Here is a 144,179-nt window from a genome sequence, read left to right on the forward strand (position 1 = left end):
TAGGAGACCAAAGTGCATCTTGATTCATATTTTTAAAGATTTCACTTGTATATTTTCCTTACCATGTAAATGTATCTAAATGTCATAATCTAGTTTTGGCTCAGATCTGTCTCAGAGTGAACTCATTACGTCCACAAACCTGGCTTGTGTTTTTTCTCTTGTTTTTGAAGATGCAGATGAAATAAGGATGGGCAGAACACATGTGTTGGACCCTAGTAAATGGAGTCGGGGGTTATTACAGTAGGAAGGGCCAAGTGAAGCCCTTAAACTTGTGTCTCTCTTCAAAATATTAAACCAAAGCCATATCATATTTCTAGAAGGATTAGCAAACTTAATGCCACAATTAAAACTATTAAAAATGGAGCAGTGAAGAATCCCATCACATCCCTGTTGAGCTTGCTTATTTGGACAGTGCAGAAGCTAAGACATCTAAGAGAATATTAATGAGTTATCACGAACCATCCCATGTTGTTGACAGTCATAGTTACTGTTCCAAATATAGTCTCTTTGCCAGAATAAATCTCTGTAGTCCCCAACATCCAGTGTGTAGCTATTGGTAGGCTGGTCTAAATCATGCTGATTGGACTGATAAGCAGAAATTTTTACATAGCACAGCTGTTTTGATAACACACATATGTGTTAGAAGTGGGAAATCAACCTCATTCTTATTACCAAAACTATAGCCATCTAAAATCCAAGAGCAAACAGAAGCCACGTTAAGTTTTACAGGTATCAAAGAGTTAATGTAAGTATTAAAGGCTGACAAGAATGTTAGAAGAACAAGAAGGAAGATTATGAAAGATGATTCTGAAGGTTAAGGAACCCGATAGGAAATTTTAGGTAAGCTACCAGATATCTCAGCCAGAAGCTCCCAAGAACTGTCTTGGAAACAGCTACGGCACTAAAGAGTCGACATGAAACTCTCACTAATTGAATGTGCAACAGCCAAGCAGGTAGATCCCTAGGACTCTTTGAAAGGATGCAGTGAAAGCTCCCATTTATTCATTTTTTTGGTTGTGACAGCCTCCAGAGAACAATGGCTTCTCCTGCTCTTCCGTCTACCAAAGCTCACAAGTGTCTATCCTTGGCAAAGGAAACGTAAGGGGAAAGGGAGTTAGGGAAATGCAGAGGAGACCTTGGAAAGAAGTGTTTGTTAATGATGCCAAGTGGACAATAGTCAAACCATCACAAGTGGAAACTAAATCATCTCATTTTACAAGTGAGGAAATGGCACAGAGAAGTTAAGTAACTTATTGAAGATTACACAGCTGTTAATTGGCATAGCAATTTGTTTACTTGTTTGTACACTTCACAAAATCGTAAGCTTTCCCTTGATTCTAAAACAAAGGTCATATCTTGCTTACTACTGTAGCTTAAGGGATTAATACATTTGCAGGTGTGTGGTAAGCATTAAATAAGTATCTGCTTGGGGCACCTGGGTGGCCCAGTGGGTTAGGCTCAGTGGGTTAAGCATGTGACTTCAGCTCAGGTCATGATCTCATGGTTTGTGAGTTCAAGCCCCACATTGGGCTCTGTGCTGACAGCTCAGAACCTGGAGCCTGCTTTGGATTCTGTGTCTCCCTCTCTCTCTTTCCCTCCCCTATTTTCATTCTGTCTCTCAAAAATAAATAAACATTAAAAATTTTTTTAAATAAGTATATGTTAAAATTTTGGTGCTGATATGGTATTTTAAGAAAAACTAGCAATGTTATTTTGCTCAGAAAACTGGCTTAAACTTTTTTACTTGATTTTTTAATTGAGATACAATTGAGATGCAACATTGTTATTTTCAGGTATACAACATAATGATTTGATACTTGTATATATGATGAAATGGTCACTATAATAAATCTAGTTAACATCCATCTTCACATATAGTTACATATTTCTTTTCATAGTTCCAAATTCTAAGGATTGCTGATCCTCTACCAGCTTTCCTTAAATGAATCTGCAGTTATTTCTAACATTTCCTAAAACTTCCAGATCTATCCTCCAAATTTATTAAAAGTTCAAATGGGCAAGGTGTCTTCTTGCTAGTGATTTTCCTATGTTCTTCCATTACTTCCAGCATTTCTACTTCCAAAGTAGAAGTGCTAGTGAGGGTTTATTCTGTATTTCAATTACTCTTGTTATTCCTGTGATCTTTTCTTCATATATGGTGAATTGATAGATGAAGGCTCCTCCTTCAACCTGTTATCTCATTTTTTTATTTTTTTAAGTTTATTTATTTATTTGGGGAAGAGAAAGAGGGAGAGAGGGAGAGAGAGAATCTCAAGCGGGATCTGTGCTGTCAGTGCATAACCCAATGTGGCGAACGATCCAACAAACCATGTGATCACGACCAGAGCCGAAACCAAGAGTCAGTCGCTTAACTGACTGAGCCACCCAGGTGCCACTCTCTTATTTTTTCTTGTATAACATTTGTATTCTTTTAGAGTTCTCTAGGAATTTTTCAAATGTCTTGTCATATTCTCTGATTTAGTATTCTGTATTATTTAACTTGCTTTTTAATGCCTGTGACACAATTCAAGTGTGGCAATTATGAGATCAATTTCAAACTAACACTGATTTCAGATTTGTGGATTTTATATTCTCTCACATCTTAATGAGAAAAGGGATACTAGATATTAACTTTACTCTTTTTCAGTAACTGTTTATCTGAAGGATCTTAAAAATTGATGACTTTCTTTTAAACTATGTAATCACTTTATGTAATCTCATAATTTTCAGGAGAGCAGATTGGAATGAGTGAAGAATTTGTTTGTGCCCTGTAATGACTCATCAGGCTCAATTTTGTCAGTTATTTACTCGAAATCTTTTAAGAGAGTTGAAACAAGACAGAGAAACTTAAATTTATTGTAGTTTAATAATTAAAGATTAAGGATCCATGTGCTATATAATTAATGAAAAAGGAGGAAACAGCAAATTTGCCTTTTTGTCAACACTTAATATTTGTATTTGTCGTGGTAATTTTATAATATGATCCTAGTGACATGCTGCCATTCTCAGATGAAACTATCATCTATGGGTCAGCTGGGACAAACAATATTTGACCACATGAAATATAAGGAGGAGGAAAAAAATTGTGCCACAGGAGATCAATGCCATGGTGACGCTGGTACCAGGCTCTCTGAAGAACGTGCCATGGAATAAGTTTTGCTTTCCCTCCAATAGTTGCACCATAAATTTATTATTCTAACATCCCATATCACTTCATGTTGTGAGTGTTAGAAAATTAATTCTGGATTTACTTTGTTGACCATTTTTTGTTTGTTTGTTTTTAGATTGCTAATTGCAATAGAATTGATCTTTCCCTCAATCATGTTTCTCTTTATACTAACCATTACCAAAATTGTCTGATAATAAATGAGACAAACAAAATAAAATACATTCTAGTTCTACTGTATTTTTTTAAGTTTTTTTTTGTTTATTTGAATGACAGAGGGAGAGCATGAACAGGGGAGGGGCAGAGAGAGAGGGGGAAAAGGAGAATCCCAAACAGGCTCTGCACTGTCTGCACAGAGTTTGACGTGGGGCTTGAACTCATGAACTGTGAGATCATGACCTGGGCTGAAGATGCTTGCCCACCTAAGCCACCCACATGCCCCATTCTGCTGTATTTTTGTGAAACTCTCCAGATGGCTTTGTTTATCACCTAGATTTGGAAGCACTTGTCTTTTTGCTTTAGATGTTGTTTTTTAGCCCATACCGTGTGTGTGTATGTATGCAGTCCTTGTTTCTGGTTCAGATACAGGTTCACTCTAATTTGTATATACCTTTGGTTAATTTAATATAAATTGAAAGGAGAAGGGCAAACAATTTCTCTGGCTAATATTGTTTATATTGAAGTAGAAGCTATTAATTTTAATAATTTATCTTTTGAATCTCTTTCTCAGTGAAGATGGGTAACCTTGGTTATTTAAGATAATCCCTAGTTTTATTTTGTATTGTATCAATAATCTCATACCAGTCATTATAATATTAAATAAGAGTGATAGTATAGAATGATAACTTTTAAGTAATAGTTTCTCTAAATATATTTCATTTTAGCAGATTGCTTAAGTTATAGTGAGATGGTAAACTTTTATTTTTAGAAAATGATTAAAATCAGACATGAGAGCTAAATATGTAAAATAACTTTGATCTTTCATTAGAATTACCATGTGATTTTCTTGCCAACTTGTTGTGACATTAAAGGATTTTTACCAGGAAACTCTTGTTTCATGGAATAAATCTAATTTTTAGATTTTTTTAGATTTTAAATTTAGAATTTAGTTAGAAATACTAAATTCATTAAATATTTTTTTCAATTTTTGTAATTTAATCTAGTTATGCTATATTTTGAACAGAGAATAATTTGAAAGATTGTTACTATTTAGAGTTAACTTATACATAATTTCATGAAATACTTGATAAAATTTAATCAAGTTTTATAGATGCTTCAAAATGAGATATAATCTCCATTGTTTTTAAAAAGTGTGTGCATGCCTTCCTTGTATTTCTATTTCTTTCTTAATTTTTTTAAAAAATTAGTATCTCCTTAATATCTATTTCACTTTTCGAAGACTGGGAGAAGTGTGCGTATGCAAAAATCTACAATACCAACTGAATTTCTGATTTTTAATTTTTTTTTACATATTTTGGGTTTTCTTGGATATAAAGTTGTGTATATTTTCTTCCTGGGTTGTAATCTCACTTATATAATACTTACTGCCTCGATCTCTATATTTTCAATAAAATATTCACTTTTACCTTTTTTCTGTCAGACTATGAATAAATATTTATTGAATGGTTATTTATTGAGTATTGACTATGTTCTGGGAACATATAAAGAGTGACCTAGGGGCACCCAGTTGAGCCCCCGACTTTAGCTCAGGTCATGATCTCATAGTGTGTGAGTTCAAGCCCTGCATCAGGTTCCCTGCTGTCAGTGCAGAACCTGCTTTGGATCCTCTGTCCCCCTCTCTCTCTGCCCCTCTCCCCCAATAATAAATAAACATTAAAAAAAAGTGACATAGGGGCGCCTGGGTGGCTCAGTCGGTTAAGGAGTTGACTTCGGCTCAGGTCATGATCTCGCAGTCAGTGAGTTCAAGCCCCGCATCCAGCTCTGTGCTGACAGCTCAGAGCCTGGAGCCTGTTTCAGATTCTGTGTCTCCCTCTTTCTGACCTTCCCCCATTCATGCTCTGTCTCTCTCTGTCTCAAAAATAAATAAACGTTAAAAAAATTGTTTTAAATAAATAAATTTAAAAAAGTGACATAGACAGAGAATAGCTAGTAGAAAGGTTTGGTCTGTTCTGGGAGCTGGCAGATCAGAATGGCTAGTTCTTAGTAAGTTGGAGAGAAACTGTAAGATATGCAATCAGATGGTAAGCAAAGGCCAAGTCTGGGAGGGCTCTGAAGGCTTAAGGACGTTTGGGTTTTATCCAAACTGCTGTGGGAACCCAACGAAGGTTAGAAGCAGGAACTGATTGAAGTATTTTTTATATGTTTAAAATATCTCTGTTTAATATAATTAATTGTTGAATAATTACAGGATATTCAAAAATAAAAAGCAAGAAGAACAATTATGACTTAAATAAGGTTGTCCAGGTGAGAGATGATGGTGACTTGGACAAGGGAGATTACAAAGCAGAATAGGGAGATAAATAAAAGAACATGAGCTATGTTTTGAAGGAAAAAACCCAAGGTTTTTTTTAAATTCATTAGATATGGTAGATCGGGATAAGACAAACTTGGGTGTTTATTTGGACTTCTATGTAGGTGGCACAGCCATTTCAGAAGTTAGACAAACCAGGATTAAGAATGTGTTTATTTGCTAAGTGAAATAAGTCAGTAGGAGAAAGTCAGTCATGTGATTCACTCATCTGTGGAATTTAAGACACACAACAGATGGGGAAGGGAAGGGAAGGAAAAATTAGATAAAAACAGAGAGTAAGCAATCTTTAAGAGACTCTTAGATACAGAGAACAAGCTGAGGGATGCTGGAGGGGAGGTGGGTGGGGGATGGGCTAAATGGGTGATGGGCATTAAGGAGGGCAGTTGTTGGGATGAGGACTGGGTGTTATATGTGAGTGATGAACCACTGGGTTCTGTTCCTGAAACCAATACTACACTGTATGTTAACTAACTTGAATTTAAATTAAAAAGAAAAACAAAAAAGAATTTTTTTTAAGTTTATTTATTTTTGACAGAGAGAGAAAGATAGAGCATGAGAGGGGGAGGGGCAGAGAGAGGGAGACACCAAATCCGAAGCAGGCTCCGCTCTCTGAGCTATCAGCACAGAGCCCGATGTGGGGCTCCAGCTCACGGATTGCAAGATCATGACCTGAGCGAAGCCGGACGCTTAACCCACTGAGTCACCCAGGCGCCCCAGAAAAGAATAGTTTTATTTGGAGAGCAGAGGTGATGAATCTCCATCCCTGAGTAAAGAATATTAACTGGGAATGTCAAATAAGCTTTTGGATAAATGATATGGAGAACAAGAGTAAGGTCTTAATTTGTGAGTCATTAACATCTGAGGAATGTGTAAAATTGTGAACTCTCATAGCTGTAAGACAAGAGTCGAAAGCTTAAAACAAAGACAAGAGTCACAAATAATACTAACATGAATACTCGGATGCAGAAACATTTACTAAATACTTACTATAGTTCAGAAAATATAACTATTTACATGATTCTCACCTTATTTAAACTTTGCAAAGACCAAATGAGGTCTGTACTATTATTACGCCTATTTACAAATGAGAAAATTCAGTTCATAAAAAAGTTAAGTACCCTGACAAGGATCACAGTAAACAGTTGTACTGGAGCCAACATGTGAAACCTGCAGCTATGATCCCAGGGTCAACACTCTTTTCCACTGTAATAACTATCTCCATACATCTATACATATCCATCTAGATGCTATTCTAAGAAAAAAAAAAAAAAAGAACTTTTTGAGCATCAGAGAGGATTATAATACAATGAGCAGAAAATTTAGGCATTTTCATTAATATCTGGGAGCTGATTCTAAAGAGAAAGAAAGACAAATTCATAATCATAATAAAGAACAGACTGTGAGAGAGATATGCTAAGCTCTATGATAACTCATGATAGGAACTTCTTTTTTTTTGTTGTTTATTTATTTATTCATTCATTCATTCATTCATTCAGAGAGAGAGAGAACACAAGTGGGGAAGGGGCAGATTGAGAGGGAGAGACAGAGAATCCGAAGCAGGCTCTGCACTGGTGGTTGAACCCTGAACAGGGCTTGAACTCACGAACCATGAGATCATGACCTGAGCGGAAGTCAGACAGGACTGACTGAGCCACCCAGGTGCCCCCTTACAATAGGAACTTCTAAACCCTGTGGGGGGAGATTTGCTAAACTTATATACCTGAGCTAAGTGCTACTGGATACATGAATAATAAATTATGATATAAAAAGTAGCAAACAAGACAAAGTAACAAACTGATTCTGGCCACCTTCTTATGTAGATGATTATTTTTTCAGTATCAGTGACAATGACAACATAATGTACTCATTTACAGTACTTCCTTCCTCTAAGAAATATCTAGCAAATGCTTCATTATAACATTTCATTAAACTAAAACAAAATCTTTGGAGAAATATTTGAATATGTAAAAATCTATAGTCTCAATGAAATGTTAACATTAGATTTAAATCATTTGTGTAACCTTTGGCATAATATAGTAGGCACCATCATATTATGTAGAGTATATCTAATTTCCTTTCCTTGTATTAATAGAAACTCCACATTATTTATTTGTTTTATATATTATAAATGCTTTGGTCAAACCAAAATACTTAAATGTTTTATCAAGTGAGAAGCAATATATTCTGAAATAGTGACTATGAATACGTCTTTGCTTTTCATTATTTACAATTAAACGACATTGAGTGAATATGTCAAATGATGTGTAATGTTATTGAAAAGGACAGTAAAAATTTTGCATGAATTTTCATAGTATGCGTCTCATGCATGTTACACTGTAGATGTTTGCAGCACTTTGCATTTTTTACTCTCTGGGATATACAATTCCTTATTTGTGCTTTGAGAAATCTCAGCATTGTGAGAAGGGCTGTAGATTAAAGAATATGTCAGCATTTTAATCAAGAAAAGGTCAGAATACTCCTACATATTTTACATTTTAATTTAGGAGTAAACATACAAACTGTAAGATGTCTTTAACAATATATCTCATGCCAATAAATAAATAAATAAATATAAAATGGGGGCATTTGGTGGCTCAGTCAATTAAGCATCCGACTTTGGCTCAGGTCATGATTTCGCGGTTGGAGTTCAGGCCTGCTTCAGGGCCTGTGTTGACAGCTCAGAGCCTGAAGCCTGCTTCGGATTCTGTGTCTCCCTCTCTCTGCCTCTCCCCTACTCATGCTCTGTCTCCGTCTCCGTCTCCCAACAAATGAATAAACGTTAAAAAATTTTACAAAAATATCCCAGAAAGTTCAGGAACTTTTTTTTTTTTTTTACATATTTTTGTTTCTTGTGGTTCATCCAATAAGTGATAATCAAAAAAAAAAAATTCTCACTGTCTATGAAGTAAAAAGTCATGGTACAGAATGTAAATTATAAGGTAATTGCTGTAAGATATCTTTACATTGTTTTAAGCAAATTGGTCAGAAGGAGACTTCATGATTTTATTTTTCAGACTATGTGTCCATAATTTGCATATATAATTTAGACAACTTTTTCCTAAAGAATGTGAGTTCAAAAAATTAAATACCTCTCTTAAACTTTGTCCAGAATTGGCCAAGATAGAGAAGATACCTTTCAATTCTAACCTCCTCCATTTACAAGTGAAAAAATAGATGTGAACACTTAATTTATCTCTGTACACAAGGAAAAGTAAGTTGCAGTGTGAAGAATGAAGACAAAGACTGAAATTGTTTATAACAGCTCCCATCTGGCTAAGGAAAGATCCATTACAAAGTAATGATATAAATTTTATCTGGAAAATAAACTGCCAGTCATAAAAATTTTAAAGCTTGATATTTCTTAAGACATAAATTAATTCAAAAATGACTAAGTCAAACATTTAATACTTATTCTGAATCTAGCCTATTCTGCCAGTAATGCATCACCCTAGTGCAAATCATCTCATACATGACCAGCGAATAAGAAATAATATTAGTATAATTTAGAAGTCAAGTTGTTTTATATGTAATTTGTTCAGTTACATTAATGTTTTAAAGCTGCAGTTGACAAGCTTTATCACAAAGAAAAGGCAAATATGAAAGATAAAAAGGATATCCTTAAGTATAAGTTAAAAAAATGTACAGAACCCCCTTTGTTTGGGGGAAACTGTAGCTAGTTTATTGCTTTAAGATGTCCTTTGAGTCTGCTATGATAAATTATCGTGAGAAGTTGAGAGCGCTGATGAAGAAAATGTGAAAACCTTCCCTCCATATTAAAAAAAATGATGGGGGCACCTGGATGGCTGAGTTGGTTAAGCTCAGGTCATGATATTCCGGTTGGTGGGTTTGAGCCCCGCATGTTGGGCTCTTTGCTGACAGCTCAGAGCCTGGAGCCTGCTTTGGATTCTGTGTCTCCCTCTCTCTCTGCCCCTCCCCTGTGCGCACTCTCTCTCTCTCTCTCTCAAAAATAAACATTACAATTTTTTTTTTTTAATTTTAAAAATGATGAGAAAGTAGTGCATATCTGGTATCTTATGGTTTTGGAAGTGAGTCACTTCAAGGATCCACATTTGGTGGACAAAGAGGAATTCAAGTTTTAAGGCTATGAAGGAGGTGATGCTGCCTATGAATGCCAGTGGGGAGCTACCTGTGCTACTGTATTTATTTGGATTCTCTCTCTCTGTCTCTGTCTCTCTCTCTCTTTAAGTCTCTACAGTTATAGAATTGCATGAATTTTTAGTGGTCTGCTTCCAACCATAACTCCTTTCTTTTTTTTTTTATAACCTATGTTATTTTAGTGTGCAATTTAGCAAAATATGAGATTATTCAGGAATATCCATATAGTGTTACAGCTAAAATGCTTGTATAGGAACCTTATCAGTAGGAGGCTGAAAAACAAAAAATGCAATGCTACCGTGTCATAGATCTATAATAATTAGTAGTTCCCTTCCTCAGTTCTCAACCTTTTCTCTCTTTTCTAAATGCACCAAACTCCTGTGGCCTCAACAGGAGGCATCTGAACCACGGACACCTGTCTAAGTCCTTAATAAAAGGATCTTGAATGAAGTGAAACTTCCTTTGGGAGGTGTCCTTAATCTACACCATGGATTTTAATAGCACGGACTCGGGAATCAGAATCTTTTTTTTTTCCTTAATTTTTAAAATATTTATTTATTTTTAGAGAGAGAGAGAACACACCTGAGCAGGAGATGGGGAGAGACACCAGGAAAGAGAGAATCTCAGGCATGTTCTGCACTGTCAGTGCATAGCCTGACACGAGGCTCAACTCACAAACCCTGAAATCATGACTTGAGCCAAAATCAAGAGCCTAACAATTAACCCTCTGGGCGACTCAGACGCTCCCACAATCTTTTTTCTTTTATTCTTTTCTTTTTTTTTTTTTTTTTTAATGACTACTTAGAGCCAGTTTCTTTAATTAGGCAAGACTTTTCACTTCTCTCTGCCTCTATTTTCCTCATATGTAAATGGGGGATAATAATGGCAACTAATTGAAATCATTGCTGTAGGCATTAAGTGATTTATTTTTTTTTTAATTTTTTTTATAGAGCATCCGACTCTGTTTTTTAAATTTTTTTAATGTTTATTTATTTTTGAGACAGAGAGAGACAGAGCATGAACGGGGGAGGCTCAGAGAGAGGGAGACACAGAATCTGAAACAGGCTCCAGGCTCTGAGCTGTCAGCACAGAGCCCGACGTGGGGCTCGAACTCACGGACCGCAAGATCATGACCTGGGCCGAAGTCGGCCGCTTAACCGACTGAGCCACCCAGGGGCCCCGGCATTGAGTGATTTAATATGTGTATACAACTTGTAATCACTCCGGGCAGGTATAAAGTATTCTCAAAGCTTTAGCATTAGCGTTGGGTGTTAAATGTTCATAGTTATTAATGTTATCCTGAAAGCACATACAAGTATGCACTCACTGCATACTTCACAGCAAATAATAAGTGTGTCCCCCCCTTTGCCCTAGTCTTTACTCCTCAGGTGAAGTCCTGTGAACCAATGATGGGAATTTTCCTGCATGAGTAAATAGAAGTTCCACAGTAAGACGTGAGGAAAGCTTTTCCTCTGCTCACAAAGTTGAAGGTAGCTGGTCCTCTCTCCACTGAAAAGGTCTTCCCTCTCCTCCAGCCATTTGAGATGTGAATAAAATCTCTGCAGGTATCTGAGAGCTCTCTTTGTTTTAGGTTTTTTTTTTTTTTTAATGCTTATTTAATTTTGAGAGAGAGCAAGACAGAGCACGAGCTGGGGAGGGGCAAAGAGAGAGAGGGAAACACAGAATTAGAAGCAGGCTCCAGGTTCTGAGCTGTCAGCACAGAGCCTGATGCAGAGCTTGAACGCATGAACTGGGAGATCATGACCTGAGCCAAAGTCGGCTGCCTAATGACTGAGCCACCCAGGTGCCCCTCTTTGTTGCAGCTTTTAAGACTGGCATTTCCTCCTGGTATCTGGGCCTTACTCATTGATATGTAAATACTTAGGAAGATAAAGCTCCATTCTCCCTAGGTACTTACTTATGGACCTAGTTCAGGGCTATACCTGTTCCACCTCTTTAGGAAAAAGACATTTTACTACATTTTGGATCAGAGCAATTAAGTAGACAAATATCTAGCCGTATGGGAGATGTGTAGGACTTTTCACAAAAACATTGGGAAATTCAGGGAAGTTTGATCTTTTAAAATTATTACCAGGGGTATTAACATTAGTATGCATTCTTGTTATATCCTTTCACAGCAAACTTACTTTTCATAACATTTACCACTATTGCAATTTCACATTTATGTTTATTGTTTCTTGACAAATGTGTGTATAAGCTACCAGCTTGTAAATCCCATGATGGAGAGGATCACAGAATGCTTTGTTCACTCCTTTGTCCTTGGCAATCAAGTCACATGGTGAGCACACACCCATTTTATATTTTAGGCCCCCTCTATCTTATGCAATGAAACACTGCAATGCTCAAGTTGAAATTGACATTTCTTAAATAACTTATTTTAAAATATTTTTACCAGGTCAAATGATCACTCATGAATGTCTTTCTAATTTAAAAGTGTAGTAAGGGGAGGGAGGAGCCAAGATGGCAGAACAGCATGGATGTTTTTTGTGTGTCTCGCGTCCATGAAACACAGCCAGACCAACACTAAACCATCCTACACACCTAGAAAACTGACTGGAGGATTAACACAACAATGTGCACAACCTGAACCAGAAATTTCAGCAGGTACGCAGCGCGGAGAGGTGAATTAGGGGAGAAAGAAGTCACGGAAGGTAGGGAACCGCTTTTGCAGCCGGAGAGAGGAAGGAGACTGGGGAGGTGGGGAGAATATGGGAAAAGCACCCCTCCCCAAAAGCATCTGGAGAGAAAGTGGAACATCGGAAATAGCCGCAGGGACTAAACTAAAAAGGGAGAAAAGAGAAAGGAGAGGGTTTAAATTCCATTAAGACTGTAAACAAGGGGAGCGCAAAGGCTGCAACTCCACAGTTCGGTACCTGGTGGTGCTCTGGTGAGAAGGGCGAATCCCCAGGAACAGAGTGGGGTCCGGGAGGTTCTGGAGCCACACAGGGAAAAGCGGGTCCACTGTCGTAAGGACATTTGGTAGAGACTGTTGAAGCCACCTGGTCCCCACAGACGCCAGAGAATGGCCACATTCGCTGGTGTTGGAACAAGGTCATTAAGGGTGAAGCCTGGTGCCAGATGTGTGTTGTGATTTTCCATAATCCCTGAAATGCTGTTGCTACACTATCTTGCGAACTTTTTCTGTGGCGGGCTGGCACCTGGCCGCAGTCTCGGGGCACCGGCAGAAGCAGGGTCCCGCAAGCTTTCCTGGGTGCAGCCGACATTCGATTGCTCGGTGAGACCCTCCCGCAGAGGGATGGAACAGGTCAAAGCCGCTCCAGTCCTTCAGAAGTAAGGGGCCGGGGAAAACAGCCGCATCTGGGACAAAACCCGAGAGAGCGGTACTGCCTGGGGCCTGGTCACAGAGAGTGAAAAAGCAGGGAGTGGTCAAGAGCTGAAGACAGAGGATGGGTGCGCGATTGCTGACCCCGGAAAACAGACTGGGTGACTGGGGACGCCATTTTCACCACTCTCGTGCATGCGCATTTGCACCTACGAGTGCCACAGCAATCCACTCCAGTAGGCTAGCAGCGCCATCTGGTGGAAAGCGGAGCCCTTGCACTGAGCCCCGCCCAACTGGGCCAACTTCGCTCTTCAAGAACACAAGCCTTACCGCTTACTTAGTTTATGGGCTATAAAGCGCTACATAGACTGACTTCTAGGGGAAAACGAAGTAACTTCAGTCCTACTTCAATCTGTTAGCAGCTTCATCTATTAAATTTTCTTTCTTCTTTTTTCTTTTTCTCTTTTACACTTCTTTTCATTTTCTTGAATACAGAAAGAGAACAAATTCATTTTTATTTTCAATTTTTAATAAAAATATTTTCTTTAATTTTTATTACTATATTTTTTACTTTTGTGTAAATTTTTTCAAATTCTATTTTGCTTCCATCATTCTATTTTAGTCTACTTCAGTGTATTCACCTTTTCAAATTTTCAAACAATTTCCCTTTTTTCTTTTCTTTCTTTTCTTTTTTCTCTTCTTCGTTTCTTTTCTTCTTGAATGCAGAAAGAGAAAAACTTCATTTTTGCTTTCAATTTCCATTAAAAATATATTTAATTTTTTACTATATTTTTTGCTTTTATGTAAATTTTATCAAATTCTATTTTACTTCCATCATTTTATTTTAGTCTACTACAATGTATTCACTTTTTCAAATTTTCAAACAATTCCTTTTTTTCTTTGTCTTTTTTCTCTTTTATCTTTTTTCTCTTCATTGCTTTTCTTTTTTCTTGAATACAGAAAAGAAAAATTCATATTTATTTTTAATTTTTATTGAAATTTTTTTTAATTTTTCCTACTATATTCTTTACTTTTGTGTATATTTTTTCAAATTCTACTTAACCCCATCATCTCATTTTAGTCTACTTCAGTGTATTCATTTTTTTAAAATTCTCAAATGATTTCCTTTTTTATTTTCTCCCCCCCCCCCTTTTTTCTCTCTAATCTGTCAAACCACTTTCAACACCCAGACAAAAACACACCTAGGATCTAGCATCATCTATTCAATTTGTGTGTGGGGGGGGGGTTTAATTTTTAATTCTAATATTGTTTAATTTTAATTTTTTTTAATTTCAATTTTTCTACCTCATTAATTCCTTTTCTCCCTTCAAAATGACAAAATGAATGAATTCACCCCAAAAGAAAGTGCATGAAGAAACGACAGCCAGGGATTTAACCAACACAGATACAAGCAAGATGTCTGCACCGTAATTTAGAATCACGATAATAAGAATACTAGCTGGAGTCGAAAATAGATTAGAATCCCTTTCTGCAGAGATAAAAGAAGTAAAAAAAATATGAATGAAATTCGTATGAAATTAAAAATGCTGTAACTGAGCTATAATCATGGATGGATGCCGTGGTGGCAAGGACGGATAAGGGAGACAGAGAATCAGCGATATAGAGGACAAACTTATAGAGAATAATGAAGCAGAAAAAAAGAGGGAGATTAAGGCAAAAGAGCACGATTTAAGAATTAGAGAAATCAGTGTCTCATTAAAAAGGAACGACATCAGAATCATAGGGGTGCCAGAAGAGGAAGAGAGAGAAATAGGGGTAGCAGAGTTATGTGAGCAAATCATAGCGGAAAACTTTCCTAACCTGGGGAAAGACACAGACATCAAAATACAGGAAGCACAGAGGACCCCCACTAGATTCAGCAAAAAACGACCATCAACAAGGCATATTACAGTCAAATTCACAAAATACTCAGGCAAGGAGAGAATCATGAAAGCAGCAAGGGGAAAAAAGTCCCTAACATACAAGAGAAGACAGATGAGGTTTGCAGCAGACCTATCCACAGAAACTTGGCAAGCCAGAAAGGAGTGGCAGGATATATTCAATGTGCTGAATAAAAAAAAAATAGGCAGCCAAGAATTCTTTATCCAGCAAGGCTGTCATTCAAAATAGAAAGAGAGATAAAAAGTTCCCCAGACAAACAAAAATTAAAGGAGTTAAACCAGCCCTGCAAGAAATGTTAAGGGGGACTCTCTAAAGGGAGAAAGATGAATAAATAAAAAATAAGTAGGTAAATAAATACATAAATAAATACCAAAAGCAACAAAGATTAGAAAGGACAGAGAACACCACCAGAAACTCCAACTCTACAAGCATCAAAATGGCAACAAGTTCCTATCTTTCAGTACTCACTCTAAAAATCAATGGACTAAATTCTCCAATCAGAAGACATAGGGTAACATAATGGATAAGAAAACAAGATCCATCTATATGCTGTTTATAAGAGACCCACTTTAGACATCTTCAGATTGAAAGTAAGGGGGTGGAGAACCAGCATGCTAATGGTCAACAAAAGAAAGCCCAAATAGCCATAGCTGGAGTAGCCTTACTTATATCAGACAATCTAGACTTTAAAATAAAGACTGTATCAAGGGATGCAGAAAGGCATTATATCATAATCAAGGGGTCTATCCACCAAGAAGTCCTAACAATTGTAAACATGCACCAAATGTGGAGCACCCATATATAAATCAATTAATCACAAACATAAAGAAACTCACCGATAGTAATACCATAATGGTAGGAGACTTCAACACCCCACTCACAGCAATGGACAGACAATGTAAGCCAAAAATCAACAAGGAAACAATGGCTTTGAATGACACGCTGGACCAGATGGATTTAACAGATATATTCAGAACATTTCATCCTAAAGCAGCAGAACATACATTCTTCCCCAGTGAACATGGAATGTTCTCCAGAATAGACCCTATACTGGGACACAAATCAGCCCTAAGTAAGTACAAAAAGATCAAGATCATACCGTGCATATTTTCAGACCACAATGCTATGAAACTTGAAATGAACCACAAGAAAAAACTTGGAAAGGTAACAAATACTTGGAGACTGAAAAACATCCAACCAAAGAATGAATGGGCTAATCAAACAGTTAAAGAGGAAATTAAAAAGTATATGGAAGTCACTGAAAATGATAACACCACAACCCAAAACCTCTGGGATGCAGCAAAAGCGGTCATAAAAGGAAAGTATATAGCAATCCAGGCCTTCCTAAGGAAGGAAGAAAGATCTCAGATACACAACCTAACCTTAAAGCCTTAAGGAACTGGAAAAAGAACAGCAAATAAAACTCCAAACCAGCAGAAGACAGGAAATAATAAAGAATCAAGCAAAAATTAATACTATGGAAACCAAAATAACAGTAGAACAGATCAATGAAACCAGAAGCTGGTTCTTTGAAATAATTAACAAAATTGATAAACCACTAGCCATTTTGATCAAAAAGAAAAAAGGAAGAGACTCAAATAAATAAAATCAAGAATGAAAGAGGAGAGATCACAACCAACACAACAGAAATAAAAACAATAATAAGAGAATATCATGAGCAATTATTTGCCAATAAAATGGGCAACCTGGAAGAAATCGACAAATTCCTAGAAACTTATACACTAACAAAACTGAAACAGGAAGAAATAGAAAATATGAACAGACCCATACCCAGTAAGCAAATTGAATTAGTAATCAAAAATCTCCCAACAAACAAGAGTCCAGGGCCAGATGGCTTTCCAGGGGAATTCTACCAAACATTTAAGGAAGAGTTAACACCTATTCTCTTGAAGCTGTTCCAAAATATAGAAATGGAAGGAAAACTTCCAAACTCTTTCTATGAAGCCAGCATTACCTTGATTCCAAAAGCAGACAGAGACCCCACTAAAAAGGAGAACGATAGACCAATTTCCCTGATGAACATGAATGCAAAAACTCAACAAGATATTAGCCAACTGGCTCCAACAATACATTAAAAAAAATTATTCACCACGACCAAGTGGGATTTATACCTGGGATGCAGGGCTGGTTCAATATCCACAAAACAACTAACGTGATTCATCACATCAATAAAAGAAAGGACAAGAACCATATGATCCTCTCAGTAGATGCAGAGAAAGCATTTGACAAAATACAACATCCTTTCTTGATAAAAACCCTCAAGAAAGTAGGGATAGAAGGAGCATACCTCAAGAACATAAAAGCCATATATGAACAACCCAACGCTTATATCATCCTCAATGGGGAAACACTGAGAGCTTTCCCCCTAAGGTCAGGAAAAAGACAGGGATGTCCACTCTCCCACTGTTATTCAACATAATATTGGAAGTCTTAGCCACTGCAATCAGACAACACAAAGAAATAAAAGGCATCCAAATCGGCCAGGAGGAGGTCAAACTTTCACTCTTAGCAGATGACATGATACTCTATGGAAAACCCAAAAGATTCCACCAAAAAACTGCTAGAATTGATTCATGAATTCAGCAAAGTTGCAGGATAGAAAATCAATGCACAGAAATCAGGTGCATTCCTATACACCAACAATGAAGCCACAGAAAGAGAAATCAAGGAATCGATCCCATTTACAGTTGTACCAAAACCCATAAAATACCTAGGAATAAATCTAACCAAAGAGGTGAAAAATCTATACACTGAAAACTATAGAAAGACACCATTGAAGAAGAAACCAAAAAATGGACAAAGATTCCATGCTCCTGGATAGGAAGAACAAATATTGTTAAAATGTCAATACTACCCAAAGCAATCTACATATTCAATGCAATCCCTATCAAAGTAACACCAGCATTCTTCACAGAGCTAGAACAAATAATCCTAAAATTTGTATGGAACCAGAAAAGATCCCAAATAGCCAAAGTGATCCTGAAAAAGAAAATCAAAGCAGGAGGCATCATAATCCCAGACTTCAAGCTATACTACAAAGCTGTTATCATCAAGACAGTATGGTACTGGCACAAGAACAGACACTCAGATCAATGGAACAGAATAGAGAACCCAGAAATGGACCCACAAAAATATGGTCAACTAATCTTTGACAAAGCAGGAAAGAATATCCAATGGAAAAAAGACAGTCTCTTCAGCAAATGGTGCTGGGAAAACTGGACAGCGACATGCAGAACAATGAACCTGGACCACTTTCTTACACCATATACAAAAATAAACTCAAAATGGATGAAAGACCTCAATGTAAGACAGGAAGCTATCAAAATCCTCAAGGAGAAAGCAGGCAAAAACCTCTTTGATCTTGGCCACAGCAACTTCTTACTCAACACGTCTCCAGAGGCAAGGGAAACCAAAGCCAAAATGAACTACTGGGACCTCATCAAAATAAAAAGCTTCTGCACAGCGAAGGAGACAATCAGCAAAAGTAAAAGGCAACGGACAGAATGGGAGAAGATACTTGCAAATGACATATCAGATCAAGGGTTAGTATCCAAAATATATAAAGAACTTATCAAATTCAACACCCAAAAACCAAATAATCCAGTGAAGAAATGGGCAAAAGACATGAATAGACACTTCTCCCAAGAAGACATCCAGATAGCCAACTGACACATGAAAAACTGCTCAACATCACTCATCGTCAGGGAAATACAAATCAGAACCACAATGAGATACCACCTTACACCTGTCAGAATGGCTAACATTAACAACGCAGGCAACAGATGTTGGCGAGGATGTGGAGAAAGAGGATCTCTTTTGCATTGTTGGTGGGAATGCAAGCTGGTGCAGCCACTCTGGAAAATAGTACAGAGATTCCTCAAAAAACTAAAAATAGAACTACCCTACAACCCAGCAATTGCACTACTAGGCATTTATCCACAGGATACAGGTGTCCTGTTTCGAAGGGACACATGTACCCGCATATTTATAGCAGCACTATCAACAATAGCCATAGTATGGAAAGAGCCCAAATGTCCATTGATGGATGAATGGATAAAGAAGATGTGGTGTATATATATCTATATATGTATATATATACTAAGTAAAATTAGTCAGAGAAAGACAAAAATCATATAACTTCACTCATATGAGGACTTTAAGAGACAAAACAAATGAACATACGGGAAGGGAAACAATAATATAAAAACAGGGAGGGGGACAAAACAGAAGAGACTCATAAATATGGAGAACAAACTGAGGGTTACGGGAGGGGTTGTGGGAGGGGGGATGGGCTAAATGGGTAAGGGTCACTAAGGAATCTACTCCTGAAATCATTATTGCACTATATGCTAACTAATTTGGATGTAAATTTTAAAAAATAAAAAAGAAAATTAAAAAGAAAAAAAAACAACAAAAAAGTGTAGTAAGTGTATTAATATATTGGTTAATAAACACATGGGAGAATTATAAGTATCTTCATTAAAGACTCAAAGAAGTCACATTTTCTTCTATCTGCTCCATATTGTTAAATCCATTAAAATATTCAGAATGTCAATTAATTCATGATTGTATTTAGTATATATTTCAGTAATTAGCACTTAGTAGTTGTTCGATAAACAACTGGATGGATTAATGGATCAAAAAACAGCTTAAATTTAATTTAAATTGATTGAGCAATTAATTAAGTTGTCTTAAATATGTAAATAGTTATCACTGATAATTTTATTAGTTTTATTTACTAAAAGTATCCAGAATCATTTTGTTTTCCCTTATTTCAGCATGTTAAAATCAGACTGGCATCTCTCAAGAATGTATGTAATTATCACCAAATAAGTATTATACTCCGTTTTCCTTAAGCTATAAGATTTTAAAATAATTTTGTTAAATTATATTATGCTTCAAAATAGTACATTTAGTTCTGTGTACCACTTGCTGAATTATCACAATGTAAATATATTTTGTACCTACCCCGGATCAGGAAACACTGCAAGACCAGCAATGGAGAAGACCCTGTGTCACCCTCCCAAAATCTCTACCCTCCTCTTCTCAAAGAAAACCACCCTCCTGGCCTCTAACACTGCAAAATAATTTTACTTATTATTGAGCTACATGAAAATTATATAATACATTCTTTTGCATATCACCTCTATCAAATAGGTTTATACTATAGTGACATTAATATTCATATTCGTCTACTTTGTTGCATGTAGCAGTAATCATTTATACTTATTGTACAGTCTATCTAATTTACTGTTGATGGATACTTAGACAGTTTTTAGCTTTGTGGCTATTAATGATAATGCTGAAATTAATATATTTGTAAATTTCTTTTGATGCACATGAGAGTATCAGTTTATATTCCCAAATGAGGAATGGCTAGGTTATAGTTGCATGTATTTGTTTAATATGGAAAATGGTGTCAAAGGGTTTCTAAATATCATTTTGCCAATTTACAATCTCTCCCACATAGTATGAGAATTTTTGTAGTTTATCTTTCTCATCAATATTTGATATTCTGTTTTTTCTCAATTTTGCCTTTGTAGTGGCATATGGTAGTGTCTCATTTTTATATTTTTTTTTTTAGAGAGAGAGAGAGAATGAGCAGAGGAGAGGCGCAGAAGAAGAAAGAAAGAGAGAGAGAGAGACAGAGGGAGGAAGAGAGAGAGAAAAAGAGAGAGAGAGAGAGAGAGAGAGAGAGAGAGAGAGAGAGAGAGAGAATCTAAGCAGGCTTCTTGCTCAGCTCAGAGCCTGATGTGGGCTCAATCCCACAACCCTGGGATCATGACCTGAGTTGAAATCAAGAATTGGAACTCAACTGACTGAGCCACCCAGGTGCCCCTTTCATTATATTTTTAATAGAGCATTTACCTGATGACTCTGGAAGTTTAGTACATTTTTGTGTGTGTATTGGCTATTTGGATATCATCTTTTGGTGAAATGCCTGATAAAGTGTCATCCATTTTTTTTTCATTGGACTGTTTATCTTTTGTGTGTGTGTAGAATTTCTTTTTATATTCTATTTAAGCTCTTTGTTAATTAAATGCATTAAAATGTATTACCCCACTCTCTTTCACTTTTCCATTAACAGTGTTATTTGATAAATTAATTTTTATTTAATGTTGCCCAATAACTTCCATTAATAATTAGTATTTTAGTCCTGTCTTTAAGAAATTGTTCTCTGCCCAAGGGGGATAAAGATAGTTTCATATGTAATTTTGTAGAAGTTTTATATTTTTACCTCAAAAATTTAATGTACAATTTATCTGGGACAGTTATAGATCTACCTAACTGGCCTTTTATTGGATTCTTTACTCATTCAACAGAATTTTTTATGGTGATGGAAATGTTTATATCAGTGCAGTCTAATACAATAACCACTAGCCATATCCTATTAAGCATTTGGTGTGGATATAAGTATATACTGAAAAACTGAATATTCTATTTTGTTTTATTTTTATTTCAAGTCATTGAAAAGTTAAATTTAAACAGCTACATGTAACAAGTGGCTATATTTTGGACCACACAGTAAATTCTGTTCCAATGACATATTTTTCTGTATTTCACACCAAACTGACAATTACTGTACTCTTATAATACAGTTGGGAGGTATCTGAGATCAGGCTCAGGTTCATTAACAAATAGAAAGTCTCACAGAAGTCAGAAAAGGTTGTTATACTCATGGTTCATCATGATGAAGGCAAACAAGTTAAAATAAGCAATAGGAGTAGGCATATTGGGCAGGTAAAGAAGAGAAGAGATGCCAACCAGGCTTCCTGCTGTCATCTTCTAGAGAATGCTGTGGAGAACTTGTATTTCTCTCAGCAGTGATATCTGGAAATTCTCATGGAATACTGTCAATGAGGAAATACCATACACTAGTGTCCAGAGTTTTTACTGGGGGTTGATCATGTAGACATGGTTGACCACCCACATCTACCATAGACTTAGTGGCATAACACAATATCTCAAGGTAAATAAAGACACTTTATCAGGAAGGCTTGGAAGTTATCTCCCAAGATTTGAGGACAAAGGGCCAATTTTTCTTTGAGCAAGTTTAATTCTTTACTGCATATATATTCATCTTGAGATTCAATGGATATTGCCCAACTTTATTCTTCTTTGTTCCAAATTTTCTTTGACATTGTTGGACCTTCAAATTTTCATATGAAATCTAGAGTCCATTTGCAAATGTTCTTAACAGGCTTTCTTGGATTTGTTGAGTAAATGTGGAAATAAAATAAGAGATTCAATAAAGAAAATTACAAGTTTTTCTAAATGTTCCTGCTGCCTTTACATTTGGCATGGAGTTTAAAGAAGAAGAAAATTAGTATAGAGTTTGGAGGACACTTTATGAGGATGTTTTAATTAAGCATTAAGTAATGGCAAGCTTACTATTGTTGAGAAACAGAAAAAACATAGTGGTGAGGAGTATGATATACAATTACCTCGAAAAATTGTTAGATATAAAATCCATCACAAGTGCTACAATTTGGATTTATGATACAAAAATATTTCAGTGTGAATAATCATGCAACATGGCAAAGTCCTCCAAATACCACCCTACTGTTTGAAAAACCTGAGTAATACATTCACTGGATCAGCTCCATCATGGGGCTCAATTATACCCAACACCACTAGTTATTTAAACAAAGTAAAAGAACAAAGGGAAAGTCATATTCGAAATATGAAATTAATTTCATCTGATGCCTTGTGCAGACAATATAATAATCTTGAAGATATTTATAAATTTCATGCATTAAATCTAGCAAATATAAAAGACCTGTACTTACTGTCAGGCACTGTTCTAAGCATTTGATAAATTTAATATCTCTATTGTTGAAAACAATACGTTGTTGAAATACGTATTTTCTCAATTCACAACACAGTTAATATATGTATTTCCTTTGTATATAGATTTAGAATATTGCCAATCTATTTCTCTAGTTAATTGGATGCAGTGATCACTGGTTCGTTCATCCATAATTTTTCAGAAGGACAGGAGCACTTGGTTTTCTTTCTCAAGAAATAGTGTAGGGAACTGGAGATCTAGAAACCTCCAGAAAGTTAAATTATCCTACATAGTACACTTAGGTATGGTCTGAACACAAATTTTCAACCTTCCTCAAAGAATACACAGTTCACTCAATTTGTAGTCGGGATTGTTGTTTTACATAGTCCACCATGTGATTTGCAGGAATTACTGCTACAACAGCAAAGAGCACTTGAAATGTATCCGAAATTATTTTTCACTCAGTGCTATATATTTCTCTATCTAACTCTGACAGAGTGCCATTTGTATAAACATATTTATGGCTGTGTCAGTTCATATCAAGCATATTGGGACAGTGAAAAAATGTAATCTAGATGGAAGAGAATTTCATGGGATTCTCAAGAGTCCATGCCCTACTACAATGCATTAGAAATCACTACCAGAATGTTGTAACCTGCATATCATCACATCTCATGAGACATTTGTTAAAATAATAGAAATGCCCGAGGCTTCTTTTATTCTAATACTGTCTTTGTAAAGCATCTAAACGAATGGGTTGTGAGGGGAAATATAGTTTAGTGCTTGCTAATTATTATTTTTGGAAAAGAATGCCAGAAGAATAGAAATAATCTTGACCTTGTTTATGTCCCCTTAGGATGGATGTTGATGTGGATATTCCAAAGAAACCCTAAACATTTTCAAACATTGTATATCTTTGTTCTTATTGCCAATGTTTAAATTTTTCATGTCTAGCTCACAGCATTACCTTAACTTGTTAAGATAAAACACATTCTTTCCTTTATAAAGCATTTTTAGAGAGTTTGTATGTGTTACCTCTTTTAATCTTCATACCTTAGCATGCATTATCATTCTGTACACATAGGGTAGAGTATAATTTAAAAAAAATGGTTCAATAACATTTATGTTTTCTTCTCCTTAGGAGATACTATGGTTTTTAATTAAACAAAAAATAGTCTAAGACCATGAGAACAATTTGTTGCTAATATATGCATTATACATTATGCATTGTATGGATAATATATAACTATAAATATCTTAATTTACCTTTTTAAATAACACCAAAGCATTCCAAATGATAAATTATTTTTAATGCAATTGTTTTTCTTTCCCTTATACAATTAGCATAAATTGAACTTTTTCACTAAATAGCCACAGTGTAGCACTACATGCAACTTCAAAGATTATGCCTATATTTTACATCTATTTATTTGTATAAGGCATGTTTTCTATATAGTGTATATTTATTTCATCTCATTTGTATCATACATTTCTAGAAGCTGATTGCATGTCTCCCTCTTCATGCTATACTTTCTCTCCCTCTCTTGGATACTGTGACTAGAAAGCAATGAATTTTATCTTAGAACCTAACTTCTCAGAACAAGGTGGTAATATTTTCAGATAGCCATACTGAACATGAAAGATAGTGTTTGAATATCAGATTCAGAAATAACAGAGAATGAAGTTAGAAAGCAATGAAATATTGGATATTGTGATGATGACTTTAAAATTTCTTTGCAACAGTAATTTTGAATGATTGACTGTATTTCTGAAGAAATACGTGCTCCACTAATTTCGCAAATCCTCTTATTTTTGCCAGGTATTGGACTGTGCTTTTTGTAATCTCATCAAGCTTTTGTGGCTACTGAGTTATCACATGAAAGACAAACCTAGAGAAAATTCTAGAATGGATCTTCCACATTTGGGTCAAGGTAACTAGTCTTTCACATAATTATAGTTAATATTATCTATCTGTCAGTGATCATATGTTGTTGATATTTCTCTATCTTAGTTTCTATTTTCACTTCCACCTCAACACTCTTTTTTATTCCATTTTTAAAATGTTTACCCCTTCCGGGGCGCCTGGGTGGCTCAGCCGGTTGAGTGTCCGTCTTCGTCTCAGGTCATGATCTTGCAGTTCGTGAGTTCGAGCCCCACATTGGGTTCTGGGCTGACAGCTCAGAGCTTGAAGCCTGCTTCGGATTCTGTGTCTCCCTCTCTCTCCACCCCACCCCTGCTTGTGCTCTGTCTCTCTCTTTCAAAAATGAATAAACAGAAACAAAGTTTTTTTTAAATAAATGCTTACCCCTTCCTTAATGCCAGATATTCTTCCTTCCTATCCGTGTACTTGTTTAATCTCATCTTGTGGGCAAAGATTCATAGCAGTTTAACTAATCACTTAAAATTAATTAATTGTATAATTTAATAGCTTGATATAGATAACATTATTTCATACCTACAGTATTTCATCTAAAACAAAACAACCTTCATTCCACTGTAATGCACTACTACATAATCCATGTTGTAAACATAGAATGTTCAGACAACTATTAGCATTAAGCTTTATGCAAGATCACAGCATCCAGAACTACCTTCTGATAGGCAAAGAAAGCATTTTAGGTATTTTATTCTGCTTCTTACATCTTTGGGATAATGGAAATGGGATATAGACTCAATTTCTAATCTTCTTTTACTTTCCTAATTATTTTTTTCTTTTTAATTGGAAAATAGTCTCTTTACATTTACAACCTTAAGAGATCCCATGAAAATTTTCAGAATTTAATTAAAGAATGTTTTTTTGTTCATGACACAACATATTCAAAGATCTGGAGGTTGGTCTAACATTTCACTGAGATATAATGGCTGCCATGTGTTTAATTTACATTTCTGTCATTAAACAAATTTACATCTAGTAGATATTGTTCTAGAAAATGGGACTACATTCGTGAGCAATTTGTATAAAAAACCCTGCTCTCGTGAACTTTTACTCTGATGGAAGAAATAGCTAAAAAAAAAAAAAAGAAATATACATGGAGATGACTTAATTTAAACAATAAAATGTGCAATGAGAAAAATAAAACAGACTAAAAGGTAAGATAATGGAGAAATGGTTTTCTGAAGAGATTTCCCCAGAGGAGGAAACTGAATCACTAGCAGGATTAGCTATATTGATGTACTATATTGATACATTCTACGCATAGAACTCACATTCATCATGCTATTTAACCCACAAAACAACTTATTAGGTAAATATTATTTTTATCAAATTGAGAAATTATGCTCAAAGAAATTAAACACTATGTACACGAGCTTGCACCTATAAAACGGCAGAGACAGTTTGTGAATGCAAGTTTAACTGAGAGTAAAGCCTGTAGTCTATACATTGCCATATTTTCAATGGTTCCACTTTCTGTTTCTTCCTTTGATAAATATATTGATTCCAAATTTCTTTCATTCCATGACAATAAATTTAAGCTCCAAAATTGATCACTATTTCTCGTGCCTAGATCTGGTCAAGAGGCAAATGAATTCAATACGCATAAGGTTACACCTAGAATGGGATATGTTTTGTTGCTGTGAAGTGTGGGCACATTAGAGTTGGTTCAGTGAAGGAACCCCTGGCCCATGCTCAGTCATTGAGAAGCCTCACCCTGAAAATGTAGGATTTGCACCAAGGGAGAGAAGGAGGAAAAATAATCATTGTACCACCTATAATTGTGTGACTTTGTTTTTTGTTTGTTTGTTTGTTTTTGTTATGTTTAATCATGTGGATTGAATAATACAGAACACTATTGTGCTAGGAAAGCTGAATGAAGTCAACTGAGAAGAATTAGAAATTAAAAGCCAAAGAAAACTCACATGTTCTGTATTTGGGGTAGTCCTTCTTATTTGGTTTCTAATCTTTCCTAAGGACCAGCTACATTTCTATCCTGATGTCAACATTCCTTTATATTTTATAAAGCGCCCCGTTTTCCTTAAGCTAGTTCAAGTTAATTTCTGTTACTAGAAATTTAAAATGCTCTAGCTAAACATAAATTAATTATAAGATAGTGGAATTAAAAAGGAGTTGTGGCAGGGCGCCCGGATGGCTCGGTCAGCTAAGCTTTCGACTCTTGATTTCAGCTCAGGTCATGATCTCAGGATTTGTGGGATTGAGCCCCACATAGGGCTCTGTGCTGACAGCGTGGAGCCTGCTTGGTATTCTCTCTCTCCCTCTTTCTCCCTCTTTCTCTGCCCCTCCTATTCTCTTTCTCAAAATAAACACTCCTTTTAAAAAAAAGGAATAGTAGATAGAAGCAAACTACAATAAATTGTTTCAGTCTACATTTTACTTAAGAATCTATAATAATGGGAAGGAAGAAAAGAAAGTGAAATTCATTATGCAAATCATGTATAAAAGTTCAGAGGAAACCACCAGTAAAATAAAGTATTTTCTGAAGTACCCAGAGTGCCCTTTGCCACAATACAAAGGAGAAATTCTCTACAGATTACTTTTATCCAATATATGCGATTTATTTTTTGTTTTCTTTTAATTTTTAAATGTTTATTCATTTTTGAAAGACAGAGAGAGACAGAGCACAAGCAGGGGAGGGGCAGAGAGAGAGGGGGGACACAGAATCTGAAGCAGGCTCCAGGCTCTGAGCTGTCAGCACAGAGCCCGATGTGGGGCTCGGACCCACAAACTGCGAGATCATGATCTGAGCTGAAGTTGGGTGCTTCACTGACTGAGCCATCCAGGTGCCCCCAACATATGTAATTTTAATAATAATAAGCCACAGGGTGCCTGGTGGCTCAATGGGTGAAACGTCCAACTTCGGCTAAGGTCATGATCTCACCGTTCCTGGGTTCCAGCCCCACTTCAGGCTCTGTGCTGACAGCTCAGAGCCTGGATCCTGCTTCAGATTCTATGTCCCCCTCTCACTCGGCCTCTTCCCTGCTCACTCTCTGTTTCAAAAATCAATAAACATTAAAAAAAATTTAAATACTATTAACCCTGGGTGTTTATTTGGCAAGAATTTTTGATAATGAAATTTTAGCATTTTAAATGCAGACTAGGATGCCATGAGTGACAAGGGAAGTGGAATACATTTCTATTTAATACAGTGTTTAGCTAGGAAATTCAGGTTACCGATTGGAATTTAAGTGACTAACAGCTATTTTCTGCATAAATAACTTTAACAAATATTTATCTGATTTCAGTAGCCATTTTATGTTTGGGCAAAGCTGGCCTGTATAACAGGAAAGTCATCAGGTTAGGGCTTTAAATGGTAGTAGCTCGTTGAAGAATATGAACTGAGATGTGCGAAGAAAAAACGTTAAGAGTTACTAAGAGCAGGCAGTGGCAAAATGACCTTAGTGACCAAATGTATGATTACCAGATGCCAGAGGAAATTGTAATAACCTGGCTACAGTACTTTTGAGAACATTAAAAAACAAATCAACAAGAAAGCAAACTAACAAAAATGACTTTCCTGAAGTGCATAGTGAGATGCTGTTAAAATATCATGCAGCAGACTTATGCAGTTTTCTAATTTCGTAAGTTTTCAACAAACCAAATTGTTGCTCAAGCTCTAACACACAAGGCATTGTGATCCAAGGATTATGGATTTCGTTCCATGATGTGATGCAATTTTTTTTTCTTTTTCATTTTCCATCTGTAAGAGATATGCTATACTTTTTTTTAATATTATGACTTCATCAAAAGAGAATTAAGTCAATTTTTTCTCTGTTTATGTTCATTAAATAGTTGTAAGTAAATATAATGCTGGAATTTTTTTTTTTCAATAAAAGTAAGAGACAAACCAGTGGCAACAGCATGGAATATGTTAGTTTTATGATATGCTAGGAAATTAATTTATGTTCCTAATTTTAAAACATTTTAGACTTAAATTATGATGCTCATTTTGTTATGATTATATCTTATTGTTTATCAGCATGCGCTGCATGCCTTCTATGTGATAATTTATTATTATGTTGATTGTTATTATATTTAAACAACTTGTATAAAATGGATCCTGGTGCTTTTTATATTAAAAATATTCATATTCTTAATTACTCAATGTTAAGCTAATTGAGTCATTTTAGTGTTCCCTAGATTAGAATTAAATTAAATTTAGCTTCTATAAGGTGGCTAAAGATACCTAACACTTCATTGTACTACCCGCTGGGCTCTGTTACTCTCCTGCCAAGCCAAATTTCAAGCAATGGTGGCTTGCGGAAAGGCCAATATCCAGTTGCATGAAACATTAAGTAATCCTACAAAGCATAAATACATGATTTAAAAGTGGTCTCATTCTTCTTTAACACATAAGTAATTAAGAACATTCAAATGATATTTTAGTTGTGACCCTATGTGTAGTCTATCTGACTGTGAACTGGGAATTTTTTTCTTCATAAAAAAGCTCAGGGGTGCCTAAGTGGCTCAGTCAGATAAGTGTCTGACTCTTGATTTCGGCTCAGGTCATGATATCACAGTTTGTGACTTTGACCCCTGCACTGGGCTCTAGGCTGACAGGGCGGAGCCTGCTCGGGATTCTCTCTTTCCCTTCTGCCCCACCCCTGATTATGCTCTCTTTCTCCCTCTCAAAATAAATTTTAAAAAAAATCAAAAACTATAAAGATAAAAACTCAACAGCCTGTCTGCCCACTGAACTGCTATCATTAATGCTACTGATTCCCATTAAGTTACTCTAATTCCAGAAATTCTTTTTTTAAATATAAATAGGAGATGGTAAATAGCAGGATAAGGAATATAGCCCACATAAACCTTCGGCATACTTTACCTCAATCTATTACATAAGCAGTTCACCAAAGCAGAGTCAGAACTCCGGGATAATAGGGCCTTAGACAAAGTGACTTTTGATAAAAAATAGAGAATAAGAATTTGTGATGATAGTGTCAGAGACCTGCACACATAAACTATGTGGTCTCTGGAACAAGATGGAAGGCTTATGCCTGGGTGTGTCTAAGAGTCCTTTAGCCATGCAGCAAATTTACACTGGGATATCTTATGGAAAATCTTCTTTGCTCTGGTGTGTTAAGATACGTTAGAAAACAACAAGGATGTTAGCCACCACTGGTCACAGAGTTACAAATGAAGGTGGCAAATAAGATGATGCAATATTTTGCATATCATTAATTCAACTGAAGCATGATCAAGTTTTCCAATACTTATATTGAAAACTTACTTTTATTCAATTTTTTTCTCTTCTTATAATGTTCCAGAAACAAAGTAATGCATTAAGATTACAGAATTTCTTTCAGGACAGTGAGTCTAAACTTTTGGTACCAGTTAATTATTTTCAAATACTTCTTTGGTTTTCCTTTCTTTTTTCTTTGGATTCTTTCCCTTAATTTCACAATTCAGGCTTAATTTAAACACTAGTTAATCAAAATCTCTGGGATGGGACTTAATCATGAATCCTAGTAAAATATGTATGCCAAAAATCACAAAGTAAAGTTATGGGATATCATGTAACAATGCTGGAGAAAGACAAGTAAATATGCAAGTATAATATAGAAATTGTATGTGTGACAAGAATCAAATTAAGTTAACACACAAGATACCCGGGGAGCTTGGTTATACCTCGCAGCCTGGAAATGGCAGATTGCAATCTTGAAGGAAATAAAACATCAGCTGATGTTAGAATATAGGGTTTTGGAGAAAGCTTAATAAGAAATGGGAATAAGCTTTACAAACCTAGGGAGGAGCCTTTGCAAAAGTATGAATACCTGTAGTAGGTACAGGTTCCTGTAGGACTGGAAAGAGAACTCTTTCTATGACACTGACAAGAAATTCAAAAGGCAAGATAGGTACATAGAGGTGTCATATTGACAGGCATCAAAGGATAGGAATTTTAACATTCTTCTGAGATTTGGAGAAACCAAAGGTGTATTTTTTAAATTTTTGTTTTGTTTTGTTTTGAGAGAGAGAAAGAGAGACAGAGACAGAGACAGAGACAGAGAGGAGGAGGAGGGGCAGAGAGAGAAGGAGAGAGAATCCCAAGTGCTGACAGTAAAGCCCGATTGGGGCTGTGAACTCAAGAACCATGAGAATGTGACCTGAGCCAAAATCAAGAGTCTGACACTTAACTGACTAAGCCACCAATGCACTCCCAAAAGATGCATTTTAAACAAAATTGTATAATGACTGAATCTGCATTTTTAGATCAGTCTACCAGACAGATGGACTTTAGATTAAAATGGTATGTTTTCCAAGGCAAGAAGATAAATTGCTAGTGAAATACTATTTGCATAGTGATGCAAAGAAATATAAATTTTGCTTAAACATTATGTATGAGGTGCACTCATAAAGCAAGTGCACATTTACCCAATATTAACACTAATCCCATTTTACTGAAGTTGCTACTTAAATTAACAGCAACCTCTTTTTTTTTTCCCTGCTGGTATATATGCAAATGTAGCCTAAATTTTATCAATTACTAACTTCCACTAATAATTACTTTTGCTCATAATACTCATGAATGGCTTCATTATGCTATATATTCATTATCTTGCTGCTGAGTAGGAATTTTATAGCAGTGCTGTAAAAAGCCTCTTCTCAATATCCATAGTACCATTTGAGATTTACTATAAACATACAGTCATGAATCTACTTTAAAAATAAAATAATTTTTATTTATTTATTTTTATTTTTATTTTAAGGAGAGTCTTCTGTATTCTGAATCGTTCTCCCTTCCTCCAGGTTTAAGAACAATGTTGGCCTACAATAATTTCTGGGGTAAAACTGCTATCCTTTAAATATAAAGCCAGTTTCTTCAAACAATTGATATTGAACTAGAGGTCACATAATGGAAAAACAAAAACAAAAACAAAAACAACCAACAAAAAACAAAAAACATCTGCCAGAGAACTTTGATAATGTCAGGCAATTAATATTACTGAAACTATTTTATTTTTTTAAGTTTGCTGATTTCTGAGAGAGAGAGAAAGCATGAGCATGGGAAGGGCAGTGAGAGAAGATAGAATCCCAAGCAAGCTCCACATTGCCAGTACAGAGCTTAACACGGGACTTGAACTCATGAACCTGAGATCATGCCCTGAGCAGAAACCAAGAGTTGGACGTTCAACCAATGAGCCACCCAGGCGCCCAATATTTAGTGAAATTAAAAACAACAACAACAACAACAACAACAACAACAAAGTTTTGTTCAATGTTGAAGAGTGAGTTGGGGAATTCTCATAACAGTAAACTAATGTGATCAGAGAGCACATTTTTGGACTCTCAAGCACTATTTAGTGAGGAGCAGCTAACCATGCCTGGATAAAAACAAACAAAAAAACAAAACAACAACAACAACAACAACAAAACACAACGTATTATAGAGGTTGGCATATTAATCCAGGCTTTAGAGCAAAAGTCAGGGGTTTTTAAATCTGAAATTAAAAAAGTTTGGGAACAGCATCCAATTAACTAGAACAGGATATTTAAAGAAATAGGGCAGGGACAGAGTGTGGTTGAGGAACTGGGAACATGTGAAGCATCATGTCCAAGACCTGTAGAAAGGAAGCTTAATTTTAAAATAATGAGTAAAAAATCACTTATAAACCTTCTAACTCATACTTTGTCTCCTAAGATTTTATATCTCACTTTCTTCTTTATTATTTTTCTATGCTTTCATAGAGCATATCTATATAGATTTATAGGTACATTACTATATTATAAATGTATGATATATTTATTATCTTTATTTCTCCAGTAGAATATAAGCTCCAAAGGACAATGACTTCTTTTTAGTTTGCCCATGAAATAGAAGGATACCTGGTAGATAGAGGGTACCCAATAAATTTTTGATTAATAACTAGATAAGTACAAAATAAATAAATAAATGTATGAATGCAGTCATATGGAGTTTTTGCTTGCCTTTGGATAACAGAGAGCCAGCTAATATATTTTCCTCTGGTTAGTCTCTGTGCCAGTTTCCAAATACCCGCTTCCATCAGTTGTATAGAAATTAACATAATCCCTAAATCCAGATTATTTTTTTTGTAATGGGTAGCATTCCTTCTTGCGTTGATGGCCCTTCTAGTCTTAGCTTTTAAAAAACACATCTCTTCTCATTTTCTTTTTCCTGCTAGCCCATTTGGTCCCAGTGTGTACCTTCCTCTGTCTGGCTCATATGACATTAATGTATTATTGTTACAACAGTCCTAAACAATCAACCAGATGAACTAAATCTATGGTCACTGGAATTCAAGATCTGAGTTGACATGTCTGCTTTGTTTGCATTGTATATCTAGTGCCTGGTACAAGACCCAAGCAAGAGGATGTGCTTGATAAGTGCATGATGAACAAGAATGAAAGATGAGTCCCCATGCATTATTACTTGGAGCTCAGGAAGAGATTTAATGAAACCTTATAGAAAACCACAGATAGGCTTATCACATATGGTTTTCCTTGGAAGCATAACCCTCCCCCAAATTATTCTCAATTATTTTACTTTTGTAATTATAAATATATTATTCAGTATTAGAGGTGGTATAATTTTTAAAGAATTACAAAAAGTTTTGCATGGAAACATTGACTTATTTAATTTTTTTTATTTTTATAATGTATTTTATAAATATCAAGTAACCAGAAATATAAGATGATAGAATGCATATTTAATAAGATGATTTCAAAAGAATTTTTTTTTTGGCCAAACTAGAATCGGGTTTTAGAAGAAAATAAATATTTTATTTAGAACCTTCATAACATAGCTTTATCTTTATAATGCCAGAGCTAGTTTTTTTTTTTTTTAGTAGAAATGTGTAGCTTTAACTTTATTAAATTTAGAACCACTTTTGAGTTATCTAGAAACTTAGACTTTGACCTCCTTTGAAAATGTGAGATACAGCTCTTTTAAAATAATGCTGCTGCCATTAAGCATTTATCTCAAACACAAAGACCCACTCATTCAACATTTAAGCTAATTACTAGTGTTGAAGGATTATATTCAAATTCCTCGTTAGTAATTCTCTATTACTTTAAAAAATTCTTGTTTAAAACACCAACCAAAACTCTCAGTTGTGATAGATACTATAGCACAGGAATAAACATAAAATCTCGATAAAATATCTTTGCCTCTATTATTAGTATTTCCATAAGGTGACCTCTATATGTATCAAAATTTGATTTGGAGTGATATCATTTCTAGTTAATGCACCTTTTCCCAAAAGTACTTTAGATTTCAAAATAAATTATGTGAGAGCTTTTACTATAATATGACTGGCTTTGTACGTATTTAAATATAAGCTGATTTCCTCCTTTCTGAAGGAAAATTTGGAGGACAAAATACCCCATGCCTAATACTTGGATATATGCATTTACTTGTATTGATCATTACCCACCACTACAATGCCTGATCATGGCAAACACTCAGTAAATGTTTTCTTTACTCAGTAAACATTTCAAGGATACATGCAGTTCACAAATTTGTATGCATCTCTATTTGTATTTATATACATACACTTAAAATGTCATTGGGAAAAATTAACTTGGTAAATGTGTCCTGCATACATCATCTCCATTTTCAAATTTCTATGATTATTTTAAGGCATAAAATATACCTGGTCATAACCTGAGGCGAACTCAGACAGTGCCTGCCCCCTCACCATGGGACATTTTTCCCTTAGATGACAGGCAGATCTGTCACAAGACGAGATGATTTATCTCCTCTGATTTCATCCTGTAAAGACGCCCTATACAAGGTGAAGTGATAATTTTCCTCAGAGTTAACATGTCCAATGTCTCATTTTTCATTCCAGTCCTTGTGAAATGACATCGAACACTAAATTGGGAACTAATTTTGGTTGTGAGATTTGGCTGCCTGCCCACTTCTCTGGGAAAACAAGCAAATTATCTGTACTTTTCAGTCATAGAAGTTATACGATACTTGCGGCTGACTGCTTGGTACAAGAATTTTTTTATTTTTCCTTTTAACCCACATTGAAAAAGCAAAAGAAAAAAATACATGGCAGGGAATTTTACAAATAATATGTTTTTGCCTGAAAACATCTTTGATCAAAAAGAAATATGCGGGAGCGCCTGGGTGGCTCAATTGGTTAAGTGTCTGACTCTTGGTTTTGGCTCAGGTCATGGTCTCACATCAGGCTCTGTGCTGACAGTGCAGAGCCTGCTTGGGATTCTTTCTCTCCCTCTCTCTCTCTCTCTCTGCCCTTCCCGTTTGCTTTATCTATCTCTCTCAAAATAAATAAATGAACTTAAAAAAAAACCATGCAAAGTGTACTTGTAAAAAATAGGACAATTTAGGGTGAATTTTAGACGAAGAAATAGGTTTGTCATTGTATTTGACTTCAACAGTGAAGTATGCAATTAATTCAGTATGATTTTATGTGGGAAAAAAACCTCACAACTGTTTGAGAGTAAAAATTCAACCAGCCAACATGGTATTTTCATTCAGCAAGAAAACTTGTTTGTAAATATTTGTCTAAAGATGGAACACAATTTTAAAATTTACTTGCTGAATGCATTTATTTTAGTACATAAATAGGGTAGTGAATTGCAAAGTGTGTTTGTTTAGGAAAAAGATTTATGTGATGAACTAATTTTTAACCTGCAGAGTTACAGATTTTCTTCTGAATGAGTAAAATTGATCATGGCTTATAATTTATTGGGTAAGTATATCAGCAGTGAGGCATTTAGAAGCAGGGAAGTTATATGACTTGAAGAAGTTGTATAAATATAAAATAAGAATATAGAAAGTTTATGCTTTTTAAAGCTTATGATTATTTTATAAGATGGATAAGCTAAAAGGATCTGTGTATTAGTTGAACTGAATATAAGTTAATTAAATCATAGGTATCTGGGAACTGGGGAAGTCATTTCCGTGAGCCCTGACATTATGAAGGTCATAATCTAAATAATCTAAATAATGTTAAAAGTATATGTAGAAAGTAGTAGAGGAATAGCTAGTGTTTATTGAAAGCTTGCTTTTTACAAGTACTAGGTGAAATTCTTCATGTGGATTATTACACTTATCCTTAACAACACCTCCATGAATAGGGATTGTTAACTGCATCATTTTATGGTTGGGGAAAATAAGACATAACAAGGAAAAATAATATTCTTATGCTTTCCCACTAAGTAGAATCCAAACCTTCATTTTTTAACCTTAAATTAATACAAAGCAAAGCAAGATTCATTTTTTAACCTTAGAGCATCATTTTTTAACCTTCAACTGACAAAAAGCAAAGTAAGGTAAGTGCCTACAAGCTCCTAGTAGCACGAAAGGGAAAGGAGAGACACCTACAGAGGAATAAGAACAAGAGGTGTCATGTCAGTTGCAATTTTAAGGGGGGGGGGGACATTTTGTCGAGCTGGAATACAGAAAGGAAAATTGCTTCAAGCAGATAAAACTTGAGGAGCAAAGGCAAGTAAAGACAGAAGATACTCTTTTTGTAATAACACATTTTCTAGACTGTCTGGAGCCTACAGAATTTGAAAAAGATCAAGCCTGGAAAAAGTATTTGCAGCCAGATCCTTGGCTTAAAATACCATGCCCAAACTATGCTAAAAAATAGAAAGAATGCTATGCAAGTACTCTTGTTTTCGTCAGCAATGGCATTTCAAACTAGTGGGAAAACGAGCAATTATTTGTCCAAATTTCTGGAAAATTGGTCAGTGATATCAAAAATAATTACTATATATATATATATATATATATGCCTAGCTTACATAACCTAAGTAAATTTGAGTAGAAGAGTTAGGTGTAAAGTTCTTCAAGTCTACTGATAATTTTTTTCCTTCTTTGTTTTTTCTCTTTCTTAAGAAGATGATTGTAACAGGCTGAATATTGGTCCTAGTTCCTGGAATCTGTGAATGTCATCTTATGTGGTAGCTAGGACATTGCAGACGTGATTAACTTAAGGATCTTGATATGGTAGGATCATCCTGGGTGATCAGACTGAGCCCTACATGTAATCACAAGTATCCTTATATAAAGGAGATAGAGGGAGTTTTGAAGGGAAGTGAGAAAGAAGTCCATGTGACCATGGAAGTTGGGCAGAAAAGGTAATGTGATATGTGGCCATGAACCAAGGCACAAAGACAAAATCCGGAAGCTGAACAAGCAAGTAAATGGATTTTCTCCTAGAACCTCCAGAGTGTATGTGGTGAAACCCTTTATGGACTTATAGCCTCGAAAACCATAACATAATATACTTGTATCTTGTATACTTTTTTGTTTATATAGTTTTAAGTCACAAAATTCATGATTATTTGTTACAGCAGCCAGAGAAAAATTAATGCAAAGCTGTCTTCATCATATCATTATAAATTCACATGTTTATAAAATATGAATATATTCAGTGTGAATTAATGAAAAATAATATGTAGGTAGCTATAATTTTCTGCTTAAAGAATGTAAAACCTAAAAAAGTATAAAATTAATCAGTGCAACTACTGGATACATTAGTCTACATAAAAAATTAAATATGTATACCTTTTTAAAAGCATAGAATTGTGTCTAAGCAGACCCAATATTGCAAAAATATTTCACAGGGCTACCTATGTAATACATGGAGCATTTCTATAAATTAAGGGGAAAAAAAACTATCAACGGAAAACCTTGAAAACTCTTGAGCGTGGAGTTAATAATTCAAGGCATGTATGATTCTTTGAAAGAATTAACAAAATTGATAAGCCCCTAGCAAGAAAGAAAAAAGACCCACATACAGAAAATCATGAATGAAAGAGGAGAGATTACAACCAACACTGCAGAAATACAAACAATTATGAGAATACGATGAGTGATAACATGCAAACAAATGGGGCAATCTGGAAGAAATGGATAAATTCCTACAAACATATAAACTACCAAAACTGAAACAGGAAGAAAGAGAAAATTTTAACAGACCTATAATCAGAAAAAAAATTGAATTAGTAATCAAAAATCTCCCAACAAACAAGAGTCCAGGGCTGGATGGCTTCCCAGAGGAATTCTACCAAACATTTAAAGAAGAATGAATACCCATTCTTCTGAAGCTGTTCCAAAAAAATAGAAATGGAAGGAAAACTTCCAAACTCATTCTCAGTCAGCATTACCTTGATTCCAAAATGAGACATAACTCAAGACATATGAGTGATTATTAAACAATAAAAGTGCATTCTGGTTATTAGAGAATAACAAGTTAAAATCAAGGGAAAACATTTGTAATTCTACCAAAATTGTGTACATTTGATCATCTTATTTCAAAAATTTATTTGTAAAATCTCTAGCAAGTTCATACTAGAATAACTGTCTCTTAGAATTCAGTTTCCTGATTTGCACTCCTGTTGCTAATCCTCAAACCTTTGTAATCAACTTGCATTCTACATTTTTCTCACACCCTCTTGTTCTTTCAAGAAATCTTGGCTTTACTTCCAAAATATAACTTCTCATACATACCTCATACATACCTGAATGTCCATGATCCTTGCTTAGATTTTCGCTCTAACATCCTAACTGATCTCCCTGCCTTGCCTGTGCATTATTACAATTCATTGTGGAAGCAAAAATCAACGTGATCCTGTGACACTGGTCAGGTCAATTCTTCATGACATAATCAGCCAGTAGTTCTTTGCCATGGCCTCTGATGCCCTTTAGGATTTTACACTCCTCCCATTATTCTCCTCTAGCTCACTACCTTTCAGACATTTTTACCTTCTCCTTATCTCTGAACATCCTGGGTTTGCTTTGACATAACAGGTTTTTGCACTGGCTCTTCCTGGATTTTGGAACCAACCATTTTCTTTTAAAATAATGTTATGGTTACTTCCTCTCATCCTTAAAACCCAGTATTAAATGACTGCTCCTGAGTGTCCCATTAAAATTCCAAGTCCCCCAACACTCCAGATGCCCGTAACGGTCTCCATCTGATTATCTATAGTACTTATCACATTCTGCTTCTGTATATTTATTTACTATTCCAACATGTCTACAGCATACAGTTTTCCCTTCCTTCTTTACATTTTAACATCACGGAAATCTTCATGTCGTTTATAATTACTATCAGCTCAATATCATTAGTGACCCGACAGTGTGAAAAATAATTTAGTTACACCTTCTAATATTATGAAAATGGCAGTATTAAAGTAACCCAGATTTGAAACTATGCTCGTTTTTTCCTTGCCTGCGTCTGCTACCAGAAGTAAGCTTCATGAATGCAAAGAATTCTTTTTTTCCTCTTTTGTTTACTCATACATTTCCAAACCCAAGAATGCTTTCTGGTACACGAAGAAATCAAATATATATCTGCCCAGCAAATTTATGAATTAGTGAAAAGCAATTATACTGCTTCATTACATAGTAAATATTCAATAAACGTTGGCTGTTCCAACGGTGATCCTCAAGAGCATGCAGAAATACGGTTGCTAACACAACCGGAATTTGATCACTACCTCTATTTGATCAGTAGATAAAGGATCTGTCCAATCTTCTAGTTACTTCTCCCTTCATGCTATTATTATGTTATTAGTAACATTTTTAAAATTATACTGGACTAGGATACTAATTTTTTATATTTCAATAAACTAAAATTTGAAATAATTACTGTCTTCATTTGAGGCAGTGATTGCATTTGAAATCCCAAATAGACTGATGAGTTTTCCAAATAGTATTGTGCTGAATAAAAATGTTTCTCTCAGAAGAAAATTTAAAGAACTGAGAACATCTAGCTCACTATTAATTTTACATTAACATTTTAGGTATATTGTTTATGGTCCAACTATAAAGTCATTAAAATCTCTAAGAGTTTAACCTTTACATTTCTTAGATATGTTGGAAAAGGAAGTTTTTATTCAGCAAGCTCTCTCAAATGGCATAGGAAAGAAATCTGATTCACTGAACCATGGTCACTGAGAAAAAATGCCTGAATCTGATAGAATTATTCTCTCATTATTCCAATATCAAGACAAAACTTATAACTTACAGATATTAATCTCTATCATTCAAAATGAAATGTAACTTCCTCAATCAAATTTAGAAATCTTGCATGGGTAATTGTCATTGCCTACTGACCCCTGCAATTTTATGTTGTTTCCAAAACATTATCTCATTTAAAAGCTTGTATCATCAGCAGCATCTCCATCAAATTTTACAGAATGAATTATTTTCAACATAGAATTGAAGTAGCAATTTCACACTTTTGATTTTGAGAGCAAAATGAAAATATAGACATCATGTTGAGATTTTCATGACGGTCAGTCTGAAAACACCTTAATGTGTTCTCACATTATATTTTGTTAAATCCTTTTTATTCTTTGGTGAGGAAATCATATCCAGTAAAGAGTCAGAGGGTGCTAAAAAGAGCTATAAATGTTATAATGCTTCATATAACTAGTTAAATGAGTATTGACCTTAAGTTGTTATTTTTATTAATTATTAAATCAATGCCCTTGAGATATTGCCATTTTTCCTTTGTATGTTGACACAGAAAATATTAATTCGTATAATATTATCTTATTTATAACCCACATTCAACTCCAACTTGATCCAGTTGCATTCAGAAATCTAAATACAGGTAACAAGTCTCAAGTATTAAAGTCTATATTTATTTCCACTTTAGTTATCCATTTTACCAAGGATATTTAGTTAGCTGCTGTTTCCACCTCACTGGGCTACATGACATTGAAAGTGATAAATCAAGCTACAATGCTGTACATACTTTCAAATTGTATCAAAACATAAGGATAATTATAATTAAACTTATATCTGGCTTCCCTATCCTTCCACAAACGTTATTAAAACATTACATTTTAAGCAGTTTTATTAAGGTATTTTTACATAACATAAAGCTAATTTATTTTGAGTATACAATTCAATGATTTTTATTAATTTTGCTGAGTGGTTCAACCATCACCATACGTTGGTTTTAGAACATTTTCATCCCCTCAGTGAGATTCCTCACGTCCATTCATTTAATCCCCATCTCATCCCCAGCCTCAGGTAACCACTAATTTATTTTCTGCCACTATATATTTGTCTTTTCAGAACATATCATATTAATAGAATCATAAAATATATGATCTCTTGTGTATGATCTCTTAACAACATATTTGAAGTTCATAGCATGTGACAGTATTTCATTTTACTGATGAATAATATTCCATTGTATGGATAAACTATATATAATCTCTCCACTCATTACATTTGGATTATTTCTAGTTTGTGGCCATTATGAATAATGCTTCTGTCAACCCTCACATTCAGGTCTTTGTGTAGAAAAATGTTTTCATTTTCTTTGGTTAGAGAGCTACCAGTCAAAATGCTGGGTCGTATGGTAGCTTCGTTTAACATGTTTAGAAATGACTATAATTTTTTTAGTGACTGCACTACTTTACATTCCCACCAGCAACACATGAGAGTTTGTCTCTCTTTATCCTCACCAGCTTTTATACTGACTACTTTATTTATTGTAGCTATTTTAGTAGGTATTAAATGATATCAAATTGTGGCTTTAACTTTCATTCCTCTAATGATATTCAGCACGTTTTATTTGCTTATTAGCCATGACTATATTGTCTCTGATGAAATGACTATGTATTTTTTGCTCACTTTCTGATGGTGCTGTAGTGTGCTTATTATTGAGCAGCAGGAATTAGTTGCAAATTCTGGATACAAATCATTTATAAGTAATGTGTTTTTCCAAATGTTTTCTCACAGACTGTTAGTTGTATTTTTTTTAATAGTTTATTTTGAAGTAAAAACATTTTGAATTTTGGTGAGATCCAGCTTTTTTCTTTTATGGACCATGCATTTGGTATCGTATCTAAGCAATGTTTGCTTAATTAAGCCTCATGGGTATTCTCCTATGTTTTCTTTTAAAAGTTTATTTGTTTGAACTATACAGTTAAGTCTATGATCTTGTTTAAACTAATTTCTGTGTACAATATGAAGTGAGATTTTTTTTTAAGTTTTTATTTATATGTTATTTGAGAGAGAGAGAGAGAGAACATGAGTGGGGAAGGTACAGAGAAAGACTCAATCCCAATCAGGCTCCATGCTGTCAGCATTGAGCCCAATGCAAGGCTTCAATCTCAAGAAGAGTGAGATCATGACCTGAGCCAAATTCAAGAGTCAGTTGCCAATAGACTGAGCCACCCAAGTACCCCATTAGGTGAGGTTTTGAGTTCATCTTATGTGTGGATAAACAATTGTCCCAGCATCATTTGTTGGACAGAGTATCTTTCCCCAGTGAATTACCATGACACCTTCATCAAAACTCAGTTGATTTATTTTGGACACTTAGTCTTTATATTGATTTATATATCTATCTTCTAGCACTACATTGCTTTCAAGATTGTAGCTTTATAATAATTTTTGAAATCAGGAACAAAATTTCTATAACATTACTCTTAATTTTCAAAAGTGTTTTTCCTATTCTAAGTGTTTTTCATTTCCATGTAAACTTTAAGATCTATTTGTCAACTTATGAAAAAATAGCCCGCTAGAATATTGACAGGAATTTCACTGTTTTTTTTTTCTTGAGTAAGTACTCTAAATTGCTGAAAGATTTCTGTTAGAATTCTGAAAAAGTTTATTTTGATCATTCTTCAAGTATTTTTATTAATTTTTATGGAGGAAAGAATTTACAGTGGTCCTCACATTGCCATTAAAGTTCTGCCTCTTTCTAAGATATATATATTTAATAATTTACTATAGAATATCAGATAATTATAATAGCTAACACTTAACCTTTCTAAATGTCAGATACTGTTGTAAGTACTTCGCATTTATAAAATAATTTGATCCTCACAACATTCCCACGAGCTAGAAAACGTCAGCAGCCCTATTTTATGTGTAAGAAAACCAAGCCACAGAGAAATTGAACACATAGCCTAATTTCAGTGAATTAGTGAGAAGGCCAGATTTGAAACCAGGAAATTTGTTTCTAGATGCCATGCTACTAACCACTGTGTCTTCCATATTACCACATGCAGTTTTCATACTACCTTCGTGGGCATGTGATACTTCGGTCTAATGTGATCCTTACTGTCACCCCGACCACTCATCTCCCAGTCAGTCGCTCGTGTCTTCAGTGCCTTTGTTCTTGTTTTATTGCATCAACTGCCTTGTTTTTGTCAGTGTCCTTTTGTCACCATCCCTACCCATATACCCTAAATTCTATTGTTTTTTTAAGGCTTTACCAAATATTATAGAGTTTGAAGAGAATATTTATTCATAGCAAGCCATATAGCATTATTTAAAACTTATAAAATGTTTAATTCTGTCTTTCCAAGTTTATCGTAACTATATTGAGGACAAGCCTGTATCATATCTCCCATCGTTTCTAGAAGGAATTACACATTATAGATTCTGTAAAGATTGGATAAATGAATACACATCAATGCTTGAGAAACTGCTTAGCAACGAATTGTTTGTTCTGTAATCTTATATGTTATCTTAATTCATTGATTGAGGTCTATGATATGAAAAACACTCTGTTAGGAACACCTTAAAGGCGTCTACATTGTATACAAGCAATTCTTATATTCTCTTAGTAGCTATATATTTTCATTCACCTTATTTTTTATTGTTTTATTTCTATGATCCTGAAGTAATGGCATGGTACAATTAAACTAGAAAATGAAGTGTTCTGTCTGCAATAACTTATAAATATAAATTATAATTTACTTTTCACCATTTTTTGTCTTGCTTTTTATTTTTTACAAGCTATACATTTCTAACAACTGATTCTAATGTGCAATATTTGCATAACCTCAGGTAAGGCATGAGACTAGAATTAATTTCCCACAGTTTTAATTTTGCATATAACACATTAAACACATATGTTCAGATTTTATTTCTACAACTTGTCAGTCAGTTTCTTGCCCTGAAGTCTTATATGTATGTGAAAAATATAGAAAAAATAAAAATATATAGAATAAAAATATCATGCCCTATATATTTTAAGAGGCTTTGTGACAAAGATAAATGTACAATTATAAACATTTCTAATTTGATTATTGTTGTTTGGAATCCACTATGTAGTGTTAATTTTCAAGTTTTTATGATTCACTTATTTCTCATCTTTAATTTGTAAAATATGTGGTTGTAATATTAATATGTTACATGGAATTGGGGGCAGACAACATTTTATGAAACCTCCGTCTCCCAAAAGAGTGCTTACGCTTTGGACATGACAGAAATAGAAAATGTTCCAACGGATTTTGAGCTAGAAGTTTTCATATTAAAGATGTTTGTAGTTGACACTCACTTCAGAAAGAGGAGGTCAGAGCATTTAAAAGCCAGCGTCCTCAAATCAGTTTTTACGGAAATGACTTTCACCACAGTCACATCTGGTTCATCTAATTAGGTTCACAACTGCTACACTTCGGCACTCACATTTTAGAGGACTATGCTTGTCAACACAGTATTTCATTTACTTTTGTTTTTAAAAGGATCGTATATAACCCTTAGGATTTTCTTATTGTTGCTGCTCTATTTGCTTAACTTCATGTCTTAAATTCCTCTAAATGCTAAAATTTTCCTTTTAAATTTTTGGAGGTAGAATCTCTAGCTAGCATTACATTGTTTCCTGTTTCTGGTTTGCAATTCTGTTTTCAAAGTTCATATACCCCGTGAGTGTGATTTGTCTCAGCATGGAACACCATGCTTATTTCAAAGTAGACTCGCTTCATTTTTCTTTCAAGACTTTCAGTGTTTCTAAGAATCTGCTCAGCAGGGAATAGCACTTTCTCCAAAGACTGTATTTTGCTGCTTCATCTGACAATTTCTGTGTTTACACAATGAGTGACATTCAGATGCAGACTAGAAATACTCTGTTAATTTGGGTTGAGTCTTTCAATCTTTTCTTCTTTCAGAGTATAAACAAAACCCAGATGAAGTTCAAGTACCTTTTAAAACAATCATTTAACAAAGATAAGTTAGATCACCAGGTGTTGCAGGAATAAAATTGTTTCAACATAAAACAAATGGGAAAATCGCAGGGAAAAATATAGTAGAAAAGCATGCATCCATTTTAATTTTATTAATATTATTTTCTAGTGTAAATTAAACTAAGTGTTCAAAATAAAGACTGTGAAGGTATACAAGAGTCAGGGAGAGTGTCAAAATAAATTATTAAGAGAATGAAAAACCCACTGTATTTTCTAAAGGAAAATAAGTGAATTTTTAAATAACACAAATGGTGATAGAACTTGGGTCTCTAGACTCCTAATATGTGGTGCAATTCTACTATCTCAGGGATAATTACTGGACTAAGGTAATTGAACCTTTAGTCTTGACTATGCCTCCTTCTAAACATGTTATTTGGAGACATACATGTGAATCACAAGCTTTAATCTCTTCATCACAGAATGATTATAGTTGTTTTGAATAAATCACCAGTTTTAGCAAGAATTAAATGAGAAGACAAATATATTGAAATGAATAAGCATGATTAGATAGATATAATTAGTTGTTATTATTGCTATGATCTTCTAAAGCTTTACTTTGCAAAGTGTTCAATTACTGGTACGTAGAATAAATAAAAGTATAGCTTCTCAACAAGCCATTCCACCAAACATAGTGTAAGTAGTGAGAATCTACTAGATTATTCGCATGATCTCTCTCTCCTTTTTGGGGGGATGGCTACTTTCTCCCAAGCTACTCAATTTTACAGATGGGATTTATTAGCATCCCTGATTTTTACTGTTCTGAGGGCACATTTTGTTGGCTGAGGTCGTATACAGACGGCTTAATCAAGAGTATTTTCCCCTGGAATTGGAATTAGAAAAGAAAAAGAAGAAGAAAAAGATACAGAGACAAAGAATTCTGTTCCTCAGAGGTGTTCAGTGGCCGCGATTTTCATCCTGTGGGCCAGTAGTGCAAACAAAGTCTATTAGCAGAAACAAATAATGAAGCACTGTTAGAAGTGGACAAATAGATTGAGAAGGCTCTATATCTGTGTGCTCATCCTAGATCCTACTGATTCACAAGTTCTGCATCTGCACCTCGTCTTCCATGGCCCATTCTCGAATATTTGATTATTAATTGCCTTTTGTTTAAGTTAGCATGAATGTTTTCTTTAACCTGCAACTAAGAGCTTTAATGTAAAAAATAAACTGCAGCAATCAATGTCACCTCTGTTGGTTTTCTAGGTCTGCTGAAATGAAGTACCATAAACCCAGCCTAAACAGGAATGTATTGTATTTTCAACATTAGCAATAGTATACCAAGGTTAGGTTTTGATTAAGAGGGAATGACAACGGAATCTCTGGATGGTGATATTGGAATCATTGCCCTTGAAAATCTTGAATTTCCACATTCTTCCTAGACCCATAGTTCTTCAAAAGTAGCCCCTTCCTTTTTGTGACAGATTAGCTTTCTTTCTTCCTCAAACAACATGCAGAAGCTTCTGTCTTGTGAGGCAATCCTTTTCCAGGATCTTTCCCTATCTTTCCTTCTTGTCACCAAAGTAATATCTAAGGTCATAACATATCTATGGATCTCTGGGGTTGGTCATTAGAAAATAGCATTTCAGAAGCAAGATACACATCAATGGTATCAATGGTATCAGTTTAGTGGGCCTGCACATAACTAAAATTTTAAAGATCCAATTGTCTGCAGCATACCAGCATTTTCTCTCCAAAGTGAAGGATATATTTCATCTTGCACCTATCACCGCTAATCAGGAAGTGGAGCTCCTACAAGTTCCCTTCACTGTAGCATCTTCTACATTGGGGAATAGTGCTTTGACTCATTTATTGAGTTTAAAGGAGTCTATCAGCTTTGAGAGAGGCCCAAGGGGAGAAAAAGCTCTGCAGGAGTCAACACCACAGTGTATCTCCTGTGACATTAGGGGTATCTTTTGCAGGAAAATATAGCATGGCAAGTTTAGGGTAAACCTCAAAAAGAGAAATTCTACGTAGAATTACTATGAAAAATCCCCTAGGATTCTGGAGCATGGCTATGTCATGTGCAGCAGAAAATTTTACACCACTTGAAAAACAGCAGGTAATTGATTGGAGTTCAGAAAAGTAAGCTTTTTTTTCATGAATGATAAGCTTATTATGTGGGCACGTGCAAAAACTGGGTAGCTACTCCATTATATCCCTACTCACTGGTGGTTTTGAAAGTCAGTGATGAACAGAAACCTGGGCAATGGGAAGAGTTCTAAGTGGTGCCCCTGCTCATCTATTTTGGAAAAAAAGTCACTCACATTAATAATACATATGGATTCATGGGCAGGAGCAAATAGCTTTGACTAACTGTACTCTGATGAAAAAAATAAGACATCATAGAGAAAGAAATCTGAGAAAGTGACATGTAAATGGATCTATTGAAAATATGCACACGTTGTGCATTTTATTGTCCACTAGAATGTGTTCACCATGCAAAAGGCAACGTGTATCCAAACTCCAGTTTTTCAGGTGGGGCACTATTCTGGCAGTGTTTTGAACTTCTGCAAAGGCTCTCATCCATCAGTGTCTTCTGAAGTCTGTACTCTTCAGGTGTTCCCCTACTGTGGCCAAATGGAATTGAGGCCAGGTTACAGGTTTCAGGAGGTTTCACAGCGCACACTGAGGTCTGCCTGCCCATTACTTAGTGTGCAGGTGGACAAGCTGCCCCCCGGGTCTGTTGTTGTTTGGTGCTGAATCCCATAGCTTCCACAGAGGCACTTTTGTTCATAGATGTGTGCCAGTTATTAAAAGGGGAACAAAAGGGAGGGACATCTTATGCCGCCATGATACTGATGTCACTCTGGTCTATTAATATGAAAGATTGGGAAAGAAGGGAATACTTGAGAGCAGATAGATTTCCATTCCTTATTTTATTCTAGTCTCAAACAAAACTTTGAGATAAGGAAAATGAGCTACTTTTAATGACTTAAATAAAATAGTTTATCTAAACATGTCTGTGAAGACAATCTGGACAAAATGAACACAGCTAATGGGTAGGAGTTGTCTGTCCCATGGGTTCAAGACATTGACATCTCTGTGGCAAGTATATCCCAGTTGTGGAGGTGAAGACTCTGGCCATAATCCTTGATGTCATTAACATTTACAGTTAATTTCCCTTGTTTGAATCTTCAACCAAGTGCAATTTTGGGGGAGGTCGACATAAATTTTCCTATTTCTGATTGCTAGGTTTTTAATATTCATCTTTATTAATTTCATCATGATACACGTATAAGAAACTTTGGGTCAGAGACAGATTTCTTTTTAAACACCACACAATAAAGTTTAAGTCTATTACCCCTCTTGCCCTATGCTTATACCTAGTGTGATATCATGAGAGCCAGGTCAACTGTCCTAAATGAGTAGCCAGATGTCCCATAGGGTAGGAACAAGACAAATTATTCTTCTCTGCTGATAAAGGGTAAGGAGGCAATTGTCCTCCTCCCTTCTTGAAGGCCCTCCTAGAAAATATAACTAACCTGAATTCTAACTCCAAACTTTTGGTATATGAGTAAAATCTCTCCAGGAGCCAGATAGGCCTTGGTGTTTCTGGATTTCTGACCAAGCAATGTCTCCAAATTCTGGGCTTTATCCCTTTTGACATGCAAATACTAGATAGATATTATTCCAGCCTTCCTGGTACCTTGGGTTTTAACCTTGAGATATGGTCTAGGTTGTGATCCTTTGGCATCTCAAAAAAGAGAAACAGAAGTTTTATTATCCGTTTTGATCAGAGTCATTAACTAAACAAATGGCTACAGATCTAAATTTTATGGTAAATGAAGATGTTTCTTGGGGAAAAAAAAAGCATTCTTTTTAAATTTTAGAGTACATATGATTCTGTGGTTCAGAAACTGGGGCTTTTTGAGGAGCAGGGAAGTTTTATTTTCCCAAAGTTATATAGATTGAGATTTAATATTATATAATGTATTATATAATATATATTATATATTTAATTTATCTATAATATACATATAATTTATATAGTTTTCATTTATATATATTTTCATTTATATTTTTTTTTTCATTTATATATGTGTGTGTGTGTGTGTGTGTGTGTGTGTGTGTATCTGACTCCATAATGGTGAAATGACACTGGTCAGAGAAAATTTTTTCATTTAAACGTCACCTTGTTAAACTAAATTAAAAAATACATACCAGTTTATGAGTTACCCTGATGACTACTTAAGCCAACAAACTTCTTCACTTTTTTTGCCAAACAGTTGTAGTACATATAGTCGTTTTTTTTTAATATTAAGTAATCATTTTAAGCATTATATTGCATACTTCACATAGACTTTAAATCATCTTATATTAAAATATAACAAAATGTTAAAGTTATGTCTTTATGGCTTCAGGACATTTAGTATATTTGACTAAGTTGTATTTTTGGCAAAATTGACCACTAATATTATTAAACACTTTTTTAGTGTAAGGAATACATACAGCATTTTTTAAAAATAATCACTTTTAACTTTTACATTGAAAAATGGTCTAGCATCTTAAATTTTGATGTGTTTAGTGAATTACTATAATATTATTACTAAACAATATGACATTTAAGAGAAAGTAATATCTATAAGTTTTGAAACCCAGTGATGGCCAAATTAGATGGAAGATTTTCATAGGTCTTTAAATAGTTTAGATAATTCACATTTATATATGTTAGAAAGGGCAAAAAGGTGTGCAAAAAAATTGTTTTTTAAAAATATAATTAAATATTGCCTGAAGAACATTATTGAAGAAGTTCTTCTTGATTGTCTGCAACTGAAATATATAGTTGAAGACTGAGGACAAGTTAATCAAGAAACATGGTGTAATAAATATTTTTAGAAGCATGTATATCATGCAGGAATTATTGCTGACAGAAAAATTAATTAACTTAAAATTAAAATATAGCAAAAAATGCACACAAAATTCAAAATATCTGGAAAAAGATAAATTTAGCAAACTGGTTGGGTTAAGTTTTCCTGCGTGCCTCAAAAAGTAGAACTTTATCTTCAGTAGTCATTTCTTAGCTTGAAAAAAAATGGCAGCAGGTAAGACAAACATATCTGTATCAGCCACATTTATATAAAGTCAAACTGTGAACTTTAAATTGTAAGAAACTGAAAATATTCCTTTTTTATTGATCTAGAAATTGAAGTCAACTTTCTTTTAAAAAATCAGATTCAGTAAATATGTTCAAATAATAACCAAGATCAACACATTTCCTAAAACTGTTAACATGGACAAAACTCCGCACAAATCAATCTTCAGCTTTTCACCAAAAGAGGATTTTTTCACAACATGAGAAAGGACTCTGCATGCTAAAGAAGATAAGCCATTCATCTATTATTATTATGACTTCTGCTCTCATATTTTCTATGGCATATTGAGTTAAAATTAGCTTTCTATGGCTTTTGTTCATTTTGCTTATGTTTTAGTTTGTTTTGTTTATAGTGTAATGGTATATATCACAAATCATTAATTAGTAACTAAAGGATAGTACCATCACCTTTTCAACAGTGAGGTAGAGACTGCAAAAAGTTTCTGAAAGGGACAGGGTTGGAGATAGTAATTGTTTAAAAGAATGTGAAGCAGAAGGGTAAGGTTTCTCAAAACACTATTAAGTGCTAGAAAAAATAGAGCAACTTCTTCAAATGTGATTTTCAGCCAGAATTACATATTCAGCCAACATATTAATCAAATATAGACATAAAAATATTTTTAATTCTAAAAATACTTGGAAAAATTACTCTTTTGTACACATTCCTAGAACACAAGCCAACAATATAAAAACAGAAATAACAACAACAAACAAACAAATAAAAAAGAAACAGGGAGGCAGAAAACACTATCTAAAGCACAGTAGGAAAGTCAGGGGAAGTATGAGATTAGAATCATGTGGCCAAAGGGCAATCAGCTGATGTGTGGTGTGGTAGAACTTCTATCCTGGACTGTAGCAGATTCTAAGAAGTTAGGCCTATGGAGCCACAGGTTCTTTTAAACCAGTTTGTATTTAAAAGCATAGTTCTTCTCCTTGCTGAGTTTATGATTTGTGACCAATTTAAATACATATTCTTTTGATTGGCTTCCAGAGACATTAAAAATATCTTGAGAAATTCATTGAAAAATGTGATACCATTAAAAGACTTTGGCATGTACTTGCTGATTTTGCATAGATGTTTCTTTAACAATATCGACAAAATGGCAGGTGTGAGGGACAATTGGCATGGTCATAGTTGTCCACCATTTTGAAATAAGTTTCCCTCTCTTTGCAAATATTCTCATGTTATGAGTTTCTTTCCTCCCATGTACAAATTTTTAAAAAGTCATGTTTCTGGCCATCCTTTAGCTATGACAAATACAGATTATCTAGCTGTTAATAATTAAATGCATTTATAAACTGTAGGATTAGGAACAGGTGAGCAGACAAAATCTGGACAGAATGTATATTATTTTACCAACAAAGAGTGGCAAATGTGACAGTGATAGTGAATTCCCAGTAGTTACAAGTGGAGACTTTAATACATGTATTTTCTGTAAGTTAATATTAATTTATAGAATTAAAATAGTAGAGTGATAAGTTTAAACATGAATAAAAATCAATCCCAGAGACCATAGAATGTTTCCAGGAAAATTATTTCTTGGCTCAGATCCTTTGCCTTTGTACTGATCTTTCCACATATTTACATGGAAGTGTTATTGTTTAATCTATTTTCCTCTATTTAAGAGGCTGCTGAAATTTCAGATATCAGCGTTTAGACTTGTATTGCTATTTAATGGATTCTCAGAACATAAGGATTGAAAATTAAATAATTTATATGGGTTTTACTGATGTTGTATATATTTAAATTTAAAGAGCTAAAATTATAATTTGTTCAGTGATTTTTTTATCTCTTTCTATTTCTGAAAGTTTATCCATAAGTTACTATCAGGTAAATAATGTTTGAGAATATTCATAGAGTTAATAAAATAGTTACACGTTAGAACATTGCTTTAGTGAACGACTGACCATGAAAACTTGAAATCATAAACCAGCAATACTGCTATGTATGGCAAAGACATCAAAAGGAGAATACTTGATAGGGTTCCCTAAAGTTGAGATTTATATTTACTAAAAGAAGTTGTGCTTTTAAATAGCAAAATGTATCTAAAAGCAGGGCTACACAAATTTGCCACACAAATAACAGCTGAAGTGATAATTTTTTCTCCCACTTTTCAGTGGAAATCCTCATAGAGTATCGAGTAGAAGGGATTTGATTTTTAAGTCAGATCTGTCTTTTCAGTAGACTTCAGGAGATTTGTCATAATGTGGACTCCCCTCTAGTGGAGAATCTAGAGATGGGACCTCTTCAGGGAGGGCTGGGGGAAGGCCAACACTATTTGATTATCAAGTGGGGGAGTTCCTGCCTCTCTGGGTGCCATCAGACTTACTTGAGATATGATTGAGCAAATGCTGTGATATACTCTGAGTCTTGTCTTCCCCACCCACTTCTGCTCTCCTGTTTTCATTAAACCTTTCTCAGGGAGCTGGGGTGGCTCAGTGGGTTAAGTGTCTGACTTCGGCTCAGGTTAGGATCTTGTGGTTCGTGGGTTTAAGCACTGTGTTGGGCTCTGTGCTGACAGCTCAGAGCCTATAGCCTGCTTTGGATTCTGGGTCTCCCTCTCTCTCTGCCCCTCCCCAGCTTGTTCTCTCTCTCTTTCTCTTAAAAATAAACATTAAAACAATGTTTTAAAAAATAAATACTTCTCAAGTAATGAATGATTATTCTTTCAGCTTTAGAATATACATTTACTCCAAGAAAGCTTTCTGTTGCTACTTCCAGGCCTTGAAACCCATTTCTCAATCTTGAAGGTGTGAAGTTAGGTATTGAGACTACCAGCAGTCGAGGGATGGTGCTAAATAGTGCAAAGCTTTCATAAGTAACTATTTAATGTGAACTCTAACAGTAAGTGTTAAGAACTTAAATACTAAATGTATTGAATTGTGTTATATATGCTGACAGTCTTTACTCAGAACCAGAATGGGTGCCAAGAAAATTTGAGTCTATGCATTCTCATTTCTTCTTAATTATTATAGGAGATGAAAGGAAAAAGGCTAGTTTGATTTGTTTCCTTGTCAGTCATGTTAGAAAAAAGAAGATTCTCTTTAGTAATTCATTTTTTTCTCAAATCCTTTGTAATTGGTCTTTTGGGAGACTAGATAAGGTATAATATGGGAAAATAATAATAACAGCAACATCACAACACTCTTGAAAACACTAAAAGGATTAATTAGCAAGCTCAAAAGTTACATCTTTTGATGAAGGTGAGCATGTACGAATAACATAATTTCCACAATCTTTCTTTTATGAGACTTTGGTCATATTGGTGATCCCAACAATGTCTATGCATATCTTCTCAACAGAATTAATGTTATTAATTGTATTAATAGAGTTCCCACCTTTTTTAGAAAAAGACATTCAAATCTTTCATTGGTCTAAATTAAATTTTAAAATAAAAATAAATAAATGCAGAGTAACCTGGTTATACTTTAAAGTTTTTATTTTTTATTGTTTATTTACTCATTTATTTATTTATTTATTTTACTTTAAAATATTTAAAGTTTAGTATATTTGAAAACTTGATTGCTGATAAATCTTGTAAAAAAATCAGAACTCAACAAAAACAAGTTAGTTTGTTTTTTAAACAAATAGAGTTTAAAGGATTGCTTTAAAGGAAATATTAAATGGAATGATGTTTCTTTGATTTTCAAACAACTCATTTATGCTAAATATGCTTCTTACATCATTTAGTGGTACAAGTATACCTCTATGCTGTTTGCAATAGTCATCTTATTTATTACTTCAGTGAAGCTTTATTAAAAGGTTTAGTTTGATGTATTTTCTCTTTCTAAATTCACATAAAAAGGCTTCAGAAGTTCAAAATAATTCACTGGGTAAAATGATCAGGGTAAATTGCATTGGCTTCAGAGGTCTCTTTAGAGATAAAAATACACGGCTAATAGCCAGTTAGCAAACACCAACTGAAAATAAAATATAAATGCAGAATTTAACCAATTAAATATTTTTGCATTGGTTTTAACAGTGCATAAAAGTAACAGGAAATAGAATATGTCTAACATTGTTAAAAATTATTCTGCACTTTTTTGACTACATATTTGTACATGCATACTTAAAATACTAAAATAAAATCTAATATCTCCTAGAGTGCTCAAAACTGCCAATTCTTAAAGATTTTCAGGTTATATTAATATCATTTTGCCACTTTAAAATGTGATCTCTTTAGAGACTATTGAATATTTTGGTAAATTTTGTTTTTGTAATGAAGTTGGTAGACCTCATTCAATTTTTTATTTTTCCTCCATGGCCAAGGGTGGCTATTGTTTCTGGGGGAAAAAAGAGACAGACAGAGAGAGATGAAGATCATGATTCTTGTATTTCAAGAGATTACATTTGACTGAAATAGATAAAACAATTATCTATCTATAATTCTTTCTAATGTAAGGATGTTTGTGCAGGTTTTGAATATTGTGGGAGCAGGGAGATGGGGAAGGAGAAGAGGGGTTCAGGAAAAAGTCTGATTTGCTGATTAGGAATTGAATATGAAATCCATGTTAAATAATTTTTAAAACAGAGAAGTATAGAGAAAAAAGTCTTATGTAATTTCATGGGTCAGAGACACAGTATAGCATTTGTAATGGTTACTTCATCTATTCGTGTCTATATCTGCGTCTACTTATCTATCCATCTATGCATCCATCCATATATTTTTGTACTCCCAAATCTTTTCTTTTATAAAAATATCTATATTTGGAATCATCCTGTTTATATATTTGAATGCTGTTTTTGCTTTACAGTGTAATTATGTGAACATTTTCCCATAGCATTAACACTTGTGAGAAAGAGTTTAATATCTCTATAATATCCAATCTTATAAATATGTGAAATTCATAAAATTATTTTATTTTCCAACTGATGAATATTAGTTTATTTTTGTACTAATTATGATAAATTATTTCTTTTTTTAATTTTTTTTTAACGTGTATTTATTTTTTGAGATAGAGAGAGACAGAGCATGAATGGGGGAGGGGCAGAGAGAGAGGGAGACACAGAATCGGAAGCAGGCTCCAGGCTCTGAGCCATCAGCCCAGAGCCTGACGCGGGGCTCGAACTCACGGACCACGAGATCGTGACCTGAGCTGAAGTCGGACGCTTAACCGACTGTGCCACCCAGGCGCCCCAGATAAATTATTTCTAACAAGTTTCTTATCAATATTTCTAATTATCAAGAAAGAATAAATTATTAGAAATAAAACAGTTCTTGATATGGCTTTCCCACCTACCCTAATGAAAATTAAACCACTTTATTCCCCTAACTACCATATACGTGTATGCCAAAAGATAGTTTCATTTTTAAATGTGCAATGCAAAACATCTTATCAGGTCTTTTTTGCATTTATATCTTTGTTATTCAGCACAGTGCCTTGAATGCAGTAAATACTTAACAATGTTTGTTTCCTTAAATGGTTACTTTAGCATAAGCCACCAAATTGGAGATGATATAGTTAAGTGGTATTTATTGGGATGATTTTATCTAGAATTCTTCCGTTTGACAATCTTGTTATAAATCGAATATAAACCTAATTTTTTTAAATGAAAAAGTCTCTATACCTTATTTCTTAAAAAATGTAAAACTAAATATTATGCTAACTCCAAATTTGAACTGAGTTTAATTTGACAGCAAAACATTACAATACAATTTCATTGTTCAATTCAATTTCAGATAGAAAGATCTTTTGTCTATCTATATATATTATAAACGGTAAATGTAAATTGTATATATATAATGTATATATATAAATGTATAGTATATATAATGTTATATATAAATGTATATTATATATAATGTATATATATAAATGTATATTATATATATATAATATATATAATGTGCTTTTCCAAGACATGTCGCATAAAAATCTGGTTTATTGACTTTTCATAAAATAATCAGAAAATCTCTGCAACACTAAAACACTCCTGACAGAATGATAGTTAACCAATGCTGAGTAGTGCTTGCTCCTTATAGGCAATATCCTGTTTACTTTCATTTATTTTTCTTATGTAGCTGGCCCAGGTAAACCTTCAAATTAGGCATTCCTAAACTATATAATTCCAAAGCAACTAGTTTTACAGGAGTTTAAATTAATTGAGTTATTTAAAAGCAAATAAAAATGATTGCCTAACTGATTGTTTTATTGTGCCTAAAACACAGATATATGCTTTCTAAACTCAAGATCTTACTTGATACTCTAATATGTATCATTTATTCTCTGTATTCTTTATCTACATTATTTCATATAATTCCAATAATATCCATTCAAAGTCAGTATGACATAATTAAAAACTTGAAGGCTAGTAAGGAGAGCTACTATAATATGTCGAATATTGTGCTCTAATATCTCTAGATGACCGCTTTGTCATGCATTCCTGCATATAAGAAAAAGAACTCTGGCATTTCACCTACAACTATAAAAACTGAGTTAAGTATAAGATCCTTTAGAAGTCTGAAACTCAGGATGACAGTTATATGAATTTGAGTTTGTTTTCCTTCTCTTTGGTGATAGAATAGACTATCCCCAGGTATGTTTAAATTGATGTCTTGGCAAGATTCTTGGATTGGCAAATTGAAGAGTTAGGCAATTTTGTACCCCCAACATGCAATGACAAAACTATAACAAATTGTCAAAACAACTATTTGGGGATTCTGTAATTTGACCAAAGGCACACCACAGAGATTCCTTTGTTTAAGAAAAACTATTGAACATTAGATAAAAATCCTGGAAGTCATAGCAATCTTAACTGGGGCTCCCTCCTTCCACCAGTCGCAACTCCCTGTGTTTAGTATTTCTGCCAGAATAAACAAGCTATGAAAATTAGCAGCTTTGCTGCTGAAGGGTGCTCACTTGATTTGGAGAGGAGCATGAAAATATCTCATGCCTGAGGCTTTGTGGGAAAAAGTAGCAATATCAGTGGCAACCAAATGGGAAAGACCAATGTTGCAGAAAGTCTGAAGTTACAGTCTTGGTTTGGGCAAGTTGCAGCCAGGACGCCTATCCAGAAACTTACCAGGAAAATCCTAGAAATGAAACAGCAAAAATGAGCCTCAATAAGATGCTGTATATCTGTATATACTGTATATAACATGTAGTCTGCAAAGCTGCATGGTCAAACAATGTTGTACAGAAGTAGTTAGGGAGGGGTATTGCTGTCCACATATCCATGGCTGAACGTGAGGCCATGCATAGATGCAGAGGAGATATGAGAGGTCCTGGAGAAAAGTAAAAATGAAAATAGGTGTTCTGAATGGCTTGCTTTTTTTCATTTGCAGTTCCATCTTGCACAAGATCCATTAGCAGAGAATGGAAATCGTAACTTGCTTAATGTGTTTAAGGTCAGCCTTTGACTACTCATGACTGTCCTCTAAGATCTACTGGCACTAAGCTGGCCTCTAAGAAGACAGGCTTAAAAATATTCTTAGAAATATATATATAATTAATCCCCCACATAGATTATCTATGCAAAAATGTGTGTACTAAGAGCAGTATTTTAGAATTGTATGTGTATTAATTAGTTACTGTTTATAACACTATTAATGATAATCTTGAGAGTTAATAAACAAATGTTTAATATCAAACATAGTACGCTGTTGGGGTTGTAATTCCCACAAGTGACTTTCGGAGAACTTCAAAGTGTATCAGGACAGGCAGCTGAGCCTGGTCACTGTCTCCAATTTGCCGTCTCTCCTATAAGCATTCAGCGTGAAGGCTCTCTGTTACCCAGAGGTTCACAAAGGAGCCTAGTGGGCTAGAGGTTTTGCAGGAAAGCCGAAGATGAGTGATATTTTCACTTAGGTATTTATTTGTGAGGAAGCTGAGCCTGTTTATGAAATCATAAACGATATATTTCTGTTATCTGTGGCAGCTGACAGAAGAAGAGAGTATGTTGTCCTTTAAAAGCTTGCCTGTATACCCACCTTTCTAGTGTCACCAAATATACCAATCCTCACCAATTGATTCTCAAAAATGTTTATGTAATATTCCCATATTATCTTTATATAATTTTAAGTATAAATGATTTACCTGTGCTCAAGGAGGAATCTCTATACATTTATGAACAGTAAATTTTGAAGTAGATAAAATGAAGAAAATTCTGACGACAAGATGTCCAAGGATAAAGTAAGAAACCTGAATGAGAAAAACAAATAACTATTATGCAAACTTGAATATATGTTAATAAACTTGTTTTATAGAACTTATTCAGATGTGCATGATAATTTTTCAGATAACAGATGAGTACAACTTCGAATTTATTATGATTAGATCACACAAAGCTGCATGTAGGCCCAGTTGCTGATCTGAGAATATAATTGATCAACTGGAGGAAACAAAAGAGGAAAACTTTAGAGATAATAGAAATGGAATTTCACCAAGGATGTGGAAGAGTGATAACATTGCCACTTTATATTTTGGGGGATGAAAATTTAGTCACAATGAAGTTTTAAGAAAACACTCTCTTCTACTCTTATGAAAATTGGATACACTGAAAGTCTATACCTAGCAGCATTTCTAAATAAAAGTGTGTGGAACAAGTCAGAGAATGTATGTGGGGAAAAAAATCGTAAAGATAGCATAATTAAAAAACAAAATAATGGCTAGGGGCACTAGGTGGCTGAGTCGGTTAAGCATTTGACTGGCTCAGGTCATGACTTCGGCAGTCTGTGAGTTTGAGCCCCATATTGGGCTCTATGCTCACAACTCAGAGCCTGGAGCCTACGTCAGATTCCTGTCTCCTTCTCTCTCTGCCCCTCCCCAGCTTGCTCTCTCTCTCTCTCTCTCTCTCTCTCAAAAATAAATAAACATTAAAAAAATTATTAAGGTAATGTTTAACATTTTTTTAAATAGGCCAGGTAATATTTAAATGTATTTAATAATTTAGAAATGCCTAGAAAGGGTCTGAAAATTCATTGCGACAGGAACAGACTGGTAATTAGAAATGTTGAAACTGATTCTTGGTCTTCATATATGTTCAAATTGCTTTTAAATGTGACACTCTTTGAAAAAAATTAAAAGTTTCTAATGAAAAGGGAGAAAAGGAACACTGAGAAGTTCACTTTTTTTTTTTTATTGCACTCTCGCTATATTTGTTAAGTCAAACATCACAGCAAGGTGTTAAACTTGTAATGGAATGCCTTATGTTCTTCATCAATTAACTCTCCGAAATTACTTGTTATCAAAATCCTTTATGTTTATGCAAAATCATCAAACTAAAATGCAAAGTGGAGGTGGGATGCTAGTTTGATGGAGGTCTATATGACCCCTAGATGGGTTGTTTCCCTATGATTAATTTTTGAAATGTAAGTGTTCTTAAAGTTTAACATCATATAATTTTATTAAAAAGTTTTATTTTTAATGATGTTTTTATTTGAATCAAAATCTACAAACTCTACAAAGTCACATCTACCCTTCGGCCTTCGGTGGGAAGGTTACCTGTTGCAAGGATACCTTGCATCCTTCATTAACTAAAAAAGTCCTTAAAAGCAACAGTTAACAGATTTATATACATATACTAAAATTTCTGTAATACTTCACAGATTTGGGGTTGGAAAAGACTTTAGTGATTACGAAGATTAACCTACTATTTATGACAAAATTGAGAATCATAAACCTTAAATAATTTAATCAAAGTGTAATTAGTTTTAGAACTTAAAAATATGTACTTCCTATCCTACTACACAACTGCTTCTCAACCTGGGATCTGTGGACTCACGTGGTCATGCAGAATCCCTCAAGGAATTCAATATCTTGTTGCATGTGTTAGTCTTATTCAACACTAACTTGTTTCACTCCAAGTGATCCTGTTTTAATAAACACCAATAAATGGCAATTGAATTTGCAAGTTGCTCAGGCTAAAAATGGTATAGTCATTATTTACTCCCATTATTATTTAATACCACACAAGTCATCCATTAGAAAATTCCCTGATCTATACCAGGGGTCAGCAAACTTTCCTGTAAAGGGCAAGATTGTAAATGTTGTAGTCTTTGCAAGCAATGTGATCATTGCCACAATTACTTGACTATGATGTCATAGTATGAAAGAAGCTATAAACAGTACATAAAACGAGTGTAGTTGTGTTCAAGTAAAATTTTATTTGGAACACTGACATTGGCCCTGATTTCAACCAAGGGCTGTAGTTTGCCAACCCTTTGACAAGTTTTCATATGTATCCTGAATGTGTAAACCTATTCTTAATATATCTACCTCCGTCCCCCTCATTTTTCAAAGCAAGTACTATAAGGTTACCCCATGTGGTCTCTGAACCCAACTCACAAGTTCAAGTGCACTGGAAGATCTTTATAAAATTGCATTTTGATCCAATTTCTTGAATATGTGGAAAATTCTTGTGATTCACAAAGCAAAAAATAGAAAAAGATACATTCAGTGGAATGTGTCTGCCTGTGTTTCATTCTTTATCTTACAAACAGGTAACCACTGTTATTATTTTCCTGTGAGTTCTAAAGATCTAAATAGATTGCAAATATGAACTGTTTTTTAACAATTGATAGCATATATAAAAAATAATCTTCTCTGTATCTTTTCATTTATTAATAAAGCTTATATAGTTTTCCATTTTGTTACATCATGAGCACATTTATTGTTTTGTTATGGCTGTGTTATACTCCATGTCATTGGCATTTAGTCAACTAGTTGCTATCAAAGGATGTTTAGGATGTTTTATCATCTTTTGCGATTAAAAATAATACTACACTATGGGGCGCTTGGGTGGCTCAGTCTGTTAAGCGTCTGACTTGATTTCGGCACAGGTCATGATCTCACGGTTTGTGAGCTCTAGCCCTACGTCCGGCTCTGCATTCACAGCACAAAATTTGCTTGGAATTCTCTATCTGCCTCTTTTTCTGTCCTTCCCCTGTTTGCTCTCTATCTCCCAAAATAAATAAATAAACATTTCAAAAAATACTACTATACTGAACATTATTACGCTTATTTATATATGGACATAATATATACCTTTAAATATATAACCTATATATAATATATTGTACATTAATTTAAAGGATATATTTATGTGCATGTATGTATAACATGTGTATAAATATATATTTATAATTTTAGTATATATCACTCATATATCTTTATATATTACTTGTATACTTTTATGTATGTAGTACTGCACAGAAAAAAGAAATTTTCATCATCTTTGCTTTTTTTTAAATTCCAGAATATATAGGTATAGAATTATCGCTTCTGCTACAAAGTAAGCCCTTACTAATACTAATACTATACTACTGAACTAATTTTTAAGTATAAGTGGATAAATATATAATAATATATTTTTGTTTTATTAGAATATATTTTTAAGAATAAGTACTGAGAATATGCCTCTTAGTTTGATTTTTGGGTTTCAAGATGTTTTGAATCCACAGTATTATTCTGATGAGAAAAAAAAGGTTGCTATATTCTACTATTAATGAGACAGCAATAGGTATAGTATATATAAATTCTGCATTTCTGCCAAATGATTTAGGTTAGTAAAGTTTCCATAAAAGCTTTAATAGAAATACTGGTAAGAAAATTTAGCTATCAGTGAGGACAAGTTCATTGGCACGCAGAATTTAAAAAAAGGGGAGGGGCTAGCACAGCTGGTTATGGCAATTAAATTTCAGCAAAATATTAATTGTGACATTAAATCAACATTGTTAATTTGAATGTTATTAATTTTATAGTGTTTATAATTTCTGAATTAGTTTTGGTTACATAGCTGTATAAACATATGGAATTTATACCTAGATCTATGTTTTAAACTTCTTAAGAACTTTAAAATAAATGATTAAGTCACATGGAAAGGACACAAGTTGACATATAGGTATATCTCTATATTTTTCCTACTAAAAGATAACTAGATATTACATAAGTTTGACCAATATTGTCTCTTCTTTTTCCTTTGAATTGTTTATTTGTTAAGCCAAAGGCAAAAGTACCTTTACCTTCAATGTATGTATCTTTGAAACATTTTTCTGTAAATGTGCCTCAAAACGCCATAAAAATAGTATTTCTGCTAATTTATTTAGTACCAAAACAAAAACAACCAGAAACCTCACTAAAAACTGTCTAAATTCTGATTTTTATTTTATTTATTTATTTATTTATTTATTTATTTATTTATTTATTTATTTATTTTGAGAGATAGAGAGGGAAAGAGAGAGCATGAGCTGGGGAGAGACAGAGAGAGAGAGAGAGAGAGAGAGAGAGAGGCAGAGAATCTCAAGTAGACTCCATGCTGTCAACACAGAGCCCGATATGGGGTTCAAACTCACAAACTGCAAGATCATGACCTGATCCAAAACAAAGAGTCAGATGCTCAACTAACTCAGCCACAAAGGTCCCTAAATTCTGATATTTAAAGTCTATAAAAATCAGTAGTCTAAAAATAGAATCAATGCATTCTTTATATACAGACATGGAAAAAAAGTAATTCTTTTACTTTGACATCCATGGAAAACCCCTGTTTTGTGTGTAATTAAAATATGCCTGTATTTAATATAATAATTTGATATAAAATTAATATATAAATTCTACATATAAATTCCCAAAGAGAATAAATACCATATTATTAATCTTGATTTCAAAGCTTATTTCCCCGAGTGAATAAAACCGATAATAGTAGGCTGCTAAGTTGTGTGCGTTCATGCATTAAAAATGTAAAATAACTTGCAAAAAATAAAATGTCATAGAAATCCAAGTTGTTATTATTACTATTATCAATATTAAGGCAATTGATTGGAAGAAAAAGTAGTGAGCTATTTAAATGTGTTAGGCACTAATATAAGATATACAACTTTTCACTATGTATAAAATCAGGCATTTAGACACTGGAACCCCATAATAGCGGATATTTAATTTTTCTTAACTTTCACTTATTACTTGGATAATTAGAGCTGTATAAGCACAAATTCTCCAGTCTCTCTGTAGTTTATTTTCTTAATCTACAAAATGAGTGATAATTTGTCCTCAAAGAACTCTTAGGAATTTAAGTAACTTAGTTAAGTATGAGGCCCTCAGAAAATTGTTTGGCACTGTGGAGCAGAAAGAATTCTGGAGGAGGAAAAAGGCAGAATTTAGTATTTATTAGAAAATGCTAGCATTTCTAATTAATGTGGGCTTTCTTATTTATTCCATGTGAAAGCTAAAAGGATATTATGTATCCATGTCTTGTAAAATTGTACTTTCAAGTCCCTTTTTATATCACAAACAAGGTAATTAATTTTGCCATGTGGTCAAGAGAGTCCAATATCTACTCACTCCTAACATAGCAATATGAAAGAAATACACAAAGTATTATTCACCATTAAACTAACGCTTAAACAAAGAATGTGTATGAGATTTGCGAGGCCAAGAGCATGGCCCATTATTCTCTAGAAGAGTTGCTCCCACACATGCAACCACATACAAGATTCACAGTGGCTTCCAGCAAGCTCATGAGCACTCCAGCTTGAGTGCTTCAGTTTCAGGAGGACATCATCATTGCCAAACTCCCGACCTTTGCACCCCCAGCTCTTCCAATGGCTTTGTGTGCCCTGATTTTTTTTTTATTTTTAATTTTTAAATTTATTTATTTTGGGGAAAGCACAAGTGGGTGAGGGAGGAGCAGAGAGAGTGGGGCATAGGCTTGGAAGTGCTTTCTGAACGGACAGGCTGACAGCAAGGAGCCCGTAGTGGGGCTCAAACTCACAAACAGTGAGATCATGACCTGCATTGAAGTTGGTTGCTCAACCAGCTGAGCCACTCAGGTGCCCCATTGTGTGCCCTGATTTCTTATTTTTTCTGTTGGCCTGACCAAAACTTGCCTTTAATTTGATCATGTAAAACAAGCAAATTATTTATGAAAGTTAGTTGGTCAGTCAGCATTAACCAAATTGCAATGATAGTTGAAGTCCTGCCTTATGAATTGCCGTATTTTGTGACACATGAAAATAATAATAAATCATTCATGAAAATATGACTTCATTGCCTATTTGGTTATTGTTAAATCACCATCCTATGTGTTTATCGTTGAGTCTTATTTTTACGTAACGCTGAAAAGTAATCAAAAAATATGACAGGTTTTGATCCAGAGCACATTACTTACAATGTTATTCTAAGCACAAAAATATTTAACATCTAAATAAAGGCCACTAAACAATGTCTTCCCTTTAACAGGGGAAAATATGTCCATCCCTAAATCATCTTCAATTCTTGGAAGTTATGAATGGTTTACAAATAAATTAACACAACAACAAAAAAATAACCAATGCATTTTAGCTTCCTTTTAAGCAATGATTTGTTCTTGGAGATATATATACAACATAACTAAAAGAATCCTTAAAACTTAATCAAATGCTAAAAAATATTGTTGAGGACCCTAAAGAATGTGACTAACATAAAATAAAGACTGGTTTTGTGTAGAATCACACACCACCTGTAGAGTCCCCTAGGAACAGATCTATTCTTAATTTTATTTGCAAAATAGACCTGTTTTGCTTTGCTCAAATTAAAATCTTGTCTTGTTTAAATATAGCCTACACCTTACCATTTCCCCACATCCTGTGTTACCTCATACTTTTCTTTGTTCAGTGAGAAACAATATTTTTAATGAATAAATTCAGCTTTTTCTTTTGCAGATTTCAGTGGAATATGAGGTTTTCCACTAAGACTCTCTTGGTAATCTCGGTCATTTCATTCAAAGGAATCAAGAGACTTGAAAACATAACATACATTTCCGGAGTATTTAGTCGTCAGAATCCAACCATTCTTTAGCCTCCATCCCTGATGGATGAGCTCAACATGGTAATCTGAGATCTCAGAAAAAGTCCGTAGAGCTCATACCAACTGGATCTGCCTAAATTTATCTTGTTATCCTAACATTTTGTGGCCTTTAAGTCTAGAATGTTTTATTTATTTATTTATTTATTTATTTATTTATTTATTTATTTATTTTTATTGCCATGCTGTTGTGTGCATTGCTTGACTCTTAAGCCTTTCAGAATTCTAATTTGAAAGAAAGTTGTGATAACAATTTCTCTTTCTTGGCGAAGTACTGTCTTTCCACACTATTGCTTTCTTTCACTAAGAAAATTGGAAGTTCCAGAATCGCTCATCCTGTTTTTTGTTTTTATGATGTATGTATTTTTACCCTATTCTAAATGTTGTAAGGGATTATCCTGAGTACAATTGTGACAGTATATAGATCTGGACAGTATTTCATGGCTTCCCATGAGATTTAGCCAAAGAGGGATTAAGAGAGGGACAGAAAGCAAAATCATATTGTACTTGCCTGAAGACATCATTTGCACATACATAGGAATTTGTAAATCCTGCTCTTCGTGAAGGATATGAATCATACAGGCAAGAAACTCGAAAAGTAGTCAAAGACTGCTCTGAATATCTCTCATGCAGTAGATCCTCTAGGTACAGATCCACTCTGGTTGTAGAATACACTCTTTCAGTGGTTAAGTTCTAATTAGAACTCTGCTTTGTTTAAATCAAGGTCAAATTCCTCTTTCCCCCCACAAAGTTAAATAACTTCTCATCTTCCTTGTTCAGTAAGAAGCTGAATTTCTATATTTACAAGCACTTTCCCTTTAGTGCTTTAGAAAAAATTTTAATAAATTTTGAATAAATTCAACCCTGGATTTCTATATTTACAAGCACTTTCCCTTTAGTGCTTTAGAAAAGATTTTAATAAGTTTTGAATAAATTCAGCCCTTTTAAACATATATTACTGATTTGAGATTTCTGTCAGCATTATTCACGTGCAACATCCATTTTGCACTATTTCTAATTGATATGGAAAGAAAAAGAGTGTAAACTGACAATAGCATATGACTAGAATTTGCTTCACTAGATGCCCCTTCAATTATACTAAATTGTCCTATTCCAGTCACGGGATACTGGTAAGAAAGTTCCTAATCACCCTCTGCCAAGGGAGGTACCAGCTTCTGCGTGAAGGCAGAGGAGCATCCCACCTGGTAACTAACAGGTTTGTTACATAAAAATTCCAAATCCCAAAGATACTTACAGGAGCTTGTTTTTGGGTAATGATTGCTAGAATGAGTCACCCAGGAAAGAGATGAGGCAATACTCCTCTCACGGAATCAGTGCTGGATAGAGTTAATCTGGCATTTTTTAAATAAAAGTTTTCTTTTGTTTTTTTTTAATGTTTATTTATTTATTTTTGAAAGAGAAAGAGAGAGAGAGAGTGCGAGTGCAAGTGGGGAAGGGGCAGACAGAGAAAGACACAGAATCCCAAGCAGGCTTCAGGCTCTGAGCTGTCAGCACTGAGCCAATACAGGGCTCCAACCATGAGATCATGACCTGAGCCGATGTTCGACGCTTAACTGACTGAGCCACCCAGGCGCCCCAACCTGGCATTTTTTATTCACCATGATCCTGACAACTCATACTCAATTCATCACACAGGAATCTTTTCTCATCTACAGGACTTGATGCTTTTTAGCCTCAAACTGATGAATGGATGAGGGTCCTCTCAGAGAAAGGACCTTTGCCTCTGGACCCTTCCCCCCTTTACCTGAGTAACCTTCTTTTGCTCTAGGCCCTCAAGAAACAAGAGCCTTTATTTCACTTCCTTTTCCATAAATTGAGACTTAAATTACCCATCAGAAATGCCTAAATTGGCCCTTCCAATGACAATCCCATCCTTAGATAACACAAAATATTATCTAGACTCCCTGAGTATGTGAAAATATTTATCTTTAATATCATAAATTTCCTTCTAGATAAATCACATACATAGACTGATTAAAGAATTCCTAGCATAAGCAACCGCAAATTAAGACTACAATCGAGTTTCTATGCCATTGTGCCCCCTCGTTTGACACTGAAATTGTCAGTTATTGTGAATTTTTTTGAGGCACTTGAATTGCTTTATATTTCAAATGAGACAAAGACATTTACAAAATCCTTTTCCAAAGTGGATTTTTACAAACAAATTACCAGTGTGGGTTTTTAGGAATGCTTATGTGAGTTCAATTTAAATGAGAGAACCAGAGAGATAAAGGTCAACGAGTCATACAATGAACTACCACTGAAATTTATAATTTAATTAAATAGTACAAGATTCTTTTATGAAATGGCCTCTTTCTTTTGAACATAAGAATTCAAAACACATAGATTTAATGTTTGCTCAATGGGATTAGTAAATGAGTAGAAGTCATCAAATAGTTCTATAAATGTGAGTGCATTATGTTGAGTTTTTGGTTTTTCCTCTAATATTATTTCTGTTAATAAATAAATCAACTCATTTCAAAGTATATTTTAGTAAAAGGGTTATATTAAAGTTACAGGCATTTTCATTTTTGTTCTACACAGTGTAGCAATGTAGTGGGATGATATTGTCCATTGTGATCTACATAGGATATAAGAAAATTATGCTCTTCTTTGGCTCTCTGAAGTTTAATAATAGACTGCCATTGCTAGGGGTGACTCATTGGAGAGGTGTTTATGGAACTCCAGAGGACAGAAGCCAGTTACAAGTCAGATGCATGGCATGATAATTCATATCAGTATCTCATCTTTAGCCTGAACTCTGAAAGTTCCAATGCTTATTTTCTGTGATTGTATGTAGATATGCCGGTAAATATATATAAATATATGAATATGAGTATGAATGATATATATGCAGTTAGAATAGATGCACATGTCTTTGTAATTCTGAATCTATGTTCAGGCCAATAAAACTAATCTCCTTGATTCCACTATACATTTATACTAACTAGTACACCTCATCATGGAGACTCTATTTTCCCTTAAGATCTACGTGTCCCTTTTTTCTCTCAGTTGCTCCTGTAAGCTCACGCGAGCTGTGCTTCAGTTTTGAAAAATTTTCCATTATGTCTTTAGGGATTCATGGCTGGTCACCAACAAGCACATTATATTCTAAATCGCTTCTTTCCACATTACCTTCATGGTGGAAATGAAACTTGGATCTCTCTTGGGACACTATTCACGACACTTGTAGTCCTCAGTGGTGGCTGCATGCTTTTATACATTTAGAGGTCCTGAAGGTAGGGCTCGTAACACGCATGCTCCTCATTGTTGTGTTCAGGATATTCTTCATCTGTAGTCACAGAATTACCCCAGTCACAAATTTCATGACCAGATTATACCACGCACTATCCATCCTTTTTACTGTCATGCACACAAAAATGTATAACTGAAAAACGCTGGGTGTCCCTGGCAAGACCCTTTTCCCTCCTCTCCTCTTCACCATGCTGTCAGTCTTATTACCACCATCTCTCAGCTCATTACCCATCATTCATAGGTGATTTTAACACCTGCCTAACTGCCATGCACTCTAACATTTAATTGCTGATTATTTAAAGACCAATATATATAATTTATCTAATAACTTTGCTACTCAGTTTCTTGATCGCTAGGCTTCCAATAATCATATTCTTCACTCCAGTTGTTCATTACTACAGAAAATCTCACCAAATAACTTTGTTATTACCAATATGTTCAACATCCATAATCTAAATTTCAAGGATTCTGCTCTGAAGCAACAACTCTCTGTCTTGTCTTTCAGTTTAACTTCTTATCAATTAGTTTCATCCAACTGTAACTACTTATTAATCACACCATCACTTCTCTTAACTATTTAAAATTGTTATTTAAATGCCATGTTCTCAGGGAGGCTTTCTTTGGGTACCCACACAGAATTGCAACTTCCTAGCAGCCCGGGACTCCACATCTCTCATCTCAGTTTTATATTTAGCCATTACATCAATGGGGAATGTATCATAAAACTGATGATATGGGGAACCTGGGTGGTTCAGTTGATTGAGCATCCAACTTTGGCTCAGGTCATGATCTTTGTGAGTCTGAGCCGTGCATCAGGTTTCACACTGTGAGTGGGGAACCTGCTTGGAGTTCTCTCTCTTTCTCTCTGCTTCTTCCCAGTTAGCACACACTCTCTTTCAAAATAAATAAATAAACTTAAAAAAACACTGATGATACTTAAATTTCAAATCCCTCATATGCATTTTAAGTCCTCTTTTCCATAGCCCCTTCTAAGTTCTTCTAATTTTGTATTTATTATTTTTATTATTTCTCTTATATGTGATATACATGTAGATATACAGAAATATAGAGATATAATATTAAAAGACTACACAAATAGTGTATCTTCTCTTGCCTATAACTTATTAACCATCCATGTATATTTCTCCCCCTTTTGTTCCCTTATGTATTGTGTCTTTTCCCTGAGTATAATGCAAGCTTCATGAAGACAGGCATTTTTGTCTGCTTCGGTCACTGTGATATCCCTAGTCCCAAAAAGAATAAGTGGAATATAGCAAATTTTTGCTGAGTTAATTATTCTATCTTTTTCATTTTTACCTCTATTGTAAACGTCATTATTTTATTTATTAAGACAGAAGTACAATTCTGCTAAACTGAGAGGCCAAAAAGGAGATAAATTCCAAAGTCTTAAGTTGACAGAAAAGGAGACTTTTAAGGTATAAGATACAGAATGTAAATAACTTATAGAGCACATCTGTCAAGAACACTAAACCAAAAGATACAACTGCTGTAAAGAGAAGAGAAAAAATATTTATGCTTAAAAAATGCAAAGCGAATGTGTAGTACAGTTGACTCTTCTCAGCGCAAAGGCAAAGTAGCAATCTGTACATGGTTGCTTGGCAACGAAGCCAAGGAATCCATATAAGTGGACAAAGTTCAAGGCAGTTTCACAGAGGGCGAAATCGTACTTCATTCAGAGTCAATTCTAATTAAGCAAAGTAGTGCAATATAAAAGCGTTGTATACTTTCCCATACTTCCTGAAGATAGTACATGTACATTAGGACAGTTTGTATAAAAGGTGAGTATTTAGATGTCTTTTTTTTTTTAAGTTTCACTGTGCGACATCAGTAGAATACATGAAACAGTATGTATTTCCCTAAGCTCCAGGTGACTATTATTACAGTTGTCTGGGTATCACATTAACAATAAGAAAACAAGAGATTTTCCCAGAAACTATGCCACATTTATTTAAAATCAAGTGCTCCTGTGGTCGATTGATGAAGCCAAAGGTTGTATGCCTTTGCTGTAGCTTCGAAGGACATTCAAGAATGAGTTTTAAGGCTCCAGTCTACAAGATGTATTATTCATAAAGAAAGAAATCATCCAGTGATTAGAAAGAAAGAAAACTTAATAAATGTCCACTATAACATATGTATCTGCTAAAACGTCTTTTTTTTTTTTTTTTTTAAAGAAATCACTTCTCTAGTCCACTGTATATTTCTGGTTATGGAAACCTTGGGAATAGTGATTTCAAATAATTCATCACTTTGGGAGATGCTTAGGGTAAGGTCAGAACTTTTATTTGCCATTAGAATATGGGAACATTATGGACATGTATAACTACAAGGCATTTGGGAATTTAGGTTAAGAGAACAACAGGAAAAAAATCTCAGAACACTGAAAAAATTACTTTGGCCAGAATAAATAAATAAATATATATATATATATATATATATATATATATATATGGATATGCTAAAAAATATGGCTGAAAATGCAGATTGTCATGAGAACAAAGGAAGATTATCAAGACACCCTGGTCTACAGAGTTTGCATTTGATACTATAGGCTGAGAGAAAGTAATGAGAACATTTGAACAAGGATGTTAAATGGTAAAATCTGTGCTTCAAAAAGATAAGTCTGTCAGATGAAAAAAAATGCTAAACTGGAAATCAGAGAGAGCAAAGGAAAAGAGATTGTTAGGGAACTGTAATGAGACTCGGTAAGAATAATGAAATCCAGGATGAAAAAGATGGAAATCAGAGTAAAGAGAAATTATCCCCACAGTGCTTGGCACAGGCTAATCCTCTCTTGTTTCCTCACCCTGGAATGATCTTTACATGTCTGGATCCTTCTCAGCATTTGTGTTTTATTTCAAATGGCATCCTAAAAGGTTTTCCTGACAGCCTGCCTTCACAACTCTCACTTCATGGTCTTGTTTGATTGACTTCACAGTAACTACCTTTTTTTGAAATTCCCTTGCTTATTGTGGTTTTATCCATTTACCGTCTTTCTCCCCTGAAACCACTCACTAGACTCTAAGCACCAAAGAACCAGGGTGCTTTTCTCTTTAGTTCACCTCAGATCCACAGTGTATTGAGGAATCCCTGGGATATTCTAGGCACTCAGCAAATGTATGTTGAGAAATAAATGAAAGAATGGATAGCAAGCACTCAGTAGATGATTGTTGAATAAATGGGTACACTGCTAGGATGAATAGTCTCCTGAGCTCATGGAGCTTAGATTATAACAAATTATTTATGATCTATTCAACAACAAAATGTTGTATTGTTGTTGTTTAATCCTAAATTAAGGTTGTAAAATTTCACATGGATTTTGTGAAAGATTTCGACTGCACTGCATAATTATTGTGCCTGTATTTGCATCTGATTCTCAAAATCACTGGCTCTTTAACCTGTCTAAATTGCTTCACTTACCTGAATTCAGGCCCAGTTTCCTCATTTATAAAATAATACTAATACTTTTAAGTATTTAGTGTACCTCGCTTTTTAAGGATTAAACAAGCAAATTCATGGAAAGTCTGGACTGCAGTGACTGGAACATGTGATATCTGATGAAAAACTATTATTGGGGTGTGGGGCTGGCTCAGCTGGTAGAGCATGCAACTCTTGATCTCAGGGTCCTGAGTTCAAGCTCCATACTGGATGTACAGATGACTTAAATAAGTAAACTTTAAAAAATAAAACAACCTAACTACTATTATGAAAAACCACCATGAGACATTGTGCAAGGGAGAAAAGGCCATATTCAGGAGGGATATTGCCTGGTTACGAGTTTGTTCTCTTTTGCTGTTGATTTCTTCTCATCCATGTTAGCATTATTTCCTCTTAGGCAACATAGCAGAAAAACAAGCACAGACAGCTGGGTTTTGAGCTGTGACTCTGCCATGCACGGGCTGTGTTTTGTGCAAGTTACTTTAGGTTTCTGTGGCCAATTTACTAATCTGTAAAATGCATATTTTAGCAGTGCTATGAACAGGGTGGTTATGAAGATTAAAGGAGTGCAGTGTTGCCAAGGTCTGAGAATGGTGCCTAGCACATGTTCTCCCATTGCCATGTGAGCTGTTAAAGGAAATGACACCTCACAGTGGTGTTAAAGGGGCTAAACAAGTTAATTTACAAAAATCACACAAAACAGTAGCAGAGTAGAAGTCCTCAACACACACACACACACACACACAGTTTTTGCTAACATATATTTTATTTTTTTTAATGTTACTTATTTTGGGAGAGAGAGAGAGAGAGAGAGAGAGAGAGAGAGAGAAAGGGGCAGAAAGAGAGGGGGAGAGAGAATCCCAAGCAGGCTCACTGTCAGAACAGTGCCCGATGAAGGGCTCAATGCCACCAACCATGAGATCATGACCTCAGCCAAAAGCAAGAGTCAGATACGTAACTGAATGAACCACCAGGCACACTCCTCTAACACAGATGTTAAATGCAAGCATAATGGAGACTCAGACTGGCAACGAGCATCCAAAAACTGAGGAAAGCTTGAATGACAATGTATAATTTTTTAAAATTTCTTTTAATGTTTATTTATTTTTGAGAGAGAGAGAAAGAGAGAGAGTGAGTGGAGGAGGGTCAGAGAGAAAGGGAGACACAGAATCCAAAACAGGATCTGCACTCCAAGATATCAGCACAGTGCCCAATGCGGGGCTTGAACTCACGAACCATGAGATCATGACCTGAGCTGAAGTTGGATGCTCAACTGACTGAGCCACCCAGACACCCCAACAATGTGTAATTTTTTTAAAAAAAACTTTGATCAACTGTTTTTAAATAATACTTTTTATTTATGTAAAAAAAGCACACATATAGATTCCTGACATTCAAGTTAGAATTTTCACAACAGCTTTTTTTCCCCACTTTCATTAAAAAATATAAGTGACAAATGAAAATTGTAGGTATTTAAGGTGCACAACACTATACACACACACACACACGTGTAAAATTGTTATAACCAAAATAATTAACATATCCATCACATCACATGGTTACTATTTTTTTCTTGTTTTTGCTGTTTTGTCATGAGAACATTTAAGATATATCTTTTAATAAATTTCAAGTATATGATACAGTATTTTTATGTTCAGTCACACTACTGTGTATTAGGTCTCCAGAACTTACTCATCCTATGTAACTGAAACATGGTGCTATTTGACTAACATCTCCTATTTCCCTCACCCACTGGTGTTTGGTAATCTCTATTCTATTTTTGCTCCTAAGTTTAACTATTTTAGATTCCATATTTGATGTGAGATCATGCAATATTTGTCCTTCTGTGTCTAGCTCATTTGCTTAGCACAATTTCCCCCAGGTTCATCCATGTTGTAAATGGCAGGACTTTATTCTTCTTTAAGGAAAAATAATATTCTATTTTATATATATATATATATATATATATATATATATATATATATACAGCTCATATATATATATGAGCTATATTTTCTTTATCCATTTATTTCTTGATGGACATTTAGGTTGTTTCTGTATCTTGGTTATTGTGAATAATGCTGAAATGGCATGGGAGTTCCTTTGAGATAGTGATTTGATTTCCTTTGGATATACCCAGAATTGGGGATTCCCAGATTACTTGATAGGTCTATTTATAATGTTTCTAGGAATTTTCATACTATTTTTCATAATGGCTACATCAATTTACATTTCCACCAATAATATGCAAGGATTCCTTTTCCCACATCCTTGCCAACACTTATTAGTGTATGGGAGACAGATTTTTAACTTTACTCTAGTAGGATTTTATGTCTGGACTTGAAAATTAAAGTGACATAAAACAGATTAAAAAGAGGAAATCATTTAATATATAAGTGGTATAAATTTACATATAAGTTTTATGTGACATCGGTGCCCTCAAAAGGAAATGATGACCCAAAGACATGATGGAATCTACAGGCTGTTATAGTAAGTAGTCTGAACAAAAAGAAGCAATTATGGAAATTTAAATAAAATATATGGAGAGGCTAAAGAAGGATAAGATAAGATACTGCTTCTCTACTTGGCTACCCCATATTAATATCACACTTTTAATCAAGACTTCCTATCTAAGAGGAGGAGCCAAGCTGGTGGAATAGCATGGAAGTTTTTTGTGTGTCTTGCAATCAAGAAATACAGCCAGACCAACACTAAACCATCCTACACACCTAGAAAACTGATTGGAGGATTAACACAACAATCCGCATGACCTGAACCACAGAATTCAGCAGGTACGCAGCATGGAGAGGTGAACTTGGGGAGAGGGAAGCCAGAGGCAGGCAGGGAACCGCTTTTGCAGGAGGAGAGAGGATGAAGACTGGGGGAGGGGAGAGAATACGGGAAAAGCACACCTCCTCAAAAGCAGCTGGAGAGAAAGTGGAACATTGGAAACAGCCACAGGGACTAAACTAAAAAGGGAGAAAGAAGAAAGGAGAGGGTTTAAATTCCATTAAGACTCTAAACAAGGGGAGTGCAAAGGCTGCAACTGTGCAGCTCCATACCTGGCGGTGCTCTGGTGGGAAGGGCGAATCCCCAGGAACAGAGTGGGGTCTGGGAGGTTCTCGGGCCACACGGTGAAAAGTGGTTCCACTGCTGGAAGGACATTTGGTAGAGACTGTTGAAGCCACCTGGTCCCAGCAGAGCCCAGAAGACAGCCACATTCGCTGGTGCTGGAACAAGGTCATTAAGAGTGAAGCCTGGTGCCAGATGTGTGTTGTGATTTTCCATAACTCCTGAAACACTGCTGCTACACTAACTCGTCAACTTTTTCTGGGGCGGGCTGGCACCTTGACAGTCCCAGGGCACCGGCAGCAACAGGGACCCGCAAGCTTTCCTGGGTGCAGCTGGCATTCAGCCATTGCTCGGTGAGACCCTCCGAAGAGGGGCGAAATGGGTCAAAGCTGCAGTTCTTCAAAAGTAAAGGGCCGGGGAAAACAGCTGCATCTGAGACAAAACTCAGGAGAGAGGTATCACCTGGGGCTTGGTTATGGACAGTGTAAAAGCAGGGAGTAGACAGAAGCTGAAGACAGAGGACGGGTACACGATTGCTGATCGGGGAGAACAGAGTTCCAATACTAGAGACTGGGTAGCTGGGTGACGCCATTTTCACCACTCCCTCGCATGTGCATTTGCACCTACGAGCACCACAACAATCCACCCCAGTAGGCTAGCAGCGCCATCTAGTGGAGAGTGGAGCCATTACACTGAGGCCCGCCCAACTGGGCCAACCTTGCTCTTCAAAAACACAAGCTTCACCTCCTACTTAGTTTATGGAGTATAAAGCACTACATAGACTGACTTCTAGGGGGAAAAAAGTAATTTCAGTCCTGTTTCAATCTGTTAGAAGGTCCACCTATTCACTATTCTTTCTTTTTTCTTTTTCACACTTCTTTTTCTTGAATACAGAAAGAGAAAAAAATCAGTTTTATTTTCAACTTTTATTAAAATTTATTAAAAATATTTTTCTTTAATTTTTTACTATATTTTTACTTTCGTGTAAATTTTTAAAAATTCTATATTATTTCCATTATTCTATTTTAGTCTAATTCAGTGTATACATCTTTTCAAATTTTCAAAGGATTTCCTTTCTGTCTTTTTTCTTTTTCTTTTTTCTCCTTTTCATTTGTTTTGTTTCTCTTGGATGCAAAAAGAGAAAAACTTCATTTTACTTTCAATTTCTAATAAAAATATTTTTCTTTAATTTTTTTACTATATTTTTTGCTTTTATATAAATTTTTTCAAATTCTATTTTACTCCCATCACCTCATTTTAGTCTACTTCAGTGTATTCATTTTTTTCAAACTCTTAAATGATTTCCTGTACCCACACCTTTTTTTTCCTCTTATCTGTCAAACAACTTTCAACTCAGACCAAAACCCACCTAGGCTCTAGCATCATTTATTACATTTATGTGTGTGTGTGTGTTTATGTGTTTTTAATTTTTTTAATTTTAATTTTTTTTATTTTAACTTATTTAATTTCAATTTTTCTACCTCATTAAACCCTTTTCTCCCTTAAAAATGACAAAAAGAAGGAACTCACCACAAAAGAAAGAGCACGAAGAAATGACAGCCAGGGATTTAATCAACATAGATACAAGCAAGATGTCTGAACCAGAATTTAGAATCACAATAATAAAAATACTAGCCGGAGTCAAAAATAGATTAGAATCCCTTTCTGCAGAGATAAAAGAAATAAAAAATAGAATGAAATTAAAAATGTTATAACTTAGCTGCAATCACAGATGGATCCCGCAGCAGCAAGCATGGATGAAGCAGAACAGAGAATCAGAGATATAGAGCACAAACTTATAGAGAATAATGAAGCAGAAAAAAAGAGGGAGATTAAGGCAAAAGAGCATGATTTAAGAACTAGAGAAATCGGTGACTCATTAAAAAGGAATGACATCAGAATCATAGGGGTCCCAGAAGAGGAAGAGAGAGAAATAGGGGTAGAAGGGTTATGTGAGCAAATCATAGTAGAAAACTATCCTAACCTGGGGAAAGACACAGACATCAAAATCCAGGAAGCACAGAGGACCCCCAATAGATTCAGCAAAAACCAACCATCAACAAGGCACATCATAGTCAAATTCACAAAATACTCAGGCAAGGAGAGAATCATGAAAGCAGCAAGGGGAAAAAAGTCCTGAAAATATATATATATATATATATATATATATATATATATATATATATAATTAGAAAGGACCAGAGAACACCACCAGAAACTCCAATTCTACAAGCATCATAATGGCAATAAGTTCATATCTTTCAGTACTCACTCTAAATGTCAATGGACTAAATTCTCCAATCAAAAGACATAGGGTAAGATAATGGATAAGAAAACAAGTTCCATCTATATACTGTTTACAAGAGACCCACTTTAGACCTAAGGACACCTTCAGATTGAAAATAAGGGGATGGAGAACCATCTATCATGCTAATGGTCAACAAAAAAAAGCCAGAGTAGCCATACTTATATCAGACAATCTAGACTTTAAAATAAAGACTGTATCAAGAGATGCAGAAGGACATTATATCATAATCAAGGGGTCTACCCACCAAGAAGACCTAACAATTGTAAATATTTATGTGCTAAATGTGGCAGCAACCAAATATATGAGTCAATTAATCACAAACATAGTGAAACTCATTGATAGTAATACCATAATAGTAGGGGACTTCAACACCCCACTCAGCAATGGACAGATCATCTAATCAAAAAATCAACAAGGAAACAAAGACTTTGAATGACACACTGGACCAGATGGACTTAACAGACATATTCAGAACATTTCATCCTAAAGCAGAATATACATTCTTCTCCAGTGCACATGGAATGTTCTCCAGAATAGACCATATACTGGGACACAAATCAGCCCTAAATAAGTACAAAAAAATCGAGATCATAACATGCATATTTTCAGACCACAATGCTATAACACTCTAAATCAACCACAAGAAAAATTATGAAAAGGTAACAAATACTTGGAGACTGAAGAACATCCTACTAAAGAATGAATGGGCTAACCAAGAAGTTAAAGAGGAAATTAAAAAGCATATGAAAGTCAATGAAAATGATAACATCACAACCCAAAACCTCTGGGACATAGCAAAGGCAGTCGTAAATGTAAAGTATATAGCAATCCAGGCCTTCCTAAAGAAGGAAGAAAGATCTCAGATACACAACACAACCTTACACCTTAAGGAGCTGGAAAAAGAACAGCAAATAAAACCCAAAACCAGCAGAAGATAGGAAATAATAAAGATTAGAGCAGAAATTAATGCTATGGAAATAACAACAACAACAAAAAAAATCCAGTAGAACAGACCAATGAAACCAGAAGATGGTTCTTTGAAAGAATTAAAAAAATTGATAAACCACTAGCCTGTTTGATCAAAAAGAAAAAAGGAAAGGACCCAAATAAATAAAATCAAGAATGAAAGAGGAGAGATCACAACCAACACAACAGAAATAAAAACAATAATAACAGAATATTATGAGCAATTATATGCCACTAAAATGGGCAACCTGGAAGAAATGGACAAAGTCCTAGAAACTACCAAACTGAAACAGGAAGAAATAGAAAATATGAACAGACCCATACCCAGTAAGCAAATTGAATTAGTAATCAAAAATCTCCCAAAAAACAAGAGTCCAGGGCCAGATGGCTTTCCAGGGGAATTCTACCAAACATTTAAGGAAGAGTTAACACCTATTCTCATGAAGCTGTTCCAAAATATAGAAATGGAAGGAAAACTTCCAAACTCTTTCTATGAAGCCAGCATTACCTTGATTCCAAAAGCAGACAGAGACCCCACTAAAAAGGAGAACTATACACCAATTTCCCTGATGAACATGGATATAAAAGTCCTCAACAAGATATTAGCCAACTGGCTCCAACAATACATTAAAAAAATTATTCACCACGACCAAGTGGGATTTATACCTGGGATGCAGGACTGGTTCAATATCCGCAAAACAATTAACGTGATTCATTCACATCAATAAAAGAAAGGACAAGAACCATATGATCCTCTCAATAGATGCAGAGAAAGCATTTGACAAAATACAGCATCTTTTCTTGATAAAAACCCTCAAGAAAGTAGTGATAGAAGGAGCATACCTCGAGATCATAAAGCCATATATGAATGACCCAACGCTTATATCATCCTCAGTGTGGGAACACTAAGAGCTTTCCCCCTAAGGTGAAGAACAAGACAGGGATGTCTACTCTCACCACTGTTATTCAACATAGTATTGGAAGTCTTAGCCTCTGCAATCAGACAACCCAAAGAAATAAAAGGCATCCAAATCGGCCAGGAGGAGGTCAAACTTTCACTCTTCGCAGATGACATAATACTGTATATGGAAAACCCAAAAGATTCCACCAAAAAACTGCTAGAATTGATTCATGAATTCAGCAAAGTTGCAGGATAGAAAATCAATGCACAGAAATCGGATGCATTCCTATACACCAACAATGAAGCGACGGAAAGAGAAATCAAGGAATTGATCCCATTTAGAATTGCACCAAAAACCATAAAATGCCTAGGAATAAATCCAACCAAAGAGGTGAAAAATCTATACACTGAAAACTATAGAAAGCTTATGAAAGAAATTGAAGAAGACACAAAAAAATGGAAACAGATTCCATGCTCCTGGATAGGAAGAACAAATATTATTAAAATGTCAATACTACCCAAAGTAATCTACATATTCAAAGCAATCCCTATCGAAATAACACCAGCATTCTTCACAGAGCTAGAAGAAATACTCCTAAAATTTGTATGGAACCAGAAAAGACCCCAAATAGCCAAAGCGATCTTGAAAAAGAAAACAAAAGGAGGAGGCATCACAATCCCAGACTTCAAACTATACCACAAAGCTGTAATCATCAAGACAGTATGGTACTGGCACAAGAAGAGACACTCAAATCAATGGAACAGAATAGAGAACCCAGAGATGGACCCACAAACATATGGCCAACTAATCTTTGACAAAGCAGGAAAGAATATCCAAGGGAATAAAGACAGTCTCTTCAGCATTTGGTGCTGGGAAAACTGGACAGCGACATGCAGGAGAATGAGCCTGGACCACTTTCTTACACCATACAGAAAAATAACCTCAAAATGGATGAAATACCTCAATGTAAGACAGGAAGCCATCAAAATCCTCGAGGAGAAAGCAGGCAAAAACCTCTTTGATCTTGGCTGCATCAACTTCTTACTCAACGTGTCTCCGGGGGCAAGGGAAACAAAAGCCAAAATGAACTACTGGGACCTCATCAAAATAAAAAGCTTCTGCACAGCTAAGGAAACATTCAGCAAAACTAAAAGGCAACTGACTGAATGGGAGACAATATTTGCAAATGACATATCAGATAAAGGGTTAGTATCCAAAATCTATAAAGAACTTATCAAACTCAACACCCAAAAACCAAATAATCCAGTGAAGAAATGGGCAAAAGACGTGAATAGACACTTCTCCAAAGAAGACATCCACATGGCCAACCGACACATGCAAAAATGCTCAACATCACTCATCATCAGGGAAATACAAATCAAAACCACAATGAGATACCACCTTACACGTGTCAGAATGGCTAACATTAACAACTCAGGCAACAATAGATGTTGGCGTGGATGTGGAGAAAGAGGATCTCTTTTGCATTGTTGGTGGGAAAGCAAGCTGGTGCAGCTACTCTGGAAAACAGTATATAGGTTCCTCAAAAAACTAAAAATAGAACTACCCTACGACCCAGTAATTGCACTACTAGGCATTTATCCACAGGATACAGGTGTGCTGTTTCAAAGGGACACATGCACCCCCATGTTTATAGCAGCACTATCAACAATACCCAAAGGATGGAAAGAGCCCAAATGTCCATCGAAGGATGAATGGATAAAGAAGATGTGGTATATGTATACAATAGAGTATTACTCAGCAATCCAAAGGAATGAAATCTTGCCATTTGCAACTACATGGATGGAAATGGAGGGTATTATGCTAAGTGAAATTAGTTAAAGAAAGACAAAAATCATATGACTTCACTCAATGAGGACTTTAAGAGACAAAACAGATGAACATAAGTGAAGGAAAACAAAAATAATATAAAAACAGGGAGGGGGGACAAAACAGAAGAGACTCATAAATATGGAGAGCAAACTGAGGGTTATGGGAGGTGCTGTGGGAGAGGAGTTGGGCTAAATCTCTAAGGGGCACTAAGGAATCTACTCCTGAAATCATTGTACACTATATGCTAACTAATTTGGATGTATATTTTAAAAAATAAAAAAATAAATCAAGTTAAAATAAAAAAAAATACAACTTCCTATCTGGTACTTCATTGGTGTTGTCTTAGAACAGTGGTTCCCAGAGGTCTATCTGCATAGAATTGAAGGTCTGTTTGTATAGAATTCTCTCAGTCTTAACTTCTTATTCTTGATGATTAGGATATTTCTTTACTTTTGCAATGGGGAGGATATATTTCACATGGGAATTTTATCTCCTGCTTTTAAAAAAGAGAAGAAGATCAATGTTTTTTCTTGCATTTACTGTTTTTCAAGTGTCTTTAACTCAAAATAATCCTATGCCAAAGTGGCATATCTTATTTTGAGGTAGCATTTTCTGCTACACTTCATTATTCCCTTTTTGAAGATAGTTATTTCAACAGGTGTTAGAAGATGTTTTATTGAGATCTTGATTTGCATTTTTCTCATAATTAGTTATATTGAGCACCTTTCATATGCCCATTGGCTGTGAGTCTGTATATTTTCTTTGTCATTTTTTAAAATTATTTGTTTACTTGCTATGAGTCTTAGGAGTTCCTTATATATTTTGAATTTTTTTAACGTTTTATTTATTTTTGAGACGGAGACAGAGCATGAACGGGGGAGGGTCAGAGAGAGAGGGAGACACAGAATCTGAAACAGGCTCCAGGCTCTGAGCAGTCAGCACAGAGCCTGATGCGGGGCTCGAACTCACAGACCACGAGATCGTGACCTGAGCTGAAATTGGACGCTTAACTGACTGAGCCACCCAGGCCCCCTTCCTTATATATTTTGGAAATTAACCTCTTACCAGATATATGGTTTGCAAATGTTTTTCCCATTTGGTTGCCTTTCACTCGGATGATTGTGCTCTTTGTTGTCCAGAAACTTTTTAGTTCGATAAAAATCCTACTTGCCTAATTTTGCTTTTGTTTCGATACTTTTGGTGTCAACACCCCCCCCCCCCCAAATCACTGCCTACACAAGAAGCTTCTTGCCTATGTTTACTTTTAGTAGCTTTACAATTCCAGATCTTACATTTAAATTTAAGTCTTTAATCCACTTTGAGTTGAGTTTTGTATGTGGTGTGAAATAAGAGCCTAATTTCTTTCTTTTTCTCTTTTTCTTTCTGATGTGTTCTTGGAACCCTTGTTCAAAGTTCAATTGACTAGTTTATCTCTGTTTTAATGGTCTATGTTTGTTTTTATGCCAGTACCACACTTTTTTGATTGCTATAGATTTGTAACATATTTTGAAATCAGGAAGTGTGATGTTGCCAACTATGTTCTTCTTGCTCAATATCTATGTTGGTAAAATCATAACATGTCTCAAAGATATGCTAGAAATATCAGTAAGTCCATATAAGAATATTCAAAACCATCTCAAATTATCATTTAAACCTTATCAAAGACTTGCATTTCCAAGACATATTCTAAAAATTATTCTAAAATTATTCTAAAAAGTATGTGAGTGATAATGAATAGAGCCCCTCACTCTTACTTACCATGTTTCATTTAGAGATTTAATATTTGAGTTCTAACTTTTACAACGGGGCCAGACATTAAGGCCAAGTTTTTTCATTGAATATGTATCTATGTTTGTTTTGTAAATTCAGTGCATTGACACAAACTAAAAAATATTTCAAAATAAATATATAGTTATCCATATTCAATAATAAAATCCCAATGAGATACCATTACCTATCTACCACAATGGCTAAAATTTTAAAAGACTGTCTAGGTTCCAAAGTAGTTTTTCAAATGATAATCCTATCTGAAATGTTGGAGCATCTGGGTTGTTTAGTCAGTTAAGTGTCCGAGTCTTGGTTTTGAACTCAGGTCATGATCTCACAGTTAGTGGGTTCTAGCCCCTGCACTGTCAGGTTTTCTGTCTCCCCCTCTCTCTCTCTCAAAATAAATAAATAAACATGTTTTAAAAGTCCTATCAGAAAGGTTAAAGAACTTCTTTACATTCTCACCAACACTTGATGTAAAGCAATTTGTTAAATTTTATGAATCTAATGAATGTAGGACAGTAGCTTGTTGTTTTAATTTGTATTCTCCTTATCATTAATGTGATTATCTATTCATGTTAATGGAAACATGTGATATCCATTACCCATTTATCTTTTGGATTATTGATATTTTCTTTATGACTCATATGGATTGCTTATATATATTTTTAAAATTATTCTTCTGTTAGTTATATGTGTTATAAATATACTCCCTATGTGAAAAAAAATATCAATTCAACTTATGTATGGAAACTTTCATAAAACAGACTATTTCTAAAAGATCAAATTTTTCAATCTTTGGGTTTATTGTATCTTATTTAAGAAGCAAATTATAATTTTATATAATTTTTATATATATTGAAATTTGTAAGAAATTCAAATTCTGTCTCTTGCCCATGTATTGAATCTCCTCTGGAGATGAGGTCCAGCAATTTATATTTTAACAATAGTTGGAGGTGATTCTAATGCATGCTGAAGTTTGAGAAGGATTTTATTAGAATTCTACAACCATGTAATCAGGCAAAGCCAAGTGAGAATCTCAAAGTGTCATAAGATTTTATGGGTTTAACAGCTGAGGAAATAAAGCTACAAGTTTTTTTCATAAAGGGTACAAAGTTTTTGAGCTAGGAGAGAAGATTTTAAATAGCTAAACATCTAAAGAAATGCAAATTCAATTAAATAGTGTAGCCACGAGGGCTAGTAAAAGAAAAAATAGTACACATATGGCAAGTGCATTAATGTTTTGATTAAGAAATTTGTGGCAATATGGCATTTTACAGGCATGTAATATTTATGTGGTTCTGGTTGTCTTAAATTTGGATGTCTAGAAAACAAAGACTGAGACAAAATCTTAGGAAATTGCACTGTGAAGTGAATTGCAATGTTAGCAAAATAGAAATAAGGGAAAAGAAGAGTAAGACAACGGAAGAGAAAATACAAGTAAATGCTGATTGCTCAGACTTTTCACATGAAACCATATGGAACTACTGTGTGTCCAACCAGCCCATCTGGGGATGGAAAGGGAAATGAATTTACCTTCAGGGTCCTGTTCCCCATTATCCAAAGTTTATTCCCATTGGCCAGAGAGCAAACCAAGCGTGTAAATCTGAGTTGATCCAAAAATCCAGCAGACAGGGCTCTAGGAGCATGTGAATCAGTCTCATGATTAAAAAATCAACAGATAATTTGAGTAACTGCTTTGTATTTGTGACTTATGTTGAAACAAGTTTATTTACTCTTTTGGAACAATTAAGCAAATTTAACGATTGCCGTATTTACCCTTTAATATAATATACTTATAAAAATTATTTAATAAATATGTACTGAAAGTTGCAAATGGTACTAAATGTGAATAAAAGATTATAAGGATATACTATCAAAATTTGTTACGTTCAAAAATAGGATAATAAGATTTATAGGTTGAACTAAGTTTACAGAAGACCTAACTTTGGAATATATTACAGCACTAAATTGAATTACCAACAATTAGTAATTATACTTTGCTAATATATTTGCATAAAAAAGTCCAGCTCCAGTACATAAAAAACTCACATTGGCTCAGAATGGAATATCTCAAGGATCTAAAATGTGACTTTATATGTAGAAATTCTGTTTAGAAATGCTACAATTTAGCTTGACTCTCAAAAACAAGATATTTAAATAATTAGATATTTATAAAAATGGAGTAATGTTCTCTTCAGGTCAAACTTTGATTGCAAAAGCCAGAAGGAAGAGAAATTGTTGGCATTTGAAATTCATCATCCTAGTCAAAGAAAAGAAACTGAATAGACACAGAAACTTAAACAGCTGTAAATATTTGAAAATCTGTTCTAAACATATGTGAGGCAATCTTTATTTCACAGATTAAGGATTTACTCCCTCAAAATTGAGTTAGGACCTTGGGGTACTACACTTCATAAAAATATGAGCTTATCGATTTGGAAGCAGTGTTCACAATCAAGCAGTGTTCAGATCAAGATTAGACAATGATTCCACTCTTTTAGTATATCATACACATTAAACAAACATATATTGATGCAGTTAATTTTTTTAGCAGTTTTTGTTCCAGATAAAGAGATTTTTTTTTACTTAAATACCTTTTAAATATTAAAAATCTATTATGTAATCAATACCTTTTAAATGTTGTCTATTATGTAATGAACTAAATATCTTTTTAAAACTAAAAGTTTATTATATAGAAAAATGGAGAATATTCATCACATTAAAAAATACTATCCCATTTGTGTTTCAGTACTGTGGTATGTTTTTAAGATCCATCAATAAACCAACCTAACTAAAATTCCACCATCATAGATTTTTCTTTGAAGTGTGTAAGAGTGTTTTTGTGATTTTGAGCAAATTACTTTACCCATCTAGACCTCTGCTGCCTTATGTGTAAAATGGGAATAATAATAGTTCCTACTTCAAAGGATGATTGGAGTGTCAAAATAAGATTAAGCATTTAACCCAATGTCTGACAAAAATAGACATTTAATATATGTTAGGAGTTAATAATGCTGATAATTTTAGAAAAATTTTTAAGGAGTAAAGGGGAAAATAGAAGTTTGGATACATTTGCTGAAATAGTATATCAAGATTCTGAGGTGTCTGGCTGAGTATTTAGGACTTTTTCTGCATGCGATCAGTATTTAGTAAATATCCAAGCAATATTTAAGCTGAATCACTGTCACCCATCAGATGATTACACAAAGAATCCTCTAACAATTAATTGACTTTTGGAAATTATTCAGAGCAAGGAGAAGTTTCAGCTTGCAAGGGTGATAGGTTAAAAAATGATAAAATTAGGGGTCCCTGGGTGGCTCAGTCGGTTGAGCGGACAGCTTCTGCTCAGGTCATGATCTCACGGTCTGTGAGTTGGCGCCCGGCGTTGGGCTCTGTGCTGACATCTCAGAGCCTGGAGCCTGCTTCGGATTCTGTGTCCCCCTCTCTCTCTGCCCCTCCCCCACTCACACTCTGTCTCTCTCTCTCTCTCTCTCTCTGTCTCAGAAATTAGCATTAAAAAATTTTTCTTTAAATGATAAAATTAGCATTCTGCCAATGTAACCCTTAAAATACCAGACATAAAGTTTTACAGTAGTAAGACCTCAGGCAGATGCAAGAACTTAGGAATAACTACAAGATAGAAAGACTCTTCAGGAGAGAAACATTTTCAGATTCTACCAATTTGAAGTCAGCTCTCATCTCACCATAATTCAGACCAGAAAATAAATCCACATCTGCTTTCACAGCACATACCTTTGAGCATACAGAATAATTAAAGAGGTTCTGAAGTGAAGTTCACGGAGAGAAAAGCCATTCTTCTATAAAAATGAAAAGCAAACTCTGTGCAGAGTCCAGATTGAACACTTAAGCTTTACGTGGCCAGTGCAATCGTTACTTGAAAGTGGAATGTCTGGTACTCCGGGAATGCTACAGGGGAAGATTCTGCCATTAAATTGTGAATTTTGCGACAGTTCAGATGAAGAAACTGAGACCTTTGTACTAATGTAATATGGATTGACCATTACAAAGATAAATAAGACAGATACAATTCAATCGAGGGAATAAAAAGAAAAATGCAGGCATATATCTGCTACCTGGTTAAAGATTTCACCAATACATCAATGAAGAAGCATTAGAAATAAAGGTTGATGTGTGAATAAGGCAAGTGTCCATTTCTTACTTGCCCAAGTTCCTTTCACTACCTTGGGGTACATACTGTCTAAAAATGTTACATGGGTGGGCATCAAGACAGCCAAAATATCAGGCAAATCTGTTAATGTAGGTGCACCTGGCTGGCTCAGTCGGTTAAGCATCCAACTTCTGCTCAGGTCATGATCTCACGGTTTGTGGGCTGGAGCCCCACATCAGGCTCTGCACTGACAGCTCAGAGCCTGGAGCCTGCTTCTCATTGGGGGTCTCCCTCTCTCTCTGCCCCTCTTCTGCTCACTCTCTCATTCTCTCTCTCAAAAATAAATAAACATTAAAATTTTTTTTAAAAATATGTTAATGTATAAGAATGTAAAGAATATAGAAATAGCTTTCTTTGGATACTCAAAGCAGTTTACAACCCCAAAATGATCAAAAAATCTTATACGAGTAAATATATAATTAAGTAAATTTTTTTCCAAATGAAAAGAAACATAATTTGAGGGGAAAGCAACACCCCCCCCCTTATGCTGCTGTTTATATGTAAATGTCTACATACTCTTTCTCTTTTACTGATGATCAGTATGTAAAGGAGGAGGTGTGATGATTGATAGTGCTCTACTCACAATCATGGAGGGGCAGAAAACTCAGTGGCAGAAAAAAAAAAACCACAAATCAAAAAACTTGTTTCTCCCACTCGCAAATTGAAAATGTATATCGAAATCGTTTGGTTGGCTTAACTTGGGCCATATGTTTACCTTTTGGCAAGTCACTGTGTACATTTGAATGAGGCAATTATCCTCGGCCTAGACAAGGATCTTGTTTACCCCTGGGAGCAGAGAAGCAGAATATCTCTATAAAAAGACAGAGGAGGAGTAGCAGTGGTAAGTACACAGTGTAATGGTCTTCAAAAATCCCTAAAAACATGTCTGTAGCTTACCTTTCATCCATTCGACAAATATTTATTGAATGTCTAGAGTGTGATGGACGCTATGCTAGCTCACATTTGTTTGTACTTCATCCTGCCACTAGATGCCAAGATGATCCGGATTCTCCATCTTTGCTAAACAGCCCTGTATTGCTCTGTATCTTCAATCATTCAGTATCTTCCAGATGAAAGCACATTTCAGTGTATTTACCAAATTGAATTGAGTTGAATCAAGTTAATATTGACTTTTAAATTTCTCTCCGTCTCAGATTCTGTGATTCTTCAAACATTAAGAAAAAAATCACAAGACTAACACTAACTTTACTTCTTTTTCTCCTTATATTCCTCTTTGCCTTCCTTATTTTAATTGTAATAGACCAGCTTGCCCTGAATTCTCTTGGAATGTATCAATAACCCAAATTCAGCATGTTTTCTGACATTCAGGAAAACTTATATAAGTCTTGGCTGAGTCCTGCTGCCTTTAAAAATCCATAGTCATACAATGTGAATAGCATCCCAGAGTGAAAAGCATGAACATTTAAGTATGTCACATTAAGTAGCATTAAGTATGTCACATTATCTGTAGACATTCATATGAAAGTAATTCAAGAATTATTTATCTGTGGAAGAATACTAATGAAATAAATTTTAAACAATGGGATTAATATCTAGAAGTGGTGTTAAATTATTTCTCGTGTTGTTTTGAGATCTTGAAATTATTATGCCAAGGGGCGGGGGAATATAATTTATATAATAATCTCAAGAAAGAGAATTAACTTATGCACTCAAAATTTACACATGATATCTATCTATTCTATACCAAACACTACTCATACATACCAAGGACATCAGAATGAAGAAGACAAGCATGGACAATTCTGTCATGGAGTTTACAATTTTTTAGGATAAACAAACAAACAATGATTAACATTATGTCAGGTAGATCTAAGAGCTATGAAGTGCAACAGCTAGTGAACAGATAAGAGCATTGGAAGTTGCATATGGTAGTTGTTATTAGATCAAGACAAGGGATTCGGATATAATTCTGAGAGTGAATGGAAGTAACGGGTTTGCAACAAAAGATAAGATATTGTCTATCTTATATGACTATATCTTATATAGTCATTTAATCCTTCTTTTGATTAGTAGTATTTGTATGATATATGTATTTTTTACTTTTAATGTACCTATATTATTGTATTTAAGGTGAATTTCTTATAGACAACAAATAGTTGGACCACTTTTAATCCATTCTGATGATCTTTAATTGTATTTTAATTGTATTTTATTTGCTGTGCTTAGGCTTTTAATGCAATTAGACTTTTACTATAATTATTGGTTTGAATTTAGGTCAACCATTTGTATTGGATTTCTGGTTGTTGGCTCTGTTATTACTCTTTCCCATTCTCTGCCTTTTTTGAGATTGTCTCCACTCTCTTAGCATCCCATTTTAATTCACCAACTATATTTTGTACTATATATCTTTGTAGTTTTCTTTTAGTGTTTGACGTAATGATTCTAATATACATACTTAACTTTTGAAAGTCTATGTAGATCCAGTATTTTCCCAGTTCAAGTGGAATATTGATCTATCTTCACATTCACTGGCTTTCTCTTTCATCTCAATTTAGCTATTGAGCCCTTAGAGTGAGAACTTTGTTGTGGTGCTGGGGTAATCTTTTAGGCACTAATATTATGGGGTATTTTATAATAGTTTAAAAATCTTTGTCAGATACTTACATCGATGTCATCTCAGTGGTGACACACATTGGTGATCTTCTCTCACGTGAGCTGACATGTTCTTGTTCTTCATTTTCCAAATAACTTTGGATTACATCCTGGACATTTTGAATATTGTCTTACAGGATTCTGCCTCTCACTTAAAGCCTATGAAGAATGCCATTTATGTTTTAACAAACAGTCAGCCCAGTTGGACTCAGGCTGCAAGTACCGATTAGCCTTTATTGTGCTCTACCTGCAATATCAGTTCTGTTTCTAAAGTCTTTGCAGTATTATTTGATTATGAATTGAATTAGTGGCCAGTCTGGGATCTTGATAGTGATATAGCAGTTTGTTTTACGTTTAAGTTTTTATTTTAATTCAGTTAGTTAACATACAGTGTCATATTCATTTCAGGTGTGCAATATAGTGATTCAACACGTCCACTCATCACCTGGTGCTCATCAAGACAAGTGCACTCTTTAATCCCCATCACCTGTTTAACCCAACTGCCCACCCACTCCCCTCTGGTAACCATCAGTTTGTTCTTTGTAATTAAGAGTCTGTTTCTTGCTTTATCGCTCTCTCTCTCTCTCTCTCTCTCTCTCCTCTCTCTTCTCTCTCTCTTTCTTTCATTTTTTCCCTTTGCTTGTTTGTTTTTGTTTCTTAAATTCCACAATGAGTGAAGTCATATGGTATTTGTTTTCTCTGACTTATTTGGCTCAGCATTATACTCTCTAGCTCCATCCATGTCATTGCAAATGGTAAGATTTCATTCTTTTTTATGGCTAAATAATTTTCCGTTGTATATGTATGTAACCTCTTCTTTATTCATCCATCAATCAGTGGACACTCGGATTGCTTCCATATCTTGGCTATTGTAAATAATGCTGCTATACACATAGGGGTTCATGTATTCCTTTGATTTAGTGTTCTTATACTCTTTGGGTAAATACTTAGTAGTGCAATTGCTGCATCATAAGGTAGTTCCATTTTTAACTTTTTGAGGAAAAAATTTTCATAATGGCTGGACCAATTTACATTTCCACCAATAGTGCACCAGCATTTCCTGTTTTCCATATCCTCTACAGCATTTGATATCTCTTCTCTTTCAGATAATAGGCATTCTAACAGGTGTGAGCTGATTTCTCATCATGGTTTTGATTTGCTCTAATTGACTGATTCTAAAAACAAAAAACAAAAAAAACAAACAAACTCCCCTCCCCCCCAAACACAAAACAGACCTTCACCTGCATGGGAGGACATAATGGAGCATGCTCTGGCCCTGGGTCTAGTGGAGCAGTTTCCTAGTGCACGAGCATATGTTGGCTCTGGATCTGGGGCACGGGGTAGGAGGCAGATGTTTCCTGGTGTTTGATCATTACTATGGGGTTCTAGAGAGACTACAAGAACTGTAAAAGTTTTAGTGGTACCTCTAGGCTCAACGATCAAGGACCAGGGCAGACAGCCATGGTAGCTGGAGTCATCGTTTACACACATTTGGCTGTGGGAGCCCACTGCAGGTGCTTGTGTAGTAGCAGGGGTCAGTTGTGGACATACACACACAGAGCCAGCAGCAAGGGCCAGAGTCAACTGTGGGCACTCTAGCAACTGCCTGGGCCATGGCTGCTTGCATATTCTCCTGTGGCTGCAGGGTCTTCCTATAAAGGGACGCACAACAGTGGAGGCAGGTGAGAGAATCAGGCAGGTGTACAATGGAAGGGCTAGCTGCAAGTAAGCCTAGGATTCAGGCCAGTGTGCACCCTTGGTCAGCCACAGGCACACAGACAACAGTGAAGGCCAGTGATAAGAGTTGGGTAAAGGGTGTTCAGGTTCATAGCTGGAGGGGCTAGCTCTGAGTCTCAACATGAAGAAGGATCAATTTCGTGGATCTAAGCTGGTGTCTTGCACTCACACAACCACAGAGGCCTGGACTACTTGCTGGTGCAAGTCCTGGGCTTCTGCTGGGGTTTGGAAGACCAGGAGTGGGAGGGACTCAGGCAACTGTCATCTGCAAACTCAAATATCTGGGGTGTGACAACCAGTGGAATTTGTAAGGGGTCCACATGGCTGTCCTGGAGGTCGGTTTCCTCAATGGCAAAAGGTGCTAGAATACTTTGCAGGGCAGATCACTGTGGCTCTTGACTGAAATATTGGTAGCACCTTATTCTTCGTGTTTCTGGCTGTCTCTATATGTCTCAGTTTTGCCAGTCTCTTGGTGGGGTGAAATAAGAGGGGTTATTCCTTCAGTGCCCTTAAAAAGCTAGAAAAGCTGGTCACTCACCATGCTCTCCCTTTCCCAGCAGGGAACCTGTTTCTAGCTGGATTGTTTCCTCTTGGTATTGAGCAGTGCTGGTCTGGAATGAGATAAAACAGGCAAAATGAAGCTCTTCTTCCTTCCCTTTTTGAGCGTTACTCTCAGGGTTTTTGTTCCACTGTGTTGCTGAAGTTTCTTACCTAGACTCCTATGCTCTCCCAGAGCTGTTTTTGTTCTCAACTAACTACTTGTTGATCTTTGTCCAGGACTGGAGCCCGGGGTCTCCTGCTCCACAATTTTGGTGATGTCACTCTTTCTTAACTCTTATTGACAGCAATATAAGTCACTTCTGGCCCCCCAAACCCCAGAAGACCCTCACACAAGACTTTACTTGAGTCCAGGTACTTACTATAATGCCATGCTAAGTCTCAAAGTAAAAAAAAAAAAATCGAGGGTGATGGATTAGAGAGTAGTCTTTAGGACATACATCAATAAAGTTAAAATTGGAGATGAGTCCAGATAGGAACACTGGATGGTAATTTTTGAATATTTGGTAACTTTTTCAGAAAAGTAGCAGGAACCCAGCATATTTTCTTGACCAAGAGAATGGCATAATGAAAAAAATTTTGAAATATTTGTCTAGACGAGTAATATGTCCTAGAAAGGGGAGAAACTAAAGGTTAAAACAGTATATTTGGAGTCATTAGAAGTATAGTTTTACTATTGGGATATAATGAGAACTAGCCAGACTAGGGAACATTTGGCATTTTGAAATTGAAAGACAAGAAAATATTCTAGATATATTGACTTTGAGGTGTCATGGAGACAGTCAAGGAAGACATTATCTGCATGCTTCTAAACCTTTGATAGAAGAATCCAGATAAAAGTCTGAGACCTTTAAAATATGTAGACACCTTCATAATATTGATTGAAGCTATGGAAAAAAAGAAAGAAAATCATCTGTGTCACTGGAAAACATAATATTTTAGGTGGAGAGGACTGTGTATCCTAATATCTGTTTATAACATATTTGTAAGTAAAAATACCTTCAGGAGTTTGAACGATACTTTTTAATATATGTTTTCATCATTCAATTGCATTTTAGAGAGATTGTTTTGCTTCCATTACAATATTTTGAAATTTCACTGTGTAATTAGACTTAAGTGATTTAAAGTACTACTTCAGACCTAGGAACCTCAAATTGTCCTTTTCTAGAATCAGGGTAATAATAATGTTAAAATATTGTTTAAATCCTATTCTGTCTTAAACATGCCTCCCACATATTGATAATACATTGTGTTTATGTTTCAGATGCTGAATTTCCTTTTGTGATTTTAAGAAACACTTTGACTTCTGAGAAAATGATTTAGTGAAATTATTATTTTTAATCATAGCTGAATTTAGTGTTCAATATATTTAACTTATCATGCAAAAAGAGGATAGCCAACTTTAGTAATGAATGAATAATGATTTCTTCTATTATTATTTAGAGTTAACCTCAAGAAACAGAAGGATGTGGTAGTTATGCTGAAGAGGACAAGGAATGATGACTGCCAATACCAAATTGCATCTGTGCTCGTTTTATAAGCTCTTTTAGATAAAAGAAAATTTGACCTTTAGAGTCAAAGAAGTGAACAAAAATATATTTTTAATATAATTGGAGAATTCTCACATTTTCAGTTGAAAATATTTACTGTTATTTGCCAAATGTGAAAATGAACACAATAAACAGCATTGCTGAAAAAACATACATGAATAGTCATAAATGAAGATTTTGAGTTTGAAATTAAAAAGTATTTTTTTTCCTTCAATACAACAAATGCATCTCATTTTTGGTAATTAAGAAATACATGCACAGTCGTTTTGAGTGCTGAAATGGATCATTCATATTATAATATAAACTCTAATCCACAAATGTTGACTGTGAAAAATCATTTCATTTAGGATAAGTTCACACATAAATTTCTAGAAGCCATTTACTAATAAAATTATTGGGGTGCCTGGGTGACTCAGTCAGTTGAGCTTCCGGCTCTGGATTTCAGCTGACATCATGATGCCAAGGTCATGGGATCAAACCCTGTGTTGGGCTCCACATTGAGCATGGAGCCTGTTTAAGATTCTCTCTCTCCCTCTGTCCCTCTCCCCAGCTTGCACTGGCTCTTTTGCTAAAATAAAAATAATAAATAAATAAATAGGGTCACATGAGTGGCTCAGTCTGTTGAGCGTTGGACTCTTCTGCTCAGGTCAAGATATCATGGTTTGTGAGTTCAAGACCCGCGTGGGGCTCTGCAGAGCCTGCTTGGGATTCTTTCAATCTCTCTCTCTCTCTCTCTCTCTCTGCACATCCCTTGCTTGTGCCCTCTCTCTCTCACTCACTTTCAAAATAAATAAATACACGTTAAAAAATAAATAATAAATAATATATATTTTTTATTATTGTTACTAAAAATACAGAATACAGAAGTTGTTCATATTTAATTATTTTTCCTAACATATTATGTGCAAATAAAACACTTTAGATTGACATATACAGGGATGTGATACTAATCTTTTCTGCACTGGTATTAAAATATGTGCAAGTTTCCAACAGGAGGGAAAACTTACAGAATGCTGGAATACAAACAATGTCGTGATAAAACTACTGTTTTGTTTTGTTTCATTTTTATCATCTGGATTACCTTCATAAAATCAAGAAGTATCAAAATTTTCAGGGTGGTACCCATAAAAAATATGTTATCTCAATCGTTTTGATGTGATGTCAAACCAACATGACATGTAATTTCCTTTTTGTTTGAGTGTCTTTATGGGCCAGTCTAGGTCTCATTTGGATGGAACCCAACAAACTTCGTTTCTATTTTTTATTTTCTCACATAAACCTTTGTTTATTGCTTTTGGAGCCTAAACTGAAACAAGTTTCCAACAATTCTCCCAGGATTCAGGTTTTGAGATCTGTTTGATATCTTTATATTGAAGAAAACACTCGTGTGTGTGTGTATGTGTGTGTGTGTGTGTTTGTTTTGTTTTTGTACCTTATTCCTACAAAGTAACTAAGGAAAGCATTGCTAATTCTAACTCAGATATCTCTTAACCAAAGAAGGTAGCATTGTGTATACTTGAATTCCTCTTATTTATCTTTTTAAAATAAAAATCAAACAACAAGAATAACAGGGAAAATATTAAAATAGGCTTTTAAAAAATAATTCAAACTCAAAAGAGAATCTGGCCTAAGGCTTTTTGGTATAGTGAATATATAATCACAAGAGGGCTTGACATAGCTATCTTTACTTATTATGATAATTTTTCCTCAAGCTATTTGTGATTTCCTATCTAACAACTGACAGGCTTCATGGATATACCTATAATAAGCATCATGTAGATACTTTATAAAATCAGGTTAAATCTATAGTTGTTTAAAGCCAACTTGATCTAACATATTAATTTAATAAAAACATCCAAAACAATACAAGCACTATTTGGAACACTTTATAGAATTAAAATAGAGAATTATATCAGATAAAATGTGGTTTGTTTGTTGGATGGCTAGTTTTGCTTTCCTCATATAGATCATGTACATATTTCATTAGATTTATAACTAAGTATTTCATTTTTATTGGTGCCAAAGTAAATTATACTGTGTTCCTAATTTCAAATTTCAGAAGTCCCTTGCTGTTAGATAATAAAGAAATTAAATTTGTATTAACCTTGTATCCTACAACCTTCCTACAATTGCCTATTAGTTCCACTGTCCCCTATTTTTAAATTTCTTTCTTTAGCAGGCACTATTTACTTCCTTGAAAGTATCATGTTCTTTTTACCTTGAGGGTATTCACATATACTCTCAAGACCTGAAATATACCTCCCTAGTCTCTGCTTCTCCTTTCTAACCCCATATTCATCTTTCACGCCTTTGCTTGGTACCACCTTAATGATGATTTATCTAAATAGTTCTTTCCCACCCATATAAAAAGAGGTTAATGTAAATCTCAATTGATATGCCTCTGTAACGCTTTAAATTTCTCCTGCTTAACAATTAAATATAGTCAGAGTAATATGTCTATCTGCCTTATCATACTAGAAGATTTGAGAAGCAGGTATTATGCAATTTTCTACACATTGCTACTGTCCTATTTCTTATATAATAGACCTCCACTGCGTATCTATTGATAAGACCAAGTAGCACCAATTCCTTATATGCATGCTTAAACTCTCCCCACCGGAATAATTTTGAAACAGTGGAGACACAATATTCTCTAGTTTTCTGACAATTCTCAAGATTTTAACAATAGGCATTTTAATTTTAATAGTAATGCCTTGAATTTTCAATACATTATTTGAAGAAATATTATTTCACATAATCTACAAATACCAGTCTGTGTCTTTCCTCTTCACAATTCTAACTTTTGCACAGATCTAGGAAGAAAATTTATTTAAAAAGTTTTCATTGTTGGGGAGGGAATTCCTGTCCAATAAAGGTCCTTTTAGCTGGACTAGAAATCAAATTGACATGAGACAAAGAGTGTGTGTGTGTGTGTCTGTGTGTGCGTGATTCTGAACTAAAGAAAGGGGGTGGGGGGTTGGGACTTCAGAGGAAAGGAATGCACTTTACAGGGCGATAAGAGCAGATGTTTTATAATTAAATGTTTGCCCTACCATACAGATGGGTCACTCAGATAAAATTTATCACTGTTAATATCCCTTATTCTGGGAAAGACCTCCAATTTATATTCTTCCATGTGATTAAGGGATGGATAAAACTTTCTCCTGAGCCCAAAGGGTCTCAAGTGCCTTCTTCTCAAAATAATCCACATGACAAAGTGGAACATTTCAGGGTGGGGCTATCCTGAAGTCCTTCATCATTATGTCCACTCACTTCCTTTTTCCTCCTTGAAATTATGTTTACTCAGTTCCAATTCATGAAATCAACGTGACTGAAATTGTTACATATGTCACATTAATGTGAAAAATATGATACATAGACATGAACTTAGAGAATTAGTTAATTCAATATATGTTTCAAAGTTATACCTAAATGTATAATATATAAATATATATAATTTAAAGGTATACATAATAAATAAATATAATTTAAAGGTATACACATATATGTATAATCATTGTATCTCAGAGTATAATATACTTTTTGTCTCATAGCTAAAAATAATAAAACTCAAAGAATAGTAAACCTCATCAAAGTGATGGACTTCTTGTTATCTAGAAAGTGTATTGGACCAGAATTACAAAACCGTCATAGAATTAAATTGTGTCATAGTTGCATTTGACATGTATGTTTCTTTGTTGTTAGACTTGATTCTTTACAAAGTTTTATGGGATGGATATTAGTCTATTTACCATATTAGAGTTAACATTCTGAGTTTTGAAAACAAAGATATCTGTACTATACTCTTCTCAATGTTCATTTTTTATATATTTTTTTTTTTTTAGAAATTTCAAACTCAGGTCTTCTTGAATATTGAATTTTCTTCAGATTTTCTCATTAGAAAAATGAAATACATAAAAACAATGGAAGGGAAAAAAAGGCAAAAATCCCATATCTAATATATATATAGTCCTTACAAATTAACTCCTGTGTTCTTGCAAATTATCATATGTAATATGACTTACTAAAACAATCTTAATTTGTTGTCTTTTTATATAAAAATATTCACTACTGTCAATTTCAGTTATTTAATGCTTGTCTTTTTTATTTTTAAGTGTTTATTTTTGAGAGAGAAAGACAGAGACAGAGACAGTTCGAGAGGGGACAGGCAGAGAGAGGGGGAGATACAGAATCTGAAGCAGGCTCCAGGTTCCAAGCTGTCAGCACAGAGTCCGAGGTGGGCCTGGAACTCGTGAACCACGATATGACCTGAGCTGAAGTTAGAGGCTTACCTGACTGAGTCTCCCAGGTGCCCCTATTTAATGCTTTTCTATGACCTACATTCAAAGTAACATACAACAACAACAAAAAGTGATGCCCCTGATGTTCAAGGAACTACCAACAGCTAGGGGAGAAAGATTAGTTCATGTGAGGCATGTTATGATAGAGGCAAAATGTCATGGACAGGAGGGACAACTACCGTGTGCTTAGGTAGTGGAGGATAGATACGGGAAATGTTTCTAGAAAGGGTCACATTTGGCATGCTATGAGTCCATATAGTCATGCAAATCTCCTGCACACACATGCAAACTATGCCAGAATCCAATCTTAAAATGACCTTGGTAAGAAGTTACAGTTATAAAATTCCTGACATTTAGATCACTGAGCCCTTGTGATTTCTTTGAGCTATGATATTTGTCACTCAAAGATTCACAGTGCTGAAAGTTTCGATTACATTTCATTAAAAATTATTTGTAGCTGCATCTGCTATTTTCAAAGTATTATAGTAGGATTAATTAATAGGATGCAAGATGAGAAAGAAATGGCGCCCATTCTTACTAATCATAAAATCCAATGGGAAAATTCCCTTTGGCTTACCCCCGACTCATTTATAGGAGAGAATGCAGAAATTATTTTAGCTTTTTTTTTTCCTAGTTGATTTGCATGTAATTATTTAAGTTTTCAACAGGAATAGTGTTATTTGGAGATATTTTCAATAAACGAATTTCACTTTGTTAGCAAAGTTCAATGGAGTAAATTTCAGGATCAAATTTGGGTTTTTTTTAGCAATTCATGAATCGGGCCACATCCCATCCAGCCAATTGAAAGGAGCTTTCAACAGCTGTAGGAAGAAAGGAACGATTTTTAAAGACAGAAAGGAGGCTCCAAAAAGAAGTTTATTAGCAAAGAGTATATCATTTCAGGCAAGGTCCCCTTCCTAAGGCAGATGTTAGGGGTCTCCCAGGCAGATTTCCTCACTAGTGCTGATCAGGTAATTCCAGGTTGACTGGGACAGGTTCATTGCTGGGAGAGGCTGAAACCAACCACTTCCAGATTAGGTATTAAGCTTGGTTTGCTGACATGCGGTTTAGCACAAATGACACTCCTCGGGGCCTCTTGTCTCTCTTTCAACAATGTCTAAGCCAAAATAAAAGTCAAATGTTACAAAACTTGCAAAATGGGTAAGCATGCTTTCTTATTTACTAAGTTATAACAGGTATTTTGGAGGCCCACTACTGAATTTATTTAAAGAGAGAGAGAGAGAGAGAGAGAGAGAGAGAGAGAGAAACTTATGATAGGATCAAGTGCACTCTAAGTGTAATTTGTCAAATAAAACCTTTCTGGGGGTGAGGGCATTGCTCCTGGGACACTAATAAATAGAGACAGCATGGCAGCTGCCCTTTCTTTGCTGTGATAATAGCAGGACTCTCTACTCTCTGGCACTGAGATGACTGACAGGCAGCCCTGGAGAAATGCCTCAGAGTGACTACCTGGGGCTCCAGAAATCCGGGAAAAGGACACAGTTGTTGCTGACATTATTGTAAGTATTATCCACCAGTATCGCTTGACTATTTAGCTGAAATATTTTATTTACTTAGAATTATTTAGTTGTAAAAATGTAGTCAGGAGAGTAAAAGGCAAATCTTAGGGAAAAAGTATATCATTCAGAAAATGAAAATTTCAAATGAACTGACATTTTATTAAATAAAAGCCTTGAGTATGAACAAAGGGAAAAAAAAAGAGTCTGATTTGGGGGAAAAAAGCAAACGGGGGATTAGACAGAGTTAATTCATTTTATTCAATATTATTCATCCAATAAACATCATTTACTGACTTTATGATATGTACAAGGAAGACAGCTGGGTTGAATATACACAGAATTGACAGCTAGGCCACAGGAACAAGGATGAAGGACTCTGCGGTGGGGAAGACAACTGAGTCAAAATTAAGTTGTGTTTATTTAAAAGTAGTGTAGAAAAATAGAATGCTAAGAAAAATTTCAGAAGCAGAGCAACCAGTGAGAACACTGGTGCATTTTCTAGATAAAGAAATCAAAGACTTGAATTAAAAACATAACCATGGGAAGAGTATGAGATTTCATAGTTCAGAAGAATATAATTGATAAAGATGAATGCATTTTAAAAAGTAAAAGTTGATAAGATGATTGAGAGATAACAAAAACAAATCTAGATGACTTCACTGTCTCGAGCCTGGATGACAGAAAGAATGCCAATGACATTAACAATGAGAGACAATATCCAAATAGGAAATGACCAGATCACATATAAAAATAGAACTTTGACCTAAAATATGCAGCAACCAGTGCAGTAAGCCAATCCATAAGCTCTGTAGCAGTTGGCCCCAAATTGTCAGGACTTGATCAATAACTGAGTTTCCCTACATTTTCCCCCAATTTAGGACCAACTGAAGAAAGCCAGATAAAAATTACTTCTCTTTAAAAAAAATCAAAGAGAACACTCTGCTTCTAGTTATCTTCCCTCCAGCTTTCCCAGACGAACAGCCTCCAGTCAGGACAGACCTGAAGCCTTCCCCTTTTTCCACTATAAAGCTTTCTCACTTCTCTACCTCTTAAGCCTTTGCCAAATACAAGTGGTGTAGCTGACTATCGCTCTGGCAAGCTTAGAATAAACAGCCTTTGCTTGTTCTCATTTGAGTGGTCTTCACTTATCTTCACAAGAGAAAGAGTTGAGATTAAAAAAAAAAGAGTCAAGATGGGGCACCTGGGTGACTCAGTGGGTTAAGCCTCAGACTCTTGATTTTGGCTCAGGTCATGATCTCACGGTTCATGAGTTCTAGCCCTGCATCGGGCTCTGCACTAACAGTGCAGAACTTGCCTGAGATCTGTCTTCCTGTCTCTCTGTCCCTCCCCTGCTTGCTCTCTATCTCTCTCAAAATAATTGAAAATAAACTTCACAAAAAGGAGTCCAGGTTGGGGCATCTCGGTGGCTGAGTCGCTTAAGCGCCAGACTTCGGCTTAGGTCATGATCTCACGGTTAGTGGGTTTGAGCCCCACGTCAGGCTCTCTGCTGACAGCTCAGAGCCTGGAGCCTCCTGCGGTTTCTGTGCCTCCTTCTCTCTCTGCCCTTCCCCTGCTCGTGCTCTGTCTCTCTCTCTCAAAAGTAAATAAGCAATAAAATAAAATTTTTAAAGGCAAAAGGAGTCAAGATAAAGAGTTAACTTTTAAACTTGTTGATTAAATATTGTATGAAGACCTCCATTTAGACCTGTCTACTGGGCAATTCAGTAGGTAACAGTACACCTATAACAACACTCCAGCCCATTTGTAGGGTTAATTTGCTTCACGTCAACACATTCTTTGACTCTTGAATTCAGGCTCTTAATTTGTAAACAGAACTAATTTATTTTTGTTGAGGTTTGCCAACCACTGGCCTTGGGGATTAAAGGACAAGAAGGTTCCCAGGCCATAGAGGCCAGCAAATCTGTTTGAAACTGCCTCGGCTTTCTGATTAGCCCAGCTATCTTTTAGCAAAATGGTTTTTTTTTTCCTTTTTAAGGTCACACATTGACTTTACTGAGCCCCCTTTGTGCATCTGTAGACTTTGCCCTCCTTTGAAGAAGGAACAGGTACCAAGGAACCGGACCTTCTTGTGCAATCGCTTCTGGACGCCAAGGAACCAGAAGTTGCACAACCTCCAAGCACCAAGATAACTTTGTACTGGCATCACAGAGTCTACAATAAATCAGGAAATGTCTCAGACCACTCCACTGCCTTAACTGATTAAAAAGGAATTTAATTAACATGTGCATCACACACACATATAGGCACTCAGTGATTAGTAGCTCAAAGGTATAGTGCTGTGGAATAAGTTCTATATGTTTACCAAAATTTGTTGAAATTAACCCTTGTGATGGCATTTGGAGGCGGAGCATTTTATAGAAGACTAGGTCATGAGGCTGAAGCCCTCATGAATGAGATTAGGGCCTTTATTAAAAAGACCCTAGAGACATTCCTCTCCCCTTCTGCCATGTGAGAACACAGCAAAAGGATAGTCTATGAACCAGGAAGCCTTTTGACATACACCAAATCTGCCTGCACCTTGATCTTAGCATGAAAAATAAATTTACACTGTTTATAAACCACCCAGACTAGTTTTTATGGTATGGCAACAGCCTAAATAGACAGGTGGTTAGAACATGGGCCTTATATATAGCATCTTTACAAAAAAACAATTCACTTTTAAGGAAGTAACAAGACAAAATAAAGAAAAGGAAAGAAAGAAAGAAAGAAAGAAAGAAAGAAAGAAAGAAAGAAAGAAAGAAAATGAAAGAAAAAAGTCTTTGAATTTCTGAGGCAGCAAATTGTGGGAAGGTAAATATGTGGGGAAACCAAAGGTAGATGAAGGCTTGTTACTAAGGTTTGCTAGTTATGTAGATTTCTCTGGTGCCTTCTCAAGGCTGATAAAGACTTAGAGTTGTCTTTCATGATTAACTTCTGCCCTTACTGGTAGAGAGAGAATGGGGAACACCTTTACATATTTTTGTCCTGGTTTTAGGCAAATAGAGGTGATGCAGAGAGCTATTCTTTTACTTGCTTCTTTGTAATTGCCTTTGCCTCAAAATAATTACTGTGTTAAAGTGGCATATTTGGAGTGGCATATTTTGGGATGCCATATTCTGTAACTCTTCAGCATTGAACACAGTTCCTAGTATATAAGAAATAATGAATAAAATCTCAATAATCTGTAATGTAATTAAATCTTTCATAAATTCAGAAGTTGAGGTGTTCTGAAGACAAGACTATGTATAATAAAATAGCAAATGAAACATGTCTGCAATAAAGTACAGATTTTTCTATGGGAAATAAAGAGCAAAGCAGCCCAGTGAGTGGTAACTCAGACTGAGAAAATAATTTTTCTCCATTGTTCCCAAGATACTCTGCAATTTGCACTTGCTTCAAAAATGTTCAAGGTGGTAAAAACAGATACATTTGGGCACAGGAGTAGAAAACAAAAAACAATGAAAATAGAGAAGTAAAGGGTTTTTTTTTGTTTGTTTGTTTGTTTGTTTTGGTTTGAGAAACAGGATATCCCTGCTTGGTGAAAATGGCCTTACATGAAAAATTTAACTCTTTTCAATAAGTAACTGTATCAAACAACAAATGTATCCATAAACAACCATTTGGAAGTTACTATTTTTCATTAGCAAGAGAACTTCTACCTGGAAGCTAAAAAAAATATGAATTGGGTAGGAATTGGCAGAAATAAATTATGTATGGAAATAAAACTTGTATTTGAAGACAGAATGAAGATCTTCCTTGACTTATGGTGGGGTTAGTCCCAATACACCCATCGTAAATTTAAAATACCATTAAGTTGAAAATGCACTGAATACATCTAACGTATGGAGCATCGTAGCTTAGTCTAACCTATCTTAAACGTGTTCAGACACTTCCATTAGCCTACAGTTGAGCAAAATCATCTAACACAAAGCCTAGTTTATAAAAATGTATTGAATGTCGCATGTAGTTTATTGAAAACTGTATTGCAAATGAAAACCAGAATGTTTGTATGGGGACACAATGATTGTATCGATTGTTCATTCTCCTGATAGCATGGCTGACTAGTGCTGCCCGGAATTACAAGTCGTACTGCGTATCACCAGCCTGGGAAAAAATCCCAGTCCCAAACCAGAAGTACGGATTCTACTGAAGTGGAGAGCTTCTGCACCATCATAAAATAAAAAAATCGTAAGTCAAACCATTGTAAGTCAGGGACTGTTTGTACAAGAAATAAATTGTTTTGCCTAAAGCAAAACCCTCATTATTCCTGGGGGTTGGGGTGGGAGGCAGGATGGGGTTGGTTCTGTTTGGGTGAGGGAATGCAGGGCGCTCTGAGAAACTCCAGGAAGAAACAGAAGTCTGAGCAGAAAACGCCTTTCAGATCATTAAAGCTAGAACAGAACTACTAATGGCACAGGAACCGCTTTAGCCTACAACACAAAATGACTTCCCTTTAAAGTTTTATAAAACAAACCAACTCAACCAAAATAATGGCTTTCTAACTAATTAAAAACAAAACTGGTTATCCTCCTTAAGTGTGTTTAAAAATTCTAATTGGAAACTGCAAGTCTGCTAACATCTGTTAGATGTTTTGCCAAATGTATCAAGATGAGGAGTTACTTTAACCTTTCTTCTTACACATTTTAATGGCTTCAAACACAATAATTCACATATTCCCTGAATTTCTTCCTATTAAATAAGCCCCCAATTAAAATTATGTTTAAGATCCTGTTATTTAATTTCCTGAAATTGCTCCTCAATGTGAAAAATACTTAACAATTATTTTATATTTTCAAAATGAGAAATAGTTTTAAAAATTCCCATTAGAAAAACTATTCTGCTTCATTTTGTCTTTCTTCATACGTAAAGTGTATTTAAGCAAAAAAAATCACATAAACAATGTGTTTATTCACTAAATTATTTAAAGCTTAATTGTATTTGGATAATAACAATGTGTTAACTTTATCTGCTTTTGTGTTTAAAATGTATTTCATAATGAATTATCAGCATAGGGTAGTATCAGCTTGCTGGTAAAAATCTTATTGCTTGTAGATGTTTAATGCTTCGTTAATGTAACATTTCTTAAATAATATTCTTAAAATGTAAAAAAGAATAGTTATTTCATCTTTTTTAATGTTTATTTATTTTGAGAATGAGGAAGAGAGAGAGAGAGAGAGAGAGAGAGAGAAAGAGAGAACACAAGTGGGGAAGGGACAGAGAGAGCAGAGAGAGAACACCAGGCGGGCTCTGCACTGTCAGCACAGAGCCTGAGGTGGGGCTCGATTGCACAAACCATGAGACCATGACCTGAACTGGAGTCCAAGTCTTACCCAGCAAAGCCACCCAGGAACCCCCATTTTTATTTTGTTTAAAAAGAGAGTGATAGTCTGTTGCACACAGCACCACTTCTCTTTTTAATGAACTTTTTTCCCCTAGAAATCAAAGTAATTGGTTTGAAAGGAAGTATACCCATTATTCTTTTGTTATCATATTCAAATCTTTATGTTTCTTATTTAGGAATAAGAGAATGATGCTACAGGAATTGTTACAGAAAATGCAGAATACTTTTTACCATTGTTTATTTAACTAACTCATGGAATAAACTATTACTCTCGATTCCCTCCGTAAACTGGTGTAAAGATACAAAGGATTTAGAATGCTGTTTCTTGTGCTTCTTAGGCTATACTGTATAGTACATTCATCCTCTTGCAATTACATTTTTGCTTCCATTGTATTGGTGATACTTATTCACAAAGCCCTATATGCCAGGTGTACAAGTAGCTGCACTTAAATATCATCAAAGAAATTATGGAGTAAAAAGGAAGTGATCTCTTGAAGGCTGAATACATTGGGAAATTTCCTTTGGGAAGATTTTATGTTTTTTTTTATTATTTAAAGTTTATTTATTTCGAGAGAAAGAGAGACAGCATTCATGCACATAAGTGGGAGAGGCGCAGAGAGAGAGTGAGAGAGAGAATCCCAAGCAGGCTCTGCACCATCAACGCAGAGCCCGACACAAGGCTTGAACTCACAAACAGCAAGATCATGACCTGAGCCAATATCAGGAATCAGATGCTTAACCAACTGAGCCAACAAGTTGCCTGTAATTTTCTTTATTTTCAATAAATTAGCAAGAAAATGAGTGGTTAAAAGTTAAGGAAGATTAATATGTCCATGAAAAAAAAAAAAAGATACCAAAATGGTAAGTCTGATTTTCTGTTTTATCTCTGTCATGTAAAGTGCATAGGTGTCATTACTCCTGCCCATACAACAGGAAACAAGTTGAATGAACTGAAAATCAATGACTTTTCTTGGATCCATTAAGGAATTCAGGTCCTGGGACAAAGTCCTTGAAATCTGGAGAGACAGGCAAATCCAGAAAGTCACAACCGATACCTGCATAAGTGGAACAGAAGCCACTGAAGCAATAAACTGTTGGAACACGTAAATGGTGATGTTGAAGAACACCTGAAGGCTGAGTGTGGACACTCGACAAGTTCTGGGGTCCATGCTCTTAACTGCCTCCTCGATATTATCGGATTTTACCTCCAGGAACTCTGCCAGGTTATCACAGTGAACAGCCAAGAAATAGGCCCTCAGTAGGGAGAGGAGAAAAGTAACAGTAGGGAGAGGGGAAACGTAGTAAGTGTATTTCTCTGAACCCCAGCCTCCTCCACTCTAGTCTGCCTATCTTGACTGTGGGCTGGGGGGGAAAGAAAAACATTTATGAAGGTCAGAGTTGAGGGACAAAGACCAACTAAAAAAGTGAGACTTATTGAGAAGATTATAGAGTTCCCCCCATACTTAAGTACTTTAACATTTAATTAAATATCAAACACTATTAAATATGTTATATTATATTTAAATTTTAATATCTAACACTAATAATTAATATTTAGGATCTATATACCTGCGAATCTATCCTGATAACAATAGGTAAATAAATAAAGAAGTGTGAGAAAGTGACAAATCTCACGTGCAGCAGGTATTACAAGTATTTTATGAAGATGCTGTGTCCTGAGGAAACAGGACAGGAGACTCCTCACTCCTCAAATGTGGGCTGTGCTTAATGCCTCAATTCCAAAGAGTACAGTGTAAAAAGAGAAGAGAAAAAACAGTGATTTTACAGTAGAGAAATCTGACAAATGCTGTCTCAGTCAGATCATCATACCTCTGTACACTGATGACTCCATGTCAACAGTATGTGACTGTGATATGATACGATGCTGACCATTTACCTCTGTGGTCTTGCTCCCCAAAACCAATAACTGCAATATCATTAGGCACAAAAAAAATCAGATAAATTCCAGTCGAGGGACATTCTATCATATACCTAAGCAGTATTTCTCAAACTATCACTGTCATGAAACACAAGGACAATGAGAAATTGTCCTGGTCAAGAGAAGCCTGAGGAAACATGACTACTGAATATAAGGTGACCTCCTATAATAGAAAAAGAACCCTATATACAAACTAAAGAAATCCAAATAAAATCTGGATTTTAGTTAATAATAATGTATCAATATCAAATGGGGGAGGGGCAGAGAGAGTGGGGAAAAAGAGAATCCCAAGCAGTCTCCACTCTGTCAGCGCAGAGCCCAATGCAGGCTTGATCTCAATGGTGAGATCATGACCTGGGCCGATATCAAGAGTTGGACACTTAACTGACTGAGCCACCCAGGTGCTCCCAAACTTTTTCTTTTAAAATTATTTTGACTTATGCAGCAGTTGCAAATATAGTAAGCATTTCCTCTTCACCAAGCTTCTCCTAATGATAATCTCTTACAAAACCATGGTACAATGATGGAAACTTGGAGATTTACAGGGATATAGCATCATTAACTGTAGAACTCATTGGAATTTCACTGGTTTCTCACTACTGTCCTTTACTGGTCCAGGATTCTATCTCAGATCAACACTGCATTTAGTTGTCATGTCATCTTAGTCTCTTCTAATCTGTGACAATACATCAATTTTTCTCTTTACGATCCTAACACTTTTGAAGAATACAGACCAGATATTTTTTAGAATGCCCCTCAGGGCATCTTAGGTGGGATTTGTCTGATGTTTTCTCATGATTAAATTGAGTTTGTACATTTTTGGCAAGAATGAAACAGAAATAAAGTGAAACTCTTCTCCGTGTGTCACATCCAGAGTTATACAGGGTCTATTTATCTTATTGGTGATGTTACCTTGATCACAGGATAAATGCGCTGTCAAGTTTCCCCACTATAGACTTAACTAATTTTCCCTTTTAATGAACTAATCTCTTACAAGCAGATACTTTGAGACTATGATTTATCTGTCATTGATTCTCATGTGCAATGCTCATTTTATACTAGTGTTTACCTAAAGATGATTTTCTATTTCCATTATTCCTTTATATTTATTAATTCAAATCCTGTTTTAAAAATACTGTCCCCCAAAATAAAAACAATAAAAAGAGATGTCCCTTCTCCAAATTTATTATGTATTCAGTTATTTATTATTACAGTATATGTATATAAATATATAAAGGCTTGCTAAGTAAGAGTTTCTTGTTTGCAATCATTGCCATTGATAGTGGTTACTGTTAGGCAGGATGAGGTAATTAGAAGAAATTGAATCGTGCATACACAAGAAACAGGGAAGTCTGACATGAAATTAGTATCAGATTGGTTACATATTAGAATCACGGGAAATTTGCAAGATGTTAGCTGATGTGATGTTTGTCACTGATTTGTTAAATTAATACACATTTTTAAATTTCTAGACTTGTATTTCTCTGTGAAAAGGGATAAAAAGGGAATAAACTGTAAACAGCACAGCTGACATAAAAAAGTCCACAGAAGAAAGAAGAAAAGGAGGTGGAGAAGTAGATTGGGGTGCAGGCACCCATTACATCATCAGGACCCAGTGACCTCTTCCCTGATGTGGGTTATGTCTGGCTCACAGTGGGTCCCAGGGAGGAAAGGGCCTACAATTAGCCAGACATTGTGCTAGTCTCTGAGGACACAACAATGACTAAAAGTCTTTACAAATCCAGGATCAAGTATCTTGCAGCCTATGGAGGGAGAAAATTTATGTTAAAAAACTAACATACCTAAATGTGAAATTGCAAAACAGCACATACCTGAGTAGCACATAACTAGCCTACATACTACAGAGAAGAGATACATGTTTTGTTTTGTTTTGTTTTTATGTTTATTTACTTTTGAGAGAGAAACAGAGAGAGTGAGTTGGGGAGGAGCAGAGAGAGAGGGAAAGACAGAATCCCAAGCAGGCTCTGCACTATCAGCATGGAACCCAATGTGGGGCTTGAACTCACAAACCACAAAATCATGACCTGAGCTGAAACCAAGAGTCGGATGCTTGACCAACTGAGCCACCCAGGTGCCCCAAGACACATGTTTCTTTTTTTTTGTAACTTGTTTTATTTTTTATTTTTTTAAATTTACATCCAAATTAGTTAACATATAGTGCAACAATGATTTCAGGAGTAGATTCCTTAGTGCCACTTACCCATTTAGCCCATCCCCCCTCCCACAACACCTCCCGTAACCCTCAGTTTGTTCTCCATATTTGCGAGTCTCTTCTGTTTTGTCCCCCCTCCCTGTTCTTATATTATTTTTGTTTCCCTTCCCTTATGTTCATCTGTTTTGTCTATTAAAGTCCTCATATGAGTGAAGTCATATGATTTTTGTATTTCTCTGACTAATTTCTCTTAGCATAATACCTTCCAGTTCCATCCACGTAGTTGCAAATGGCAAGATTTCATTCTTTTTGATTGCCGAGTAATACTCATTGTATATATATATATATATACCACTTCTTCTTTATCCATTCATCCATCAATGGACATTTGGGCTCTTTCCATACTTTGGCTATTGTTGATAGTGCTGCTATAAACATGGGGGTGCACGTGTCCCTTTGAAACAGCACACCTGTATCCCTTGGATAAATGCCTAGTAGTGCAATTGCTGGGTTGTAGGGTGGTTCTATTTTTAGTTTTTTGAGGAACCTCCATACTATTTTCCAGAGTGGCTGCACCAACTTGCATTCCCACCGAGATAAATGTTTCTAAGACAGAGCTGTAACCTAATCAATAATATGAGAGGCACCTCCCCTGAAGCAAGAATCAAACCAAAATATGAATAATAATTCATCTTAATTAGGTGAGGATGTTAAGAATGAAAATATCAGGGATCACAAGTTACAGAACAAATGTCCTGGGGATTTAGTGTGATTTAAAAGAAAAATACATGTTATTTCTTAGCACAGATAGAGTGTTATAGAAATGGAATAAATATAGTAAATAATCAGAAAACTTTAAAGAAACAGTATCGCTCTTTAGTTAGAAGAAGGCTAGAAACCCAGTTCTGATTAAAAACTTGTAAACTGTAATACTTTTTGTAAAGAACACTTAAATGACATTTATTTTTTTTTTAACGTTTATTTATTTTTAGACAGAGAGAGACACAGCATGAACGGGGGAGGGGCAGAGAGAGAGGGAGACACAGAATCAGAAGCAGGCTCCAGGCTCCAAGCCATCAGCCCAGAGCCCGACGCGGGGCCCGAACCCGCGGACCGCGAGATCGTGACCTGAGCTGAACCACCCAGGCGCCCCTTAAATGGCATTTATTGTTAACAACCTAGGAAATATCACTTTACCTATTCTCATAATGGTAGATTATACCAATAAGATGAAACAAAACAAGAGAATATATATATATATGTGTGTGTGTGTGTGTGTGTGTGTGTGTGTGTCTGTATGTGTGTGCCTGTGTGTGTGTATTTATATGTGAAACTTGATATTAGTATTATTATTAACAGGTGATATTGTCTACTGGTATCTTCCCCCAACAATAGCCGTCTCTCAGAGAACTGAGACACAAAAACTAAGCAAAGTGAGCACAGAACCAAAATCTGCATTCTACTATTAACAGCCTTCTTAGATACAATATGTAATCAGTACAATAAATTATTATTTAACAGGAATGAAAGACAAAGTGTTAAACCATACATGGGTTTAAAAAATAAATTGAAGGGGCGCCTGGGTGGCTCAGTCAGTTAAGCGTCCGACTTCGGCTCAGGTCACGATCTCACGGTCCGGGAGTTCGAGCCCCACGTTGGGCTGTGCTGACAGCTCAGAGACTGGGGCCTGTTTCAGATTCTGTGTCTCCCTCTCTCTCTGAGCCTCCCCTGTTAATGCTCTGTCTCTCTCGGTCTCAAAAATAAATAAACAAAAAAAATAAAAAATAAATAAAATAAAATAAATCGAAGGGAATGTTCTTATTTTTGGATAGAAAGAGTCTTTAAAGGATCTTGCCATTCTTTCATAAACTACAGAAATATATTTCTCAATAAAATTCATTAATGTTATTTTGAGAACATTTAAAAAACATTTAAAAATACGCTGATTATAATACTCAGAAAAAGAATAGCCAAAATATTTTCAAAGTCAAGATAAGCAAAGGAGAACTTTCCTTGGCATATTGGAAAACATGTTATAAATCTACTTTATGTAAATAGTTGGATCTTAAGCAAGACAATGGAGAATTTAATAAAAACAGAGATATGAGGAAGGGAAGAAAACCCTTAAGCATACAAAAGTTTGTAGCAAGCTGCTTGTATCACACACAAATCATTTTAAAAATGAGGAATGTTTAAAATTTGCTGCTTAGAAAGAGGGGAAAGCATTCAAACATACATATGCCGTTGTTGACTCCCGGCCACTGCTATATGAGTTATATAACTAAAGAATGTGGATGGAAAGGGTGTCTGATCTCTGAGCCAAGATGGAACTTATGCACATCAAGCAATTAAAAGAAAGTGCAAAGAATTACACTTTACTATTTTTTTTCATATTTATAAATCAAAATTTCCTAACAAGTAAAATAGCATGAACAAATTGACAGACTTTTCCACAGATATCAGAGACAATATTAATGCTCTAGGAGACTGTGAAAAACAACGTACTCTTATTTTTCTATGGGAAAGTTCATGATCAGAAAATCCACAAAAGATGAACAGCAATGGGCAATAACATAGGACAAAATGTTCAAATAGCTATTGATAAAAACACATCACAGTATACATAGAGTGATATTCATTTTTCCAATATACATTATAGCACAGATTAAATGACATTTTTAACTTGCAAAATGAAGAAAATGTTTTAGAAAATAAGATGTAGTGTTCATGAGGGTATAATAAATGTCTATTTTTATAACCCAATGTTAGCAGAGTAAACCAGTAACCTGTCTGGAATGCAATGTTACAATATTTATCAGTGTTTCGTATGGAATACAGATCCCTGGATAAAGGAACTATAGTTATTTGAAACAAGAAATAATTTAAGATTCAGGTAATTAGTTAAGTAAAAGAATGCTCATCAGGGGTGCCTGGGTGGCTCAGCCAGTTAAGCATCTGACTTTGGCTCAGGTCATGATCTTATGGTTCGAGAGACTGAGCCCCACATTGCGCTCTTCACTGACAGCTCAGAGCCTGGAGCCTGCTTCGGATTCTGTGTCTCCCTCTCTCTCTGCCTCTTCCCCGCAGCACTTTGAATCTCTCTCTAAAAAATAAATAAACATTTAAAAAATTTTAAAAAAAGAATGCTCATCACAGTGCTGTTTGGTAGCAAAATATAAGAAACAACAAGAAAAATACCTTATAGTGGTATAAAATAGTGTAAGTAGTAAAGTACCAAGTAATGGAATAATGTTTACTTAAGTCAATTTTTTATGTATCCACAGAAATTGTTTAAGTTGATTAAATAATATTTTGATGAAATAATATGAAATGGTGTTTCATGAAATAGATCATACAATTATGTTGTCAATTTTGACATGATTCTATAATCAAACAGGGTTCAATACAGCATCATATAATCTAAATGTAGAATATAGATATGAAATAAGTATATGCATAAATATAGTTTATTTTTATATATTTACATATGTATACATTTATGATAGATGTATTGCATAATTTTATTAATAATGGATGTCTTTAAGTAGTTAAGGTGTGATTAAGTTTCCCTTTGGAGCTTTTACATATTTTCTAAATTTAGTATTATTAAATTTCTAATTTTCTTACAGCAAATATTTATCATTTTTATAATCTCAAAAAATAAACAGCATATTTTAATAACTTGATTAAATTTTATTTATTTGAATTATATTCACCAAGTGTAAAGGGAAAAAAAGCTAGAAAGACAAAGTTAGAATCTTAACTTCTTTTTTTTTCTCATAATCTTCAAATATTTTGCCATGATTCCCAGGTGTTTCTCAAAGTAGTTCTGAACAGAAAAGTACAACATTAGGCCAAATCCTTGAAATAACAGGAGTCACACTATCTCAATGAACTGCCTGGGTCATCTGATGCAGATGACAGGGAAGATGTATTAGATCAATTTTATATAAAATTAATGTTTTGAGATTCCTAAAAAATATACATAAATAAGTCTTGGCTTCCAATCAATCTGTTGAAACACTATCTAGAAGAGAAGACCAGTATTTGGCCAATGTCTAGAATGTGTATTTCCAGCTTGAGTACAACTTCCAATCAAAAGTACTTTCCTCTACATGGTTAGACAGAACTTTAGTACCCTGTCCAGAATCAGAGTGTATAAGAGAGTGAAATGTTATTTCACAAAAACTATACTTTAATTATTTTACACATATTTATCTTCACCATACATTTACTAAAATATGCCACTCCTGAAAAATTAATGTAAATCACTGTATTCCTGTTACAGGCTATACAAGCTTTGTAATGCATAGAGTTCTTAGTTAAGGAAGATGAAATCCAGGTGAGAAGAGATTTAGTAAATGGCATACATTGCTTAGTGAGTCATACAGTGGGCTGGAAATGTCTATTGTCTAAATATTGTTTTATTTTCTTTTAGAGAGAGAGAGAGAGAGAGCATGAGCAGGGGAGAGGGGCAGAGGGAGAAAGAGAGAGAATCACAAGCAGTCTCCACACTCAGCACAGAGCCATACATAGGCTCCATCCCATTGTACCCTTAACTGACTGAACCACCCAGAGCCCTGTTGTCTATATATTAAATAACAATTCTCAAACGACACCTAAGAACCAAACTAAAAAGTAACTGTTGCCTCTGCCCAGTGCAAGTGATGTAGAATCAGAAAGCCTAGGAAATCAGGACCTCAATGCTAGAGTTGTTGACTCTAGAAACATCCTGTCTCTTCTAACCACGCTGGAGTAAAATGGAATATATATTGTATAGAACATAATCATGCATTGTCAGATTTAATATAGATATAGAATGATAATACATAATAACCATAATGGGGGGCATTGTAACGAAATGATTATGCTGTCTGGAGATACATATACATATATATACATATATATACATATATATATATACACATATATATATATATAATATATTCATTTCTACCACTACTTGTGAACATTGTTATATATCTTTCCAAAGAAATCTTCAAGTAAATATGGTGTACATACATATACAAGGATTACATTTTATTTATTTATTTATTTATCCCAAACTAAAATAAATAATACTTTCTAAGTTAAATATTAAGGGTACTATACCATATTGTTATCTATAGACACTACATTGTATAGCAAATATCTAGAACTTATACATCTAGCATAACTGAAACTGCACTTCAAGCTCTTATGTTCTTTTACCACCACACACACACACACACACACGCGGCCACAAGGAAACTCTGGAAATGTTGGATAAATATATTAACCTTGGTTGTGATGATAGCATCATGGATGTTTACATATGCTCAAAATCATCAGATTGTATTTATTAAATATGTATAGTTCTTTGAATATCAGTTATATCTCAATCAAGGTGATAAAATAAATTAACAATTAAAAGCTTAATAACCTTCAATTTAATGTTGCTTTATCCAAGTTTAATTTATTACCTTACATCTAACTGAATGGTGGTAAAATTAAAATTTATATTTGTTGTTCAAAATGAGAATTCTTTTCCAAAACTCCTTACAAACTAAATAATTTTAAACCAAGAAAAAAATACATAGCCTACATAATTGCTATAACATATATTTAGAATAGTAATATATATGTTTATAATAATCAAATTTTATTGACAAAAATGTTATTGTTTATTACAGAATTTGGGGAAGATTTTTGCTATTACAAAATAATAATTAAGATTAAATTTTATGATTTATATATTGTGGGGGATAAAGCTTTCTTGGCTTTCTCAGTGTTCCTAGAAAAGCCTCAGTCTCCTGAGAAATAAAAATGTATACTCCATAGAAGACTTGAGAATGTTTACTTTCACTTCCTCTAGAAATACTTTATTTTTCACATACTATGAGGCATAGATCTGTGGCCTAGTGGTTGAAGTATTGCTCCCATCCATTAAACATTTTCCCTATCGCTCCAAGAGCCAAAAGTTATTTTTCTAGATAGGCCACTAAGTTAGGGCATTATTTTCCCTTCCAATAAAACTCTTCCAGAAGGGGAAGGGAGAAAATGATCTCTTTGCACTTCATAAATGTAGGAAATTCATATTTCCCAGCCCTCACTTATGGAGTGGGCTCACTATGAGTATAGGAAATTTTTCCATCTGGCTCTCATAATATTGGTCTTCTGGGTTGTCAGAGTGGGAAAATAGATACCACAATGTTACTTTGGTTGTTGATTGTGCTATGAGTATAATAGAACTCTACTCTGAACCAGGTTCGCGTTCCTGGAATATGCTGTGTAAGTAGGGTGACATCTCAGACCTTTCACAGTTTTTGACAACATATCTAAATGTTGTTTCAATATTTAATTTAAATAGAGTCACTTATTCATAGAGAGGCCATATATATATATATATATATATATATATATATATATATATATATATGTATATAATAGTCTCTTTGCAATATTTTTCTCAAATTCTTAAAAGGTATATTTTCCCAAACTGTAACCTTGTAAGCTGTGCTTAAATGCTTCTTTATGGCATATAAAAGCCCAAACGGTAAAGATTTATAATGGACATGGTGGATATTTCTTAACTACACTAGCATAAAAAGAAGCAGCATAATTTATAATGACTTAAACTCCATTTACAAGTTGTGGTCTAGGCTGTATATTACATAATCATTACATAGCTTTTGTTATTAATAGGAAGCAAAACAAATTAGTAATATTATGCTAACATTTTTCAAGTGTTCTGGATTACTTTTCAGAGAGTTCCAATATCAAAACATCTATGATTTATTTTGTAGATGGAGCAGGATGGGATATCTATCAAGGGAAAAGATTTTTTTTTACTACAAATATTAAAGTGAAATGCTTGATTTGAAAACAGCTGTAATCATGCCATAAATCCATTCCTCTGTAATATAAAAAGGTTATATGCAGTTCTTCAGCTATGAGTACTAATGAAATAAAGTACAGTACCATAATTCTGATTATTTTAAAAACCTGAAGTTGATAGGATTAGTGCAAATCATACAGCTAATAGAGACTTCTATGAATTCATGTTTAAAGTCATAAATCTTATTAAACACTTGAAGTGTACTTTATATAACTTACAATCAAAGTTCTATTTCTATTTACATTTTAAAACTGTATTTCTAGCTTGTGCATTTCATATCCTGAGTACCATGATAAATGCAAGTCATAATCACTTCTAAAGGAATCAATGATCCAGGCACTATTACAAGCTAAATCTGTCTATAATATATCAACTTGCATATTTTAATTTAATACTCGATAAATCGTGGATCATTATAACTCTTTTAAATACTTTTCCATGTTCTTACGACCATGAAATTTAATTCTAAAATTAAGAAAAAATATTTAATGTACTTTTAATCATGCTTTATAAAATAAACTTTGGGAACTAAAACTTCTTGTGACTAAGTGGAAAGATATGTTGGCTTAGAAAATGTCAAAATGGGGTGATATGTTTCTTTCCCCTTACAGTTAATTAACTAACCCTGCCACAAATACTTAAAAGTATATGCTTACTAACTCTTGGTTAATAGTCGACACATTCATAAATAATGGCAAATTGTATAATAAATTTCCATCGTATGTACATCATATGTATATATGTTCAATGTATAAAAGATGTATTATCAAGGTCAGAATTCTGAAATTAAAATATTTGTAATTTTTTTAAAGAATTGCCTGTATTTCTTGCTTCCTTCTCTTGCCCTCTGTGTCTCTTCTACCTTCTCTAAATAAGTTTTTGTCCTTTCCACTGCCCTGAAACTTTTGTTACCTAAACTACATGTTTTCAAATCCAATGGTCATTTCATTATCCTCCCCTCAGTAGATTATTCAGGAATGTTTAATCCAGTTAATTTCTTCCTTCTTGAAACCCTTTTATTCTCTTGATCTCTGTGGCACTATTCTCTTTTTATCTTCCTCTTCACTCGTTGCACATTTTTGTTCTTCTTTAAAGTGGCTCTTCCTCTTCTTCTAACCTCAAAATGTGGGACTGTCTCAAGATTCAGTCTTGGATTGTTTTCTCTTCTTAATCTACACTATATCTGTAGAACTTTCATCCTAAATTATTAGTATCTGTAGATTTACACGTCTCAAATTTCTGCCTCCAATTCTAACTATCTGTGAATTCTAACTTTGAATACCCAAATACAGTAAAACCTTGGGTTGTGAGTAACTTGCTCTGTGAGTATTCCACAGCATTTAACAGTATTGCTCTGTTAAACTAATGGATATAGTGCTCAGATTTTCAAGATAACCAGAGACATGTAATTTAAAATAACTACCATGATTTTCCACTCCAGAATAAATGCTTCTATAGTAACTAACAAGATAAAATTTCCAGCAGTAACTCAATTAATTGCAAATCCACTTCACAGAGGGAAAAAATTAACTTTTTTCAAAAGATAAAGAATAGTACTTTGTTTCTATGGCAATATTTGTAATTGATGAGCAAATGTATTATTTAAAAATCCAATTTCTTAAAATACAGGATGCAACAAAAATAATGTGAATACATTTATGTCCATTTCCATCTTGCCCTGTTGTTGATTTGTCTCCCTGTCCTTTCCTTCTCATGTACATTCTCACCTATCACATGTTGTTCTTTCTTTCTTTATTTGTTTATTGATCAATCCCTCTACTTGATAGCAAACTCTATTAGTTATTAGTATATAGCTTGGTTTGCCACTGTTGATATATGGCCAAGCATGGAGGCTACATATAAAAATTTCTCAGTAAATAGTTGTTGAATAAATGAATAAATGAAAAAAAAGTGACTGTAGGCCTAAATGCTTCATACTTTATCATTAGTTAGCATTGAAATCTTATTTTTATAAGACCCAGCAAAATTACATAAACTTTCTACTTTGTAGAAGTGATTTCTCCTTTCACTGATCATTTATGGTTTTTGCTTCTACCTTTTTTGAAGCACTTATAATATTGTCAATGTTTTTGTAAATATCTTGCAAAACAATTAGTATGTTCTTTGGTGTCAGAATTTTTTTTTTTAGTTTTGCATTTATTTTTTTGTCCTATACATAGAGAGAGAGCAGGGGAGAGGGGCAAAGGGAGGGACAGAGAGAGAGAGAAGATCTTAAGTGGGCTCCATGCTCAATGCAGAGCCCATCATGAGGCTCAATCCCATGACCCTGGGATAATGACCGGAGCCTAAATCAAGAGTCAAATGCTCAGCCGAGCCACACAGGCATCCCAAACTTCTATTTATATGGAATATATTTGGCATTTAGTAATGTGAAATTTTAAAGTGTACAACATATTTTGGATACATTTGTATATTATGATTACCATTGTAGAGATATTTATCATATTACACAATTAAAGAACAATGCCATTGTCTAATTCATTATACTATGCATTAAATGTTTATGGTTTATTTACTAGTCATTCCAAGTTTGTACTTTTAAACAACATCAAACATATTCCCCCATTCCCCCCTACTAACCACCATTTTACTCTCTGTTTTTTATTAGTTTGATTTTTATAGATTCCACATGGGTGACATTCAGTAGTTTTCTTTCTGTCTGACTTACCTCATTTAGCATAATGTGTTCAAGGTCACAAATGGCAAAATAAATGGCAAGAATTCTCTTGATCTTCTCTTTATCCCATAAAATTCCTATCATATGAAATGCTTATCATATTCCACAAAATGCTTATCATATTGATAATATTTTTAAAAATAATTAGCAATGCAAATTCAGGGATAGCAGAAACAGTTTAAACAAAGAAAGAGTAAATGATTTGGCCAAGTCATCTCACTTGTAAATGCTATAATTTGAAACCTAAATACAGGATTCTGATTTATATTTGCTGTTATTTGTGGCCAAGCTTCTGTATATAGTGAGTTAAAGTGCAGTGATATATCAAGATGCTAATCCTAATTATTTAAAAAAAAAATTTAATGTTTATTTATTTTTGAGACAGAGACAGAGTATGAATGGGGGAGGGTCAGAGAGAGGGAGACACAGAATCTGAAGCAGGCTACAGGCTCTGAGCTGTCAGCACAGAGCCGGATGCGGGGCTTGAACTCACTGACTGCTAGATCATGACCTGAGCCGAAGTTGGATGCTTAACTGACTGAGCCACCCAGGTGCCCCCATGCTAATCCTAACTACACTCTCTGAGTAACAGCCTTCCTAATGTGGAACCTATTAAGGTGGTGTTCCAAAAGGAAAAATTATATATGTATATAAATGCATTTGCTTGTCTTGCTATCAGGAATTATTTGATGAAACAAATCATTTTCAAATTGCTACTTTGAGCTGTACAGCAACAATTCCTGACCATGGGTGGATGGATCTAAATTCAGCAAGGTTTCTATTCTCCACCCAAGAAAACTGGGGTAACTTTTATTTAGTCAAGGCTTCTCTTCTATGTTGACAGCAGAAATTTTGCTTATGGAGGTACTGTATTATATAAACTCAAGTAATATTTTATAAAAATATTCCAGAGGAGGGATGGAGAGAAAGAAGTATTTCTAATTTAAAAGAAGGAAGGAAGGAAGGAAGGAAGGAAGGAAGGAAAAAAAGAGGGGGAAAAAGGATGAAAAAAGAGAAAAGAAAGGGAAAAGAAAGGAAAGGAAAGGAAAGAGAAAATAGAGAAAAGAAAAGAGAAAAGAAAGAAAAGAAAAGAAAAGAAAAGAAAAGAAAAGAAAAGGAAAGGAAAGGAAAGGAAAGGAAAGGAGAACTGGTCCACTTGGTGAAGAAAATAGCACATTGGCCTAAAAATAAAAAGGAACGTTTTCAAAAAAAAAATTAAAAAGGATTCCATTTCTTTAAAACTGGAAATAGAATTAATTGGCTCAGGTGAAATTTACAGAATGGAAGTAGATAAAAATAAAAACAAGAACTAAAGTTACCACTGAAGACTTTGATAAAACACATTGGTGTTTTAAATGTCCTCCAATATTACTGAAGCACTTCAAACGAGATGTTTGGAAACGTTTTCTGCAGAAGACCAAATAGTGACTATTTTAGACTTGCAGGCCATGTGGTCTCTGTTGCAACTGCTCAACTCTGCCTGTGGCAGCAACAACAGTAGCCATAGACAATATGCAAATGAATGGCCATGGCTGTGTTCCAATTAAACTTTATGTACCAAAACAAGCAGCAGATTAGACTTGGCCTGTAAATTGTGGTTTGCCTACCACTGTTTCGGACAATAATTATAGCAATTACAAATTTTTCTAATGTTTTCAATTTGTTTGCTGAAAACATTGCACAATTAAGAGATGTTTAATAACCCTGAACTGAATTTAAACTATTGACGTTCAGCAGAAAAAAGTAAAATTTTTGTCCCAATGAAGACAGAGATAGTTATGATAGATAAAGTAAGACAACTGTATTAACTGGGACACTATCTACCCCTAGTGATAATGGTTTGAATACTTACCTTGAGAAAAACAAATAGCAACATGTGAGTAATCTACATGCAGTGGATTATACTCCATTTGGTCATGAATGTGTTCTATTGGAAGATTAAATATTCTGTATAAATTGCAGGCAGTTGAAAAGTTTTGTATACACTGATTAATATTAATCATGTATTGCGCAAAAGCATAAATTAGGCTATTCCTGTCTCATGGCTTTTGTATATTCTATTTTCTTTCCCTGGATTTCTTTTCTTTCATTCCTTTCCATGAAAGTAGTTCTGGCATCATGGAGTATTAAGAATAAAATAGGACATAGGAATCCTACCAGAATGACAACAGCATTGACATCATTGCCATATCCCAATTCCTTCCTATTTGTCATCAGTCTCTCAGTCCTCAGACAGGACTTTCATGGCTTCTTAGTAATACTCTATCCCCTCTTGCTCTCTATACCATTATTTTGTTAAATTTCCATCAGAGCACTTTTTCCTATGTCAACTATCTTATTTATTTGTTTAACTGTTGTTTACTGCCTCTCAACTAATATTTGAGATCCACGAGGAAGTATGTTGTTTGTCTTATTTACAGTGGTGTTTTTAACGAGTGGCATGTCTTTGACATTAAGGGAAAATTCTAAGCTCTCTAAAGGCAGTTACCTTTTTTTTTCCTATTATCTTCAACACCCATTATAGGAAAACTATTTGTTGTGGAAGACCTAAACAATCTTTGCTTTAGACTGGTTAGAAATGACTTGGATTTTCTTAAATGTTTTCAATAATGGGTTTTAAGTGAACAAAAGAATGAACAAAAGAGTATCTTTCATCTTCATAGATTAGATGTCCTTTAAGCTAATGATAATTTTAGACCTCAGAAATCTGCCTAGTGTAGTGTATAGGCAACTTCACCATCCAAACTTTGGGCTGTTTCTTCAATTCATGTTAGTGTTCCAGTATGAATTCCCAGCTTCTCCTGATCTGTTTGGAATAGCAAATAGAAAAGCAAATTGATTTTAACTCAAGCACCAATTCTCACGGACTGATAGTGGCTGCTTAGAGCACTAAAGTGAGAAATATTCTGAAGCTACGTCGGAATTCAGCTGGTAATCCTACCTTGGAGGATTAGTGAGTGATACTGTTTGGGGAGAGGAGAGATTGGGTATATGATATGCATATTGCATGTTTCACATCACTTAGAAGGAAACATAATATATTACTCTAAAAGATTTTTCAAAAAGCAAGGATATTACTACTGTTTAAATAACACTCGTGCCTTCTCTCTTACATGCAAATGGTTTTACTTTGTTCTTTCCCTCTTTCCCTTCACTGTTAGAATACAGACATCTAATATATTTCAGTCTTACATTAGTTATTAATATGAGTATCTCTTCCTTGATCAAATTCTTAGACTCTAACTCTAACCCTAACCTTTACTAGGTGAAGTTGCCTCCTTTATTCTTACTACGTGGTTAGACACAGTAATTAGGTGAATTCATCTACATTTCATAAAATAACCAGTTTTCCCACAGATAAACATTTTAGGCATTTGTTAAATAGATACTTACTGAGTGTTGATGGCAAAAAGCTAGATATAACACGGCACTTTTCCAAGCCTTACAATCTAGTAGAGAGAGATAAGCAGGTAACACATAAAGAGCCATAGTGACATTCATTGGGGGAAATGTGAAATTGTAATTAGGATATTTAGAAAGACTGGGGTGAAGTTTGTAATGTTGCCTAGAGAAAGTCATTGTGAAGTGTTTTGGGGGATTAAGTAAGAATCAGTTAGGTAAAGAAAGATAAGGGAAAAAACATTCCAAGCAACAGGAACATGATTTCTATCCAAGGGTTGAAGTAAAAAGCAAAATGTGATTCCTGGCCGGAGAGTAGAAAGAGGAAAGCAGTCTCAAGATGCTGATCCCTATGCATTGGAGGACTAGGGATGGCAGTTCACCTTCCTCCTCTTCTCCTTCTCATTAACTGCCTATTTCAGTTATGTACGGTTGCTTAAATCTCATTCCCAACACGTAATGACTTGAAATATCAATGACCTATAATTTCTCATGATTCTGTTGGTTGTCTGGGAAGTTCTTGGCTCATCTTTTCTGGGTTTTTCATTTAGCTGCAGTCATCTGACACCATGACTGGGTTTGGAGAATCCGAGGAGTCTCCTTCACCTTCTGTCACCTTCACCTGACTGACAGCCAAATCTCATTCCCAGTGAGCATGACCCAACTCATCCTGGTCATCTTTGACAACAATCATCACACTGACTCTGATGAATCTGGAATGTCACTGAGATAGAACAAAAGCCAGGAGGACCATTATAGGAAGTTGTCATGCCCCCAAAAGTGAAAAGATTTCAGAAGAAATAAATTAAAAGGAAGCTGAAAGGAAAAATAAAACATATCCGAAAAATGGCATCATTGTATTATGATCATTCACATGGAGAATATTCATTCTCCTTGGGGGCACATAAATCACAGATATAGAGGAGGCAAACTACGGCCTAACAAAAAGCTATAAAAAAAAAGAAAATAAAGTGCTTAATAAGTGCTATAATTTAAAATGCAAAAGAATGCTGTTTTTAAATTTTATCTTATTTAAATTCTATAGCTTCTCTAAAAAGTAAATCTTATTATTGTCATTTTAAAGATGAGAAACCTGAAATTAGGCAATTTGCCAAAAGTCTTGGTCTTTCTTCTTCTAAATGAGCTAAAGTAGAAAAGAAAATTTGGTCCTAGCCTGAGAATTGAGAAGATGGAACGCATGGACCCTTTCCAAGGCTGTCCTTCCTTCAGTTGACATTGAAGCAGCAAATAGGCAGTATAGAGAATACTCACACACAAAGATAACAGGAAGAGGATGCTGTTCCCCACAAAGGTGCCTGAGATTCAGTAGTCAGTGTGGAATCCAGGGACCTTTTGAGTTAGAGGAACAATGCAACTTCAGGATTACTGCTTTAAGTGACACTGGTCTTATCAATTCTCAAGAATCTACTTCTACAAAAGAGAATTCTTACTTTGTTACACTCTTCTGGATTCTATTACCAGATTTCCAGTTCTGAAACCTTTACTTTGTCTGTAACACCGCATTGTTGCCCAGTGGAAATTCTTCTGATGTCTAAATCCCCAGAAAACTTGGAATTTATTTCCATAAAGGATGTATTGCATCCAAAAAAATGGTAATATGTTAATGATGTAGCATCTCTGTGTCTCACTAATAAAGTCTATGACAAATATGCTCATCTGTAAAAATCTCTGTTAAGTCTAGCTTTAGTATCATGCTTTAAAATTACGTAGGGAGAATAATGTATTGTAAAATATTTGTAGCCCAGGTTAAAAAACAGAAATGAAAACAAAAAAAACTATGTCCTCAAATGCTTCCAAGGTTTTCTTCTTGAATTGTTTTATTTGTATTTGTATGACATCTCATAGTAAGATGACTATTACTTTTCCAGGTCACTTATATCTAAAAATATTACAGAAAGCAAACACTGACTTTTCCTGGGTTTGAATACTAAATTAAAAGCTTCCTTATTTTTGATTCTTTGCTTTTTGGACTTATCTCCAGGGAAGTTCTGCTTCACCACAGATTGAGTGGGTTGACCTGTTGCCCTCAAGACTATTTGTCTCTATGGAACTCCGCTCGTTCATCCTCAAAGGCACCTTTCCTTTCAAAGCCACACAAGTAGAGGAGTTTTCAGACAGAAAGAGAATTCATCATGTATTTGTCATACTGTACACAAAATAAGTCATTTGATATAATGGAGCAAACTGTTAGCTGTAAGTTAGTTCACTCCACTACAGTATTACAATATGATGTTAGTCATATGATTCTTAGGCGACAGGTAGGATTGATGCCAGAGTAAAATATTTTAATTTTCAATTTGCACAAATATAGCACCCAACCTCAAAAACACATTGCAAAATAACTCTAGTAAGATAGCAATATAACACATACATATTTATTCTATTTCTACCAGAAGTTATTTTTAAATGCTTATTTATTTATTTCAAGACAAATTGAGAGAGAGAGAGAGAGAGAGAGAGAGAGAGAGAGAGAACATGAGTGGGGGAGGGGCAGAAGGGGAGGAAGAAAGAGACAATACCAAGCAGGCTCCATGCTGTCATCTCAGAGCCCAATGCAGGGCTCAATCTCACAAGCCATGAGATTGTGACCTGAGCTGAAACCAAGAGTCGGACACTTAACTGACTGAGCCACCCAGGTGCCCCCTATTTCTACCAGAAATTTTAATGTATTTTTCTTGGGTCCAATCCTGAATTATTTATTTAAGGTCACAGGTGCTAAAATTTGCATGTGTTACAATTCATTTTAATTAATTAAACCTATGGTAACTTTAAGTCAGATTCTCTCAGCAGTTTATTTATTATTTTATGTCAATTATTTTTCTTTTAAATAAAAAATAAGCTTTTCTGTGTTTTGTCTTTTTGCCACAATTTGAGCTACAAACTATGTTGAAATTTACGTAAGCAAGTTTACCATTTTAAAACATGTCCCATGAGACGGCAGAGAAAGAATTTGAAAGAGAATCCAATGAATTCTACTTTTCTTTAAACAGCCTAAGGAGATATGGAAACATGGATTTCAGCCAAGAGAAGAAAGAGAGTAATGGGAAAATAAATTAATTTTAGAAGCTATAAAGGAATAAGTACCAGTAATTGGTAGATATAATATTAGAGTAATTTAGAAATACACATTTTAAACATTATTTTTAAATGAGAACTCCTTCGAAGCTTTCTGCAACTATGCTTAAGCTCTTAAAGACACAATTATCATACAATCATTTTCGAATAACTCTGTTCTCCTTGACTTCCAAGAGAAGTTTGTATGGAAAATAGTGGGTCAAATTTTTCAGAGTTTATGTGTTGGAGCACATTCTGTATGAAATTATAAATCTCTACACTTTTTGTCTTTGTCTTTTGATAAAACCACAAGCTTTTACTATTGCAAGAATATCACAAGAGCTTTTTTTCCCCCATAGTCACTATGCAGCCATTAAATAAGGGCATTATCACTGGTATATTACTATCATCTAATCCACATACTCGATTCAAATTTTGGGAATTTTTTCAATAATGTCCTTTATAGTAAGTGGTATCAGACCAGTATCACCTTTTACACTTACTTGTCATGAACCTTTAGTTTTCTTTACTCTGCAGCAGTTGTTTGACTTTGATGACTTTGACATTTTGAAGATTATACCAATTATTTTACAGGATGTCTCTTAGATAGCATTTAACTGAAAAATCTTCTTTTTAAAGTTTAGGTTGTATAATTTGGGTAGGGATCTCACACAAGTGACTCTGTGTTCTTCCCATTCCATGCTATCAGATGGTACACAATTTCAATCTGTTCCATTGCCTATGATATTAAACTTAACACTATGATTGAAGTATTCCCTGCCAACTTTCTCCATGGTACAGTAATCTTTTTGTCTTTATAAGGATCTCGCAGGGAGGTAATTGAGACTATTTCTGCTTCTTGGATGAATTAATCATTACTATAATGGCTGCCAGAGATAATTATCTATTCAATCAAACCCTCTCTACAGTCTTCCCTTGGCATACCATTGAAGGGAAGATTTTTCCATCTGAAAATGAATTCATTAATTTATTTATTCAGTAACAAAAAATAATGGGTTCCTATTTTATTTGTTTGTAATAATCCATTCCTACCATTATTTATTTTGCTGATCAGACTATCCCCAGTATTACTTGTGGTAGATCCTTCAAGCTGGCTTTATGTTGTTTTTGATGCAACTTAATATTTCTGAGAGAAAGTTCTTACTTTTTAGTATAATAAGTTACTCTAGGCTTATCTTGTATCTTCCCTGTGACAATCTCTAGATTAGTGATTTCCCTATAGAGCTCTGGTTCTTTATGGTGGACAATGATACTTAGAAAACAAGATGTGGACCCTAATTATACTCATTATTGATTGGGTGACTGCTGCTCCCAAGCTTTTACAGTCTTTAAGTGGGTTGAGCTAAATAATATATTTACTCCCTCCCTCTTCCCCACATATTCAAGTCTCTATATATTCAAAACCATAACTTCACACTGATGCCTTTAACTCCCTTCTATGTAGATGGCCTTCCTACCCTACTTGGTTGGCTTCCAACACTCCATGGCAAGCAGCATCCTCTATGCTCTGATGGATACTCTCTGCATTCTGCCTGCCTTTCACTAACATACTGGATGGGCATCATCCTTACTCCACCTACTCTTAGCTCCTGTACTGTGGTTCCACTCAAGTGCAAGTAGATTCCCACCTTTCTTGATCCTACCTAATGACTTTTAGAATGAACTATTTAGGAAGGGAAAAATGAGGTAAGGAAAAAAGGCAGAAAACCAGGACACCCAACAGTCAGGCAGAAAGGCAAGCAGGAGTCAAAATTAGGCTTTAAAAGCAAAAATTTAGGAAACTAATTGTTTTTCCATGATTGTTTTGTGGAACTTTCTGGACACACACACACACACACAAATACCTGTTTTTCATCATACATCATATTCATGCATGCCAGTATTGAAAGACAAGAAATTTACAGTTATCAGGGTGCTTTGCCTATCTATTCAAACTTTCCTGAGGAGCAGGTAGATTTCCTAAAGTGGCAATTCTTCCCTTAGCTAACCCATTCTAGAACAGTCTATAAACAGCAAAAGTAATGATAACAAGACTACAAACATATTTGCTCTGTCTGACTTTTACCATCTATGGTCCCTGCTCAATGACTAGACAGCCAATCTAATGCAGTGTATAGTTCTAATATAGTTCATGAAATAAATTATTGATTAATAATCATGGCCTAATGTATTATTCTTTGGAGATAGTTTATATCTACAGAAATCTCCATATTATTCCTATTTTTAAAAAGCAAGGATGGCAGTCATAGAGACCGATCAATGTTTTTTTGTTTGTTTTCTTTTTCTTTTTGTTATATTGACAAAATGAGTTTTCTAAATATCTTTCAAGTCCCATTTTGTGGCAACAGTATGCTCCATGCATGTAAAAGTCCAATTCTGATGGGAGCAATAGGCATAGGCTAACTTTTAAGTATTTTGCCTAATGTAAGTGGAGGTTTATGTTCCCATGTGATCCATTTACCCTAACAAATCTATAAGGTCATGGTCAGACTCTCAATTCTTAGTTATAGTCAGCAGTACAAGAAGCAGTATTTAAAAAAAAATCTGCAAGGCAACAGCTGTAATAGATATTTTATTATTGTTAGATTACTTGGTTTTGGTTTAACCATTTTCTAAGGGAATGACAAATTATGTTTTCATAACAACCTCAGAAAAGTAACAGGCAGCACTGTGTTTCTATTTTGAATCAGTTGATTTTATAATGTAAACATGGAAAGATTTTACAGCATGTTGGGAGAAAATGATTTTACTAAACTTGAAATTCTACTGAGATTGCTATTTAAAATAATCAGCTGTATGGATACTATATGAGAATGGACAAATTCATGCTGACTTGTTTTTAGATGAGTTTTTAAAAAATATTTTTGAGTCTGCAACTTATAAGATGAAATTATTAAATTATTTTGAATATATGCCCTTGGGTGATAACAGTTGCCAACAAAAACATCGCTTACAACACGAGTTCCATTTCACTGATTTCAGCATATGCAAAAAATACTACAATATATCTATTCCACATCAGGTGGAATTTTTTGTTTAAAGAGAGACTTTATCATGTCAAAAACATATTAGATACTTAGACGAATTTAATTTATCTGATTATAGGAAGGTCTGATTAAAATGAGAACTTTTTGAGTATAGGATAATTTGCTAGTCATAAAAGGAATCACAATTAGTATGTCCCTTACAGTGAAGTGTTATATTTTTACATTGGAAGAAACAGTAGTTATAGTGAGAAGAGCCCAAGCTTTGGAGTAAAATTGTTCTGGGTTTTATATCCCATCTGACACATAAGCTTTTTGTATCCTTAGGCAAGACCTACCATCAAGTTTCCTCATCTGTAAGAGGCGTAGTACTATTTTTTACCAAAGAAGCTTGGGGTCAAGTTTCATGAAGTGATGCATGTAAATAATATAGCAGAGTGCCTGGGGACATAGTACCGCTCAAAATGATACCTTACTAATATTGATAACTGTGACAGTTAGGAGATTATTCAGCTAAAATCGGTGCTGCAACCAACACTATGTATCAGCAACATAAAATAAAATCAAGTCACAACCTCTTTTAGCTTCCTTCTTCTGCTTTAAAGGCTGATTTCCCTTTCCAGCTTCCTGTTAGCTAGAGCTAGTCATGAGACCTATTGTGACAGACAGAATGAAACAAAACGTAGGACTTATGGGAAAACATGTTTAAAAAGACAAACTTGGATAACTGAGACTTTCCCCCTTTCTCTGCTTTTCCTTTCTCTTTTGAATATCTGGAATGTGGGTGTGATGTTTGGAAGTGTTCAAGTTACCTTCAAATTATGAAGATACATGCTTCTGCCAAAAGATGGCAGGGGGGAAGAAAAGGAAACGTGACTTCTTTTATTACTAATTTTATTTTTAATTTCATTTATTTATTTTGAGAGAGAGGGAGAGTGTGTGTGTGAGCAGAGGAGGGGCACAGAGAAAGGGAGAGAGAGAATCCCAAGCAAGCTCCGTGCTGTCAGCGCAGAGCCCAATGCAGGGCTCAAACTAACAAACCTTGAGATCATGACCTGAGCCAAAACCAAAAGTCAGACGCTTGACCGACTGAGCCACCCAACTACCCCAAGAAACTTGAATTCTTGATGACATTTTGAGCTAAAACAGGAGAAGCAATATGTATGCAATTAATGTGTTAACTAGTCCAAGAAACTCTTGTCCAAATGACATTGCAATTGGCTTTGTTGCCAGTTTCAGGAATAAACTCCAATCTGTTTATCTGAACACTAATCTGATCACTAGTCCTAAATTCTCTCTTCTCAGGACAAATGCAAACCAGCTTCTCGACTGGCTGTTTACTCTTCAAGATTGCCTTCTAAATCCTTACCTTCTTGTACTCACCTAAAATCGTAAACCATCACAAGTTGAATTTTACCCACTCTCAAATAGGCCCCAAGATTGAGAGAGCCATCTTAAATTCACACCAACAATCTGTATTTATTCTGTGAGTGACCTCCTTACTCTAAGTAGCTACTAAAATGTTTTCAAGGTAGTGGTCTTTCCTATGCATTGAGTATTAAACTTTATTTTATGAGAAAAGTATTTTTGTGAACATTTCAGGGACTTGGTCAACAAAAAGTAAGGCCAGATTACATACCATAGGATTATTAACACCAGGAAAATAAACATCTTTCATCTTAACTATTCAATTTTAATTCTCTGTTATTAATAATAGACACAGCTATTATTGTGAATAACGTAATTTATGTAAAGACACTAGCATAGTATTTAGTATATATGTAGTCCGTGAATGTCAGTGTTCTTTACTTTTTGACCATCCATTACACATTATTTCCTACATCTTTATGAAAAGATTTTGCAAAGTAAATTTAAAAAATTATATCCTCTCTTTTCTGTCAGACCTTGGTTCTAACTCTCACTCTGCCTTCACTCACTGTGTGACCACAGACACACTGATGAACTATGTTAAGCCTCAGTTTCCATATAAGTAAAATTGTCATACCAGTCTTATCGGCTTTGGGTAAGAAAAAAATGTGTTACCATTTAATAAATGTAAACTAGTAAGAGCGTTAGTTCAAATTATGAAGTAATTATGAAGGAAAGTATGCTTTCCTTCCACATTTTCAAAGCTTCATGTTTCCTTATCATTGTTCTTTTTCATATCCAAGCTGGCTGAAATTTCTGTTCTGAATTGCTTTCCTCTTTCTCCACTACCTTAGGATGTTTGCATTTTTAATGATACAATCTAATGGGTATGAAATGACAATTGAATGATTTTTTTTCCCTCTGTCAGGGAAGAAAAGATTTTAGGTCTGAAGTTGAAATCATGCTGGGTAAACATTTATCTGTTCATGTATAATTCTAAGGTATCTATAATATATTATTATTAAGCACTTACATGCAAAGAGTCAGATATATAAAATGAATAATCAGTCTGCACAAGGCCAACCTATTCACATTTAGATGTATCAGAGGTTCAAGAAAATAGACTTTGGACATTTTGCTTTATAAAAATCGGGACACTTGACTCTGCAAGTTCATCACTTTTATTGATTTCCCTATTGTCTAAAAGCATTCATTTCAGCCTGTTCCTTTAACTTACATCAGCAAAATGGCAAGAGTGCAATTCAAAGGAACTTCTCACGATGTTGTTTTCTTGCACAAAGGAAATAATCTTTCAAAACAAAATACTCAAAACATTATACTCTGAACATTTACATGTTTAGTTTCAGATGTTTTCAATTATGGAATTGCATGTAACATAATTTCCATATATTACATATGATTATACTAGTGATAGAGGAATATAGGTAAAAAGAGGAAAAATTGATTTGAAGTAGATCAGAATTAGTTCCAATTAGAATGTTCTAATTTGTTGTAATCCAACCCGTCTTGGTTTAGATCAGTGTCTAGATTCATAGTTGGCACTACTGACATTTGGGTTGGATGATTCTTTGTTTGGGGGGGGCGGGGAGGAGTGTCCTGTGCATCATAAGATATTTAAACAGCAGCCTAATACCAGCAGCAGCTGCCTACTCACTTTGGTGACAAACAAAAATGCCTTCAAATATTGCCAAATATCCTCTGGGGGAAATACAGTTTCACATTTGCAGTTGACATGGATCGCTTTCATGTTCAGTATTAGGAGCTTCATGTACTTCAGAAACATATTGCACAATTCTGAGCACAGTATTATTGTTCAAAGACTGTCTATATTTTTTTTTAATTTGTGAACCCTCTTGCACTATTGTAGGATGTTTGTGCTATTATCTTAAAAGTTTCAAGGTATTGACAATCAGATTGCCAAAATTAATAGATTTGTGTGAGGACAAATTCCTGAGGACATGAAAAAGAGCTGTCTTAAGGAGACTTAGAAAATCATTCAGGACACAATGACTTCCAATCCTTCTTTCCCTCTGAGGTACCAATGGCTTCTTTTTCCGGTTTCTCTCCTTTTCTTTCAATCTTGCTACCTCCTTTCTACTCTAAATTATGGTTCCTGTTTACTCATTGATTTTATTGCCTAATAGATTCTGCTTCAGGCTCTCTCATTCTTTTTGCCATTATTCTTAACTTCTTTATCTGTCACTAAATTCCCCAACAGAGGGGATCTGAGAGCATCTGTCTGTGTTCAATTAACATAATAATCTTATGAGGCTACTCCATAGACTATAGGTCTGTCTCTACAGAAATGTCTTTTGTCTTAGCATCATGGCTTGATTGACTATGGTCATTTCTTAGAAAGCTGTCTTCTGTTATTCTTTCAATGTGAGCTTTGGACAAGGAAGTCACCCTGAGTCATATCAGATTTAGAATGTTATTCCAGGCATTTACCTCACCTGCCTTATCTTCAATAGAAGAGACTTGGGGATTACCTTTTTGCCACTTGAAATTCAAGTTCTCAGGAAAGGAATATTATTTCCCCCTTAAACTTTTAGTAGTGCTTTCCTTATTTATTACAGGAAGACTTCAACAACCCCTTATGAGGTCATGAGGACAGTAATGCCACTGCCCTTGGACAGTGTTCTTTCATTGAGATGAATCACACAGAGGCATTGCTCTGCTGCCAAGAAATTATGATCGTCCAATGTTGCCCTACCAATGACAACGTATTTCACATTGTAGGTTGATGTTTAAATAGGAAAAAAAAAAGTACCTTATAATCAAATAGTCGTGTGTAATCAAATAATTTCTTAAATATAATAAGATATAAAAAAAACTCAGAAGTTTGGATGATTTAAAGAAGCAGGCCATCCTTGGGATGATGACCATGGTAAGGACAGTTTGTAAAGTGCCTCAAGGATCTTGAATATTCATATCAATATTTCAAGATGAAGAGAGGCAGATGGAAGATAGAAGAGGAAACTAGCCTTGAATCAGTTATGTAATCTGTCAATAACTTAAAGGTGTTTAGAGGGAAAAGCATGTTTTAATGTTTTCTTACTTCAAGTTATCGTGATCCTGACTGATAAAACTAATGTGTACATTTTAATTTCTATTTTTTCTCATGATTACCAAAAAAATTTTATAAGATGTGTGTGCTGAGAAAGACTAGAAAGTTACATGTACACACAAGAAAAAATTGCTTATTTTTCTCTCTATATGTGTGTTTCCACAAGGAACATTGCTAGGGCCCTTGGGAGACTTCCTTTGAATCTTTTTGGGAAAAAGTTTGTTATGTTCAGTAAATACCCAAGATATCCCTCTACTATCATTAGGATTCTTCCTGGGTTAGATTTACCCTGAATATCTACTTTTACCCACCTCAGAATATACTACAAAGAAGGACAAATACTCCAGAAGTTTTATAGTCTATTTTTCTTTATAGAAAACAATTTATCATTACTTTTTTTTTCCATTGGACCTTTCTAATAATTTATGAAATAATTTTGGAAGACATTACTAATTTTGCCAAATGAAAAAACTTGCCTACTCTCAAAGAAAAAACAATATTGTCCAGAGCCAAAAGGCAAGATGATAAAAAAACAAAAAACAAAACAAAACAAAACAAAACCAAGAACAAAACAAAACAAAAAACAAACAAAAAAATGCACTGGGCACAGATTTTCATTTCTAGAAACTATAGCAACTGACTAATAGAGAAAGTTATGTTTCTTCCAAATGTAAAGGAGAAAATAAATTACATTTTTAACATCCTATCAAATTCACTCATAGTATTAGCTAATTAATCTCAAGCAATCAAATTGGATTTCAAAATGTGTTTGAACATTTTGAGATGTTTCCTGCATTATGTATATCACCATATCCATAAAAATCTAAAAGTGCATAGTTGCAATTATTTAAGAAACTACATTTTCTCTTTGTCCTGTATTTCTATGAAAGATAGAATTGCCCAAATTTTAAATCTTCCTTGATAACTGAAAGATAATATTTCCATCTTTATGTTTAGCGTCGTTAATCATACAAATTTAACTCTATCTGAAAGACAAGCTGCTGGCATCCATTCTTATGCAGCCACCAACTGTCTTCAACAACAGCCAGTAGAGCAGTGTTTTCACATATTTTGCCATTGTCATGAAAATTCAGTGGCATTTGGTCAGATGGCTACCTCTGAGAAAGTACTATGAATATCTAATAAATCACACACTACCTAATAAAATTATTAAATTGTGCATTCATTTAAAATGTTATTATAAGTAGACAAAAAAACAATACAATGAGAAAATGTTAAGAAAATACTCAAAATAAGATAAAAATGGAAACTAAAACTTTTATAAGTAAATCTGAATGGTGAATAAAAGTAGAAATTTATCAATAGGATTTTATGAAATAGAAGGCTTACACATGAAACAGAATGAAGAATGAGTATTCTGTCCAAATTTGGTTAGGGAGGTATATGTCAAGTTTCTTCCCAGTAAAGCTATTATTTTATACATTATGATGAATAATTAACTTGTGTTATATAATTTGAGACTATGCAAATGTCTATTTCTCATCATCCATATTCCCTCAAATTTTAGTACCTATTGAGTGTACATCAATTATTACTGTGTTTTTTACCTAACGGTGATATTTATATTTACATGATTCCTTTTATATTTATTAATTAGAATGCTCTTCACTTCTGCCTTCTGAATTGGCAGAGTTAGAAAATATACATACAGTTATTTACACATATATGTCCATACTTCCATCCATCTAATCTATTATCTATCTATCATCTATCCATCAATCTATTTATAATCTATTGATTTATCAATCTATCTATTGATCTATCATCTATCCTTATCTATACTGATATGAGTTCATATTGTGATCGAGTGTTCACATTGCCCATTACTTACTCATTGACTTGCTTGATCAAACAATAGTTAGACTGCCATTCTCCCCATTATGTCCCTGAACTTTGGCTTATACCTAAGTGACTATTGAGGCACAGAATTTACTCTTTTAATGGTTCATTATAAGAATCAGGTGACCAAAATTCTTCTCAAATTGCCACTCTCAGACCATCTGCCTAATCACATTCTCTTGCCTCCCTTCTGTACAAAGTTTTCCAGCCCTGTTTATCTCTCCTTATGAAAATAAAGTCTTGGGGTGCCTGCGTAGCTCACTCGGTTGAGTGATGGATTCTTGGTTTTGTGTCAGGTCATGATCTTGCAGTTCATGATTTCGAACCCTACACGGGGCTTTGCATGGACAGTGTGAAGCCTGCTTGGGATTCTCTCTCTCTCCCTCTGTCTTCCCCTCCCCTATTTGTGCTGCCTCTGTGTCTCTCAAAATAAATAAACTTAAAAAAAAAGAAAGAAAAGAAAGTTTTTTTTTCTGTTTGATTTCGAGACTTTGCCAATCTTATGGTCCAAGAATTCTCTCTATTACAATAGTTTTTTTGAGCAAAGTCCCTCTTTACATAGGTGTGGATTCGTTATTTTTGTTTTGTTTTTTGTTTTTATTTGACAACTGATATTATTGACTCCAACCAAATATCACACATATTTGGATTAATCAGTTAGATTACATTTATCAAAAATATATGATTTTTTACAATTTTTTTCTTTTTTTCTTTTTTATTTATTAAAAAAATTTTTTTTACATTTATTTTTTTTGAGACATAGAGTGAGACAAAGGTGAGCAAGGGAGGGGCAGAGAGAGAAGGAGACAAAATCTGAAGCAGGCTCCAGGCTCTGAGCAAGCAGTCAGCACAGAACCTGAGGCGGGGCTCAAACCCACGAACTGTGAGATCATGACCTGAGCCGAAGTCAGACGCTCAACCGACTGAGCCACCCAGGCGCCCCTACAATTTTTTTCTTAATATGTCTGTAACGTAATACAATTTAATTCATATTAAAACTCTGCAGAGGTGTTTTTATTGTTGTTGTGTTGTTTTGTTTTTGTTTTTGTTTGTTTCCTATAGCTGATAGGATCTCCATCAGTACATCTATCTTTTGTTAGGGGAAACTTTTTTTGTCACTCTATTTTACACTTATCCCAATTTAATAATTAATCAATCCTTTTATAAAATTCCAGGCTTTGATTTAAATGAAAGTTCTCAATTTCTCACTTATAATCCTCATTCTTTCAGCTCTCTCCAAGGAAGAACTGCCTCTGACCCCCTGATGGTGCAGCTGATACTGAAGCCAGTTTCTCACATTTACAGGAGCATTGTTTACCGTCAGCGTTGTTGACCGCAGTCTGCAAATGGTACAAATTATGCTTCCATATTTTTTTTTATCACAGTCAAGTTCCAAGAGTGTTTCCTGGATTATTTTCGTCTAACCGTGACTGCTGACAGTTATAAACATTAGAGTGAGTGTTTTGTTTACTGTCCAGCTTCCTGGCCCATTTGTCTACAACCAGCCCTTGCTGTGGAATCATCCAGTCCTTCCACTGCGCTTCCAGAAATGCTCACTAACTCTCAACTCAGCATTCACATAACCTGAAGTTTGAAGTAGAACAAGAAAGCTAAACTGAAGATATTTTCCCAATATAATTTTGATTTCTGGATAGGTTCTTGTGACTCTGTTTCAAGATTTGGAGAATTTGGGGTGAGACAGCACAGAAAGCCATAACTATACACACACGCACACACACATGCACACACACCCAGGGATACTATTTTACCTGAAAAATAAAGACATTCTGCAATATGTCACAGTATGGGTGAATCTTGAAAACACTACACTAAGGGTAATAAGGAGACAAATACTGCATGATTCTACTCATATGAGGTATCTAAAATAGTTAAATTCATAGACTCAAAGAGTGGAAGGATGGTTTCCAAGGGCTGAGGGGAGGGAGAAAAAAGGAGTTACCAATCAAAGGGCATACAATTTCCGCCAACTAAGATGTACAGCTAGAGACTGCAGTACATTAGACCTAGTCAACAATAATGTATTTTACACTTAAATATTTACTAAGAATATAGATCTCATGTTAATTGTTCTTACCACAATATAATTTTAAGAAAAAGAAGAGTGGGAGTAGCTAAAAAATATTATCTTATTATACATGTAGGAAGCTGAATATTACCTGTGTTCTGTATTTCTGCATGTTGAATTCTATATCCCTTCTCACCTCCTTTTCACCCTATTCAAACCAGCACATGATGCCTTAGGCCAACTAAGAAAACATCAGGAATTTAGGGACATAAACATAGAAAACCCATAACAATAATGAAAGTGAATATCCTTATTTCATATTAAGAAACATCATAAATTAACTTTCTATAGCTACCTATCTATACATCTATCTATCTATCTATCTCCATCCATCATGCATCCAGCCATCTGTATTTATCAATTCATGTAGAGTAGTAATATCAAACTCATTCTGAAATAAAAATGGACTGACAGAAATAAGATGATGCAAAAGAGATTAATTAAGTGGTTTATGTGAATAATGATTTTTGAATATAAAGGGTTCTGTCTTTACTTTTACCAAGTTGGAAATTTCACAATAATTTGCAAAAAGGACCTTACTTTTTAAAAGTTTAGTTGCTACTTATATAGAAGAGTCATAAAGCATTTTAAAGTTTTATATTATAAAGGTTTTGAAAGAAAAATGTCCTTGGCCCATAATTATGTTTCATTTCATAACCTGTTAGGTCTTATATCTCAGTGTAGTTAAAGACCTGAAAGGGTAATTTGCATGTTTTGATGGGAAAAACTTAGGATGAAATTTTAATATCCTCCTGCATTTGATTAAAATAAAGGTGAAAACTTGAATCGGTGCATTAAATGTCTATAACTCTCACTTCTCCTCAATATACAGGGTTTTATAGCTTAAACCACCAAAATAATTCCATGTCAGACAGGGGTACAACTTAAGAAGTCATTCCTACCTGTTTCTGGACACCTGGCCTGATTTCCCAGTGGTGTTCAGGAATGCAGTCCATTTGGTGTTTTCATTGGACTTTTAAATTTTCACTCAACTTTTTCATACCGCAGGCTGAGTTGGAAAATTTATCTCATTTCTTTCTTATCACTTTTATTTTGTTGCTTAAATATTTATGTATTTTTAAATATTTAGCCAATCACTATTTATTGAGAACCTACTGGAGGCCAGGCAATGTTTGAGTTTCTAAAAAAATACACTAATGAACAAAACAGATACAAAATTACCTATCCTTTTTGAGTATTCTTTCTATTTTATATCATAAGCACCACATTTTGTCCCCTTTTCAGACAGATACCTTCACCTGAACATGCAATACATTATTCCATAGCAATCATTTTATTCAACAGGAATTTGGGGCAGCTGAAAATAATGTGGTGGAGCTTGTCTGGGGATAGCAACTTATTATTTACTTTTGACACAACTATTGGCCAAGTCTGGAACAGGCATTAGATTTTCCAGGTGTAGATGAATTCCACTGGTCACATTAGGAAAATATGACAGCACCAGCAAATTGAAAAGAAATAATTTTCTCCCCTAAAGAGGCAAGTCCAAGGACGAAAAACACCCAAAGTGTGCGTGTGTGCACACACACATACACACACACACACACACACACACAACATATACATCTAAATATACACATATTTCTACATACAATGTACGAACTGACAACAATGACCGTTTGAGAAAACACTGGCTTTGTCTGACAATCCAGCTCTAGTTCTAAATGGTATGAGGAATATATGAAATGGTATCAACTAGCTTCTCACTGCAAACCATTATTTATTCTTTTCTCATCTTTTGCCTTCCCTGTATTCATTGCAGACTTTTGCAACTGGCGGTCCCACCACTAACAATGATTCTTCTTCTCCACTTTCCCCAAACTTCCATAATTAAAATATTCCAGACTAAGAAAAAGGAATTTCTAGGTGGGCAGTTTTGAAACAGACTATGTGATATGCACGTTGCCTGTCTGGGGAAGCCACTGAATATATACTAGTGATATAGATACTAATTAAATGTGGTGTAATTTACACATGAATGAGCTCCCTCACTATAAAAAAGCAATGAAACATACCAAGGACCACAGATTCAAAACATGAATACCAGTTTAAGTCTTGTGTCTGCTATAGCAGAGTGTATACAGTGGGTTAATTATGTAAGTAAAGTAAAAAACATAGTGCCTGTTTCATAGTAAATAAGAAATATTAGCCAGATTCATTACCAATAACATCACAATTACTGTAATCAGTAGTAGTAGTAATAGTAGTAGTAGTAGTATTTTAAAACAAACACTGAAAGAGGTTACAAATTGGGTAAAGATCATGATTCTCTTTAGGACATGATTGTAAATGCATCCATGATTCAGACATAGACAGTCAAATGTCAAAGTTCTAAACTCACATTAACAACACAGCTTAGGTATGCAGTCATACTGAATATTTTCTTCTTTTCTTAATAAATAATTCAGGATTTCTAGATTTAAATGGCATAAACAAGGAGCCCTTGGGCAATCTTTCCAAACTTCCTGCTAAAATATCTATGGAAACACAGAACAAGAGGAAAACTCACAACCTTAAAAACTTAAAATTCTATACAGAGTATTGTCAGATACTGGGAGGAATTTTTACAAACTTATTATAGTTATGAAGATGAACTTTGTAGTGCAAGAGTCTTTCCTCTGACTGAGAAAATCAAGGGCTTATTAACCAGAAAAATCATCACATTCAGTTTGTCTTTAAAAGCATTGTGCAGGTTAGGGGCAGGGGGGGCTGGCTGGCTTAGTTTAGACAGCATGCAACTCTTGATCTTGGGGTCATGAGTTCAAGCCCCATGTTGGACATAGAGCTTATTTCAAAAATAAATAAATAAATAAATAAATAAATAAATAAATAAATAAATAACTAGCATTGCATGGGTTAAATATCACTTTTTCAGAGAAGACATTTTCCCTCTCAAATAATGAATCCCTTGTTAAAATGCTGTTTCCTTCAAACTGCTTCTCTAAGTTTTAATTTCCTATCTGTCAAGGCAACGACCTCTATCTTACCCCCTTTCTCTCTTACAGTGTTTGTGCTCCTTTAAGAGCAAGAGGAAGATCTACTTTTGATTGTCAGCCTATCTCCAGAGTCTTGTGCAGTGCTTGATATATAACAGAAATACAATAAATATATTTTTGTAATTTCTTATCTTATTTTATCTTTTTAGAGAGAGAGAGAGTGAGTAGGGGAGAGGGGCAAAGGGAGAGAGAGAGAATCTTCAGCAGCCCCCATGCTCAGCATGGAACCCAAATCAGGGCTTGATCCAACAACTCTGGGATCATGACCTGAACTGAATTCAAGAGTCAGACACTCAAACAACTGAGCCATGCAGGCACCCCACAATAAGTACTTTTTTAATGATCAGTCTGTTTTTTCCATCAAGCATTTCTTTGTTTTATAATTTTTATTTAAATCTTAGTTAGTTAAATTATAGTGTAATGTTTGATTCAGGAGTAGAATTTAGTGATTCATCACTGACATGTAACACCTAGTGCTCCACACAAGTGCCCTCCTAATACCCATCCCCCATTTAGCCCATCCCCCACCCACTGCCTCCAACAACCTCAGTTTGTTCTCTATTGGTAAGAGTCTCTTATGGTTTGCTTCCATCAAAAATGTTAAATGATTAAGTAAAAGAGAAAAATACAGAGGAGGGTAGAATAAGACACTGCATCTCAAAAGGCATCATCCCTACGAAGTGAGACGCTATAATAGGAACCAAAGCATTAAAGTCATAATAGCAATCCATAGACACAATTGTAGTTTTTACCACAATCCAGAGAAGAAAAGATTGAAGAGGGATCAAAAAGTTGGAGAAATCTATATATCAGTAAAGCAAAGTTTTGTGGGTTGGAATACCTGTCACACAATGGTGATTGGTAAGCACCGAACCTGCCATAATTCACAGATCTAAGAATAGATATAGTGCTGCATGAGCAGAAACATGGAAAACTGCATAATTTCTTTCTTTTCAACCACCAAGTTCTGAATAGATCTTCAAGAAGTAAAATGCTAAATTGTTATTGCTAAAGATCCCACAGTTATATGAAAGAAAAACTTGAGAAATACTTCCATAGTACGGGGTAAATGGAGAGAGAGAAGAAAAACAAGAGAAGATAACAATTGTAAAGAACATAATAGATAGATCTAAACTGAGGTATTTTGGAGAAGGAAGGCAGAACAGTAAGTGGAGAATAAAATTTGACTAAAATGTTTTAAGGGAGAAGATCACAGGAAAATTCACCACACACACAAAAAAGCCGCTAATTCTCTTAAAATTAATCAACAAATGCAATGTAAGTCTCATAAAAATTCTGACAGTCTCTCTGAAAAATGACAGAATGATATTATCTTTTAAAAAGAGCAAATGGATAAGAATATCCGAGAAATGATTTAAGAGGGAACACAGGCTGAAGAGAATTACAATATCAAAATTACAGCTTTAATAATTGGCAGGGTGGAATTGACAACAAATGGATTGACAAATGAAACAGAAGAAAGCACAGAAATAGACCTATACATCTATAAAACCTTAATTATGACAGACCTGGTATTGCAGAACAGTGAGAGTTGGGTCTTCACCAAAGTATAGGAAACGGTTGGTGTCAATTTGGAAAAAGAAACAAATGAAAAAGCCTAAAATTAGTTACATCACAGCATATAATGATATCAATGCCAAATGGATTAAAGACCAAATCTGAAAGGCAAAATCAAGTTGCACATGTGCCTAAAGAAAAAGTAGTAAATTCTCAGATTGAAAAGGCAAATAAATACTGAAGAGGAAAAATAAAAACAATTTTATATCTAGACTTGGAATCAAACAGCAGTCCACAAAGAAATATCTTAAAAGCTAACAAAGGTCTCAATATACTACCTATCATGGAAGAGCAATTAAACTGACAGTGAATATCTCATGACCAAAAATATATTTCAGCAAAATATTAGATTTGCTGAGCAAATAGTACTTTCTCTTTAAAGCTTTATTACCAATTAAACTGTAGTTCATAGGTAAGAGAAAAATAAATACACATGTAGACATAACACTAATAGCATAATTTAGTCTATACAGGACTTCATTACAATTTTATTAAAGGATATTCAGTAAGAACAAAAATAAACCCCTGGAAAAAGGTAGTATGTAAGAAACAATGATGAGAATGAATATTGATAAAATATATTAGCACATTTAATTAAGACTATAACAAATAAAAACTTACAGTTTTGTGATACCACAACAAAATTTCTAAGAGAATTTAAGGAAAGGTATGGAAGAAAATGAAGGTAAGTAGAACAAAAAATAATAAAGTTAATGACAAATATTATTCGTCATCCTCACTGCCAGTTTTCTCTTTAATAAACTCGTTCTTGACACTAAGACTTGAAATGAGATAGCATATTATATTCAGGCAGTTCACGGATGTAATTTTGAGCGTGCTATCCTAATATAATACATACAAGAGAGCTTCAAAAAATTAACTTGGAAATAATTGAACTGATGTAATTATTATAAAAATAATGTTTCATTGTGTTAGCATCTATTATAATAAATCTCAAAACATTTTAAAATAAATCCTGTTGCAAGTAGGTAGAATAAAGGGTAACTTCAGTTTTTGGTACATTTATAATGCAAATTACAACAAACTAATTAATTAAAATAAAGTAAGAGAAAAGCCAATAGCAGGTGGGGAGTTTAAGAAGATAATTTTTTAATTGAAATTTGACCGTAGCTCATCAATATTCTATGATAGGACTAGTAAAAATTATAACTGCTATTACTGTCCTAAAACTGAGTTTAATTTGAAAGAAAAGTCTCTCTATATACAATTCTGGTAAAAAATCAATAATCTGAGAATTAAAAACATATAATTTGGATATATATGCAATTATTTTAGTAACATGTATAAATCTCCAGTTTTATTTAAAGTGCACTCTCAAAAATGTATTTAAGATTATTTTTCTTTAAGAAATATGCACTCTGTTTTCAGGTGAACAAAAACCAAGGATTACTTACACTATCCTTATCCATTACATATTTAGAAATCTTAAATAAGTGTAGCATTTTTCCTACACTAGTACACTTAGAAATATGGCTATTTTATCACTCTTGAAACTATCAAGGACTCAAGAGGAAAAACCAAAGACTGTAAAAGAGATAGGATTAATAATTTATATTTGTAACTTTTGATTCACATTCAACTATTATTTTTCTACTCACTGAAATTCTATATTTAAAACTAATGCTAGTGGAGACAGATTGACTTAAAGTAATGCTGATTCATAAACACTTCAATGAGCCAAAAGTATAATTTAATAGCAAGAGAAGTAGAGCTTTGAATGGAGCAAAGGAGAAAATTGTATTATTAAAATGCTTGCCAAGAAGGTGAGCGTGTTCAACTGACTCACATTTCTTGGGACATTTACCCAGAAGTATCCCATATTTCAAAAAATCAGGTCAAGTTTGTTATTGCATTAGTGCACTTTTGTGATTAATTTTACTAATGAAGAATATCCATTTTCACAAAGCATAAGTAAAAATATATCTCTTTTAAAGAGGAGATTTGCAAGGTCACTGAGTTATTAAATAATATAAGGTGAATGCATTGTAGTTTTTAAGAAAAGATAACTTAATTATTATGCCAATAAGAAAAAAAAACATTTCAGTTTTTATCTGATTGTAAAATTAAGTAGCATAACGAATAGAAAAGTAGATTTAACCAGGTCCAGATATTTCAATCATAGTATTAGAAAATTTAAAAGTGTATAAAATAAAATGTCTACATTAAAATTTTGATGTTACATGGTTTCAAAGATTTATAATACTACATATTGTAAAACAAAATATATTAGCTTACCATAAGCCAGGATTGTATTTTATTTCATTTTAATGTAAATGGTTGGAACCAATAAAAAATTGTTTATCATTTTGCCAGAGCAAGCTTTAGATCTTTAGCCAGGTTCAAATTATAACTATATGTTACTTTTTAAAAAAATGCAATGCTGCTTGTATCAGTTTCTCCTTTTTTTAAATTTAATTCTGGCATATTTGTTGAAGTTTCAAAATAGATGAATTTCAAGATGCTGCCATTAGTTCTTGAAGCCGCAATGTTAAAATGCGGCAGTGATTCCTCTGAATACAGAATGTGGGCCAGACTACTCAGTAGAATATAGTAGGTTTTGATAACATCACAGAATTACACTCTATGAAAGGAAACCTAATAGAATCAGCATTTCTTTGCTTGTTTTTTTTTTTTTTTTCTTGGAGGGGCAGAGATTAAAAGTTGATTTCAAGGGCACATAATTATTTTGTTTGTATATTCAGCATACATAGAGGGATGGATGATAGATACAACTATGACCAGCAAGGGTGAATCAAACAAAGCATTACACAATTATTTAATTTACATTAATAAAAATTATCTGAACAACTAAGTTGAAAAAGATGTTAAAGTTCCTTAGCATGCGGGAAAAATATGAATAAACATATCCTCAAAGTACATGGATGTCTTTTTTTTTTTTAAGTTTATTTAAGAGAGAGAGAGATAGAGCACAAACAGGTGAGGGGCAGAGAGAGACTGAGAGAGAGAATCCCAAGCAGACTCTACGCTGTTGCACAGATCCTAATGTGGAGCTTGCTCTCATGAACCCATGAGATCATGACCTATGCTGAAATCAAGAGTCAGATGTTTAGCCAAGTGAGCCACCCAGGCACCCTCAAAGGACATCAACTTCAACAGAAACTTCCAGCACCTTCATCTTGTTTCCTCCAGCCAGATGCCAGCTCACCATGTGCCACTGACCAGCAAAGAGCACAAGCTTCACCCGTACTCCACCAACATTTGGTGGCAGGCGTATGGGCTTTGGCAGGCATATTGTTGTGACCTATATATGTACTCTGTGAACCCCCTTCCTCTGTTGGTGAGGCAACCATGACCAACAACAGCAGTTTTCTGTAGTAGTTCCTGAAACTTGCTGAAAGTCAACTGTGAGCTCGATAGCTAATAGACGTCTTGGTGATCCTCTTAGTTTTAGCCTTTGCAATCATGTATAGATAGCTCATTCATTGTATGAACTCTCTTCCTGCTTGCAGTATCTATAATGGCTGTGGTTGCCATGTTTAAACTCTGATAAATATAAGCAGAAGTCATTGTTTCCATGGGAGGTGGGGATAGCACATGGATTGGGAGAGACTTTTAAATGAAGGTGACCCCTTGGGCACCTGGGTGGCTCAGTAGGTTGAGCATCTGACTTCAGCTCAGATATGCTATCTTGTGGTTCCTGAGTTTAAGCCCCAAGCCCTACATTGAGCTCACTGATATCAGCATGGAGCCTGCTTTAGATCCTCTGTTCCCCTTTCTCTCTGACCCTTTCCCTCTCATGCTTTCTCTCTCAAAAATAAATTTAAAGTTTATAAATAAATAGATAGGTAGATAATAAATAAATATGACCCTTGAATTGAGATTGCAAAATATTCCACTGACACATGAAGGAGTGAACACTTCTCCTTGGTAGAAAAATATGCCAGCCATGAGACTTGAAATGCCTTGAGTCCTGACTCAACTTCTCCCCCTTAGACCATAGTGCATTCATTGGCCGTGCACCAAGTCTAAGTGAGATGAGCGGCTCTTCCCCAGAAGGCCTCCCAGGTAAAGCCTCTGTAATTGCC

This window comes from Panthera leo, chromosome F3, assembly GCF_018350215.1.
Source record: "Panthera leo isolate Ple1 chromosome F3, P.leo_Ple1_pat1.1, whole genome shotgun sequence".
Classification (NCBI taxonomy): Eukaryota; Metazoa; Chordata; class Mammalia; order Carnivora; family Felidae; genus Panthera; species Panthera leo.